Below are 144,179 nucleotides of genomic sequence, written 5' to 3'. Positions count from 1 at the left end.
TACCTTCAGTCACCCTTGTTGCTGTTTGGAATTTTCACAGTTTTAATACGTGCCATCTGAGGGCAGGGTGCCAGAACCCCTCTGACTGCTCCAGGTATGTGCCGTCCGTGCATTCGTACAGTAGAACGCTTCACTCTTCCAGCTGCCCCTTTGACCTGTCCCTGTCCCTTGCTACTCTGGTAAGGACACCAAACCTAAGTACATGGTCTCTAAGTACAACCTCTCAGGAAGTTCTCTTGCTTTTGATTAACTATGAACACCAGCAGTTTTCAACCCTGTGTTTCAGGTCAATGGGGAAAAAAAAATGGAGACTGGCTGCAATAAGAGAATTTATAAATCTGTTGTCAAAAAGCACTATTGAGTCAATGAGGCAGATAACCGGAAAAGTAGCAAGCACACAGACTTATTTTTGTCTTAGCCCTGAAAGCCTCTTTCCATAGTGAAAGCTTCCGTATTGATGAACGTATGAGATCTTGTATCCAATTTGCAGAGGGTTTGACCCGGAAGAAACCACTGTAACCACGTGGGATTTCTTCCTCACAGTATGGACATTTTGCTTGCATACAGCTCAGTAGGTCTTGGCTACACCAGGCTGTTTCAATTTTTAATGAAAGACTCCTAGAAATGAAATATTAAATACCTCTTTCTGTAAAGTCCAACTCCCCGTATTACCACTACTATCATTCTAAAGGGCAGCAATACTGCTCATTGCTCAAAGTGTTTGAGAGTGACGGATGCAAATGGAAGATTTTATTTCTAAAGTTGGATATGGTTTGCAAAGATCGCTAGCCTTGAACTGAATCCTGCAGTTCTTACTTACTAAGGCCAGTGGGAGTTTCAATTAATAAGAAGATTTTAATCAAATGAGAACTGGGCAAAACCTTATTGACTCTTTTCTGAGAAAAATCCTTTAAAATTCAAAAGACACCCCCCTCCCCAAAGATTATATGGTGTATGTATAGAGAGTGATTCTTTAAGCCACCAGAAAAAGTAAGTAATTCTTCTACCGTCTGCCCAGAGGTGACAACAATTAGTGCCAATCCCTTCTTTTGGTTAATTTTAAATCTCCCTGTTCATTTCTGAGAGAAATCTTTAAAGAAACCCATCCCTTACAGCGTGCATTTTCCCTCCTGGGAGCTGGGAATGTTTCTGCTGTATCAATGGGAAACTGTAGTTGAGAACAAGAAAATTTAAACATGAGTTGGCTCCAATGGAAACCCACAGAAGCTGGCAATTTGTGTGTGTGTTACAGCACAGGCTGGTCAATGGTAATTCAGGGATAGAGTGGCGTGTTGTCAACTGAGAAATATTTCAAGGCTTGATTAGTTGTGCTTCTTTTCCACTGGGACTGTAGTGCAATCTTCACTTATAAAGACATGTGATCTGAAAGCCTGAGGCAGAACAGTCCTCGTTTTCACAGGAGAAGCTTTTCTAGGAGGCAAAAGATTTTACATCCTCATCCTTGCTTCTAAAAGCTGTGTCTTCTCCACAGAATTAAAAAAAAAAAAAAAGAAAAAAAAAAAAGAAAAAAGCGAGTTTAGGATGGCATCAACAGCACAGCCTCTGCGAGGTAAAAGGGCATGTAAAAAAATATTTTGGGCAGTGTTTCCTCATGCCTGCTTCATTCTGTCTCTTGTGATCTATGCTTTTCTTGGGGCTCTCATGTTTTCCCACATTGAAGGTAACCGGAAGGTCAATTTAAGTGAAGAATATAGAAAATTTCTGCAGAGTCTGTGGCACATCTCCAGAAATTTATCAGGTATGTACTGGAATTTCAGAATTACTTAATTGTATAGGGGAGTTTCTCATTCTCTTGCTTTTGGAATGAGATTTTTGGCTTTTGAAGACATTCTTCAAAATACTAACAGCTGAACCTGCAAACAGGATTTTCCCTCTGCTTAGCTAATGACTGCTGTCGTTTGCTTTGCCTTCCTTAGCTGTGATTTTGACTGCTAGCTTCCCTGGTCCCTGTGTTCCTGCCTGAAAAGGCTTTTCCTGAGGCGCCTGTGTTCTCCCTTTTGCCCAAGTTACCTCAGATTCCTTAAAGAGCAGCTGAGATTCCCGCGGTATTTCCCGCTGATTGCTGAGGAGTGAATCCTCCGTTCCCAGCCCTGAGGCTCCCTACCAGCCCGCTGGCGATGGCATGCTCGGATGGAGGTGCAGAGCTGTGCCCCAGACCCAGTGGTGTCGATGGAAGGGGAAATAGAGGGAAGGAAAAGGGGTAGAAATTCTCCTGGATCTGTGTCGGGGCTTGTACGTGGGCTTGGACTTTCACTCAGGTGGCTGTGATGCGTTTGGGACGAGCATCCCTGTAGGTAATGTCCTTTGAAGCAGGGTTCAGCCACAGGGAGGGGGAACGAGGGGTGCAGGCTCCGGGATGCACAGCGGGGCGCTGGGCAGTGCCACCCGAGTGCTTCACATCGGTCACCTACTGAGGACCCCACATTTCCAGTGTCTTTGGCTCAAAAGAAGACTAATCTCCTGAACTAAACAGGACATTCAGGCTGAAAGCGGAATATTCAATTTTCTTTATGCTTATTTTCATGTTATATTTTGACTTTGTTGGAGCGTAGCTTGTTTATTTGTTCCTTGTTTCTTTATTCACCAAAGCCCCTGGATCCACCTTATTTGTGGTTGGGTTTTTTTGGGGGGGGGGAGGGAGGAGGGTGAGGTGAATATTTTTATCTTCTAAAAGAGTACAAGCAAATCCTCAGCTGGAGTAAACTTCACTGGAATAACAGTTTGGCAGCCCCCTGAGCGGTGGTCTGCAAACACTCACCATATCCCCTGTTACTGTAACAGATAACATGACAGAAAACGAGGAGATATTTAAGGATAAAATCCATAAACTGCTCAACACGGCTGAACGGGACTGGTTTGTCAATCCAAAAGATATATGGACTTTCTTTGGCTCTCTCTTTTTCTGCTGCACAGTATTCACAACCGTGGGTAAGTTCAGAGGTAAAGTAACCCCCTGCAGAATTAATTGCTACTGCTGCTTTCTCTAATGTAGTACTTCCAGGGAATTAAAAAAACCAAACAAACCCCAAACAAACAAACCTAAAAACCAAATCCCCTTGAATTTTTCTCCTGAGCATTGACGATGGGTCTGCAAGGGGTTCTGCAAACACAGGTTGCAGAGATGCAGCTGAGTCACAGAACCAAGTCAGAATTTAGTAGCTAGTGATGGCACACGCTAATTAGCTGCATCATTACATGCATACTATAACGTCTGCCCACGTACAATATGTACACAAAACTATTATATTAAAGTAAAAAGAAAGCTCAATTTGTCAGTCAAACCTTATCCTTCCCACTATTGTGTTATGTTGGGTAATGTTTTCTTCGCTGGAAGAGGTAATTTATTATGCATATATTGTGTCTTAATTGATTCCCTGTTATTTATAACAGGGCTTTGTAAACCTATGGCTCTGTAATTAGCCATGCAGTTGTTGTTCGCACTTCTCTGAGATAACAGCAAACAGCGACGTTTAAGTCACACCTCTGAAATCTTTCATTCTGACTTCATATTTCAAAAGAGGACCTAGATCAAATATAAACATCTGCTCTGGTTTTGGCTCCCTCTGCATCGCTGGATACAACTCCTCACGCTCATTCCCAAAGCTACTTTTATCCCTTTGCTAACATTTCTCAAATGCTGACAAGTACAGACACTGACTATCTAAATTTGTCAGAATCAAAGCTGGATGGGAAATAGTCCCCCAGCATTGTATCAAGTTGCAAAGACGTTTCTCCCCTGCATTAGGATATGCTCAGGATCCCAGCATTGGATGTGCATCTTGATGCAAAAGAAAAAAACGAAAAAGAACTTTTTCCTATCCAAGGAACAACGTGAGAGTTAAATGCATTAACTTGGAGCAGGTGGGAGACCCCTGTGTGCCGTGTAAGTCACAGCAGAGGCTTGAACCCCAGACTCCGATGTCTTAGGTGACTGTTCAAACTCAGCTTCCCGCAGCCCCTGAGCCCGAAGACAGTCATTTAGGTTGTCAGAGGCACATACTGGAGATGCAGACCTCAATCCTCACCCCAGTGAATTATTTCCTAGCACAAAAACAACAGGTAGGAGCGCTTGAAAGACGGTGTTTGATCAGAAAGCTTTGAGGTCAGCAAACTGATGAAAAAACATATTGTTGAAACCTTCTTGCCTGAGTATACTTACCCATCTCCATTGCCAGGGGTCTTTACGCATGTCCCCATGCACGCTGACCCAACATACTTATTTCTAAACTGCCATTATTTTTGGCCTTCAAAGCACTAAGAATTAGCACAGCCTCCTCAGGTTTTCGAGCTGAGTTTTGGGACCAGTAGGAAGCCTGGAATATTCGTTGCTAATAGGGGAGGTGGCTATTTCCCTTGTGTGGGTTTGTTATTGGCAGTATTGGGAGCTGAAAAATCACTTCAGGTGAGAGTCACCTGAGGTACCTGTAATGATCTAGGAGAAGCGAGGCATCTAGCCTGAAGATCGGTGGTCTGAAGTGCCATCTCTTCACTGCCCACCGAGGCTGCCCAATGGCTCCCACCCAGGCTAGATTTCTGGATAGCTAAATTTAACCTCAAGATAATTTTTAACCCTTGAAACTGCACAGCGTATTTTTAAGGCATGGAAACTGAGAAAAAAAATAATAAAAGAAGATCACTCTATACAATATCTACAATAACTAGCGTTCCCCACTTGCTTCAGCAGTAACGATTAGCATTCACAAGTAGTCAGTGGGGAACAGAGCGACAGAGAATAAATGGTTGGTCGGTGCCTCACAGCGAAGGAGGGACCAAGGTGGTTGGATTCAGACCAAAGATTAGGGCAGCCATTAGTGAAAACAAACGTGAATGGCCAAAGAAAATGAAGGAAACCACACCTCAGCATACGAGGTAATCCTCTTACCGGCTAAGTACCTAGCCTGGAAGGTGATCTAGAAAAGAACAATTTTTCTGAAGAGAGAGAAGAAATACTTTATGTCTTTTTGGAGGATGAGAAGAAAAATTGTTGTCAAAATTTAATACAGTTAATAGAACGCTGAAGTTTTCTCCCACTGTAATGGAAAAGCACTAACATACAACTTAAGTTTCATATCCAATATGTTAGAGGAAGGAAATATAAATACTCAAATTGAATTTAGGGAAAGGGCATATCTTCTGCTACCATTTTATGTATCACAAAGGCCATGCGTCTGGTAGTACTTCCCTATTTGTTGTAATTGATATTTGTAGGCTTTAGTACTCTAGAATAAACATGCATTTCCTCATGTGATAGACATATGCTTCCTCACTTGATCCTTTGTTTTTTTTAAGAGACTGAAAACTATGAAGTCAGTACAAACACAATATCAATACAACATATGCCATTAGATCTGATGAACGAGGGACAATTTTGCATCCGGTTTTTAGCTTACCATTTGTCACGAGTAGCTTTGGGGAAGAAGTGAAGTTTGAGGTGTGGGTGTCATCGTCCCAATCTGATCCCCAGATGCTGTCCCATTTTCAAAGTTCAGACCATCATCCAGATCTGAATTTTCCCGGAGCTCAGGGATTTTTGTTCCCAGAAATCCCTCAGTGGTACTGCAGGGTCCTGGAGGCTGGCCAGGAGGCGGTCCCCCAGATCCTCACGCACAGTCCATTAGCTTCTCCCAGCATCAGCTCTTGTCTCTCTGAGCTCAGCCCTCAGCTCGACCTCCCTGCGGAGGGACCCATGGGCCCAAAGACTTCTCTTGCTGTCTTGCCTTCTGGTTCTTCCTTAACCCAGATGCCCCGGTCAGGAAATCTTCCCGATCAAGGCTTCCAGCAGGACACAGGCTGCACGCCGGTCTTGGACTGGCCCAAACCTTTTGCGTCTCCTCCCTATGGCCTCTTGCTGTCAAGCAGTTAAGTCAAAGTGCTGATAAGGTGCAGATAAGGTAGGAAGAGTTAATTCAACAGAAGTAGTAAACTCCAAGTACTTGAAGAGGTAGGACGTCTGCATTAGTAACCAGCATTTGAGGCTCAGAAATTTGAAGAGCTTCAAAGCAAAGCCAAAAGAACAGTATGTTCCAGACTAAAAATTGACTTTTAAAATTGACAGCAATAAAAAGCTCCGAGGAAGTGAATATCTCATAAATCACAATGTTCTCTCTCTCTCTCCCTTTCCCTTCTCTTCCTCTTTCTGTTTTTGTTCAAGGTTATGGTAATACCTACCCTGTGACACGGACTGGAAAATATCTCTGTATGTTGTATGCTTTATTTGGCATCCCTCTGATGTTCTTGGTCCTGACAGACATGGGAGACATCCTTGCGACTGTCTTATCCAAGTCTTACAATGAATTCAAAAAACTACAGTCAAAAATTCTAGCCTCTAAACTCTGCTCTGGATCCACATGTAACAAAGGGAATGAACTGAAATCCAGAGCACAGACTAAAGTAGTCATCAATGAGCCCTTGACTATTATGGAATTGATAAAAAGTCAGGCAGGTGTTAAAAGGAAGCAAATCAAATACCGCAATGCCGAAATTTTTGAGATGTTAATTGCCAGAGAAAATGAACACACAAAACCAGAAAGAAGTAAAAGCATTGAGAGATGGAGTTCATGTCCTGAACTTGCCAGGGGAAAGACAATGTGTAGAGTAATTGAGAATTTTGACAAAATTGGGAAACAGTTAGAAAAATTTGATGTGCCCATTGTGTTAATGGTGCTAGTTATCTTTGTGTACATCTCCTGTGCAGCTGCTATTCTTCCAAACTGGGAAACCAGGTTGGATTTTCAGGAAGCCTTTTATTTCTGCTTTATCACCCTGACAACTATTGGATTTGGAGATACGCAACTGGAACACCCCAAGTTTTTCTTGTTTTTTTCCCTCTATATTATTATTGGCATGGAAATTGTCTTCATTGCTTTTAAGCTGGGCCAGGACCGCTTAATCGGTTTGTATAAAAAGGTGATTTCGTTTTGTGGGGAGAAAAAGATGCCATCAAAGAAGGTATATCCAAAATAAGAGCAGTCCTTTCTCCTTCACTTGCAAGCACTGGCCACTGCAACGAGATGAAACTGTCCCTGTGATTTTCTTCTCCCTGCCTTGGGCTGGCAAGAGGCATATTTTATTCGGAATTCCTGTGAGAATCTGCTGTAAAATGGCTGAACACCTCAGGAGACACTTGGTGTAGGCATCTCCAGGGGCTACTTTCCAACCGGGTGCCATCTCCTAAATAATTAAAGAAGATGACGCATGATGAAAAAGCAGAAGGCTCTCCCTGCCAGCGCTCCCGAGGCATCTTTTGCAAATATCCGACCTTCAGCAGCTTTTCTGTCCTCTCTCCCACAGCAAACCAATGTAGGACCTTTTTTTTTTCAGCACTTGCCCAAGCAAGGGCCAGATCGCTGTCTCGTCCTGCCACCTTGCCAGCAGCCGGGGACAGCGCGGTCGTGGCTGTTGGTACTGAACGGCGACAGCATGCTACTGTAATGCCATTCATCGTCGGAGAGACCTGGGGAGCAGAAGTATGAACCCTGCTGCTCTTCCATCATGGCTATGCGTATCGCAAGCGTTGCTATTTTGTGCGGGCCAGAGGCATTTTAAAATTAAAGATAGGACACCAAATTTTCACCCCTTTCTCTGTCCCCTCTCCAGAAATCAGTCAGAAAATTGTTCATCTCTTCAGGGCTGAAACCACTCCTTCTCCACCACCATTTCTTGTACCCGTACTCAGCCCAGACTCAATATGCGTCTTGTGGTCTCCAGCTACAGAAATGCTTATGAAAAGTTCTGCTCTTGAGATGGCCACGTGGGGGAAGGCACGCAGCAAACCTTCAGCCATGGAATGAAGCTCCATCTCTTTGCTGTTAAAGAAGCACAATGCTCTGGGACACTGATCCCAGAAGTCCTAATCCACGTTTTACCCTGCACGGGCTGCTTGACTTCTGGGGATTCCTTGACCCACTCAGAGAAACTAAAGCCTACCTGTTTCACTGGGATGGGGTGAGGATCCTGTAGTTATATACTCGTGGAGCACATTAATATGTGAATAATGCTGTTTCTTCAAAATTTTGCTTATATCATTCGTAATCTGAATCAAGCTACCAATGATAGATAATTTTTTCTGTCAAAAAAAATCTACACACTTTATAAAAGAAACCACTGACTTTAATTAACCGTTTCTTAACTTGTAAATTGTATGCATGCCTGCTGAATGTGAACGCACCCCTAGATATTAAAGCGTGCTTGATTATGATGGAATGTACATTATTCTCCATAGCAAATTTACCAGTTGCAGCTGAGATTTTCAGAATATTTACTTGGCATTTTACCTCTGTTACATTCCATGTACAGGGTAACGTGTATTCAGTCCTTATTAATAATTAGCTGTGACTAAGCAGTGACGATTTGCAAAGTATATAATGAATGATGGTGTATAGAAAAGTGCTTTATAAGAATTACAATAAAGAATACAGCAGCTGGAAGGAACTCCGGTTAACTTTTTCATATTTGCCGTGACTTTGGCTTCACATCCAAAGTCCCCCCCCCTCATTCAGAATACTCTCATATTGCTTTATTTTATGTCTTTGGATTAAAATCAGTGTAGAGCTTTGGACCCAGGCCAAAGTTTTCAGAAATCAATGAAAAGACTACGATGATTTAATGGGCTTTGGATCAGAGAACCGCACTTCCTGCTCCTCGGGGTTTTTCCTTGTGGTACATCTAAAACTGCCAGCATTAGTAAGAGCTGGTCGTTAGAACATTTGTCTTGTTTCTCTCATATCAGTGAGATCTCATTTACGGAGAGGGATTCATCCTGAATTCAGTCCTCTCTAGATTTCTCATTGGCGTAGTACCTTGATACCTTCACATTTACTTTATGAACGCAGGGAATTTTGTCTGGACTTGCAATAAGGATTCTGCACCAAATCATTCTAGTTATGGCCAAGGGATGGCAGTAAACAGCTTTCCTTCATATAGAACCTGTCAGTTACGGTGGATAAAAATGTATTTTATAGAAGAAGAGAAAACAAATCACATCACCATGACCCTCTATAAAACGACAGTGCACCTGCCTCTTGAATACAATGCACAGCTCTGGTCCTTCACCTCCCAAAGGATATAGTGAAATTGGAAAAAGTTTATAGGCCAAGGAAAAGGATGAACAAAGATAGGGAACAACTTCCATATGAGACGCACAGAGTAGGTCTCTAGTCTGGAAAGAGGTGAGAGACTAAAGAAGAGATGTGTAACACGACTAGGGCACGGAGGAGGGAAATAGGGAAAGATTGTTAAATGTCTTTCATTTTGAGAGCTAGGGCTGCCAAATGAAACTCACATGTGGCAGGTTTAAGAAAAGAAACAGAAAGAAGAGAAAATGGTACTTCACACAACATATAATTAAGCCGTAGATACTCCTTGGCATGAGAGGACGTGGCAATTAAAAGTTCACATTAGATCACTGGGAGTGGGAAAGAAAGATCAGGAAAGAAATACTTGAAAAACAATTAAATACAAAGATAGCACTTCTCGTTCAATAAACACTGAGTCCCAAATTGGCAGACGAAGAGGAAGCATCTCTACAGACTTGCCTGTCCTTGTGTTCTTCTGGCAATGTATTGAAACAGATTGCTTGATAACCAACAAAATATTCAGTAAATCTAATTTCTGAAGAGGTATTTAGTTTCACATTTGTGTGCCAGGCAAACAAACCAGTTCCCAAGATTTCCTGGACAAAATAAAAAATTTTCTGTAAAACGTACCACAAAAAATTGTGATTTAGGCAACACAACCAGCCTGCAGCAAACGTGACATGGTTATTTGTCTTGTGTTGTGGACCTAAAGGAAGGTGGAGAGCTGGACACGCATCCATATGCCAGGGATAAAAAGGTATTTACGTCTTCTACTCAGGTGCACTGAAAGATTGCTCCCACGCAAAACAGGAAGGTCTGGCCCTCATTTTCTTGCTATCAAAGTTGGAAGCCAGTTTCGCAGCTGACAGAGGGGTACGCAGCAGCCTTGTGCTGACAGGGGCGTCAGCGGCTCCCTCTGTATAGCAGGGTCTGAATGTAGCTCAGTAAAAACAGCAATATTTAATGAAAATGAAACAAAGCAGTGTGTAGTGGCTCATTTAGTGAGCCTCGTGCATAAATATTTATGAGTTGACTGCTCTTATCATGGTCTAAATCCTAGAAGAATTCACAGTCTCTGCCCCCAGAAGTTTTTATTCAACAAAATTGACATGGCAATCAGCTTTGTTTGCATCAAAGTAGCACAAAATACTGCTTTTATAACTTCTTTCCATCACGTGCTGCATGAGGTGGAGGATTAGCCATGAAGGGCTTCATGGAAGAACTTTTCTATCAGGAAAGACGTGACTGATGGGAAAAGAGTTGCTTGATGTGTAACCCACAAAGGATATGAGTTATTACAGACCCAGCTGGAGAGCTTTGCAGATCAAATGCACTTGGCGCTGAAGGATGCTGGATCAATCACTCCTGATTGGGCCAAGATGGCAGCTGTCACGAGCACTTAGGAGCGGAGAGGAAGGTATTCCTGGTGTGGGAATTACAGAGGGAGGGATGGAGGAACGAGTGGAAGGGGCAAAAAATAATCTTTGGGCAGAAGGGTTAGAGGGAGAAAATGACAGCAGAGGAAGGAGCCATTCTCTATATAGACATATATATGGTGAAGAGATCTTGAGAGACTGTAAATATGGTGACGGCTGGTGCCTCTGGCCTGGGAAAGGTTTGTCCAGCCAGCCCCACGGTCAGAGAGCCCTTCTTAGATCAGCGCGGTGGTCGTGGCTGTTGAGCTCCAGCACAGGTCTCACCACCAGCAGCCACGGGGAGAGCAGAAGAGTCTGTGCAAGGAAGCCTCCTGAGAGATAAAAGAGTGGCAGAAAGAAGATACAGGGACTGGACTGAAAAGCCATTAATGAAACCACCAGAAATATTCCTCTTATTCTCTGCTTTGTCATTTAAAGAACGGCAACCCATTCAGAAGCATCTTTTACACGAGCAATGCGTCTGAGGACTCAGGAAATTCTTAATGGGATGTAGGACTTGTCATCTGTGTGCCAGTAGTTCAGATGTAGTCCAGATTGTAGTGGGCTCGACGTTAATAACATCTGATAGCACTTTGACGGCCTTTATGCTTTTTCAACTCGTTCCAGGTGGAGATGCACCCACATCACAAAAACACTCTCATATAATGAACGCTAATAGGACGCGTGGTGGTGGGCTCAGCAGAGGCAGAGGCTGAGACTCCAGCTGAGAGGAGTCCCTGCAGTCCCCTTTGCTTCCAGGTTCCCAGCATACCTTGTGATCCTGAATTCCAGACCCCAGGGTGCATCAAATGTAGCGTGTGTGGCTGTTGCACGCGATGTGGGTGTTTTGTGAACCCAGAATGAGGGGTCTTATTATTTTCCCCAGCTTTCATAAATGGAACCCATTTTTATCTTTATTTTTATTTTTATTATTTTTATTTTTATTTTTATTTTTATTTTTATTTTTATTATTTTCGTTTTCATTTTTGTTTTCATTTTCATGTCATTAATTATTTATATTTATACTTACTATTACTAATAATTTATTATTACTTTTAATATATTATTATTCTTAATATATTATTTTTATTATTGTTGTTGTTGCCATTAAGCACCTCCACAGGCTGTACTCAGCTGTTCTGCCAGGACGTATTATACTCTAAGAGCAGCTTAAAGTATTTAGTTAGGCTACTTTTCCCTTTCTTCCTTACATTATGCACCACGTATATGGTAGAAAACGTATTCCTCCAGCCATCCAAAACAATAGCCTGCGTTACACACAGAGCAAGGGAGATCAAGTTGCTGAGGATAAATTTCAATTATCTTTGTTGAAGTGCATCGGCACAGATGGCGACAGAAATACTAGGAATTTGCTCCATCACTCATAGCAAGTACCAGCTGCGCGAAGACAACAGATCTCTCATATATGAGGCCAATATTTTTAGGAGAGTGGCGTGAGGTCTAAGTGCAAACGACGATGGACAATGAAGTCCGTGAATGCATTGCTTGTGCGTGCCGATAGCTGGTTGTCTGCACATGGTGCTCATTAGAGAGTTTTAGGAAGTGCTTGGACAAATGTTAGTTGGCTTGTGTGCTCATGGTTTCGAATCTGAGCTTTTTTCTTTTTTTTTTCTATTTTTTTTTTGTCTTTGAGTTAAAAATTCAGTCTATCAGTAGATGAAATCTAGCTCGTTTGAGGTTAGTTCGGACTTTTTCAAGCTGATGAAGCTCCCAAGTACAGGGCACAGCCAGAATCCTCCTGACACTGAACTCATCCGTAGAACTTTATGTCTGTGCATTTTCAGGATGCACCAAAGTCCAAAGGAAATGGAAAGAAATGGGGAAGAAGGGAAGCAAAAGCAAAGCAAGAAGAAAAGAGTAGAGATTAGACAGTGAAAAATGAATTGCTGTGTTAAGCATCTACTGATGAGAAATCAGGGTAACGATGTTGTCTAATAACATTGACTCATTACATTTTCTGCTTCCACAAAGTCCTGTGTGAACAGGAAAACTGAGAGAGAAGACACCACAAAATCAGCATATAAAATTGCCAATGTACTTGATGCGCTGCTGGAAGAGAGTTATTTGATCTGCCGTGCGATGCAGACTGTCACCAGGCTCTCTGTAGGGGAAAGCCACCCTGTTTGCTGTCTTTTGTCACACGTGACAAGAAGATTTGAGAAGCGGTGCTGGAGTTGGAGGTTGGGGCTTTGACTGTGGGTATAAGACGCTTGTGTTCTACAGTTTCCCCACTTTACATTTTTCTTGTAGCAAGGAATAGACGTTGTTGCTAAAGGAATTTGGGAGTTCGGGGAATTCAGTGTATATATGAAGCCTTGTGCCCAGCAACTTGATATTACACTTGGTTCTGGGTTGCTTTTCACTCACACAACCATCCAAAGTCTCAGGAAAGCAGTGGCTGCCTAGATTTCGCTGATGCTTAATGGGTAGTTTTCCAAATGCACTTGCCAGCCAAAAGCACAGGGCTGCTGTGCTTCCTGGATGATAGAACTGGCTGATGCCTGGATGAAAACTTCTGATGACACTTAGAAGAAGTTTGAAAAAAAACCCAGAAGTTTTCAGTATATCACAGCAGTATTTTCTTACGAAGGTTCTTAGGTAGCTTCTTACGGTTGCTGTTATTAAGGTTTTCAACGCAAATCTGAATTTGTAGGAGGATTTTTGTCTGAACTGCAAAATGTTGATGGTCAAAAGAGGGTTTTTGCAAAAGTTTTATGAATTTTCATCTTTGAATGACACCCTGAAATGAGCCATTTGTGTGAGCAAGAATGGAAGGACCTGAAAGATAAAGCTCTTTGTGGTCCCCCTCATGCTGATGCTGTAACTCCAGCTTCCCACACAGAGATGGTGACGTGTCAGGTCACTTTGCTGATGAGAGAGAACTAGCTTTTTTCCGGGGCTGATTCCAAGTTTTTCCATGCGTCCCAGGAGAAGAGCAAACTCTGGCATGATCTACTTTGAGACAAAGCAGTACGTGGCGTTCTTGTTAAAAGATGTTCCTCAAACAGTTTGAATGGTCTTGCGTTAGGGCAGCTTTGTAGTTACCGGGAAAAGAAAAAAGAAATGAATGAAGGCTCATGAACTCTCCCTGGGGTTGAAGAGCAGGACATGATTTGCTGTACTAAGAAGTTTGATTTACTGTCTGGGTCTGTAAATAAAAAGTGCATGCACGGGCTAACATTTGATAGCCAGCAGCACTCCTTTTCTATCAGCTCTGCAAGAAAAGTTACGCTGCCAAATGGTTTTTATGGCAATTTGCTATGCTGATGGAACAAAGACATTTTGTGCTCAAAGAGATTAAGGACTGGCATGTAGATATGTTTTTACTTTAGAGAAAAGCCACTTCTAGATGCTACCTAAGAAGCAGCGGGCTGAATTCTGCTCTCCTTGAAATCCATGGCAAAGCTCACAGTGCCTTCAGCGAAATCAGGTTTGGGAACAAGTGACGAATAGAATATGTATTGCCATTAATCCCTTCAATCCTGGTTTTAGAAGAGACATTTCATGCCTAAACTGCCGTCTCATGGAAAGGTTTTCTTCTACGCAAAACCTGGCTAAATTCCTGATGGTTGTTACTTTTCTTTTCTTTTTCTCGTGAAAGGGCTGGCTGTTTTTCTTCGCTATCAGCAGTGACCTGCAATCAGGACGTGATCGCAGACTCTGGAGACAGGGACACTTCTCAATGAAATAAACCCAGGTTCTTCTTGGTCAAAAATAGACAAACATTAAGATGTGTCTTATACCTACATCAAGCACCCTTGCGGTTAGTAATTATTTTTCCTGTAGCTATGTTTTTTTATTGGTTTTGGGCAGAGGTCCCCATCTCAGTCCCCATCAACGGGTCCCCAGGCAGGACCTGAGGGGTGTGATGTGCTCCCTGGGACAGCGAGGCTCACCCCGTGATGGGTCAGAGGTTCACTTCTGCCTTGGAGAAGCGTTGAGATTCCCTCTGTTGGACGCGTTTTCCGTTAAAAGAGAAAGGGAAACAGAAGCACCGGTAATAACAACGCTATAAACACAGCAACTGGGGAAGTCATTTAACTCAGTCTCCAGGCAATTTTAAAACAGATTTTAGGGATGATGTTCAAATAAACACTTTTACCAACTCTTGAGCTAATCGAAGCTCAGCGTTTTTAAAATAAGGCATTTTATTTTTGTCATTTATAAGCTTTTACTGATGGGAACAGGAAACCATGTTAGAAACTGTTCTCAGTATTTTTACAGCTCGGAAAATGGTGTCATAAAAAAAACATTAGGGAGTCTGTTCCTGTAAAATTCTCCAGCCTACCGCTTCAGACAGAAGGATTTGAAGTGGCTGACTTTGGTGAAAGCTTCTTTGATCTAAAAATCTCACCTGCTCTTTAGTCTGAATAGCGTCACTGAGGAGCTACACAGCCTTTCAGAGCAGCTAAGTTACAGACAAGGGGGACAAAAGATTTGGGCCTTGATTCTGGTTTAACTTTCAGCAGTTTCGGAGGGAAGCAGCTCTGTCAAAATCAGCAGAATCACTAAATTATAAACCCAGCATGGGATTAGGGTCAGACTCCCGGAATTCTGTTAATAATTCTTATTGCTGGTGTTTATTATTTTTATTATGGCAGTTCCTTGGAGCATCTTAGAGAAGGACCGTAAGTAACCATCCGTTATCTAAGGGTCTCTATGCACGCCTGCCGCAGCACGCATCTCTCTGTAGCTAAAGCAGACCTTATCACTTCCTGCCGCTGCTGGCTAAGCAAGAAAGAAAAAATCTTTATGGCGAGCGTACAAATATGTGTCACTGGGTGATTGAGTAGATCTGTGAAGCAGCTGCGGTGTATTTCAAAAAGGAAGAAACCTAGTGAAATAGGAGCCGTGAACGCAGAAGCCTCATGCAACGCGATGAGATTTCATGACAAGGAAAGCGTGCGCATTGCCCGGTTGTCCTCTTCCAGCTGTGTCACTTCACCCTGCCAGCTGTGCTCCAGCTCACGGGCGCTTGACCTGACCAATCAATCAGTCAGTGCCTGACCCAATGCGTTAGTTTGGGGGTATCAGTATTTATAAATACCTACTCTGATCTCTGTATAGACCTCTTGGATGGCTCCTCTGAATACTGGGAAAAGCATGAGTTTGTCAGTCTTCAGTTAGTTGTTAATTTAGCATTCAGCAGCGATCTGGATAGCTCTCGTTCAAGGTGATTGCAGCTGCCTGGAAAGCTTGGAAGAGCGGGGTAATCCAACCCAGCAAGAATTTGTCAAGCACAGGGCAAGGAAAACACTTTTCCGCTCTCCAGAAGGGAAAGAGAAATGTGATAAACTCGCAAAACTGCAAATCATCAAGCGCTTTTTATGAAACTGGACTAAAAGGCATGTATGTCAGAGAAGGGCTTATATAGAAGTGTTTATGGTCATATTATTACATTGTCAAGATTGTGTGATTTATAGCAAGACAATCTGTATTCATGAGTCCATGAGCATCACTTGTCCACAGAGGAGAGCTGCCTTTGAACCAAGCTGGAACAGGTGCAGAAAAGAGATCAGTCAGGAGAGCAACCACGCTTGAGTGCGTGTTTCTTGGTGAGCAGGAACTGAGGGAGACTGACAGATCCTCTGAGGAGAAGACACATTTCAATGCAGAGCCTGCCTGCCTCGCTGTCTGAAACGTTTGTCAAAATTGGGCAGAAATATGCTAAGCTGCGAGAGACCTTCATAGCAAAAAGGGCTTGAAGCAATAGGATTTGAAGAAAAGGAAAGGAAAGGAAAGGAAAGCAGATTATGGCGTCTGAGAGAGAGCTGGGCAATGCACAAAGGGTCTGATAGGTTATAGCTGTCAAATTTGGCAGGGAGATGAACACATGGATCTAGGATGGCCCTTCCTTCACTTCTGCAGTCCCATATGGATCTCTGGAGTTAGTGAAGTGACACATACCCTTGCAGTCTTCAGCGCTACGGAGGTCTCGGCGTCCTTGCAGTCTGGAGAATACACCCCTACTCCTTCCTGCAAGATTAACATAGAGAAAACCTCTCTGGACTAACTGCCTATTTTAATTTCATTTCTAGTCCCAGAAAACGCAGTGAGTGAAGGGAAGTTAAATTTGTATCGCAACTGGAAAGCAGTATATACAAAATAGTGTCCACTCGAGCTGAAGTTCTCTTAAAGTCCCAGAGCCTTTTAAACCAAATGGCCTCCTTACTACCTCCTACTTGCATGAGGCAAAGAGAAGTCAACACGCCGACAGAAAAGCAAAGCAGAGAAGCTGGCCATAGTCTAAGTCTGTCTGGGTCCTGAGGGCTCTAACAGGTCATAATGTCCCTGCCCAGGACCAGCCCAGGGCCATCAGTCCCTGCCCCAGCGATGGCACAGGATGCCAATCTACAGGTCCCCACAGCCCTTCCTCTGCCTGACCATGGACCTACTGAGCCGGGCTGACCCACAGACAGGTCCCAGCCTGGCCTCTAGTGATCATGGTCTCAGCCATTTCTGTGTCCACATATTAAGCATAAGAAGTTCTACACTCCTGTAGAGTTGTGGTCACTATTACACTGGAGGTGTCTTCTAATTATTTAACAGCACACTGTCTTTATGGGTGCAGGAACTCCTGTCTCTGTTCCACAGAGAAGAAACAAAGGGGCGGAGAGGTGAAATGACCTTGCTTAGGGTTTGAACCTAAATGTGGTGGGTGTTCATGCAGGCTTTTTCATCGTGATGTCCTCCTGAGAGGAGAAGCCTGCTCCACAAGCATATTTGCTTCTGAAGATGGGGTCTTTGATTACAGGAGGATGCTACCTGCCTTGCAGGTGAGTTGCTTCTATGCCTTGCCAACACACTCATCTTGATGTACTCCTCCTGCTTCTGGACACGTAGAGTTTAACTGCGCTTCCCGTGGCAATAAAAGCTGAGGTGTTTGTTCTGTTGATCTATCAAAACATTTTAGCAATGTCAGATTAATTATTCTTTCAGCTGAGAATTCATTAGCGTGCATACGATCTGTTGCCTCTGCTAGGCGTAGGGCAATCTTCTGAAGGACAGTCAAAACAAATTGGTTATGGCAACTGGTAAGTGCTTAAATTCCTAGAAAGGCTTTCCAAGTCATTGTGTACTTATGCTCTGACATGATCAAAGGCTATTCTGAGTGAAGGATATAATTTACAAAGAATTCGGTCCAGGTGGTTTAGCAGGTCATGTGCTTAGCTTGTAAAACAAATGGAGTCATAAATATTAATAAGTATCCTGAGTCCTTACCTAAAAACATTGTGCCAGGAATGATTTTTTTGACTTCGGCTTTTGTTTTTGTTCTGGAGCCAGAGTCCTTTGGTGGAGGCAATCAGCCAGGTAGGGCAGGAAGGCTCTTTGGGGTGGCAGGGACCCCGACACACTGACAGCATCCTTGTGTTTACTGGCAGCACTTCAGTTTGGTGGCTGGTTCTTTGAAACTCATCTATATGTGGTCATCATCAAGTGCAAATCTCAGCTGCTACATCTGCCCCTGTCCCTCCCCCCCCCCCCCGCCCCAAATAATTTTACATTTCTAATTGTCCTGAAGGACATAAATTGTTTCCTAATGGGTGAAGCTCTGCTTTCTATATATAGCATACGCTCATGAATGAATGAATGTATTTGAGGAAGTTTATAGGCATCCATTAAATATAATCTGGAACTTCGCAGCCAAGTGCCTCTCTCAGTGCTTCCTGGATGCTTTACCTCTTCTGACATGATTCAGGTGGATCTTCGCGGTGAGAGGACAAGGCGCTGCTTGCATAGCTCAGGTAAACTCCCAAACTCGGAGTGACTGACACCAATTGCAAAACTCTTATTTTCTTCAAGGGAAAAACAAAGACCTTAAATGTGACCCTCTCCCTGAATAATGCAGTTCCTGCCATTTCAGTTGTGCTGCTAAAGGCCTGGGAGATGCCTCAGTGCATTTCAAAGACAATACCATCATTCAAGCCAAGGGAAGCATTGACTCAGTAAGGCCTGTGGAGTCAAGGCCTTTAATTGCCCTCTTCTATGTAATTGTCTGTGCAGAAAATTCCTGGTGATTCCCAGCTGTGGGCACTCCCCACATCTGCCTCAGTGACCATTGCAACATCATTATGGGAAGTCATTCACTGGAAAATAATATGCAACAATAATACTCTGTATTTCATACAGAGTATAGAAATAATGCTCTCTATTTCATGGGCATTTTTCTAAACCTCCCTCAAAGCTAAGCAGTTATAATTATTTTATGAAGTGGGGTGAGGAGGGATGTGGAGGAGTGGAGAGGCTTGCCTGAGGTCACCCACTGACAGGGGTCCCATAAACTGCCGGCTCTAGGCTCCCAATCCCTGACCAGAGATACTTCATCTTATGAAATTTAAGTTTTAGTCCTGCTGGACGCAGGGGCTCTTAGTTAACATTTCTGCTGCCTGCCCCAGGCAAGGTTGGAGGAAAGAAAGGAGAGGAATGAGAGGTCATCTCTCATTGAGTTGACTTAAGAGTGACCTGGAGCTACACAGGCTGCTCTCCTGAAGTAGGGGCACTGCTCCAAGCCTTCGTCCCCACCTTCAAAAAAGGGGAACCTTGTGCCTGAATCTGGGTGTCACAGAGCTTCCCACCGTGAGCAGAACGGTTCTGCCCCAGTGCAGGCAGCTGCTCTTTGCCTTGCCTTTTCTGGGCAACAGGTATGAATCCACGGGAAGGTGAAGAGGAGAAACAGGGCAGAATGGTCCATACTAAAGCTTGCTCTCATGCTTTGCGTCAGAGACCAAATTGTCTCCAGCTGCCAAAGACTGATTTTAATATTTTGTCTTTGGCTATCTCAGGGCTTACGTCCCTATTAAGTCTACATCTTCACTCCTTCTCTTTGGTCACATTGGCATGAACAACATCTGAAGCAAGCACTGACCTCAGTGAACACAGAAATTTTCACACTGTGACAGCATGTTCCCAGCAGAGCTGGGAATTTCTAAAATGCCTCAAGTCGTTTATGGGAAAGAGCTTAGCCAGCCAGAACATCTCTCCTAATGGCCAGATTTTCAGACAACTTCATGGTGGGAATAGACCACTGAAGGGATGCATGAGGTGCTTCTTCCTATCACACAAAAACTCCTCTCATTGGCTCGGGGCAGGTCCAGACTGCACCAGTGGTCCTACTGGTGCCAGGACCTGCTGAATATGGCTGTATTGCTGCACTTTGCCACATGCCTCTGCCAGGTCATAATCTCCTTGTCTGAATACCATTGAAGATTTAGACCTAGGCCTGTGAAGCTTGCAGAAATAAGAGTGAAAAGCTCGGAGGTATTTACTTCTGGGAATACTCAGGAAAAAAAATAAGTTATTTGATCCCCACACAAGCCATCCTGGTTTTGGATTACGTTTTTCAGTATTACAGTTACCACTGAAAAATAGTAGAAATTTACTTATGGAAAATTTTCTTTTTCTTCACCATTTCTACCCAGGAACATCCTTTTCTTTCTATTCTTCACTCAGTAAGAGTGATGGGATACTCTCTGTGTAGCATCCCTTTGACAGCTCTGCTTCTCTCTCTGGAGGAAATTAAACCTGTTCTTAGGCAGCTGCAACATGAAGGATGTGTGGTAACCATTACGGTCTGACCTCCAGAATCTCGGCCCTCGGAAGTGAGGTTGGACTGATGCATTTTTGGGTATAATTGTGGAGGAAGCTTCCTTTCCATTTTCTTTCTTACGGATTCTGCTTTTTCTGTTTTTAACGGCGATAATATGAAATCAAAATTGGGGGGAGAAAAGAAGTTGTGATTACAAAATTCTCATTCGCGTAGGTAAGTTGCTTTTTGTATTTCGTAGGCTGGCTTAGAGTTACCTCTAATTGTAAATGCCTTGTCTGTATTTTTTGTTATTCAGGCTTGCTGGTCTTTCGGGCTGCGAATGGAAAATCTCTTTATCTCGGTTACTTTCAGCCACTAGATGGTGCAACCAGACCTCGTTCCTTGGGGAGGCCAGCTGCCACCAGGTGGCACGGCTGCGAGCCGGGGGAGCTGCAGGGGGGCGGCTGGGGTCAAGCTCTCCTTTAAATCTGCTGCCGACAGCCATGCCACAGGGCCGCAGCATCTGCTCCCGCACTGCTAGGCGACCAGAGACCTGCAACATTTTATGCAATGTTAGGGAAAAGGTGTCTTTATGCAGGAACAGTGGCATTTGTCAGTGGAGACTTCGTAAGGAGCAGCAGATGAATAAAGTTTAGGAAGGAAAGAATAGCAAATTACTTAAACTTTCTACAGAAAAGTCCAGCTGTTGTTAGTTTTAAAGCGAGGCGGGACCACCAAGATCATTTAGTGTGATGCCCTACATTTACCTACATAGAGAGAGCACAGATTTTGGGATGCTCCTCAAGAAATTAGTATTTAAACTTTTCTTTTAGACAAAAATATATAGGATGTATCAAAACATCTCAAACTTCTTAACCATGGCCATATGAATATGGGTAAATTGAGGCCCAGAAATCTGAAAGCCATACAGCAGCTCAGGGCCAGCGCCAGAACCAGTAGCTAACTGTTAGGGTCTGCTCACTCTACAGCGGTGTCGTCCCCCCTGACCCTCCCCAATTCCTCTTCTGTTCATCAGAAGGTGAAAAAAAAGGATCGCTCAGAGGAACCTGGAGACTACTGCCCAAAGCAGGGACAGAGGAGGTGACGAGGTGCCAGTTCCTCTGCCAGACCCACCCGAACAGATGGCAGATCAGTTCCCCCATCATACCCGTACAAACACCTTGGGGGGGAGGGAAGATGTTCTCACAACGACCCCTTAAACTGGTGTCACCACTGAGCACTTCTACATGTCACATAGTGGCCTGGGGGGGAAATCTGTGTCTCCGCTCAGATTTCACACTGAAATAGCATCCCCGAGATAGCCCCCTCAATGCACACAATGCTTTTTTTCTCCTTTGGAGTCCGAGCCTTTGTTGGAAACCTCCAAACATCATTTTCACTTTACAGGTTATCTCTGAAGCAACCTCAGCCATTTCCATCCCACTGCAAGCAGTGATTTTCCTATTCTGCAGCCGGTCAATATTTGAATTGGCAAGAAGGTGGGTGTTTCAAAGGACAGATAATCTTCTGTTTGTTCTCTTCCAACCTTGCTCATACTTGGCCCAGACTTCTGCTTAAATGTCGCCAGTTTCTCTTATTATTACTATTTTTAGTGGAATTTAAGTTGCAATGGTAGAGGCCATGGGGCCCTGAATCATTCCAGCTTATAGTCTTGGTAGCATGGCTGATTATAACGGCAGGAGGCAGATCTGATGTAAATACACGAAATGTCAGCTCCTGCGCCACAGCCCCATCGCCGAATAACGCCGACCTCACCACCCCTTCAAACGCTGCCCTGGACGCTGAACTTTCCCTGCCCTGAACGCAGGAGGAAATATGATGTACAGGGAAATATAGTGGCTGCCAGCCATGGCAATAAATGCAGCGTGGGTGACTCCGTTGAAATTGGGAAGGTAAAGGGAGATGTTAACCAGGGGCGACGTGCTCCTAAGAGTCATTCCCGGGCCAGGGAGTGCAGCGTGCGGCCTTGGGGTACTTTTCTGTGAGAAGGGGGGGGAAATGGGGGCACATCCCAGCCCATGGCCCTGTGCTGCCTCTTTCTCCTTCCCCGCTGCCTGTCGGCACCGCAGGTTTGCAGGGGTTTCTCTGTGTTTGCTTTTGAAGGGGCGGGGGGGGACACGGGGCAGGTGCTGAGGGTGCAGAGCAAACACAGCGGCCACCCTGCCCTCCCCCTGCACCCCCCTTCTCCCCTCTCCCCCCGCCTTCCCCCAGGCAAATCTCCCATCGGTTCGGTCAGAAATCCCGGCAGAAATTAATGTTGCCTGGAGCAGCGTGAACTTGCCAGCGAAGGCTTCCGAGAGAGACGGGGAGCGATGGAGACCGGGGCTGTGCCGGGCCAGCTGCTGCGCACAGAAGGGCAAAAACTGACCCAAATTCACCTCCCTGACACAGATTTATTACTCTGGGCTTGGTCAACATCCCCATTTACGTTTGCACAAGCCGTATCTGTCACTCCGTGACTTGGAGCTGCAACAGGCCATGTTTTCCCAGGCAGTGGTTATTGTCAGATAAGAGTAAGAGAAAACAGAAGCACAGTTCGTACACAGAGAGAGATGGAGGCTGTACGTGTACAGAATATGAGTAAGTCCAAGTATTAATTTTGACATCTGCCCAATGAATGTTGCTTCTTTTATTAGGAAGGGTAGACTGAAAATTACTAACAAAATGCTTAAGAGTTATACCGGAACAAGCAAATTATTTTGGTGAATATTCATTAATATTGGGCAATTAATTTGTTTTGGACAAACACAAATTTTAAAAAGAGCAAGACCTGATCCCATTTGAACGCCTACCGTCACAGCATTGTGCTTTAAATAGGACCGTATATCCATAGACAATTCCTGGCAAGGCTTATGTGACCCAGAAAGGAAATATTTAGCATGTAAAGATGTCTCTCTTTCTGTTTATTGATCTCTAAACACTTCAAACCCAGTTCTCTTTCTGGTTGTACAAATTCTGTACACAGAATTGACGAATAGCAACAGAAGCATGTTATCTGTGTAATCAAACAGAACGTAGACAAGGGTTGCTAATATCATCAGCCATTTACACTGAATGGCTTGTTGTCTCATAAAGAAATTCAAATTAATTACAATATTTGATAAATACCAAGAAGGCGTGCTCTGCTTGTGCGGCATCCACAAAGAGAAGTTTCAACCACAGCAAATTGCTTCTGCTTTTGTAAACATTTTAAATACAGCACTGCTAAATGGCTAATAGAAGCGCCGTTTGGACGTAGCTAGATATATTCAGTCCTCAATGGAATAAACCGCTCAGCTCGGTGTGGTCTAATATAGCAGTGTTTCTAATAGTAGCGATAAATCCCTATTGATGTATTAGTAGCTGTGTGGAGGAAGCTTGTAGAAACCTCAATCCAAGACTAGAAACCCTTGATGCTGTGCGCTGCACAACTAAATAATGTAAAGGTAATGCCTGCCCCAAGTGGCATATAAGCTACATCAAAGAGGCGAGGGGCAGGGAGAGCGGCTTTGAGGAGCACAAGGGAAAAATGGCATGGTCTAACAGTCAAGCAGGCAGCAATTTCTATGTGCCAGATGTCCACCTGCTTGCCCAGGTTTTTGTACTCATCACAGGCTGAAGGAGGACAACAAAGTTCCTTTAATTCTTCTTTGGAGAATGCTTTTGCTGCCAAGAATAACCAGGAGAGAAAGCACAAGATTTTTCTTAATAACATAACAAAGTCTGAGCATCAGCAGCAGAGTGGAAGCATCCCGGGAGCACAGAAGCGCCCGAGGAGACGCCTCCAGCCAGGCTCTGTGCCTCTTTGCAGCAGCGTGGTTTACTTTGGTATTCACGGGCACAGCCACGGCTGGCCAGCAGGTGCAGCGAATGCAATTAGTTGCTATGGATATCGATCCTGCCTTTGGAGTCTAACTTTGAAGTTGTTTGGGGTTATCTGAAAAACAAAGACGTAGCACGATGCTTTGCCTTCACTGTGATTGCAAATTGTTTCTTTTATCCTTGATTTTTCCCTTGATTACTTTGCTTTCTCTCTTTTATTTATTCCTGCGAAGAGAGAGTCTATGCAAATATTGTGATTTGAAATTATAGGTGATGGAGGCAGCCTTTGGAAAGCTCCTTTCATGTAGATGCAGGCCTTAGCAGAGCTAAATTAGAGGTCATTATTTTTTGCAAAAAGTGGGCATTGGAGTACCTGGTTATTTTTGACAAAGAGAAAGCACATGGGAAGCAAAACATATAGCCTTTAATGATACTCAAAATTAGAGAGATGTTCAAGCTACGTTTGGATTCAGAGTGAGACTGGGAACAGCCCAGAATTCAGAAGATGTCCAGCTCATAACAAAAACAAGAGCTATTTACAAACACCTAGACGTGAGTTTCGAATTTCCAGAACTCCTGAAGTTTACAGGAGCTTGATTCTCAGGTTCTTGGCTTGGGTGTCCTCTCTCCGAGAGCACGTGGGGTCTGCTACCATATACTTACCTGACAACCTAAGATACAGAAAAGAAAATAAAGTTTCTAGAATGACAGAATAGCTTGTTAGCTTAACGGAAGAGAAGATGCCGTGCTCCGTGAGATAATTCTGCATCCGAAAACGGCATTGAACTACCAGGCCTGCATTTGAATGACTGCAATCCAAACAAAATATTGTTTCACTATAGCCAGGTGGCTCACAGTCTGTTGCTTAATATTTAACACAAAATATAGCGAAGGATGCGAGGGCTCTTGCAGTTACAAAGAGGGAAAGAAATGCCAATGTTCATCCCAGGCCTGATGTATGGTTCTCTAGAAAAAGAGGAAAACCTCTTCAGAAATGATGCTACTGCAGGTTTTGTCTGCTGTAGAGCTGCAGTAGATGATCAGTGGCGTTCAGTGGATACAAAAGTGGACAGGGGAATTTTGGAGATACAAAGAAAGATGTTGGCAAAATGTAAGCTAGATTTTTAGAAACAATATTTAATTGTAGAAGTCTATCAGTTACAGATATACGATGTCGAGCAACTATGTTCTGTTAATATTTTGGTGCTTCATATTTTTTATCAGAAACTTTTTCTTACAGTGATTGTTCACAATGCACTGTTTCAAACATCCTTCATTACCCAAAAAAGGATTTTTAATGAGACTACCAGGAAAAATTATTGGGGGAAACATCATTACACAGAAGCCAATTAGCACCTTCATCAGTTCTTCACCTTCCTTACCGCAGGCAATCTAGATAGTTAATTATAATTTTAATTACAGTTACAGATATAATTTGCAGCTTTCAGTGGATATATCTAACCTGGATTCCTCAGATGGAAAAAGGCACAGAAAGAGAAGGAAAAAACGAATGGAGATACTCACTCCCGTTAAAATCCAAAGCCTTTTTTCCCCTCATCAGGGTCTTAAATAATGAACTAGACCAGACTGACAGAGAAGATATGAATCTTTAGTACAAGTCAGGTTAATGTGCTGCTCTGTCCACTTCCATTTAGAACCAGAGTATGACCTCAAAATGGACAAAATGGGATTTATGCTTTAAACTTGCGTATAATTCTTGTGTGAAGCATCTGTAGTGCCTAGATTTCATCCCACTAACTGTAGTCATTTCTGAAAATGCAAAGCCTGCTTTCTTTATGTAACAATTTCCTTCGATAAAAACCAAACAAATGTAGCCTGCAAGTGCTTATCCATAAAGCTATTCTTGTCTGTAACTTCACGCATATGATGGGATCCCCTAGAAGCTAAAAATCAAGCAAATGGGTGCAAATATTTGCCGGTGTAGAGCAATAAAGCTCACTAAAGGAAGAAAGTTGAAGGGAAGAGCTTACGAAAATGGCTCTCCCTTAATTTAACCGTGTGAAGCAAACAAACCTTTGGAAAATGAAAATGAGGAAATCAGATAATGAATAACTATAAAGGCTCATTAGAACTTAGACGTGCTCCCCTCAAATATAATTATGCTTAATATGATTTAATCAAATGTCACTGAAGAGCTGGAAACTCATAATGATGAGACACTTTTCGCCCCTTCTGCCTTTCGGTGAGAAGGTCTCATCAGGCTTTATAAATATTGACAATGACTGACTCTTCCTGCAGGGAAAATCTGGTGACTGGAAAATGTGGACGCTTAATCTAATACATGGCCCAGCCGGCGTCACACACCGGGTGCAAGATTGAGCCTCTTGGCCCCACGCCGTCCACTCAGCCGTGGTGCCTGCATCCCACACGTCCGCAGAAAGCCACTGCTGCTGCTGGTTCATGCTCCAGCACCCTCATGTCAGCCATAGAAGGTTTGCAGGTTGACCTGCAAGTAGATGGTTTGCAGGTTGACCTGATGTACTTGGCACACGAGATCCCGGAGCAGAAGAAGGGACAGGGATGCTGCCCTGTGCTTCCAGTAAAGTGCTGCTGGCAGGCACTTAATCAGGTGGGACCTCTGATGATGCCCAGAGGTGGGAAGGTATGTCATCTCCACTCACAGCTCATGTATCAGGATGCTAAATATTTGTCAGATCTGAATATCTAACGGTGAGACTTCCCTCCCCTAAAACACTAGAACTTATCAGTGATTAACTAAGCTGCATTGGATCAACACTTCAATTGTGGTGAGCTGCCATGGAAAGTAGGGGAACTAGAGTGATTTATAACCATGAAAGAGCTGGCCTCAAATATTTCATATGTGATTGGCTTTGTTCACACAAAAAAACTGCAGGGGAAATTATATAAAACTATTTAGGTTATACAAAGTTATATAAAGCCAGGACTGTATGACAGAGAAGATATTCCATGTCACAGAATCCTGATTTTACATAACTTCTATCTTTCCTTTTCAGAAAGGTAGGAATGCTATAGTAAAAGTTTAATACCCCTGATGTCATGCACACAGGAATCCCTCCACTCCCTTTGTAGAAATATTTTCCTACTCACAGGCTCGTCCCTGGATAAAGATGGATGTACTGCAGGTTTTTAAATGCAGTGTTCAGCAAACCACATTTTTCCATTTCATGGCTTCTATGGTCTTATCCATCATGTTGCATTTTGCTATACTAAAGAAAAAAAATCTCTGCCAAACGAAGCCTTTTTAAGGCTTTCACGGAAAGCTCTGGGCTCGGCTCAAAAAATGCCTCTTTTGATTTATCAGTAGCTTTGTTATTTATAGTTAACTTTCCAATCTAAAAGGGCTGAGTCGCTCCTTTCCCTGACTCTGTGAAGAAACTTGGGGCTGCTCATTGTCTCCCAACGACCGAGTGGAGTCTCACCTGAGAGATGCTGCAAACTCCCTTCTCCATGAGAGAAAGCCACGAGGGCCCTTACTCAACCCTTTTCCCACCCACATTACGGCTGATGATGGCATTTTGCTCGCTGATACCACCTGCTTCACACCTACGCACCCCCCTTTCCTACATGCCAGACACAACCAGTTAAGACTTCTTGCCATTACATCTGTTAATTACTGTCTTGTTAACCATCTGACACCACGCCGACTTCACTAATCTGTTACGTTAGGAGTACAATGGCAAAAAGAAAGGCACATAGGAAAGTACAAGCATAAGAAAGCATTTTATTGAACTGCTTTTCCCTGGAAGATCCATGGAAATCCTCTAGCCCATGTACCGTTTAGACCTCATCTTTGGACTCCTGTGGCCCTGAGAAGCTATCACTGACAGCACACCTAACACCCTGGGAAAGATTTGGTCCTTAAAAGAGGAATGTCACATGAAAACGTGCAGCAAGCTCGCCAACAGCCAGAACTTACTTCACTGCTCGGAGCTTTTTGGCTCATATTTGCTTCCTCTTTTACTGAATGCATTTACAATAGCTTCTGCTCAGTCAGAGTCAGCGCTCATTAATACTTTTGCTCTTTGTGTCCCCACGGAGAATATCAATAAAGACGTCAGGGAAAGCTCGGTCAAATATGCTGCAACATAAATGTGCAGTTGCAATGATTACGTTATAAGAAGTTTCACATCTCATTGCTAAGTAGGGTTGAAAATAAAACTACAGAGCACACTTGATATATACAGTGTACCCACACATCCATACACACGTGTTTATATATAAATGTGACATTACGTGTCCACGCTCATGGATCCCTGCACACATGATGCAAATTACCTATCGCATTAAGCCTGCACAAGACTTAGAAAAGCTCAAAACACCAATAGAAAATAGGAAGTAGCACAGCCAATTTTGATGTCTTCCAACATGAAATTGTACCTTTTATCTTTCGGTTTTGTCAGCACAGGCCACCGTGGGTATGGGCAAACCCCGCTACAGCTAATGGAAATACATCTGACAGCAGCACCAGTTATTTTTTCCATCTTTTAGTTCTATAAAGAGAAATAAAATCAGGAGCAAAGCAGGCTTTATGCAAAGGGAAATGTAATTTTAAATTTGAATGTATGGAATCAGTTTTGGGCACGGATCAGGAAAGACTCATTTGCTCAGTGTTCTGGGGGTCATTAGTCTGTAAGACACCGCAGTGTGATCCGGCACAGACTAACTTTGCCAGCGATGGTTCCTTTAGACCATGGAGCTAATTAGCCCCTCTGAAATTCCTGCTCAGTCCCTTGTGGATTTCTTTCTGAAAAACCTCAGAAAGTCAATATAAAAATTCCTGTTAATGTTGTATGTCTGCAGCTCACTCTGTTTTTCAGTGTAGGACCAGGAAGAGTACCACAGCCTCTAAGATTATTCACAGCTCATTACACTTTTAAACACATACGCGATTCTGATCTTTAGTATTGCTGCCATTAATAACAAAAAAAAAGTATAGGGTTTGTGCTGCTTTGATTTTCTGTTGCAAACATCACTGCTGAAGGAAAGAGGATGCGTGAGAACCCCAACGTTTGTGCCTTCAGGTCCAGGCTGTAAGCACCACCGGGCCCATGAACACTAGTGATGAAAACACCATGGGTTTCAGCGGATCTTCAGAGATCGACAGCTCTACTTACAAAACAGCTAATGGTTGTACACCCCAGTCCTATCTTCTACTGCTTCCTTCACTTATCACTTCTTCCTTTCCCCTGTTCATCACCTCTCCTGCCCTGTTTGCAACGTCCATCCTTCACTTCTGCTGCCTCAAAGGGTTATGGAGATACCAACCCCAGCCCAGACGCGCTGTCTCAGCATCAAGCCTTATACCCATACTATAAACTCAGGCTCTGGCAGTGATTTTCTCCGCAGGCTGACAACATGTTTTCTCTTCGGCTGAGCAGTACCGTCAGGCAGCTGCAAAGCATTACAGGCTGTGAAATGTCTCGGTATTGTTCCCTCTGCGAGTGGCAAGGATCTGTGGGAGCTGAGCTCCCTTCCAAACGTGTAAACCGGGCTCCTCAGGAATACTCTAGCTAACTCCGCTCTAGCCATCCGCTGTTGGATTATTTCTAGGCATTAAAAAGGTTTTCTTCAAACAAACACATTTAGGATTTTCTAATAGCAATTTAAACCTAATCTGAGAATGTCTGGAAGTGGAAAATGACTTCTACATGCTGGGGATACTGTTCCATTACCAGTAATTTATTGTCTTTAAGAGCATCACTGGAACATTTATTGACACAACAAAACACAGACATTTCTGGTTTATTGTAAAATCTCATTGCACTCAGCCATTTGTGACTAAGCACAGCAGTGCAATTTATATTCCCAGGCAGAGCTTCCTATTTTTCCAAGTGTGTTTAGACTCATATGAATATTGTATAATCCGAGGGACAAAAAAAATCTCCTGTTGAAAACCAATGCAAAAAACACAAGTATCCTTGGTCGAAGAAAATCCAATAAGACTTTTTTAAAAGAATTTGGCTGAAGAAATTTACTACAGCATTTCCAGTAACGTATGCAGGTATATAAGAGATTATGACAGATTTGATGAAGCAAAGGATTCAGTCATTCTAGATCATGAATCATGTTTCTCTGTGTTAAGAATTGTAGTTCAACAAGCTCATGTCAGGTATAAACTTAGTTTGTGTCTATTCACTTGACTCTAGAACAGATATTCCAGAGAAATGTAATTTCTATTAAAAGATTACACAAAAGAGCACTGTTTAAAGAGCAATTTAAAAAAAAAAACTTAAATACTTATTATTGCTAGTATATTTTAGGATCCAGTCCTGCAAAGTCATATCTTGAAGTCAGGGATTATACGTGTGAGTAACTGTTAGGGCTGTCAAAGCACTAGAGTAGAAATCTTCCTTGAATTTCATCCATTAGCAACGAGTGAGAGAATAAGTCCATGGGTGGTTTTAAGCTACTTTAGATGCCCTATGACCACCAAGTTTTTGGTCCAGGTGTTTAAGGAGATGCTGAGTGAGTCACACGTGTAGCAGGGAGGCACCCCGCGTTTCCCTGGTATTTCCTGCAATACTCAGAACAAACTCACAACCAAATTGTGCAAGGATTCACAGCTGTCCAATGCCAATATTTAGCCTTCAGATCTTTCAGAGACAGCCACAGGTATTTATTTTACATGTATTAATTTCTTGGTACCTTTGACCAATCTATCCTTCAGCCTGACCTCTGTCACCTTTCAAAAGGGAAACCCATTGTCTTGGTTTTTGTGCGGGAGAGCCACATCGTTCCCACTCGCTGAGTTGCACCTCCCTTGGTTTTTTCTCATGTTCATTAGAAATTTCTTGTTGTGTTCGTGGCCCGATAGTTTTAAATAAAAGAAAACAAGCTGGTTATTCAATGACATCCTGCATGGAAGACTTTCAAACGTAACTTCTATACGCTAGCTCAAATGTCTGTGTGAAGCTACTGGCGATTAGGTAGAGAGCGTTACACGCGTCCTACTGAGGCAGCAGGTGATTATGTGGCGGGTTTGTGACTTGTCCCGAGTCGTGTGGGTTAGTGTAGAGAGAGGCAGCCGCGGAGGGGGTTCAGTCGCAGCAAGGGCAGCCGCCCTCTGAACGCGCCCGTCACCCTTCCCCGAGCCCTCGGGAAGCCCAGAAGGGAAAGGGGTGGCACAAACCTCCCCTCTTCTTCGGCAATCTCACCTCTCCCATATGACTAGGATATTTTATTTAAGGCCTTGTCCTTCTGCAAAACTATAGTGATTCCCCCCAGAGAAGGCAGTCAACATTCCTCATTGACTGCCTGTATATATAACATATTACATACAGGCCTGAAGAGATTTTATTTATGCCAGCAATATAAATAAGGCCACACAAACACTTTTCATCTCCCACCTAATCTAGCATCTTCGTTCCTGCATTACGGCTGTTTGTTTTCTCGCAAGCTCTGAATGTTTCTTTGTGCTCTTATCCCGTAATTATTTCATTAGGATCCATAAGGCTGTTGCAGCAGCACAGCACAGTCAGCCCAGGTGTTGCTAAAATTATAATCTATGGGAAGCACTCACAGTGTTCGGCAGCCTGCAGGTCACGCCTGCTCTGTCTGGTTGGCTTGTTTTTCATTATGAATTTTCCACAGGGTTTAATCCAGGATAATATATTTAGATGTAGGTCTGGCACGCCATTCAAGGATTTTAGGGTGGATTCACTTTCCGCAAAGGATGGGGTTTGCTCTTAGACGCTAATGAAGTCGGCCAAACTTTTGGAACCACTTCCACTAATGATGATTGTGCATTTGGGGGAGTCTACTATACTATCATAATTCTTTAACATGGCAAACAAAACCTTGTTTTATGTCGTTAACGCTCAACTCACCCTTTAGAGAGACAAAGTTACAGGTTGGTTTAACCTTTATACACAAGCAGAAGCCAGCTGTGCTAGAACTGTGTGAAAGAACAAGGAATGACCCCACGAGAAGTCCCAGGCATCCCGCCGCTCGGTGGGGCAGCCCTGACGTGACGGCTGTGCCCTCGTGAAGTGGCATGCCATCGGGTGCCAGCAGCGCCCACCCGCCCCACGGGAACTGGAGGCCCCTTTACAACGGTGCACGGATACGTCTGAGCCAGCCAGTGGGTCCTCAAACAGTTCATCTTGGTCACGCTGGAGGATTTCACAGTGAACGGTCTGTTGGGGAAAAAGCAAGCATGGAAATCCCAGAGAGGAGAACCTCGTCAACCACCTGGCCAAGAGTTTTACTAAGCCAGGACCCCTGATAGGGCTTTCAGGGCCTTGCAGCATGTTGTGCTTTATCATGACAGGCCAGCAACTGAGCTGAAATGCAACCCAGAGGTAGAAGTGCTTCGTCGTATGTTTTACCCTCTTTGTTTGCACATCTTTCTTTGTGCTAAATGAAGGTTTACGGATCTGTGGGAGGTATGGAAGGAGTCCTCATTGCTGGCAGTTTCAAAGGTACACAGATAGAGGAGACCCTGCCCTGGCCGTCAGCCATTTCCTCCTATTGGAGGCAAACACTTCACATAACCCCCTTCACCAGGGCTCGAGCTATGTCTTGAATGTATAGCCATACTCGGGCTGAGTTCAAGCAGGATATTCCCTATAACTGATTCAAGACCTGGCGAAAGTATTTCCCTGCCCAGCAATCCTGCTTTAAACTTATGCATGAGCTTCTCTGGCTTTGTGACTGTTGCCTTCTCTGAGCATTTGCTTTCTTCTACCAGCACCACAGCTGATGGTGAATGCGTGTCCCACTTCAAACTTGCCTCACCTCCCTTTGGGGCTCTCTCTTGCTCAGGACACCCCTGCATTCAACTGGCCCCTTGGCCACTTCTGCTAAACGACTCGGTGCTAACGCAGGCAATGTGTTATACGCCAGCAGAAAGAAGAGGTTGAATCCGCTTTCGGATGACGAGCTATGTCGGGGGAAAGGGCTTATGATGTGGGTGAAAACCACCTCATCTTTTAACCAGTCGACAAATATTAAAGGTGAACAACTACTTAAACCAAATTGACCTTGAAACTTCCTGCGCACTCTGAGTTACTGCACAGGCTGATGCCTGAGTTAAAAAAGCAGGAAGATATTTGCCTCTGAAGCCCAGCCGCTGAAGGAAAAGCTGTTGTGTCCTTTCCCCACAAGGCGGGGAAGGACCCTCTGCTTTGCCTTCAGACTTCCCAGGGCGTGTGGCTTGGGCACCATCACCCCAGAAACGGCTGCACTCTGGCATCTTACACGTGCACACGTATAAAAGCAGGCACACACACACACACACACACACGCAACCGTTTACATGCATATGTCTGTGCATGTATAAGTACGAACACATACTGCATTCTTATTACTAACCATATTTCTTAATATATGGAGTTCACCGTCTGTGCCTGGAGGGGACTCTGCTTTCTTGCAAAGCGACCTAAAAGGCACCGGTTTCAAAAGACATGTAAGCGGTCAATATAAACGCAATTTACATGCAATGACTGAATTCCTCTAAGCTCCAGGGACAGGAAAGATTTTTTTTGTCAGATGCCTTTTAGTTTCAGACAGATTTCTGAAGAAGATAATTAGGTTTGTAAAACTGAGGCCAGCATGCCTTCCCATTGATCATGGAGCTAACAGTGGGTTGCCCTGAGGGTTGGGTTGGCTGCAAACAGAATACCAGCTTGGAAAGAACGGATAAAACAAGACGTTATTTAGCCTAGTTATTTTCCAGCTTTTAATGTGCTTGGCAGACCCTCTTTTCTTGTCAGAGCAGTGAAACGTGTCAGAGCTAGAGCTCACCATCACTAACCTGTGGTCAGTAATACCAGGGCGGTTACACAAAGCCTGCCATGAACAGCACTAAAAATAGCTTCCCTGGCTCTCTTGCAGCGCGATGGCTCTCCTGACAGATCCCGCGGACAGTCACGTGAAATCCTCAGCATCACGCGGCTCTTGCTGGTGTTCACTCTTGGGAGGGAAAAATTATTTTGGGTGCAAAAAGCCAGCAGAGAAACGATGATGTTCTGGGGTGCGGGAGCGAAGGGGACCGCCCTCCCCTCCTCCAGTGTCGCAGACGTGCGGAAATACAACACAGCATCGGCAGACAGGAGGAGAAATCAGGGCCGGCGCTGACATCTGCCCCCTCCTTCATTGGTTTTGTGTTTCTTTAGGTTAAATTTTCAATCAAGTCTAAAAGGTGAGGATATACACCCGAGGAAACCAGGAAACCATTGCACTGAGCAAACATCACTGGTGTTTCTGCTGCCATTACTGTAGCTACTGTACCCATATGTAGCTAAATATTTTCCCATATAGAGTGAAATATTCTTTTCACGCTATAACATGCTGGCTTAAGCATTACGGGCTACGTGTTTTTTTCATGGGTTTAGATAGGGAGCAGGCTGAGCGGAGATTCTCTACTCAACCGCTTCCCCAACTCCAGGAGAGCCAGAGGTTTTTTCTAACGTGAATAACAAAATAGTTCAAAAAGTGAATTTTAGAGGGGGAGTGTTGTGCTGCAGAATAAAATTTCCTGGTTCTGAAACGCTCTTAAGATTCCAAACCCTCATGTAAAGTCTTACAATACCGTTTCCCAACCGTATCAGCTTTGGGTTGGTTTTTTTTTTCGGTGTGAATGGAACAGAGAAAACCTGCGGGGACTGTACCCCAAACTGCTGCTGCTGCTACTTTGGGCCAAGACTATCCGTGAACAATATTTCAGAATAAGTGCCCAAACTTGTAAAACTTTACTTTTTAACAGGTTAAATTATCTACTGCATAGAGATAGGCTATGCCATTCTGTATTGTGGACCCGGATCTTCTCCATGACACATCTCTGTGTCTCCCAATGTCTATCACTTCCTATTAACATCACAGCAAAGCATCACCTGTTTATCTTCATCTCTCCTACTCCTCTTCCACTACAGCCTTCCCACATCTCTAAAGAACGCCTGCACCTCCTGCCGCAGTTTCCCGGTGCGTGGGGAAATGGCTGCCCTCTGTTCCTACATTCAAATTGACCTTGTTGTTTCTGCGCAAAGTCATGTTTTGCTTCTTTTTTAGCAGAGACACGTGAGCTGTGTAATATCTCCGCTTCCCCCGCACGCCCCCGCTCCACCCTGAGTCTTTCCAGCTTTAAAGATGAACCCCTCATAGCCTCAGATGTTCATCTAAAGAAATGTTTAGCATTATGGATTAATTGATGAGTGGCCCTCTTGAAAGCAAAATTTCCACTTTTTTTCCTCTCTCCCCTGAACATTACCTGCCACAGTGAGCAATCGTACGTATATAAATACACACATTCACACATATACTCACTCCAGGCTACATGGCAGAAGATTAAAACACAACGCATATCCTCGGCGCCTGGAGAAGGGGAGATGCATTATTCAGTGGAACTACCTACCACACAGGCTTACTACAGAGTAATTAGTAGCATGACTGTTGGGCACAAAGGAAAAAAAAAAAAAGTCTTGAAAGAGCTACAAAGGCTGAAAAAGCTGACTAAGTATACTACTTGTTCTTAGTAAAACAGAAGCTGCCAGGTATGTCTTCCAACTGAAATTGTACAAATTATTTATAGCAGGAATTTTCCCCAATAGCAGTAACTGCAAATGATTAATTCATACAGAAAGCTAAGATAATGATGAATTATTGCAAATCCAACTCCAAGCGCTAAAAATAAATGTAAATCTTAAAAAGAGACAGCTTTGAAAGGGATTAATTTCCCCACAAAAGCCGGCAAGGGAGTGCATTTCTCAGCCTCGGTGGTGAGAACCAGAAGCAATTTTTTTCTAAATTTCAGCATTTAAGGAACCTGTTGGCAAATTGGCAAAATGTCACTTCTCCCCAGTGCTTGTAACGACATCGTGCCGTGTCTCACGGCAGCACCCAGGACCTCTTGCCACAGAGGAACTTTCAGATGGGGTCAAATTTTTGCCTGCTAAGCAGCAGTATTCTCCAACATCATTTCCAGGCTGGTGATCATTTACCGTATTGTTGCACGCGTGTTTATGGCTATTTTATTTGTCTGCATAGTTCACTTGGCTACGCAGGCTCTGTGGCACCGCAGAGGGGATTCAGGAGAGTCTACCATTCATTCTGCCAAAGCCTAAGAGTCACGTACCACGTTAAAGCATATTTTTCATCACCAGCTTTATGATGCTCCGTGCCTTTAGCCTATGCCCTAATGGCTCAGGGGTGTTTCACTCAGAGGGGAGCATTTTTAAGTCCTCAAAATCCTGATTCCTAAATAAATAAGTGCTTTGGGAACTTATTTCAGAGTTCATAAATATTTCTTATTAAAAATTAGTAAAGCGATAATGTTAAATCTGGGTGTAATAAGCACATGTATACTTGAAGGGATAGCTAAAGCAAATAAAAGGTAGAGACTTAACAAGAGGTGGAGCTGGCTAGTGTTTTTCGAAGCGTGAAATTTGCTCAACTGTTCTACCGAAAGCTCAAATAACAACGGGAGGAAAATCCCGTGGCTTTTCTTCCCTCCTATTTGACCAATCTTAATTAACGATTATAGAATAGTAAAAAGTTCAGTAGGAAAACCAAATCATCAACAGCTTCCCAAAAGTAATTGCTGCTTTGGCTGTGCTCCTATTCTGTTTCTGCTTGTTCTTTGGTAGGCACGAAGTCATCAATTAAAGATAAATAAATGTTAGTGGGGGAATCACTATTTGCCTGAATACAGTTTACACCTGCAGAGCAGCAAACCTGGCAGGTTCCTGACCTGCTCACTCCCTAGAGGTAACCACAGTTTAATCGGATAGATTAGTAAAGAGATAGAACCTGTGCGTGATTAGGCACCTTTACATGCAAATAAGTGTATTCAAATGCTCTCATGCCTACCCATGCTAACAGTGCAGGCGTGATTTTGCATATATAATTTTGACATTATTTGTTGAACAGTCAATTGGCTGAAGGCAAGAGGAACTAGGAGAGCAGAAAAGAGGGGGGATTTAAAGTCCAGCAAAGCAGAGTGGCCGGGTGCTGTCGGTGTGAGTACCAGCATCGCAGCAATAGACGGATGAAGAGGAGAAATATTCCAGAATAAAGAACTGGGAGGGGAGGTGGGGGAATGGGAGGTTCACCTTGTCACGGAGCTGATACGGAGAGAGAAGGAAGTTGCTTCTATAATCATGTCCCTCATCAGAAACGGCAGGAAAATGGCAGCGTGTTGTTTCTCTCCACATCTGCTTTCTGGCAGGTGACAGAGAGAGCAGCACCGCTGGCAGTTAACTCTCCTGTGAACCGCTGGGAATATGAAACACCCAGACCCGTGTTCTCCTGGTAGAATATTGCTATTGACATTTCACCGGCAGACCCGTTCCCATATTAATGCTGCTGCTGCTGCTAAGCAGAGCCAGTGTCCTCGTTCTCCTGCTGCGCTCCACACAAGTTCTCAACTCAGTGATGTAACTTACTGTACAAACGCCTTCAGGATCTGACACTTGGAAGACGAAACACTTCTCCCCAGTCCAGTCCAGTAGATCGTACTTTTTTTCTTCTATTTCCTCTGAGTACAGAAGCAGAAGCTCTGTTTTGGAAATTCAACTTCAAACATGAATGTGCCGAACTCCTGAAGTTGCTGGTTAAAAAAAAATTGGGAAAGACGAACAATTTACAAGCCATCATTCAAGAATCAATAGCTTATTAATGGCCTCGGGTGATATTTGTCATGTACCAGCATAATAGGTCCCATATAAAAATAATATGTGGTGGACACGTGAAATAAAATCAAAGCTACCTACATGCAAAAAAAGAGATGTGCTATCAGCGCATCCTCTCCCACCTTTCATTATTTTTAGAAAAATCTGCGCATAGCCAATAACATGCTGTCACGAAAATTTACTCCCGTTCCCAAGGCCTGTTAAACTTCACCCAGAGATGGATTAGGACCTAAGAGAGCAATTTAGACCATAAACATTTATCTTCTACTGTTACGCACATTAGCAAAATTCCACAGTGTAAATATCTTTCGTTATTCCTGAAACTGAGTGCTTAGAGCATGAAAGGAGTGCTGCTACAGAAGCACCAGCATAAGTTGGAACATCGCTTCAGAAGAAACCAGTGTTGGTAATGAAATCATATCGCATTCAAAATGAGCACCACTAAACCCGTTAGCACACACAGCAGGCAATGTAGTTAAAGAAATAAACGATTTGCGTAGCGATGCTGCCGTCAGCTTCAGCCTGACGTTTGGTTCTGGGACCAATAAACTCTTTAAGAGACTTCCCTTGCATTCAGTGGGCTTTACCAAAAGTCAAGCTCAGTGAAGACAGTGAAGCAAAGAACAGTTCACAAGAGTTCAGTACTGGGTGACTAAAAGTGTATTATGTGAGATGAAAAACAACATTATACAAAAAGAAGTCTTCGTTAAAACGTGTTTCTTGTTCAGTTCAATGCACAGTTGATCCCTTTTCTAACATAGATTGAGAAGAAAAACTCATCCTGATGACGAACAAATGCCACAGGCTGGGTACAACACTCGGACTTCTGTACCGGCAAGAAAAATGAGCAATTTAAATGCCAAATGGTGCAAATTCCTTATTCGAGGAAAAAGAATCCATCAGCGGCACCATTTCGCTCTGGCTGGCCGATCGAGCACACCGCCCGCCTGCTTAAGCGTATGAGCAGCGACTCCCCCCCCTCCCCGTATGTGTTTGGGCGCATCTCGGCGGCACAAGGCGGTGTTGCCGCGGTAGCCCCGCCCGCAGCCCGGCTCGCCCGCCGGTCGCCCCGCAGGGGAGAGGAGGGGAGTCCCCCTACCCTGCGCCAGCGCTCCCTGGGCTCACACGGGGACCAGAGGTGCCTCCTCCTCCTCCTCCTCCTCCTCCTCCTCCTCCCCGCTCCTGCCCTGCCGGCTCGCAGCGTGCGGCTGGACGGGGACCTGCGCCGGGAGCCGGGTGCGCTCCGCGGGGGGCTGCGCGGAGCGGGGCGGCGGGGTTTGGGGGGGGGTGAGGGGACACCGCCCGGGCTCCCCCGCCTTGTTCCCGGTCGCCCCTAATGGCCTTTGTGTCTCTCTGCAGCCGGGAGCCGGGGAGCATGGCTTGGGGCGAGTTCAGCCTCCTCCGCTGGCTCCGGGAGAGCCGGCAGTCCAGGAAACTCATCCTCCTCATCGTCTTCATCGCCCTGCTCCTGGACAACATGCTGCTGACGGTCGTCGGTAGGTACAACGGCTTTTGGTGCGGGTTTGTTGTTGTTTTTTCTTCTTTTCCCCTCCCGATTTATGCCAGAAATAATCTCCGGTGACAGATGTACTCCCTGAAATGCACGATTAATGCGCTCCAACCAAACATTTCCAAGCACTGATTTTTATTTATTTTTTTTTTTTAAGCACAAATGTTATTCTAGGTATTGCAAACACGCTGCCATACACATCAAAGTCTTGCCCTATTTCTGTGTTAATTGCAGGATAAGGAATTGTATCAAAGGGTCTTCATAATTCCTTTTTTTTTTTTTTTCCACTAAATGCCACTAACGCTTCACAGAACGACAGATAACAGTATTTTTAGCTCATCATCCTTTTTTTCTCCTGTGGTCATGCAACTGAAACAACAGGCTAGATAACATTGGAGATGCCTGTTTCCTTGCGATAGTTTCTCTTCCCCTCCCCAGTCATCTTAAAATGAGAGATTAATAAGAAAACTATCTCACTGGGTTTTACGAAAAGCACTTCTGTGAGTTGGTTTAATGAAATACTAAGTTTTGATCAAAGTCAAAGATGCAACTTTTACTGGCTTCAGTGGCATAGTGTCAAGATTTAGGAATCTACTCAAATAAAATGCCTGAAACATTTTTCACAGGTAGTTTTAGAAGTCAAATTCAAATGTTTATATGACTTTCAAGGGTTCAGAGAAACTAGTGGTTCATGGATGCCCACACAGGCACACGCATGAATGCACATGCTTCTCTTGGAGGTGAATTGGGCTGTGCAGAGCCGGCTCTCGGATGATGCTGCAGTGTCAGCTTCTGAATCAGACTCCGAAATTTCTTGGGGAACTTCAGCTTAAAAGCTGATGCCACAATGTAGACCTTTAGCTAAAAACATATATGTTTTTATCAAGTCGATTTTGGATTTTTTTTTTTACATGAATATACTTTCTTACACAGGTATTAACATTTAATTACTTATTCAGTAACACGTGTGCTAGAAGCCCTAGAAATTATCATAGTTTGCACACTTATTGAAGGAGTGGGCTTTTGCAGGAAGAGATGCAAGACAAAGAGGGGTGATTCTGTCACTAGGGTTAAACGGAACGAACCTGACATCTGTTTTTACAAATGCTGAAATGCTAATTTCTGAGATAAGTATTAAGGTAATTAAATTGCAGCTAAGATCCTAAAGCATATAAAGAAGGTCCCTTCTGGATGATCTTTTCAATGTAAATTTTAAAAAAATAATGAGACACGCAAGCATCAACACATTAGTTCTGATTACTTAATGCAGGAGCGTTACGTTTTCTTCCTTATGGCTGTTACTTAAACAATATTTTTTGTGGTTTATTTTGGAAATGTGTTTTACTACATTTTCTATATTTTGGTTTTACAATAGTTTCAATGCTTTTCTCATCTTTCATGTTTTCACAATCTGATAAATGGACTTGGGCAGTCACGTGCAACACAGACTCTTCAGACATGGGTTTTGATATATTTTGCTTTCTGAATGATGTCTGTGTAGAAAATCTTATATTTATGAAAACTGACAAAAAATAAAGATGAATGTAGAAGAACTTTTTTTTGGTTTAAATTGCGCTTCTGAGTTATGGGTGTGTTTTTTCCCTTGAGTAAAGTTCTATTTTAGTTCTGTGTTTCCGCCATTCAAAATCCTTACTAATATGCTCTGTTGGAAAGCCTTGTATTTCCTAATCTATGGCAAAGCAAACAAGAAAATTTAGTGATTCCATTTACAAATAACCTGATAGTAAGATGCCAATATTATTCTATTTGTTTTTCCAGTGCCAATAATTCCCAGTTACCTTTACAGCATCAAACATGAGAAAAATGCCACACAAATCCAGACGACTACGCCTAACGTAGTCTCAACAACGATGGACAATTTTCAGAGCATCTTCTCCTACTACGACAACTCGACGATGGTTACGGGAAACGAATCTGATAAGACACGACCCAGAGAGCTGCATCACACTCAGACAGAACAAATGACAGTAAATGTGACTCCTTCCCCATCTGATTGCCCCAAGGAAGATAAGGACCTGCTGAATGAAAATGTTCAAGTCGGGCTCTTGTTCGCTTCAAAAGCAACAGTGCAGCTAATCACTAACCCCTTCATAGGGCCGCTGACAAACAGGTACGTTATTTCTGCTGCGTTACTCAGGTGGGAGTTTACATTGATGTTGTAGTCCAGGCTAGTATTTCAAACCAAGTATTTTTAATTCTGTTGTGGCCCTGACTTAACTGGCCTTCTCACTTTATCTGGAGGAATATTTTAGTGATTGATGAACAGATCTAAATGCCTTTACCCTGTCCAAAAATAAACTGGTACGCTGCACACGAGCCATTTGATACGTTCAGTATCATACACTTTTCCTTCAAGTCCTGAGCTCTCTAGTTCTTCTAGAAACTTTTTCTGAAATGGTGTTGGAGTTCCTTCAGTCCGGCTGTATGGAGCCAAAAGCTGCTACCGCTCAGTATTTAGGCAGCACTGTGAATTGACGATACGTCTGTTACACCTACATCAGGCAAACGTGATATTGAAGCTGTAGGCAGGGTTCAGATCCCTCCCTTGCTCTCACGGAGACCCGCAGCTCTCGGTGCCATTTGGTATTCAATGATTCGGAGTCATCTGAGGTAAGAATTGGTGGGAAATTCGCGTGGACTTCAGTGAAAAATGAGAAAGCATCAAACTTTGCTGATGCCGTGTTCATCACCAAGTTCAGTGGATCACAGATTTCCATCAGTACACGATCTAGGCCAGCCTTCAAATTGTTCTGTCTGAATTCTCGCATAAATATGATATCTTCAACAAAATATGTTTAAATGGTACATTATAGAAAATCTATTTGAGCCAGGATAAAGGGTATAAGCACCAATATCAATGACTTATAACCCCTCCCCCCAAAAATCTGAGTACTAATGATGTTTACACAGATACTAAAAAGTATTTATAATATCATTTAAATTTCTGATGTCAAGAATTAATTTAATTTTATTCGTAGCACTTTGTGTAACTGTTCCCCCCAGAAGCAGCTGCAGTCCTCCCAAACCAAATACGAGATCAATCTCTGCAGGAAATATACTCCAAATTGTATTTAGTCAGGTCACTGATTTTCATATTCCTTATTTAAGTTTATTTTATAAGTAATAAATTTTCCTTTCAGAAAATAATATGCCGCAGAAATTTGTCCTTGCGAAACATTTTTGTTTAAGCAGTCAATGCTTAGCATACGTGGCAATAACCAAAACAACCAACGCCTTTTAATGCTACGTATTTCAGGGTTTGAAGGCAAAACTACCTTTCTTAGATTTTACAGCTTATATATATATATATTATCTGAGTGTTTAATTTCAATCTGATAGAAGAGTATCCAACTGAGGGCTCAGCGGTGGTTTGACGCACAGTGTTGTGAATTCAACCTGAATTCAATCTGTGGAATTGATCTAAACACAAAAGCTTTAAATGAGACAGTTTCATTCCTCTCTCATTTCACCTTATCTCCTGTGTGCCGCCTACACAGATATAAGTATGCCATTGCAAAATTACTTTTCTACAAATATGGCTGCAAGTTGAGGAGATAAACAGATTTTTGTTATTACCTGGATTTTCTGTTTTGTTTTGTGAGGATATGACAGCTCACCCACAGGCAAAGCAACAGAACATCAAATAATATTTTCATAATAGTTCTTTAAGTATTCTTCTAGATTTTCCTAGTTGACTAAATTATTGCCCTATTGATGCTTACTTTTCTCTGTTAGTATCATTATTTACACAACCTGCCAAACCAGGAGAAAGGCAATAATATGCTCTCCGTTGTCGATGGCTTTTTCGATAGCGCGGTTACGTCATACCGTAGATACGATCTCCGCTCTTTCTCTGGTAGACGTCTGCCTAAGCAAGAGGGTGGTGTCCCTGCCGGTGCCGCTCTGTGTGCCTGCGCGTCGGGGGACCGGAGCCTGGTGGTGCCTGTGCCAAGGCAGGGGGTCACACCTCTCCCCTGGAGCCGGCTGCGGGGATAGAGGGGGCACATCCTCAGGTTTAGGGATGGGGCTGGAGATGTTCTTGTAGCATCTCCCTTCGCTATTGGGAGCAGGGTTGGCAACACACCAGTGTGAACATCAGTGCTGTGAGCTGAGATTTCCTCCTGGAAACAGCCCAGGGGGTTTTTTGCAGGGGGCTGAGTGTGTCACCGCAATCACAGGGGCAGGTTTGGGAGCTCGGATGCCCACCAAGTGGGAAAAGGAAAAGCAAGGAGCACATCACCCCAGCGTCCTGTGCGACAGAGACTTCTCTCATGCAGCTGAAATGAGTGCCTTAGTGACAAAGTGGCCCTAAATTAGATTTAAGGATTACTGGTTTTCCTTCATGCGTTATTTGTATCTTGGTACCAGGATCTGCCTTTCTTCTGAGAAATGCTTAGTGGGATCAGTTAACACATTTATCAATTAACTGTAGAAGTCATCGGAAAAAAAAAAAAAACCCAAAGCTGACGTTTCCTAATATCAACGTGTGTATGATCAGTTAAAAAGCAGTGTGAAAATTGTGATTACTACAAATGAAACAGAAAATATCTGAGTTCCCATTATAAAGACTCTTTCGTACCGCTGATAAGCCGTTTAGTGATAATTGTTACTGCCGCTATTACTTTTGCAAAATTTCAGCAAAAAATCACAGCTTAAAGGAGGATTGGTTGCTTAGCTCGAGATCAGCGTGCACAGTTTGTTAAGATGCTCAGTAAGTTTCTTTTTCAAATAGGTAGCACACTGTGTTTGTGGTTTTTATTTCTCAATCAAATACAGTTGTTCAGGAGTGGTTTAGATTTTTAATCAAGTGTGGAGCTCCTGGCTTTCAGGAGGCTCTGGCTTTGAGCGCTTGAGTTTGCACAGGATGCAACAGGGTGTTCTATTCATATGGGTCTGTGAAAATTGTTACATTATTTTAGGTTTTCTGGAAGTTTTGTAGGCAGTTTTTCCTTTTTTCCTATGACTACTGGAGGTGTAGCTTTTTAAAATAAATTTCAAAATTGGTTTCATTCAAGAAGTTCTGCTAAAAATATTTCATAGGCAAAGCCCAGCTTTTTCTGTGGAATACCAGACAAAACACACACCTGGCTTAGGGAACTGGTTGGCAATTCATGAAACAACACAATTTACCTTTGGTCTAAAAAAGTCCGGGCAAAGGAAACGCCAGGTGGTGGCTTTGCCATAAGGTGTGACCACACACTTCCCACCGTGGGATGGTTTCAGGGCAGGGCTGACAAGATCTTTGTGGCTCAGACGCACGTTTTATTTTCACTTGTAGTGAAATTGGTAAGAAATTACACAAATGTCACAGCACTTGCTACAGGGCGCTTTGTGAGGAGGATGCACTGGAGACTTGAAGGCTCTGCCTAATCCTTTCCAGTGAGGAGAGTGGGCAAAAGGCTGCTGTGCCCTCTATAATTAACCGATTTGCTCCATTATTTTTTTCTAATTCACACCGAGCTCTATGAATGAGGCTGTGAGCCCAGCTGTGCTGGCCCCACAATCCACTGGAGCCAATGAATGTCTCCCCTGCCATGTCCCTCCCTCCCTTTATTTAACAGTCTGAAAAAATATGTGGGTTTAACTTTGTGCTTATCCAATATTGGCCTCAAAAATCATTAAAAAAAGGACAAGTATTTTCATCATCATTTTTACACCAGTCTGACTACAGCTTTGAAGGTCTTTGCATGCAAGAGGGAGCGTGTAGGACCGTGATATGTTCATGACGAAGATACACACAAAGAAGGAGGCAGAGAGATAAATAGCATTTGTAACTGCTTATTTCAGTTCCTGTGTAAGCTTTCCTTTGAGGTTTTGGCAGATGACAGAAATGACCAATTCTGCAGGTGGGACAAAGCCCCTCTGCCTACCCTGTGCTAGGGCGTGGAGCATGGAGGTGAGGTGGAGAGTGCATGGACCATGGACATTCCCTGTCCCTGCTGACCCTGCACGTTCTTCCTTACCTTCACACACATTCAGCAGTTCATAACCTCAAGGAAAATACTCTTCTTGCCATACATCCTCCTCAGTCTTCACTGGCAGTGAAGAAGACAGCCATACTGCCCACCAGGACAGACGTAACAAGGGGTGCTCGCAGTGGAACGGCTGTAGCTGTATGGCAACAGGGTTGAAATCAGTGGATTTGCAGCACTGTAATGAATGGATAATTAAGCTCTAATCATCCACAGCTGCTAACCTGGTCAGTGTAACCTTTGTTTCACTGCTGCACAGGATCCATCAAATGGTTGTCTTATTGTAGGGTAACCTTATTAATGGGTATAATCCACTTCCAAACAGTCCTGCAATCTGAGGTCAACACGACACTGAAACAGAGTAATTTAGGCATTCTCTGTCAGCGGCAGCTTTTCCTCTCCCTCCTTCAACTAATGACTCTGGCTTTTTCAGATGTCATAAATACTTGTAGGAAGCAGTTTTAGCTGCAGGTAGCCTCAGTGAAACATGCTGGACTCTGCTTCAGATTCTCTTGGAGAGTTTTGAAAGGAATGCCTGAGAAAATCATAGAATCATAGAATCTTCATGGTTGGGAAGGACCTTTGAGATCATCGAGTCCAACCAAACAACCTACAATCTCTGCCACTAGAGCATGCCCTGAAGTGCCACATCTAGACGTTTCTTGAACACCTCTAGGGATGGTGACTCAACCCCCTCCCTGGGCAGGCTGTTCCAGTGCCTGACCACTCTTTCAGTAAGGTCATTCTTCCTAACATCTAATCTAAACCTCCCCTGCCGCAACTTCAGACCATTTCCTCTGGTCCTGTCATTATTCACCTGGGAGAAGAGGCCAACACCCACCTCTCTACACCCTCCTTTCAGGTAGTTGTAGAGGGCAATGAGGTCTCCCCTCTGCCTCCTCTTCTCCAAGCTAAACATGCCCAGCTCCCTCAGCCTCTCCTCATATGACCTGGTCTCCAGACCCCTCACCAGCCTGGTAGCTCTCCTCTGGACACGCTCCAGCACTTCAATGTCCCTCTTGTACAGAGGGGCCCGGAACTGAACACAGCACTCGAGGTGAGGCCTCACCAGTGCCGAGTACAGAGGCATGACATGCTTGAGCATGGTAACGAGAAAAAAAGAAGAAACAAGACAGGCTATAATATTCTTTTGTGTTGCACGCATGCAGAGGAACAAAATGTAGAGATAACTGTGATGGAGCATGTCATGTCATGGCCGAGAAGCAGAAACTGCATATTCACAGGTTTCACGTGTCCAGAACATGAATGGCCCAGGACCAAGGGACTGAATCACTGAATAGTTGGCTGTTACAGGTAGGGCCTCTCCTTTTTGTGATTATTTTTGTTATATAGTGTAACTGTTTAGCAAAAGCTCCCACTCTGGGCTCTCTAATATCTGCTGGACACATCAGGGAATGCAGCTGCAGATTAGACATTTGTGGGGGCACAACTGCCAACTAATTAGTGCTGCTATTTCAGGAGGAGGCAGGGTTTGCTAAGATTATGCAGGAAAAGGCAATCTGCATATCTAACCAAATGCCAGCTGGATGTGGGTAAGACTGTCCCCTGAGCAAAAGCAACCACGACTTCTAGAGGTTCAGCGGTCTCATGCAGGGGCAGCACACCAGAATCGTGCATCCCCAAATTGTGGGTGAAGCTCCAGGCAATTTTTAGCTTTCCAGAGGATTATAACGACTTGTTAAATTCTGCGCAGATGCATGTCATGTGCTGACCCGTGTTCCTTTGCGTCGTCTTGTATGACGGATCACTGGCAATGCAGACTTCGCGCAGCACTAGCTGTGCCCACACACGGTCTGGTTCTGAAATGCTTAATTTCTGTCTGGAGGAAAAGTTATGTGTTAGACCTTGGTATATGTGATAAAGCATCATGGTCTGCTGGGTAGCGAGAGTAAGACTGAGTTCTGCTCCAGTTCTGCCCTCGTCACCCTCTGCTACGTAGCGCTTCACACCTTGCTGTGAGCCTGTTTGTCCAAGATAAAGGAGGAATAATACCTGCGGCTGCAAAAATTAAGGACAATGCTAGGACATTATTTCATTGAGCGCTGAAAGTGACTTCCAAAATACTGGTTTTCCTACAGCTTTCAACCACCAGAAACTGTCCAAGTGTAGGAAGCCTAGTGGACAAATTTAAATCTGCTTTAGCTTGATAGAGTATCATTTAGAACTAGCATGATAGCCCTTCTCTTTTTATCTCATTAATGTTTGTGGAAGATTTCACATCTCATATGATGGAAACATGAATGTGGGAGCCAATCTCGATGGCACTGGTCTTCATGAAAATAACCGAATTTTAACTCAGCGTACTTGTAGCAGAAGCAAATTGCTGTCTCATGGTCCCTGTGTCAAGTCTAAGAATTGCTTGACTTCCGTGCTGAAATCAGCCTTCTCCACCACACTGTCCCTCCTAAAATACCTCTGGGATGGCCTTGATAGACACAACCCTACTTTACTTTGCAATGGAATAAGGCATAAGGACATTTAACTTTTGCTTTCATACCACGGAGAAAGATGATATCGCTCACCAACGGCAGTAGAGTTGCAGAGTTGTTTTCATCTGTACTTCTATTGGTCCTTTTTTAATTGAAAAATCCAAAAATCAAAGCAGTTATGGTCAAACCCTCTGCGGCCTGTTCCACCCGAGCCCACTTCCCTGGGAAGTGCCCCCTTGAAGATGGTAACAGGTCGGTTTTTATTTCCTCATGTACATAGAAACATCAGCGGAGATTAGCATCCTCTTGTATAATACCTATTATACAGTAAGAGAAGAGGCAGCCTTGGAAAAATCATCCACTTTAAATAGAGCAGACCAAAAAAAGGTAGTATTATTTTCTTACAGGTCATGTATCAAGGTGCTGAGAGACTAAAATGATTATCGTAAGACCACAGAGGAAGTCGGTGATAGTGCTAGAGATTTAATTTGGAGACACCAGTCCAGTGAAGTACCACACGAGTAACTAGTCTCTGCTGGATATTTGTAACACCCACTTACACGTTTCAACTAGAAGAATCCACGCTACCCTTTTGTCATACTTTTAATGTAGCGACAACATTTAAGGCAAAATGGTTCTTCATTAGAGATTTCTGTGGCATGTAGAAATGTGCATGCTAGATTTCTTTCGTTCACAAAACTCAAGTGTTAGAATGAGACATTTAATAAACATCAAGCCCTGCACTTCAGAGAGTTTTCCATTACCCATGGTCCTTACTTGTATAAAAATTATATTAATGACAAAACGAAGCTCAGAATAATTAGGTTGGTTTATCTGTGCAGGGACTGCTGTTATTAAAAATAAAAAGGAATTATAGACTCTTCCATTATTTGCTTGACCTCCTTAAGCCAATGCTGCCAATATAAATGCCCAATACGGTCCAATCATTGGAAATGGAAGTCAGTCAGTACCCCTTTGAAAAGCATTGTCCATCGTTGGAGAATTTAGCCATTAAATAATGTCTTTGCAAATACATTTGAGATGCACAAGCCTATGAAAAAAGAAGCCGTGAATAAAGCGTGCTGAACAGAATATACAGGTTGTCTTAAGGGCTACCCGGGTAATGTTTTTGATTCTACAGTAGAATTTTAATGGTGTGAAAAATAGTATATTGTGAATTTTTTGTTGAAATTATGATTTTAGCTGCTCAAAAAAAAAATGCATCTGCTTTCCAGACAGAAAATTCTCTATTTCCTGGAAACTTGAAAATACTTATAGCAACCAGGCATTTCTACAGGCTGTTTAGAGTCATAATGAAGAAGCGGGCAGATGAAGAAAGCTTTGATCAGCTCCATTTTTACTCCTAAAACCACAGAAAGCAAAAATATTATTCTCAGGCTCCTTGGGACTCTTCCAGTTTTCCTGGCTGAGGCAGAACTCCCAACAAAGCGGATGACAAATTTTTCCAGTAAAAAAGCCATTGGTTTGACCGTGTCTCGTTATAGTCATTGTCTCATGAGGGTGGAAACAGATGAGCACTGAAACACTACTGGGGTATTTCAAAGCTCAGTATGCTCAGACAAATCTTCCTTTCTCATATCCTTGGCAACCCCATGGAGGCCCGGAGGGGCTTTATTGGGAACAGTTACAATGGAATGAGAACAGGGCAATCAGATTCTCATGAGGGAAGAATTTCTTCCAGGGATTTCACATACAAAGTCTGCCGCGCCAGATGAAAAGGCATTTGTAACATGGACAAGTTTGATCATGTGGTCCACACTATGTGAGTCAAAGCCTACCAAGGAACTACAGGTTGGGTTTTTGCGGTGTGTGAGGAAGTCTAACTCAAAATGTCAGTGAGACAATTCCAGAAATGTCAATGTTCCTTTTGTTTTCCAGAATAGGCTACCAGATCCCACTGTTCGCTGGCTTCTGCATCATGTTTGTGTCAACAATCAGTAAGTGTCCACATCTTATTTGGTCTGGCCCAGATGCAACTTTTAAATAAATGACCTATAATAATTGTCATGAGGAATTATTCTTGTTGATGTAGAGGGACTGATTTCCAAGGAAAATTTAAGGCTGGCTGTGCCATGAGGATGGTGGTGCTGATGGGATTTGACAAGTATGTTCTTATGAACATGCTCTAAGGAATTCACCACCTTCCATCCCATCTCGGCAGGTCTCTTTCTTAGCTGAATCTTTCTCTCAGGTTCTTGTAATACGAAGTGGTGCTCAGTTTTAAACTGATAGCCATGGGAGAGCTATCAACCATGAGAGGGCTATTCTGCAGGGTCCTTAACAACTAGCTGTCGTAGGGGCTTATCAGAAAGATCGTGAGGCTTCAGGGGCTCACGAGTAGAATATGAGTCAACAGTATCATAGCGCTGCTAAACATCGCTGTGGGATGTGCAAACAGGAGCATAGCCTGCAAGTCAGCTGAGATAATTTGTCCGCTCTAATGGCATTGATAAGGCTTCAGCTGCTGTTTTATGTTCAGTTTTGGCATGGCACTGAAAACTGCGGCCCAGATGGAAAGAGTACAGAGGAGAACATCAAGGATCATTAGAAGCCCGTGAGGAACGATGAAAGAACCGTGTCTGCTTTAGAAGGCAGATGTAAGGCATATCAGAGTCTATGACAAAAAGGAAGGGAACAGTTTTCCATGTCCACTGTACATAAGAGAAGGAATAACGAGGTTAAAACTGTATCATCCAGGGGACTGAAGTGCTGGAGATTACCTGGTCTTAGGGTCACTGCATTTTAGGAACTTGTTAGACAAATTTTGGTTCGGTTGGAGATAATACTAAGCCTAATTCATGGCAGAGGAGAGTATACTGTTGATTTGCTGGCATACTTCTTCCTCGATTTTTCTCTGTCTGCATGCGTAGGGATTTTTGTAAGACTTGGTGAAAAGCCCGAGAGGCACAATGCCGCAGGGCAGGTGGGAGAAGTGCACGTGGATCTTGGGTTTAGTTGGTGCGTGACGGCTTCCCCCAGCTATAAGCTGCCTGGCAAAATTCCTCAGGTGGGCAACAGATAGGAGCTTTAAAAAAGTTTTCAAAAACTCACTGTAGATTTAATGGTACTGACCATGACAGAGGCTCTACAAACAGAGATGGGCTTGGGTTTCTGGGATGCTCCTACTTTCTGACGTTGTGGATAGGGAATTTAGCTGGACTGATGAGTGCAGCAACCAGGCGCTCTGTTCCCAAAAGGCAGAGTGTTGCCAGGCGTGAAATGAGGAGAGAGACAGAGAGGTACCTCTGGTGGTCTGCTCTTGGGAGGATCAGGAGCTTGCTACGGCCCTTGAATGGGTGGAGCTGCCTTCTCTGCACCTCCAGCCATTGCAGAGCTGGCGACACCAGGGTAAAACCTCTCTCCACCCCTTTATTTACTGGGGAAAACATCAGTACATGTATGCGGGTGCGTGCATGTTAAATCCTGCTCTCCCTGAATGCCTGGAGCTTCAGACTGGGCAGCCTTAAATGAAGCGGTGTGGGGAGGCAAGGCTGGGAAGAAAGGTCTTTAACTCCTTCTGTGTGCAGCTGAATCAGAGCAGGATGTAATCAAATCCTAAGTAATTAGTTAAAACTGCTTGTGCGCTTGCATTCTGTGTTACCGGGAGGCTTAGACACCTGAGAGCAATTCAACACTGACACATCTAAATGCAATAAGAGAAAATAATGCAGTTAGCATTGAAAGTGGCACAAGTCACTGTAAACGCTTGACTGAATTGTATGAAGTTTTTGTGATAGTTTCCAGAGTTCTAACTTTTTAATCTAGTTAGAGTTAATCTAATTTTAAAAATTTACCTCTGTTTTTTTTTTTTTTCTGTAGTGTTTGCCTTCTCTGGAAGCTACACGTTACTGTTTATTGCCAGGTCCCTTCAAGGAGTGGGTTCCTCTTGTTCTTCGGTGGCAGGTAAGAGAAGAGATGATAGAGTAAATTACAGATCACCGATTCCGTCATTTTTAGTCATTTTCTGCGTTGTGTTTTGTCTGCAGTTTCAATAATTAATACAAAAATATTCAATTAAATCAATTTTATGTTTTTTATGTCCCTTTCATATGAAGTAGCTCAAAAGCAAATGTCTTTTCAGACTTGCTTGATATTTGGGTTGCAGGAAGGTAGAGCACTAAATGAACTGCGCTCTCCCTGGGATTTCTGCATCTGCGTCTTCAACATTTTAAATTCGTTTTTAGCCATTTTAAAGGTCATCGGGAACTTATGTTGGTACTTATTGTAGAAGGGATAGGAGCTCTGTCTGTTACTGAAATTTATGTTGCAAAATGTTGTTTTCAAGGACTTACCATGTCATCTGCCAGTTTGGACTCAGTTTACCTGTACCAGATTTCCAATACAAGGTTATCATTTTTAAATGAGTAGGTGAAATGGAGTATGGGTTTTCAGCCCAAATTATTTAACCATGACTGAGACCAGGGAAATATGTTTTGTTCATATTAGGACATTTTGCAGTCTTTTATTGGAAAAGTTTCCTGTGACGGCAGCAGAAATATAAATTTGGCTTGGGTAGGGAGATAAATACCAGTGATTTGTAAAGAGTGTGTCTTCTGGCTTCCTTGGGAAAGTTCCCCCTTCCAAGTTAGACTGGTCTATAAGCAGGGTTCACACACACTCCGTAGAAACTTAAGAAGAATTTGGCAGCTGAATTCCTCTGAGGTTCCTTTTGCAGGGATCGTGCTGCAGCCCACATCTGGGCAGTGCTGCCTGGGGCAGATGAGGAGATGCAAAGCCCCAGACTGAGATTTCAAACTGGGAGCAAGAAGCTCCCTATGCTTAAGATGGTTTGGAAGCTGCTCAACCAGCACCAGGGAAGCAGGGAGGTTTAAGCCTGGGTGAGCAGTGGGAAGAGTGGGGATGTGGCTGAGGGAGCAGGCAGGGGCTGGGGTGAGGAGCCAGGGATGGGGAAGGCAAAGACAAGCAGGAGGGGTGGAGACAAGAAAATCCATCTCTCCTCCTAGTACCAGTTAAGGTTACAAATCAAGCTTTCCACAGGGAAGACATGCCAGAATCAAAATCATTGTTCAGCTTTAACTCAGTCCCTGTGGAAACGTGCACCTCGAGATACAGCTTTTAGACGAGTATGTGGCTTTCTTCACAGACAACCTAGAAAATACAGCAGAAAAGGCCAAGAGACCATCTAGTCCACCCCTTTCCTGAAGGCAGGATCAGCGTTGTATCTATCATTCCTCACGCATACTTGATAGGCGTGTTTTCAGAAGCCTCCAGAAACGCCCTCAGCATCTAGCTTTGTGCTTACATACCTTTACTGTCAGGAAGATTTTTCTGATGTCTCATCTAAAGCCTCCATATGGTCACGTAAATCCATTTCTACTTCCTATACTTGAGAGAACATGAAGAACAGTTTCTTTTCTCTTTGTAGCTTTTTTTCATATTGCATTGATTCATATTGAATCATAGAATGATTTCGGTTGGAAGGGACCTTAAAGGTCATCTAGTTCCAACCCCCCTGCCCTGGGCAGGGACACCTCCCACCAGCCCAGGTTGCCCAAAGCCCCGTCCAGCCTGGCCTTGGACGTCTCCAGGGATGGGGCAGCCACAGCTTCTCTGGGCAACCTGGGCCGGTGTCTCACCACCCTCACAGTAAAGTATTTCTTCCTGATATCTAATCTAAATCTCCTCTCTTTCAGTTTAAAACTGTTCCCCCTTGTCCTATGGTTCCACTCCCTCATAAAGAGTCACTTCCCATCTTTCCTGTAGCCCCTTTAGGTACTGGAAGGGGCTATAAGGTGTCCCTGGAGCCTTCACTTCCCCAGGCTGAACAACCCCAACCCTCTCTGCCTGTCCTCACAGGAGAGGTGCTCCAGCTCACATTAGTTTTCTCCTTTCTGGTTTTAAATTAAAAGTCCTGCAGTTGCCCCTCACAGATATTTTTATAAGTCTGTATGACAGTCTCCAGTGACCCCCACCTTTCTTCTTGTGCTGCACCAGAACCAGACCCAGCACTCAGAAGAAGCTCCGACTCCTTACAAGGGCCAGGAGCAGTGAGAGTTAGTTCATGTGTCTCACAGGCAGAGGAAGTTTTCTGTAGTATGGTGCCAGTCAGTCTTTTACCCGCCCTGCGTTTGTGCATGTAATCATTCCTGTCTACATGTAAAACTTTGTGTTATCTTCTTTGTATTGCCTCCTGTTTTTTCCCCTGAATATTTCTCCAAGTCTCACAAACTCATTGTGAATTCTGATATCGTTTGCTGACTTGATCTTCAACTGCTCACGCAGACACTTTGGTGTCCTCCTCGGTTTTCTAAGCATCTTCATCTGCAGAGGACCTCTGCACTTTTGGGACACGTGATGGATTGTATTCACTTAATCATCAATCATGCAATGTTTTGTTTTCTTTTTCTGGCTCATTGTGTAGCTGTGGACCCTATTTACTGAGTCCTACTTAAACCTTGATTTGAAAACAGAATTATTAATTTCTATGAGGACTCTTCTGCAGCATTTACCTCTGCCTCTAGTGCCTGAATGCTTCGCAGAAAACACAAGTAGATTGGGCTTCATGTTTCCTTTTGTGAAATGAAGGCTCGTCATCAAATGCAGAAGTGAGGCATGTGAAGAGCAAGGTCGAAAGAATCCTTTAATTTGGGATGCTGAACTCAAAATACTCATTTTCAAAGTAATCAGCTCAGCATAATATCTCATGCCTGCAGCAGGAGCCAGCACTGACCACAGCTACAGCTGGGAGTGGCCACCAGACCTTCGTGTCAAGTGCCCGGAGTATAAATAACCGATAGTGAATACTTGTCAAAAGCTTTGTTTCACCTAGTTGAAAAGCATCATCTAAAAGCCTTGTGAAAAAGGCAGGGACAAAGAAGCTAGCAAATGAGGGCATCATTAAATTACCTGAGTAATACTGAATAATGGAACATGGTCTTAGAGACCATTTACATTTGCCAAAACTCCTTTTTGCTTCAAGGTGAATTCCATGTGGGGGGGAGATATATATATACACACATATATATGTATATATTTGTATTTATATCTAGAGAGATACCAGCTGTCAGGCCTGTATAATGTTTAGTAGGGCTGGCAAATGATGACCATAAGCTGCAGTACACAGCTGCCTAACTTTGTGTTGTGCTTTTTCTTCTTTAATTTATTTTAGGGATGGGTATGCTCGCCAGTGTATATACAGATGATGAAGAGAGAGGCAACGCAATGGGAATTGCACTAGGAGGCCTCGCTATGGGAGTATTAGGTCAGTGAGATGGAGACTCCGCTGGCAAGAGAAACCACCCCTCAGCCATCCCCAAAGCATGTGCTTGTGCCCTGTGAGAGCAGCAGAGGAATTTCGAGTGCAATGTTATTGTTCCATCTCCAGATTAGATTCATGGTGCATGTTAAGAATGGTTTTTCCCACAGAAGCACATCTCTCATGCAGATACGTATGGCAGGCAATAATCTCTGAGATGTTTGGGGTTTGTTTACATGGACCGTTGCCCAGAGAGGTGGTGACAGCCCCATCCCTGGAGATGTTCAAGGCCAGGCTTGATGAGGCTGTGAGCAATCTGATCTAGTTAAAGATGTCCCTGCTTACTGCAGGGGGGTTGGACTAGACGACCTTTAAAGGTCCCTTCCAACTCAACACATTCTATGATAAGAGTATTTTGGGGAGTGACGAATACGGTTATTGTCATCATTGGTGAGCTTCGTGTTGAGTTTTGGTTTGTTTTTTTTAAATTGAGTATTTTGGTCACTGAGTGCCAATAGCAGGATGCCCAAAGGCTTGCAGAGGGTGCTTGTTCACAGATGTGGCTTCACAACTGTGTCCTTTCTTTCTCCCTGGCAGTGGGCCCACCTTTTGGGAGCGTCATGTATGAGTTTGTGGGGAAGAGTTCTCCTTTCCTGGTGCTGGCAGCACTAGCTCTGTTAGATGGAGGTCAGTAAATCCGAAGAGTCAATATTGCCGTGTAGCACATCCCTTTCGTATTCTTACCATCTAACCCCCTACTTGAAGAAATGTTACAGTATTGATTTCTTTTCACAGCTGTTCAATTATTTGTTCTGCAGCCGTCCAGAGCACAAGCAGAAGTAAGTATTAAGGTAAAACACTCTGGGCAACGGGTGATGCTTTGCCTTTCCTAATTCCAAGCTTTTGTTTCATAGAGTCAGAAGGGGACACCGTTGCTGACACTTTTGAAGGACCCGTATATCATTATTGCAGCAGGTACCAGATCCTTTTTGTTTGTTTGTTTGTTTTGTTTGTTTTTTAATTTAAACTGTCTGCTGGTGTTATACCTGGCATCCTGGAATGCCTCAGGCTGAGCTGGTTTGACAATAGTGTCATTTGCTGTTTTCATTAACATAAAACTCAAAAAAAAAAATAAAATCATCTGTTGGTCATACAGAATGAATATGCCAGTAGAAACGGAACAGACTGAAAGTTTGAAATGTAGCTGTCTTTCCAGCTGAGAGGACACTAATGACTTGTGGATGCTTGCTAAGGCAATGAGATGTGGCCATGAAACTTTCTGTCAGGCAAGTGAATGGGGCCAAGGCTTTCAGAGGGAGGGATCACCAGGACGTGGCAGGCGTAGGGAACAACACTGAACTTCATTTCCATTTGAAGAGGGCGTGAGTTTGGTCTCTAGAGCATGGATTATATTTCAGGGTTGAATGGTGAATGGCGTTTGGTATTACATGCATCGTTTCTCCACTGAGTCTTTCTGTCTCAAGGGAAGTTTGCCTTTTTGCATTGTGTTTTGTTGAATGTTTATTCTGAAGTCTGTAATTAAGGCTGGCCCTCTTTAATGTTCATAAAATATCTGAAAAGAGATCGTAATTTTTACTGGTTTATTCCTTAATCCTAACCCCCTTGTCCAAGAAAGCAATTCTTCCAGGCGTTTTTTCGGGTTCGCTGTTTCTTGGTGTTCTTGGGGAATGACCATTACCCGAACTCTTGACTAGACACTTGGTTGTGCTGTGACTGAAGTTATAGAAACACTTTTCCTTGAGAAATTCTTGGAGCATTAAAAGACCTTTTAATAGAAGTATTTGAGGGAAAAGAGTAGCAAACACAGTAGCTGTCGTAAGAGGTCAGATCTATCATTCAACTGATTCAGTACTTTGTCTCTTGCTGTGCTTAAAGCAGGTGCCGAAGGGTGAGGTTCATCTAGCATATAAAGGAGATTTCTGGAGAATAATGTAATCCCTGCCAAGGTCTAATCTGTGACCAGAACTTGGTTTAAACCACAAAATATGACCAGGGGACTGATTTCAAGGATGAACCTTGGCTCATGCCAAACTAGTCTTAGCTAAGGAAAAGGTACCCAAAGACCGTGTATCCCAATGTTTTGACCATGTCCCATGTCTGCTAAGAGCAGGGGTGGGCTTTGTTCCCATTTTCTAATGCATTTGCATGGCATTCGATTTCTGCAGCTATTCTCTTCTCTGAAGCTTTTTCGGCTGACGTTTCGGGGCTGAGTAAAGCAGGGCTGCACAAACAGTCGCAGGGCAGCAAAATAGTGAAAAGATTCAGGGCTGGGTAGCTTGGAATCAAGACAGCGTGTGTCACAGAGACCTTACCTTGGCTGCCCTGGCTCTTTTTGCCTCTTGCTTCCCTGCGTGTGCCTGCAGGCATTGCCAGTGCCTCCTGTTTCCCCTTCCCATCTTCCATCCGCAGTGGCTGGGCATGGCCAGAGGAAGGGAAAGGAAGGACGTACAGAGGGGTAGAAATATAAAAACCCTCTCTGTTCCCATCCCTCCTGCTCTCGACAACTGCTCTGGCTGACCTGTCCCCCTCCCACCAGGCATCAGTGCCCTGGATCCGAGAATGTCCCTGTGGTGGGCTACCGGCGGGGTTGGGTACAGCAACTGGGGTCTCTGCCTCCCAGGACAGAGGCTGCCCAGTGCTTTGACAGTACAGACGATACTGATGTTCTGTACTTTCAGCTTCTTCTCCCCCTGCTTTATTTCCCTTGCAGACCAATTTTTATTTTTTTTTCCAGAGCTGAATGCCAAATACTAACTATAAACCCAGCCTTTTGTCTGGCCTACCAGTGCACATTGGTCCAAGTGCAGATTTCTTGATGCACCGGGAATACACTATTTAAATGTTCGTTGCTTCAGTTGGGAAGTTGTCGCTTTTTACAGTGGAAAGGATCTGGAAGTTTCATTTGCTCTCCCATGCCCGAAGGAGTTTAGTGGTTTCCTTGCTCTGTTTTCTAAGACGGGAACTTCTGCCCCTGATATTAACGGGGAAGGGTGGGTGAGAGGTTCGTTGGGACGGTAGGGTTAGGTCTGTGATCTGACACTTTGAGGCAATCAGTCAAGGCACCATGCCACATTTCTCCACATCTAAGCCAGGATACTACGTCTTCTGCTTCACAAGGATGCTCTGAATGTCAGTGTCCCACACTGTGTACGATATTCAGATACGATGATTAGAGAGGAGAAGGTTAAAAGTCCCATTGGGTTTGCGTGCTCAGGGAGATTAGAGGTTTGAATGGCTTTTAAGCCGGTTAATGACCTCATTAAAAAATTGACTGCATCTCTAGTGGGCTGACTTGTTAACCACAAGTAAAACCTAGGGCCATTGTAGGCACACTGCAAATGGACCAACAGTTTAAGTATTTCTTGCACTCTCAATTTAGGTACACTAATTTTATGGTACAAATTCAGATTCAATCTCCTGAGTGTGCGTCATACACTTGAGTCATAATTGTTTGTATTCTCAAAGTACGAGCACTTTCTGACCAATTTGGCTTACCTATAGCACGATATTAGCCTTTAACACAAGGCGTCCTGAACTCAAGCGTGGTGTTCCTCTCTCTCTGAAAGTGTGACGTTTTCCCTTGATGACCCATGTTGTCTGTGAGTTAATAGTGGTGACTGTCGGAGCAGATCGGAGGCCGGTGCTCTCGTTCCCTCGCTGTGCGTCGCAGTCCCTACGGCCAGTCCTACCTCCTGGTCCCCTCTGGTGTCAGCAATAGTTGCTGTAGGATGCGCTGCGGCCATTCCTGTTGAACATGCACTCGCCAGTCCAGGTGGGGAGGTCACAAAGATGTGGGCATCAGGGACAGGACCAGATGATACGGCAAGCTCCCATGAAAACCTCTGCAGGGAAAAGAAATATGAGCAAATACAGACTCTGCTTTGTGCATCATGTCAGAGGTGATGCTTCAAAGTCAGTGCCATCAGTACTCACTGACCCCGGGAAAAGAAACATTATTGACGCTCTTTGTCACTGCGAGTAGGAGCTCAGTGGATGAAGTTGATGTCATTCTCACAGCCAGACCTCACTGACAGGGATTATGGCAACTTTAGGTGCTACCAAGTGTCAAAGCTGCATTGACAGGCAAGTTAGTTTAAATTACCAGATCCAAAAACCGGAGTTGAGACAGAGATCATCATGAGCACATGGGTCCTTGAAGGTGCGGGACAACTTTTCACCGGGTACCTGCTTTTCCACAGGAAAATACTAGTGATGTCTATGGCACTCTGCCAAAAGCTGGGTGGGTTCTCGGCTCTGGAGATGGGATCCAGCTGGAAGGTTGCAATTTCACACCTCCTGGCCAACACAGGACTTTTAAACAAAAAAACAATGTAGGATTTATGCCCTTGAGACTTGGCCCTCTGAAGAGAGGTCAGCTCCATGCAAGACAGAGGGGGGAAAAAAAATATTTTATCTTTTTCTGGGTGAAGCTTCGCTAAGGTAGCACGGTCTCTATCGGGCTTTGCCCTGAGTTTGCAGAGTACTGGCTCAGGCTCTCACTTATCTTTTGGGGTGTATCTTCAAGATCTGAAGTACCTTTGTCACCATGTACCGATGTACTTTGGTCAGCTCTGGTGATGCTTCCTCACCTAATGAGAAGTGACGCCACAGACGCACGCACGCCTGTTTCTCATTTCTTTGTGAAGTTTGTGAGGAGCAGAATAAGGCCTTTGCTCTTTAAGCCCTGTCTGTTAGAATGGCCCCGCTTCCTCTGGCTGCGCTTTGTGTGGCTTGAGTTGTTTTTCCAGCATCGAGGAAGCAGCTGGAGTGTGGCTGATTTTCGGCTCGGAAGAGGGAAGCCCCAAGGTGTTCCACTGGGGCTCCTCACAGATACTGCGTTAGCGGGAGCTTGCACCGGAGTGGAAAGGTTGGCTTTGGATCGAACCTTTCATCCGTAGGGTAAGGCAGTGCTGACCGGTGGCTCCTTGCCCCGGGAAGGGAGTGAGCCTGCTGGCCTGTGAGGTCATTTTGGGAATCATGGATACGCAGTCTAATATATTCTGACTGGTTTGAGCAAAGAATGGCATCAGTGCTCATTTTGTTTTCAACTGCATGATGAGGAACTTGTTCCAGTGGAAATAATGTTTCTCTGACCTCAGACAAATTAAGGTGTGTGTGTGTGTTTGTTTTTAAATGTAAAATTTGGACGGTAAATGACTATAAGAGTCTAGAAGATTTTATTAAATTTTAGAGATTATAAATATTAGGAAGAAAAGTGGTAACACAAGTTTGAGGTTGTCGCTTCTAGCAGTGACTCCCAAGCTCCCTCGAAAGCCATTTTGTAAGGGAGTAGCAGAGGGGACATGTCCCGTTGCCCCGCATTAGGCTTTGACTGCCTCGGGGTCTTCTGAGTAAGTGGGAAAGGCATCTCAAATCCACAGAAATACCACGGGGTTTAATAATCACCGCACTAAAGCCGAAGTGCACGACTGAGGACAGAAGAACTTGACACAAACCCTCTGGAATCCGGATCCGCAGGCGGTGACGGAGGGCAGAGCTGAGCCGGCGGGAGAGACTGAATCAGCACTTCCACCGCCTGTTATCCCGTTATCCTTTGCAGCTGGGTGACTAAAGGGCCAGAAACTCAAAAAAGATTTGGAAGCATTTGAAATTCATAAGGCTGGGCAAGCTCAGCCGGACTCGTGCTTTGCTGCACGGACTTACTGGCTGCTAGCTACAGGATCGCCACACAAAATTCCCTTTTCTAGGGGACAGACATCTCTGGGGTTGTCTCTTGGTATTTTTAGGATCGAGACCTCCATTATCTCATCACAGTCATTCTCAGGTGACGGAGGCAGAGGGTCAGAACCTGTGGCTCTTACACAGCAGGGCTCCGGTTTGGCCCCAGGAGACTAGATAAAGACCAGAAGATTGTAGGTTTAGCTAATCGTTTGTACAACAGTCAGACCTCATGAACTTTCTAAATGTCATCAAGCTCACTGCAGACTTTCACGTTATGAAATAGCTTAACCTTTATTGTAGAATTTCTAGGAGAATAGAAAGATATAGAAAGTTTGTCTTCAGCGATTTTACATTCTGTTCTATTTGACATTAATCAACATCTGATGCATGACAAATAGGACTGTAAAAAGTGCAACGCTTTATGTAAAAACATCCATTTTTTTGCGTGTTTTTTTGTTCACAGTCAAAAGAAATAATTACTACTACTTCTTTTTCCCCCACCCCTCCTTTCTCTAAGGATCAATCTGCTTTGCCAACATGGCGATTGCCATGCTTGAGCCAGCGTTACCCATCTGGATGATGGAGACCATGTGTTCAAAGAAGTGGCAACTTGGTAAAGTACAGGATATTATTCACATTGCTATATTTTGTCTAATGATTGTCTCACTTCTGATCTTGTTAATGATGGGCTCCTTATATACTTCAGGGTAGTCATTTATTTGTATTTTTTTTTACTATCTTTAAATTGTCAGTGTTGTGCCTGCACAATTGCAAACATCGGTTTGTAGGAAAAATAGGTAGTGGGTTGATGTTACTGTAGTAGAGGCTCCTGTAAGGGGCAACACTCACATTGCGAGGAGAAATAGATGGAGGCAGCCAGGGCAGGGTGCTTGTCCTAGCTCCTCTGGAAGCCAGTGTTGGCTTGGGCAGCTGTGAGATGCCCCGTGAGCCACAGAGCCAATTTGTTTGGGGTTTTTCCCAGAGGGAATCCTTCCTCGGCTCTAGCTTGGATTGCCAGGAGCAGGCAGCCACAGAAATCTCCAGCGGGTGCGGTATCTTTGGTGCAGAGCACGCCCACGCCAACACATAGTCCTTCCAGGGCTGTTCCTTGGCCAGGTGTGGAAGAAGGATGGGCTTTACTCAAAATGTAGCCACCAAGGACACGAGGAGCATTTTCCCTTGGATCTGACAGATGTGACACCCTTCCGGTGGTTACTTGATCATCCCATTCAACAGGAAGCGATGGGAGACCCCCAGCTTGGACCACCTTATGACCTGCAACAGTCTCGGGAGACCAGTGTCCACAGGCAAACTGGGGATTTGTCCCATGTGTCAGGTTAGGCTAGAGAGCAAAACTGGGGCAGTTACTTTCTCTTTGAGGAGAACGAGGTGGGGAAGAAAAAGGGACTAACTTCCAGTGAGCGCCAAACTGCGTGCAGGAGGCTCATGTGAATCATCTTGGGTGTAGGAAGGAGTTACCATTAAAAAAACAACACATATTTGATCTTGTTAACAAATGTTCTGTGCTGTGACTTGCCATTTAGGGTATTTTTTTAGTATTAATATATGGCATTCAAAGGAAAACTCCTTCATGAAAATGCTGTTCAGCTAGCGTCCGATGAGTATCCCTGCCCTATCTTAACGTAGGTGTCCCTACGCCACATCGAAAGCACAACCCTTAGTTCTAATTAATGCAAACTCAGACCTAGGGTGGCCGTGGCAGCACTCCTTCACGTGCTGCTGTACTGTCAGACGTGCTCATGATTGCTAGCCTGGAGTACGGCAAAGTTAACGCGCAAACCTAGGCGTTTTAAACCTCATGAAGAAAACCAAAGATGGCTTATCTACCTCCCTCACTGGAGTTCCACGTAACTGGCGCGTCGGAAATGAGACTTATAAATCTCTTAGTTGAATAGAGGTTCCTACAAGGAAAATACCCATTTTAAATTAAGACTATTTTTACCCCTTAATGATATAAGTAATTGACTCCATTGCGCTTTGTCTGGCTTGACAACATTAATTAAAGTTTTTAAGCCTCTTAAATTATATCTGGAACTGCAGGGTTTTAAGCAAATTATTATCTTATGCAATTTGGAGATCCAGCTGTTTGAAGCCCGATCTGAAGAAGGTATAAAGAACCTTGATTCGATCAATTAATGTTACTGTGTGTAAAGCTTATTTAGAAAATTATGGTTCTGCTTCAGTATGCCACAGCTTACACACAAATCTGCAAGTTTTATTTAACAAACCTTTGCAGTATTATTTCTTTTTTTTTTTTTTTTTTTTTTTTTACGGCTGTCGAGGTCTGCTGTATGTGACCGTTTGGTATAAACAGGTAGCTCCAGGCAGTACTGAAGTAGCTGCGGTTACACAGGTGAAAATATTTCCCCAGCATCACTGTTGTAACCCACAAGGATTTTAACCGCAGGATATTGCTGTGCTGAAAATTACCTCTCCTTTTTTTTTTTTTTTTTTTTTCCTTTATTTTTCTTATGAATATCAGAGAGATAGGAAGGAAGATGGATAGGCAGGAAATGAGAAAATCTCTGTTGTCTTGGTGCAAGATGAGGAGCATATACACTGAAAGGAAATGGCTCGATCGTGTACCGTCATGTCGCAGCTGCTGTCTAAATCTGAATTACCTGATTCAACACTGACCAAATGGGAGGCTCCTCGTGGCATGCGCTGATTTGTCAAGCTTCCCCAGTTTTGTCAGGTTTCCCACTTTTATTTCCCTTAAATTTTCCGTAAAACTTAACAGGAACAACAGAAGAATACTGCGTTATTTCTTCCAGGACACGCGAACCCTTGAACACCGTTGCAGGAGGGTCCGGCATTGGGCACGGCCGCCCCCTTCTTCTGCCTCTCAGATATTTTTCATACAAGCTCTTCTCCTCGAGGGCAGCCCCTGCTCTCGCGCACGCCCGCGGCACCCTCCCTGGTGCTCTGCAGGCAATGGCACACTGCTCTCCGTCAGCGTTTCTCCCTTTGACACTTCCCCCCCGCTCCGGCTGGGTCCTGCCCCTGCGCCTTCCCTGCAGGGAGAGGATGAATCCTCACGTACGGGCTGTAATTGGCTTTTAGACCAGAGATAATTCCGGCCGCTGCTCGCAGCCGGCATCTACTCCAGATCCGGCCGCTGCTGTGGAAACCTCAGGATGAGAAAAAAAAATTGCTGGTCCCAACAGTATGTTTTTCCGAGTGGATGTGGGGGAGATGGGAGAATCCGGGCACCCTCCCATCAGGGCTGGAAGGGCTTTACAGGGGCGCCCTCATCTGCAAATTGTTACAGATAATTATTTTTTTAAACTTATACCAATAACTGATTGTTTTCAAATTAACTTTTACTGTAAATACATTGGCTAAGTCATTTCAAAACCACATTTTTCAGGTTTTTTTCACCTTTACGTTACTGATAAAGGCTTGGCTTTGGTTGCCACTTGACCAAGGAGTGTATCATGGCATTACAAACTCGCCTTAACGCGAGGGCTCCCGGCGTTCAGAGCCGGGGTGGGGACCGTGACCTGCAAAGCCACAGCAGTAACCCTGCTGGCCGCTCCTCCAGGGAGGGATTCGCCCACCCCTGGCCGCTCTGGGCTTGCTGCATGTGCTGAGCATATGCTCCGTAAGCCATGCAACCAAGAAAGACTTGCTTTCCTTGACCGATCCCAAAGCTTATTGTAGTTAGATATCAACTTTTTGCTCTTTGTTGTTCTGTTGCCTCTCCCATACCGCTGCCTGTAGCTGATGCTGAAAAAAAACTCTTTTCAAAGACATCACATCGCTCCCGCATTTCATAGATGATGTCCTTAGATTTCATGAAAAGGCTGCAACAAACCGGATATTTGATTTTTTTTTTTTTTTTTTTTTTTTTTTTGGAGGCTATGCACAAAGAGTCTGTTAGATGCAGTTCGAACCAAAATTGCAGTGTCTGGAATTTATTAGTTTCTTCTAGCACTTCAGTAAAATCATTGCTGATAAAACATCTCATTCATATTTTTCAGGCGTTGCGTTTCTCCCAGCTAGTATCTCTTATCTCATTGGGACTAATCTTTTCGGAATACTTGCGCACAAAATGGGAAGGTACGCTTAATTTAAAAATACTAATAATCTGCCAGTCTGTTCATGTACCGTTTCCAGTGTTTCCCAGGGCGGTTTATTGATGATGGAAATTATTAAAGTTTGTTCTATAGTAGCAAAATCACTTTTTTTTTGAGCGTGTTGCTGCTTTGATTGTGTAACTCAGCGGTTCAGGCGTGACTCTGAAACGTTCAAGATCAGCTCTAAAGTCTCTGCATCGCCGATCTCTGAGGGATGTTTCTTCTTTGGTAGGTGGCTTTGTGCTTTACTCGGGATGCTAATCGTGGGAATAAGCATTTTGTGCGTAAGTAGGAGATCACGTTAACTTTCAAACCGTCTAAATGTTCGCGTGTTCATCTTCAAATATGTGCTTTCCCCATGAGATTTTGCTGAAGTTTCCTCTTTATGATGCGTTATTAAACAATGTGCAGTTAATAGGTTCCAGATCAGAGTTTTGAGAGCTTTCAAATTGCAGTGCTTCAATTACTTTAAGGAAGAATGGCTCTGAGAGGAGGAGGATGATTTTTTTTTTTTTTTTTGAGCTGTCACTCAAAAGTTTATTCTTGCTCATAACATTAAGCATGCCAGTGGTTTAAAGGCACAGTTGTCTGAAACAGGAGCCCAGAACAAGGATCAAATTCTAACTTGCACATCGGTACCAAGCGTGCCGTAACTATTCTGAGAATTTATCTTAGAAATAGAAAACGAACCTCATTAGCACGTGCAACGTGACTTAATGAACTGCCTGAAATTTCCTTTATAGGTACCGTTTGCTAAAAACATTTACGGGCTCATAGCACCAAACTTTGGAGTTGGATTTGCCATTGGTAAGAAAAACTACAATGACTTCCTGCAGTCTGTTGGTTATGTAAAAACGATTTTATATGAAGTTACGTGGAAAATCAGTTTTGTTGCCATTCTGGCCTGACAGTAGTGAGGCCTGAGCCGCGGCCCAAACTGGTAGGTAAGGCAAGAAGGATTAAAGGAGGGTGCTCAAGGCAGTTTGAACCGGGCTCCTGTGAGATGAGCTGGATTCTGAAGACCGCCCAGAATTGCTCATTCGACCTAAGTCAATCTTTCAAACTGTCCGTGAATTTATACCTTGTTTTCAGAAATAAAGCGATGCGCTGCCCAAAACCCACTTCCTACAAAAGTTTCTATTTAAGTTCTTTTCCGCACCAGTGGTATGTGTGAACTTTGCATGTGCTGGGCCACGCGGTCAGGCCGGAGTGGTGGCCGTGGCTTGGGTTTTAGCACTTGGCTGGTCAGCAAATGTTCTGGGGCTTCTTCACGCACGAGGGATGTGTAGTTGGGGGGGGAAAAAAGTTACAGCACGACTCCAAATACGCAGCATCTCAGCAGGTTTTTTTCAGCTGTCTTGTGCCGTATCTTGCTAGCGATGAAAGTGGGGATCAAAAGGCTTGTTAAAACCACTGTAATAATTTTGATTGACTGGAAGCTAATGCAGTCTTTTAGGTCTACAGTAAGTGCAAGCTCGTACAAAATAACTTTCCCCACAATGAAAGGTACTTGGCTGGTAACGTGAGGTACGAGCCTGTGCACAGACAGCTGCTCTGTGATGTGCTTTCTCTCTTGCCCTCCGGCAAGTGTCACGTGTACACATCCATGGATGTCCATGCCTGAGCTCAGACACTGTAAAGATCATAAAAACATGGATAACAGTTCTTGAAGAACAAGATAATGCGGATTTTGAAAAATTTAAACTTATTTAAGAATAAGCATCCTTTTAGCTGCATCCGTTTTGCATCCTGTTTTAGCATGTAGTTGGCCAAGGCGTTAAAAGAAAAAAAAAAAACAAAAACAAAAAAAAAACCAACACCCAAGTCAGTAGCATCTTCCTGAAATATGTTTTCCTCCCTCCTGACCAGGAATGGTGGACTCCTCCATGATGCCAATTATGGGCTACCTCGTAGATCTGCGTCACGTGTCGGTCTATGGCAGCGTGTACGCAATAGCTGATGTTGCCTTTTGCATGGGCTTCGCCATAGGTAAGTCCAGCCTTTTCCTGCCTGTAACGCCGAGTTAAGAAAAGAGAATATGCTACGGTGGTAGGTGTGAATCCCATGAGCATTTTCAGGCTTTATGACAGGGGTTGGTATTTTCTACAAGAAATCAAAGCAGAGGGAATTATGTTTGGCATCTGTTCCCTGCCTCTGCCGCGATGCCGTGCTCAGCTTCGTTAGCTCTAAGAGGCTTGAAAGTGTCAGGCACTGAACACAAATAGGGTATCCCCAGGAAAGAGGCCTTGGAACACTTTAAATTGACACCACAGCTGTGCTCCGAATAGTCTGCGAGGGGAATAACTCCCCGCTGACCCCCTGCCTCCTGGAGTGCGTGATACAGACGCCTCTAGGAGCATCCCCGATTTCTTCAGTGAATGTGGAGTACGGAGCCAGGAAAGGTTCATGTTGTAATTACAAACATGTCTTTACATTCCTCAAATCAATTTGTAAGGCAGGATTTTTTTGTATATAAAATTACTGTGGGTTAAAGTGACTGCTGCAAATTCTGCGTGTGAGCGATCTTCAGAAAAGGGTTTTTATTTATACAAGGTCCCTCTGCTGGCGGTGCCATTGCAAAGGCCATTGGATTTCCATGGCTCATGACAATTATAGGGATCGTGGATATCCTCTTCGCTCCCCTGTGCTTTTTCCTTCGAAGTCCACCTGCCAAAGAGGAGAAAATGGTAAGCATAACATGGTTTCTTTCTTTTGGTTTTGTGGTTTGGTTTGGTTTGGTTTTCCCCAGTGAAACAAATGATAACTTATTTCTGCATCTTTGCCTCGAACTTCCCCAAAATTGGACCCGCGCAGTTTATTTCACCCTCATGCATCATCTTTGGAATGAACTCCCCCTTCTCTTTGTGTCCAAGGTGTATTTAAAAAAAAAAAACAAAAAACCAAACCTTTTTATTAGTTACATGTTACAAAGTCATAAAATTGATTATCATGAAACAAGGTCCAGCAGACATTCACCTGCAACAGCACACGCTGTGGTGGAGTCAGTATAAAAGGCATTTTTGTTTTCCTTGAAGTGCCAGAACTGTATTGACCGATTCTCTTTTATTCCTTCACGTGCCTCAACCTGGATTTTTTTTCCATGGTTCTCTACAGTGTATTTTGCATCACCTTTTTTGCCTCCGCCTTCCTCCGTACAGATCACAAATTAGCAGCGTCTTTTACCCTATCTGTACCACGGGTCTTACCCTAACTCTTTTTTGAAACAACTTTGCCAATGACTTAATTTTCTAGAGCAGCCAGTGCTCCCCAGCCCCTCTATGGTGCGTAAGGGGAAGGATGCTCGGCCAAGCCCGCAATCTCGCCCAGTCCCCTGGGACTCGCAGTGGTACCCAGGGATGAATCTCAGAGCAGGCGAATGCGTTCCGATACATCCCTAAAACAGCAAGGTGACGGGAATAATGAAGGAATTACAGGGCAGTGCAGTCAGTAGGCAGTGCAAGCCCTCTTGTGATTCCAGGACTGGGAAAATCCTGAAAAACAAGCACCGATCTTTGCGGCAATGTCCATCACCAGCTGCTCATGCTGAACAAAGTTGACTCGGGCCCAAAATGTGGTTGCTAGTCATTTATTTGGGTGAAAAGAAAATGGAATTTTGCATGCTCGTGGTCTTGCTACACAGAGCCGCGTCTCTGCAAGGCAGGAGCAGGACCTGGTGCACAGGCTACTCCCGCTTTGTACTGGCACAAGCGGAAAAGCCGGAAGGATGAATCTTGCTGAAAGAGCGGCATATGTGAGGCCAGAGACCTTTCGTTTTGCACGTATTTGGACTGCAGAATCCCAGAGATTCCAGCTAATCCCTGCTTATGACCTTTGCAGACTGCACTGATTGTGGTTTTAATTATCTTTTTTTTCTTTTTTTTTTTTTTTTTTTTTTTTTTTTTTACACACTCAATAAGGCTGAGGAACAGAAAAGTTAAAACATGGATGGGGGGGAAAGAAAAAAGAGCTGCTGTTGTTTGCTAGAGATACGAAGTTTGTTGTGTGCTTCCCTGGTCAGTGACAGGATTTCACGTGTAACGTGGTAATTGCCGAAGGGGCAGGGTCTCTCCCCAAGCCCCTTTCATGCTTTCTGCCCCCCGCAACATACCTGTAAATGCAAAGTGACTCCTGGTCCCAAAGGGGCAGTGGAGGGATGTGCCCTTACTTTGGGGCAGTGGGGGGATGTGCCCTTACTTTGGGGCTTGAAAAGAGTCAAAAGGAGGGTCCCTACTTTGTGCTCTTTGTGCAATTAATTAAAAACCAAACTTAATCACGCTCAAGGTGAAATAAGTTCCACAACTCCTCCAAGTACAGACTCCGATGGTCCCAGGAGAAATCCATCACGAAGGCTGTAATAGTGTGGTCGGCCCCTTGTGGCTTGCCCTGGATAACCCCTTGTAGCTTGCCGTGGGTGTACAGTCGCAGTGTTTGGCCCACCACTCCCAGCAGAGCCCGGCTCTGCCCGTCTGGAGCTCCACAGAAAGAGGTGGGAAAAGCAAAGCCAGTAAGGGAGGCTCAGCTCGAGGCAGCAGGACCGGTCCAGCTCATTCATCCAGCTTCAAATAGATGATTAAATAGAGGCGAGGTAAATTACTCTAACCGGAGAGCAGGCAGATGTATTTCAGTTTAACACATGGGCTGAAATACTGGCTGCAGTAAGGTAATAGAAATTGGCTGGGGATATCTATATGGCCAAGGTACCACCTTCACCTCACCCAGACCTATGGGCTTGGTTTAGAATCATAGATTCATTTAAGTTGGAAGGGACCTTTAAGATCATCGAGTCCAACCATCAACCTAACCCTGCCAAGTCCACCACTGAACCACGTCCTCAGCGCTATGTCTACCCGTCTTTTAAATACCTCCAGGGATGGTGACTCCACCGCTTCCCTGGGCAGCCTGTTCCAACGCTTGATAGCCCTTTCAGTGAAGAAATTTTGCCTAATAATACCTAATCGATGAAGAAATTTTGTCTAATATCCAATCTAAACCACCCTTGGTGGAACTTGAGGCCGTTTCCTCTTTCCTATCGCTTGATACTTGGGGGAAGAGCCCGGCCCCCACCTGGCTACAACCTCCTTTCAGGTAGTTGTAGAGGGCAATAAGGTCTAATTGCCATCAGTTTGGGCTCTGCTTTGAGGGAGGACGGGTGAAGCCCTGAATGGTGGCTGCAGCCCGATGTGGGGGTGGGGGTGGTGGAGCCACACGCAGAGGCTGAGCTGAAATGCCTCATTCATGTGAATATTAATTCACACTCTGTTTTCTTTCAGGCGATACTCATGGATCACAACTGCCCTGTTAAAACAAAAATGTACACCCAGAACAACATCCAGTCCTACCCCATAGGTGACGAAGAAGAAGAATACGAAAGTGACGAATAACACTGAAAGCCATAGAACATGTTTTGGTGTACAAAACGCAGTGTTTCATGTGAAACGGCTCATCTAGAAATAGGTTTCAGTTGCACTGTACATTTAATAGTGAAACGGTCAAACCCAACCAAAGGTATACTATTCATCGCCCATGGTTATCAAGCAGACTGCGAACCGCCTTAGAAGGAGGGGAAAAGCTTTTCTAGAGGATTTGTATAGTGTTAATCTTTATTTTGTGTATTTAATTTTATTGAATATTACACTATATTTTTGATTAAGTGTGTAGTACAAATCTGTATAAACATGTGAATTTAAAATATTTGCGTTTGTTTTAACGTCAACTCATTGACCCCATGTTTCATATTTTGTTTGGAGTCATGAGTTGCCGGTAAGAGCTTGGGAATTTCTTATCTAATTGAAAGGAAAAGAAAAAAAAAAGAAAAAGCAAAGCTCAAAGAAAACTTAACCCAATTGATCTCCTCCTGCCCTGTACCCGGCCAGGTGCATCCACAGGAGCTGGAATTCAGAGTGTGGACATCACTACAAGGGGGGTTTTTTTTTTCAACAACTTCAGATCATGTATTAGTAAAATAAAGGCACATCTTTTTTTGTTAGTAAAATAAAAGGCACATGGAATGTTGGGGAAAACAGTATTTTAAACAGCTGAGTGCATAGCTATTAGTCAGTAGTATTTAACGAAGTTTTCGCTAACCAGGTGTGCAACATGAAGGCCCCAACAACACCCCCCCCGCCCCCGGTGAACAAGTTAGGTACGAATGTGCCCTTCCCTTTCCCTTAAAGGGAATAAGAACGTCATAAAGATACTTTTCATATTTCTAGCTTTTGAATCTTTTAATTTTAACATATCTCAACTTTATTTTAGATGCATCTTAGGTGACTGGTTAAGAAAAGCTGCGGTATCACAGTATTTAATCTCCGCAGGAACTGAGAGTAAGAGGATAAGCAGTTCAAACAAAAAAAACCTTATTTCATGTGATGTGCACGCTCATCTAGAAACTCAATATATATTTATTTTTCAAAAAAATGAAGTTAAAATATCAACTTTGCTAACAACAATAAAAAAAAACCCGACCCATTTGTTGCCAATCTCTCTTACCATTTGGGGGCACAGCCTAAGACAGGAAAAGCACCGTATTTGGCAGCCCCTTCCTGCACTGGGAGAAATCTGACTTTTAAAGAAAGCATTTTAAAACAATCCCAACATCCGTATCAACCATGGTGTACCTTTTCATTTGTCAAATTAAAAATCTTTACGTGCCTTCTTCCATGTAATTGCAGATGGTTTATGTACTACAGCATAGATACTATGTTTACATCTAGTTTTGTAAAGTGTATAGACTACGGTCAGAAAATATGAAAGACATAGTGGATCAAAGTTCGAGTATTGCTTTGTCAATAATTATGCATTCAGACCGCATTAAAATAAAGTTATCTGAAAGAAGTTCATCATCTATTGTAATAAGGTAAAAATAATAATAATAAAAAAAAAAAAAAGAATTCCCCCCTCTCCCGATTTGCCTTATGCATTGTGGTTTACTGCATACCAGGGGGGGAAATAACCCAACAAATATTTCAGATGGTGAGAAAGCAACTCCTCATTTCTAGTCCATTTGTAACTCAGGACAAACATGTTCACTCCGGGTCATAAATACACGCGACTTGTTTAAGTAACGGCAATAGCTTCCAAAAATCAAGTCTGTCCTGGGGCTGCTGGTCTGAGATTTAACTCTCGGGAAATAGGTAAGACCAAAACGTGCCAGGGACTCACTCCCCTGTATGTTCTTTAAATAAGGGCAAAGATTCTGAGAAAACATTGTAAGAGGTTTAAATGGTGTGAAAGGCCAAGCTATATGGTCCTATGGTTGATCTGAAAAATGCACTTCCGGGTCTTTATATTGGTGTTATCTTCTATTTCATTCTTTTGAGCACATGGCAGACGGAGATGCTCCCCTCAAAGCTGAGAGCTGGCTGGAGACAGACACTAATACAGCAAATCCCAAGATTCCGTCTACTACTGACGACTTCCCTGCCACTGAATAAGGGACGATTCTGCATATCGAGGACTATTTACATTAGATTCAGACTTTAATGCTGTAGATCATTCGGACACTTGAAATTTTGCCCCCAGAGAAGTTATTTTACATAGCTTCACCAAACTCTGCTAATCAAAGTGTTACTCTCAACGATATTTGAAACTGATATACCAATGGTAGAATTCTAAATTATCACACAACATATTCATTTGCCAGCTGATTAACCAAAGTATTGCTTAAATTCCCAAGTGCAGAAGCAATGCGAACATAGTAACTTATATTTTAAAAAAGCTATAAAAAAAGGCAGCATAGGAAGGCTTATTTCATGGCTTGTTTTTTTGGAGCACATCAAAATTAAGGAAGAGAGCTCACGTTAATCTGCAATAAAACCAGTACGAGGAGGAGACCCAAGGACAGATGAATCGATCACATTCCTCTTCTGCAGACAGAGCCAGGTTTCTACAGGGGCTTTACAAACCAGCATCTCACCCCAGTTAGCTCAGCAGACCCCCAGACGACCCCCCAGCTCAGCCTGGCTCCTCCAGGCTCTTGCTCCACCCCTGGTCCATCAGAAGTTTGAAGAGAACAACTAAAAGCCACACAGACACCCACGTTTGGTCTCTCTATGCAACCCTTCCCCCAAAAAAACCACCCCAGACAGCTAGCAGTTGTTCCACATTTTGCATTTTTGGAGAAATAAGTAATCAAACACAAACTTTTTTTGCTGACAGTCAGAAAGTAACTTTAGTCACAGAAAATACACAAAAGCCCATTCTGTCCTGGAATAATTTTGGGTTCTTACATATTTTGTATATTTTTATCTGTGTTACTTTAAGTGTGATAAAGTCACTTCATTCATCTGCTCCCACTGCTTAGTCCTCCCCTATAGCTGTGAACTTCCATGCACGTTTTATTTCAAATTTGAGGGGAAAAAAACGCCCAAGGCTAAGGAATTATAAGGAACAACCGATTAGACAACAAGTAAGGATTTGTTTAGTTATCCATTAATATTTTCTGAAGGCCAGGACAAGTCAGAAGACACTTTCTTGGACAGTTTTTTTTCCCCCCCTATGTAACTCTGGCAGTAGTCACTATTGCCAATAATTGAATTATAAATGAAAGTATTATTTGTGCAGCGCTTGGAGGTCTTAAAAAAAACAAACCAACAACAAACAAACCACCAAACCAAACCAAACCCAACCCACAAATGTCCTTAGCATTTTAGAAGATTCTCTCGCTACACAAGAATCACCCCCTTTTGAAAGAACTCTGTGTCTACTGTTAAACTGTGTAGAATAAAAATAAATGCATATGCAAACAGAAAGAATGCATAGAAGCCCAATTAGCCCAGCAATCAGCAGTTCTAGTTAATGCAAAATGTTTTCTCCCAAAGATCTGTCCTTTAAGTAGTGGTTTCGGATGATAAACTACTGCAATACAAATGTTTTAAAAAAAAAAAAATATTAACACAATGCAAAGAGGTTGATAATTTAGCAAAACTATTTTATTAAAGCTTATTCTCATGATAAAATAATAGCCAACAAAATCATATTAGGCAGATCTTCTGCAAATGTGTGTAGCTGCCACCTATTCGGATATCATTAAGTCAAGATATTCTTGTTTTCTGTGGTATTGTTTATTTTCAGCTATTTACAGTCAAGCATGAAGCAAAGATTACATCAGGAATGTAGTATTACAATTTTCCCGTCGAGATTCACCGTTTATTGTAATTAATGCCAGATAGGAATTTACGTTTTCTTTCTTATCACTAAAATACAACTATTTTGGCCTTTTCCCATTCAGTATATTTAAAAATATTGCACTACATTTAATTTATCTCTTACAATCATCATTAGCAATACTATACGAGGAAAACTATATCCAGCTTTTCTTACCCACTGTATTACACAAGTCAATTTAAAACCTTGAATGCATCTTTTTATTTTATTTTATTTTAAATTGGTATTTGCATTGTTTTCACAGCTCCTTCATGTGTACCAGGGTTTAAATGAAGTACTTGGATATATTTGAAAACCTCTATAGTAGGCCATAAGAGCAAACACTGATGGAGATTGAACGCAGATCACCACCAATGGTAAGCCACTGAGAAAATGGAGTGGGGAAGTCTTAATATGCATCTCAAGCAAATACAGGTTAAATAACTTTTAGTCAATAAGGGAAGCTAATTTTGTGCGATTATTTGCTGAAGCTTAATTTCAGACGTGTGTCACATGCCTATTTTAGCATGGATAGTGTTTTCCATACATCAACTAAGTAAGTATCAACTGCCCAGAACTCACAACAAAGTGCAAGTAGTTGCATGAGTGGAAGTAACCGTTTTGTTTAGAAGTACAAGTATGCTCCTCCATCTGCGAAAACCATTGCTTCTTCGTTTTGCCCATCACAAAATAAACCGAGAAGCAAACTTAATGGAGAGGTAACATTACAGACTGCCTGAAAATTTAAATGAGGTTTTGTTTTGTTTTTCTTCTACCATCTTAGATTCAACTCCATTTCCACAAAGGCATTTTTTGTTTTCTACTACCAGTGATAATGACAGCAGTACCTAACACAGTACCTAAAGTAAAGATGATATTCTATACATTTCTATACACGGAAGATGAAACAAAGACATGTTTACAGGAAAGAAGAACAACGGCCTTAGCCAGGTGATGCTAAAATCCACAGTTTACACATAGCACAAGACCGGATAGTTCTTTTCAAAAGCCGCTGGCTGAAATTCTTCCTCATCTCTACTGGACGCACGTATTTTGACTCAAATAAAACATGTTATATACAGTATACGACATTTTTCTGACAAAGGTGATCCTTCTGCTCAGGCTGGCTCTTGTCCGAGAAGCTGAATGCAATTTACCACTATATGATTACTCAAAAGTGTTGAGACAAGATATTTATCTATTTTTGTAAAGTATTTTGTACCTTAAGCTTTCTGAAATGATAAGATAAAGTCTGCAGCAAAATACATTTTAAAGTTACTTAAACCATCATTACATGCTTTTTCCATAGAATGCAATGAAACCTCCAACTCTTGTGAAGAACCATTTTTCTTTATCAGGTTATCAGATAATACAACACCACTTAAACATATAATTTTGTCTGGAAGGCAGCCGGCCTCTTATCCCAAAAATATTCCCAATTAGATTATTATGAAATACTGGTATGTACTTTGATATCTAGTATTATTCAATCAGGACACAATAGCCCAAATTTCTAAAGAAGGTTTTTTTTTTAGCATAGCATTACTATATTTCATGTTAATTACTAACAATGAAAAGTTCTTGTCTGTAACAAAAAGATGGAAAACAAATGATACGCGATGTTAACTTTAGTAAGTATTAATAATGGACAAAATGAAAGACGTTTCGTTTGCTTCCATGATATGTTTGGCAAGAAATACACAACTACCTAGAAGACGTACAATAACCGTGATCGACGTTTTAAAGCCTGGTCCCTCAGTGACTTCTGTGTCAGTCATCAGCTCAGGCATGCAACAAGCTTGTAATTTTTTTTTCCACCATACAATGGAAACGAAACATTTTGAAAATCCTGCCAGTTTCCTGTTGAAAACACCAGCTCAAAACCAAAAATAGTTGGGGGGGGGGGGCAAGTAATGCATTAAGGACACCACACACATTAATGTGAAATGGTAAGGTTACATAATTAGAAAAAATAAAAATAAGTTATTAAAAATAAATTTCCAATATAAACCCCAAAATGTAGTTTTGACCAGCCAGTTTAACAACATGACGGTGCTGTAGCTGGAGAAGAACCATTATTAGCTGTACTCTTACACAGGCAAATAACTGTGGAGAAGCAGGACGTGTGCATTAAACCAGTGTCTCAATTTAATTTGTGTATGTTTGTAATTAAGTGCAAAGTATTCTTTTAGTCCATTCCTTCAAACGCTAACTATGTAAGTATCAGTCTTCTGACTCAGGTGGCTCTACTGGTTCTGCCGATATGATGTTGAATGTTGGCGCCTCCATCAGACTGACATCTTCATTCTCCATTTCTGCTGCTATATTGGGTTCCTCTGACTCTTTAGTCACTCTTTTGGACTGTCGCTCTACTGACATGTTCTCCAAAGACTCTATATCCTCAATGCCTGCTCTGTAGTGAATCATCAGCAGCGTAAGGGCCTGCAGTCTTTCGCCTGACTTAGCCAGCGCAGCAGAAATCAAGGCTTTTTTCCTTGCATCGGTCGTCTCTTTTTCTTCTTTAACAAGTGAATTATTATTTTCCAGCTCCTGGTCTATTTCATTCTGCAGCTTATCCAACATAAATTCTAATTTCTGAAAACGCTCCTCTGTGGGTAAACTTCTGTAGAGATCGCGTCCAATTTCTTTAACGGCAATGAAGACACTGTCATCTAGACCACCCTCCTTTCGGACCAGCTTTATCCCACTACCAGCTGCACGTTTTGAAGGACTGCTTGGCCCACTGATTTCAGTATCGCTGCTTTCGTTATCAGAAGTGTTTGGTGTGTGCTTTGGCGAAGGTTCTACCACCTCTGTTCCTTGGTCAGAAAGGCGAGCTTTGGGGACTTGACGAAGGTTTAACAAACGGGTGCTTGTATTGATGATATGCCGGGTCAGACCTGTAGTTCTGTTAACAGATTTAGATTCTGAATCAACACGAGAGGGCGTAGCTTGGGGAGCTTCCTGTCCTTCTACTCTGCAACTTCCCACAGTTCGATCGAGTCGCTTTTCGGCTCCTACACAAAAGGGTGTCTCAGTTAGACATTTTTCTTGACATTTTTTATGGCAAACGTAAGCACAGAGCATGCACTGGGAAGCCGCTTTAGTCCATACTTTCTTTTTGCAGTAATCACACCAAGTTGGATTCTGAAACTGAGTATCTTGAAAGTTATGCTTGTTCTCTGTAAGAACTTGTCCCAAATAAGGATCCTCTTTCTGAACTGCACGAGCTTCTTCTTCCAAGGGACACTCCCTTTCTTTCTCCAGGATAAAGTTTGAATCATCTATTTCACCATCATTTAAATATTTGAAGTGTAAAGTTACATCGCCATAACAAAATTTTTCATTGAATCCCTTATGGGTTGTCAAATTACGCAATGCTGTTCTAGTGACTGCTGCTTTAGGTGTAGGAGCATCCAGTTTAAATGTTCTAATATATTGCATTGAGGATGTAGCTAAACAATCTAAAGCAATTTCTTCAAGTTTTATGCTTGCATATCCTAAGCAGATAAAACCACCTGCTTTGAAAGGGTCCCTGCACCACAGTGCAACATTAAGGTACTTATGGTATTCTTCTACTTCAAACAGACAGGAAGATGTTCTTGTCCTTGGCCATCGGCCTTGCCGGGTTTTATAAGGAATTTCTGGCGATTCCCACGTTTGATGATCATCTCCACTATCTTTGTAACTACGTGCATTTTCTGTAAGTCCATCTTTTAACGTTTCTTGTTTTGGTGCTGTTATTACTTTTGATACTGTTGGGTCTTCTATTTGATCACTATTCTTCTGTACATTCACCTTCTCTGTACATTTATCTTCATTATTTGTTGGTGGAGGTGGCCTCTCTGGTTTTTCAGAAGATACGCCTCCACTTTCTGGCAGATTTTGAGTTTCATTAGTAAGCAAAATGGGCTTACTTTGTGGCCTAGGCGGCACAGGGGGCTTAGTACTGGATCCTTGTGATTGTTTACCTGATGGCTGTGACGCATCTGAACTCTCAACAGGTTTGGATGTTGCCGCTTTAGCTCCATCTTTTTGTTGCTGTGTTTTTGATGTTGTCTGATAACTTCCTAAGTGTAGTTTTCGATTCAGAATTGGAGATATAGTTCCAAGTGGTTTAGCAGCAAGTATTACTACTGAACGTTTGGGACTCAGAGTTGCTGGCAGGTCTTCTTTTTGGTCAGGTGATTCACAAGCTAAGTCCTCAAATTCTGAATCAAAATCTCTGTTATCAACATCAGCTGATAAACTAGCCTGGTCATCTTCTGGCTGTGTCAAGAATGCAGAGTCTTCCAATTGTCCAAATCCATCCTGCAGTGCCGAACCATGCTGATTATACCCAACCGGCCTTTCATAAAAGACTAAAACTCTGTCGCCAGCCTGTCTGATAAGCTTCAACACTTGGACAGTTGATGTGATTTTAACACCTATTAAAAAAAAGACAAAAACGTTAAATTTGAAAGTGGCCAAAAATAGCCGAAAAATACATTTAGAACTTTAATGATGGTAATAATAGTGTCGCTCACTAACAGAGGAAGTTAATTATGACAGAACAGCTGAACTGAAATGTTAACAGTTGGATCCTTTTTATTTTATTCATACAAATATATTACTTCAGGAGATGAAAAACAACACTAACATACAGTCCAGTTTGCTGTTTGTTATTGCTATATTCTTAAAGAGCAAACTTGGTTTTACGTGCTAATGTTTTTAACCTTTGCTATTAGCCTTATTGTAAGCTTGGACTTCTCAGATGCAGGCATTTAACAAAGGATTAAGGGAATGATAACTGTATGTGGCCATAAATACACAAACGTTCATTTTTATTATGAGCACCAGGCATAGCTGCTGTAATTGTCAAGAAAGGCAGCCTAGTTGAACTGTATGCAAAAATGTCCTTCCAGTTTGCAAGATGACACTTATTAATTTAAAAGCTGACATATGATCATCTTTAAGGTCCCTTCCAACTCTAACTCTTCTATGAGTCTCTATTACTCACTGCCAATTGCTAGAAGTCTGTCTCCCCTCTGTAGGTCAGCAGCGGCAGCAGGTGAGTTTGGAGTCACGGTTTCAATAACAACATGTCCTGCATCTTCCTCCTTGGACTGCACAAGGCGGAGCGTGAGCCCAACACTTTGCAGGTTCCCTTTCACTAGTTCTGCCTAGAGAGAAAGAAGTTAAGAGTACGTTGATTAAACTGCAAGGATGCAAGGATTCACAGTTACTAATGACCTTGTATAAACTAAAATTATAACAAGTGATATTATGAAAAGAGTTACATTAGGACATCCGTTGACTTCACTAAGCAGCTTATCACATAACGGATTCACTATCTGCCAATCCAGCCTACTCTGGGAGAAAGATGGAACCAAAGGTCACCAGATCTGAAGAAGCAAATATGTCAAAACTAGAAAGCGGTACAAGGAATTGTCAGCAAAATATACATATATGAATAAACGTGTGTACATCTGTTCAACAGTTTATAGACAAGTAACAACAGCACTGAGCTAACCTGCGCAAATACAAGTCAGCAGGAATGGCAATACGAGGCTCATCTTCACGAAGAGGCCCAGCCCTAACAAAGCTACAACAACACACAACCTCATCATCCTTTTTATTGGGAAGAAGTTTTATCATAAGGAGCACTGTACCATCAGTCTCAGTATCACTTTGAATACACTGTATTTATCTTATAAAACCTGCTAGCGTAAGTAGCTCTTCACTCGTTTATACAAAAGGTGTTTGGAGTGAGAAAACCATTATGTATTTGCACATTGATAAAGTATATTTAGAACAAATCTAACTTAAGATTAGCCTAAAAGCCTTCGTCAAAAACCTCAGACCCCTTTCCTCAGATTTATCTTGCAACATAAATACAAGGTAAAATTTAACTCTATAATCTCAAATATTTTCTTCGTAAGAAAAGTTACAATCTCCATGGCAGAGTTCCACCCCACACTCATACAGAGATTTCTTATAAATTTGCAAGTCTCTATTAAGGAATATACCTAGGTAGTGACCGACTGTTTACACATCTCGGTGTCTAAGATCTTTGGCAACGTTTTTCTTAAAGATTGTTAATGAATTTAAAAATATATTATTTTTTTTCCCCTAAAGCACATTCCTTCTGGACTGTTTCAAGTGACTGCCTACGGTCATTCATACAAAGTATATTCTGTCTGTTTGAAAGGGGAGCTCATAGTCCATGTTTCAGTTCCAAGGACAGAAATTTAATTTCCTTTCTTGATTCCCAAGAACAGAGAGACAGATACTGTTTGTAGAAAACCTCCGTAGGAAATCTTGTATTTGGCTTCAATTTACTGACTTTAGGTAGACAGACTTCTCCCCCGTCCTGCATTTACTTTGTTGTTATTCAATTGTCTGTGTTTGAGCTGTCTGGACTTGAGCCTCCTCTTTTGAGGATGTGTTCGTTTGCTTAGTTCTGTACAATGGCTTTCCACAGATGAAGCAGATTACTTAACTTCAGTCCATGACGCTCCCCTTGGCTGCACGGCTCTCGCTCCTTTCCTATGATCTTAACAGCCCCACATCTTAGCTTTTTGTTAGTTGTTGTTCAGTTTTTTTAACTAGAAATGCTACACTAATTAACAGTTCGCTTAAGAACAGGATTGAGTTTGAAGAAGTAGACTTGCATGAACCTTTTAAGCTTTGCCGTTAACTCTCCGTATTTCCCACAGTGATTTAAAGATAATATTTTCCTCTTCAACTTTGTTAACATGTCTACTGTAAATACCCAGTAACATATGCAAGAATAACAAGATTCAATGTAAGCTTCATTGCAGTTCCAGGATTCAGGGATCTTCTATAATGGAAACAAGTAAATAGTTGTGTACAGAAACAACTATGGTAGTGGGTTTGGGTTTGTTTTTCTAGTTTTGTTTTAATTAAGGTCACATTCCCATTAAGACCAAAGAAACTCTGCTACATAATTAAATAAAAAAAATTATAAACTCTGAACTGTTACAAAGAAAAAGTATTAGAAATGCTTTTGGAAGAAAATAGAAACTTTTTTAAAGGAAAAGAGTCTTTAAGTTAAGAATTAGTGGCTTTAAGTTAGCTGTGTGGAAACAACATGAACAATTACTACAATTTCAAAACAATCCTAGTTGTGTATTTTAACTGTCAAAACCACAAGTGACATGAATTTGCTATGGCAGCATACAAACCTGCAACAGAAACCCCTCCAAAAATCGCTCCCCTATGCTATATGGCTCTGCCTATTACTATCAAGCAACAAGGAGGGCGTTATTTCTGGGATTTGCCACAGAGTTTAAGTATTCACATCTCAATTTTCCTATAATGGTTCCTTTGAAAGTCTTGCTCTAAGTGATTACAGTTGGAAAAAGATTTCCAAATCCTTGTTTGACTAGATAACGAACCTAGCATAATGAAGATCAGAAAGTGAACTCCCACTTAAGGAACACAATATTACAAATAACTGAAAATCAAACTATAACCATTTTTTTCCCCGCTTAATTTTTGCTAGTCCACTGAAGTAGAAAGCTCGAGTTTCATGAAAGAAATGGATCCTTAGAGTGGTGGAGAGAAAAAAAAAACACCATCACAAACCAGGATGATTTTCCACTTAACACTAAGTTATTCTGGTCATTCAAGTACAGCCCTTCAGGGATACATCTATTTTGATGATACACAGTTTCTTCTCAGATCTTATACAAGTTCTGGATCTTAAGGCCCAGAACTGAAGTTAATTAATATGACAAGTCATTTTAAAGCCATGACTCATACAAGACTGAGAGTCTTAGTTTTGCATCAGCAGAAGTGTTGCTGTAAGTCTGCAATATGAGGTTAACACTTGTGCAATCAGTCTTTAAGTAGATAAAAAAAAAATCCAACTACTGAAAGAAGCTGGCCATTGTAAAACTTTCACAGGAGTTACCTCATGCAAACCTACTTTTCTTTACAGTCGGGTATTTTTTTTTATCCATTCAAAGAGTGGCACAAAGAAGCAATAACATTTCTAAAGACCTGTTCTTCAGAGAGCAAGGAGCCTTATTTGAGAGTGTCAGAAGGAAAACAGGAGCTTGTTCTGTAACATCCAGCATTTTGGAGAAAGGCAGCAATGACCTCTCACCACTGTTCGCGCTTGCGATCATGGCAAAGTGCATGATGAGCAAGATAGGGGAAAAGGGCATAATGAGAAAGTAAAAACGAAAAAAAAAAGTTACCAAAAGATCTTTCTTAGAGTTTGTCAGTACAGACACTCGTCCTCTTGAGCTTCCTTTGAATCCAAGGACTTCTTTGAGCAGATCTCAATAGTGGATGATTTAACAGGGAAAATATTCCCTACTGTAAAGGACTAGAAACCTCTGAGGTGATTCCCAGCACTTCACCATTCCCTCCTCCCCCAGGGCGAGACCACATAAAAGAAACGAGGGACAGCTGGGACCGAAGACACTTAGGTATCTCTGAACATTTGGCTCCCATGCAGGGACACCGACCGCAGATATACCGCACGTATGACTCACTGATGGCGAGGAGACTTCCAATATTCTAGCAGTATCTGATGGAAAGCTGTTTTTGGAAGGAGAGCGCCTTTGAACATAACAAGCGAAGTTCATCTCAACTTTTTATTAACTTTGGCACAGTCACAAACTTTCTCACGAAATAAACTGGTTTTATTTATCAACCCAAACCAGATGAATAGTTTCCTTGATTTTTCTTTTTGGCAACTCCAAGTTCCACCAAGTAATACCCCAATATCTCAGGCTAGCTGCAGTGCTGGTGAACGCTGTTTCAAGCTCTCAAACACCACCACCCCCACCCCCAAGTACACTCACAAAACCAAGCATCTCCGTACACCCAGCACAGCTACTTTATGCCTTTCTGCCTCTCTCTCTCAAATTAAAACTTGATAATAAATGTGAAAAGTCAAAGATCTACGGGAACATGAAAAGTCAGCCGAACGACGCAGAGGTTAGAAGAAAACTGCTGATAATGAAAGGACTTTTATTATCAAGGAAGCTTGCTGCAAGGGAGAAAAATTAACAGCTGTGAATAGGAGAAAGGGAAATTTTAGCACACCAGCTATACCATATTAAAGCAAGTTTATTTTAATTTGATCTAATTAATAGCTCTGTTCTACTAGTTCCTGCAAACCTTAGTAGTTACTTAAATAAGGAACAAGACAAAGCAGATAATGTTACACGCTTGTCAGTGAAAGGCATGCATTCAGAGTAATTTATGTTGAAAGAGAGCTAAACTATGTCACAGAACTTAGAAAATGTACTTTTTTTAAAAAAAATGTACGCAACCCCCCCGACTATTTATGAAATACATGTTGAGATTAAGATGCAACAGAACAGGAATGACCATCTTGGGGAAAAAAATGAAAAGAAGTAATTTCCTTAGTGATTTATTATTCAAGGAAAAAAAAAACCAAGGAGAGGACACAAGATGTTCATTCAGTTTAAAATTAATAAAACATTTTGATGTGAGGCCTGACTTTTACAGAGCAAAGTCTATAAGCATTGATTTCACAATACAGGCTTTAGTTCATTTATACACATCGGTGTGTGAGCCACTGCAGCGCGTAACCCCACCAATACTTTCAGTTCGATATTGGAAATACACTCTGGAAATACAATGCAGCAGAAAATTATGTTGTGTCGCAGCCTTTCCTTACCTCAGCCTTGTCGTTCTGAAAGCCTAGGAAATGTTGGACATCAATGAAAATCAGTTTTTCCAACGTGTTTGACATACTGATACTGAACTCCACAGCTACACAGTGATCATTCGGAAGTTTATAGCTTGCTAATACCATTTAAATGGCCAAATATTTTGGTAAGTACCAATACAGGATGCAGTTTTAATCTTCACACGCTTCATTGAATTATCAGTCTGAAAGAATTTGCCAATGCAAAGGTATGATAAACAAACATCCCTCTTATAGGCAACAGACAAATTGTGATGCCAAAACTACCTGCAAAGTTAGGTTTATTTTTTTTTAATAGAGATGAGAATGTCATCAGTAACACTACAGTCTCATAACTACAATGAAGTTACCATTAGATATAGCACTTCCATTCAGCCTTTCTAAGACATAATAAACAACGTCCATCGATAAATATGCAGATTACAACATCTGGAAAAGGATGTACTTACTAGTAGTGCAAAATCATTCAGCTAAACTTCAAAAACTATTAGATGCATACAAAAATAAAAAGTCACAAAATTAAGCCAGAGCATGATAATTAGAGCATAAGACTTGTGCTTTTAAACCAAATTACTCCTTTTCAGCAATTAAAAAGTAAATTGTTTTTTTGAAAGCTTAATTTTACTCTGTAATGAATATTCCATATTTGCTTAACTATTTGTAAGCATTAACTTAATAAAGCTTTATTAGAATTTAGTAAGCTTGTCACATTCTTTTGAATAAATGCTAAGAAAAGCTTCATCAACCAAGCAGATATAAGAAATCTTATTTCATTAACTTTACATCAACTAAAGAATAATATTTTTACAAATACTTCTTATTCCCTATCAGTGGTACGTAACATGCGGTACGTATCACAAACTGACACCATGCCAGTGCTGTACTGTAGCTAAAAACCTTATTTTTTTTCCAGCCCATCAGAGTTATTACAGTGGATCTTAGATATTCTTGTAAGGTATGGCCTAATGTGCTTTGGGGAAAAAGAAGAGATAACGTCTATGAAAGTGCCTGCAAAGCATTACATTCTCCTAGACAACCCTGCACGCTAAGAGGAAAGGAAGGAATATTTCATGTCAAAAGAAACCCCCACACATTAAAGTACGAAACTAGGAAGCAGTTCCTTCTATTCTGAAGACTCAGATATTTGTATTATTAAAAAAAGGGGGTTGGCATATATCTTTAAAGTACGGACTTTAACATTATTACTTTTTTCAACCCTATTATTGAATGCAGTCATATATGACCCGCACAGTGAAGCGACTGCTAGATTATTTATACATGCTAGAGGAGACAGTGAAAGGAAACAGGTATCCCCAATCTCACGATACTCTCCTTAGTAACACTAGACTCAAAGGAAAAAAAAAAAAAAAAAAAAGAGGAGTTTATTTTAATGTTCTGAGAGGATTTCCATCTACGCTTTAAAGGAGTAAGTGTTTTTCCCCTCTTTGTGAGACGGCCCTGAAGCCCAAACCCATGGGGCCAGAGCAGCACATGCCTTTTCCATCCTGTTCCCCAGCCCTCCTGTCCATGCGGCAGGATAACCCCAATTTTGCACAGATAAGCATCTGAAGTAGACCTTGATCAAGGAGCCCATGATGACAGAAACCCTTTAATTTCCCAGGCATAGAGAAAACTCCCAACAACAGAAAGAGAAGAAAGTTTTCTGAACATCTGAGAGTTAGCCGTGTTCTTGGGATGCTTAAGTAGTTCAATAGTCAATAAAATATGTACTGATTACCAATTATAAACTGTGTTCACTATTATGTATTACATGTATATGTAAGTGTATTGATACGTATGTACACCCACTCAGGCACACAGAAAGCCATTAAAAATATGGTTCATAAACTTGTTAATGAGGCCGGGATTCCTAAGAAACTCCCTGGTTAGAATGCATTCAGATATACTGCAAAACCAGATCCAGACCCAAAAAGAATAAACCCAGGAACTGGCTACCTAAAACTGTACATGTATTACACGTACAATCTTTCATCTTTCTATTTCTTTTAGCAGGCTCAGATGTTTAAAAACATACCAACAGAAATAATTAGAAGATTTTTAAAAGAATCAAAATAAAAAGTTACATTAGTATTTATAGAATAACTAGACTGTACAGTGCGACAAACAATGAAAAGAAAGGGAAATCTCTATAATAAAATTAATTCTACGCAGAAAATTGAGTCCTTAATATGTATTTACTTCCGCCCTAGAAATAGACATGAATTACAAATTAGAAAAAGGTTGAAAGTAATTTAGTACAAAAGACTACGTACTGGCTACTTAAAACAGCAGTCCACTTCAGAGCTAGAAGCCACACTGTATTCTAAGAAACCAACACATACTAGGAAATACAAGGTTGGAAGTTAGTTTACTGATTTGTGGATTTTTTCAAATAGTCCACAAAATGTGTTTCCTAGGATTGTTTGAATAAAAATATAAAAAAACCCAATATGTTGTTCCTCTTCCAAAACCCGTACCAAGTCTTCTGCGACGGTAGTTAAAATACTATTTCTAGCTATGCGATGCTTCCTCCACACCAAAGCAGCATACACCTTTAATGCCAGATGTGGTTGAAATTTTTTCATGTATTTCACCCTATTCCCAGGTTTACATTGATTCAGTTAAATTTCAAACATGGTGATTTGATTTTCCCCAATTTCTTTTTATATCTTGCCAAAACATATTAGACAAGTATGTTGAATTAATGTGCACTAGATCTATTAGAATGGTGGGTAGTGTGAGGGGTTTTGTTGCTTTTTCAAAATAGCCTAACTTAAAAATATGTCTAAACATTTAAAAAAAAATATGTATCTGAATAAAGCTTTCGGTAAGAAATTTAAAGGGGAATATATCTGTTCCTTATGACAAAAATTCCTTTGTCAAACAGCAATCACGAAGGGCCAGATTATTGTTCTTGCACAATTCATTTTACAGTACAGAACTGAGCAACTGCCAAAGACAATTCTTCTGTTCGTTTTGCTTAAAAGTTTGCTAAAGCCATTAAAAACTTAACATGCAAACACAAAGTAAGTTTGGAAAAGCTAATAACAGCAGAATAAGCTTTCACCATAAGTGGATACCACCAATAAAACTTCATGGCAAAGAGAACTGAGTTACAGGGAATATAAAAATACGAAAGTTTTATCAGAAATCTGCCTCCACAGGGATATCACTGGATTTCTTTAGGGACATAACTACATTTTCTTAATCCATCCTATACCACTTAGTTTGATAGTTAAACCATCCCTTGCCTCTACCCAGTGTTCATTGCAGTGTTTGCAGTGGGTTTCTGGACCAGGCTTATCCTTCAGATTTTAGACTATTTTAATTACTTGCTTTTTGCTTTACCTGCTGTTCTGCTTTCCTCCGCTGCAGCTCTTCCTCTGCTCCGAAAACCCATGACTCTAGAGAGGTTTTTCCGTACCCACATAACTGTCCTTGGCAGACATCCACTTGCCTAATCTGTCATCCATTTAAAAAGTCAACCTTTTACACTCATCACCTTTCACACCAAAACACTCAGAACAATACAGTCTGTCTTAAAAACAGTCTTCGCCAGTAAAACGAAGGAATCGGCCCACACTCAGAATCATCTTGAAAATGAATGTTCACACCATTTTTCTGGTACAAATATTTGCAATATCAGAAAGTATGTTCTTTGACTTGTTTAGTTTTATTCAATACTGCCAGTTTTTGCAATTACTGCATTTATTTTTATATATATTTGCCTTCTGTATCATATCAGCTGAAAATGCTTGCTGACTGGAGTACACTTAACCAACTGAAACACCAATTGCTAACTGGCAAGTCGGGTAGCGATGACACTAGCAATGATTCCTACTGTACACAGCTTTATGGGACTGGCTATACCTTTGTGCCTTTCTGGGTGTCACAGAAGAGATACTAAAATCATCAGCTTGTGGACTCTTCTTGTTGCCTTGAAAGAAATTTTATAATATTGCCCACTCCTAATGCAATGGTTCATTCATCATCACAAGTAACACAGGCGTTCATCCATCATCACAAGTAACTCAGCAAGTTTAGTGTGAGTGCCACGGACTTCTCAAAGGGAGCTCCGACCACTGATCAAAGCTGAGGAATTACACAGCCATTTCAAAAGGTACAGGTTAAGGTCAAACACTAGCAAATAAGGCATTCAGAGAGAAGTTAAGAAAGAAACACTGGAGTCCTAATAGCACTGGACCTTTTAAAGGCTTTTTTTAAGTTGTGAAAAATCTCAGCTCCAGAAAAAGATTATTTTTTTAAATTGTGGTTATTATTCTCCCACTCAGCAGACGACGCACATGACCTACACACCACTTTCCCATTTCTTCTCCCCTTCGCTAAGAGCAATAAAAAGCAAAACCAACCAAAATCCCCCTCAAACACACACATGAAACACCTTTGCCTTCAAAAGACTTGTGACATTTACTGGCATCTGGAAACGGCCAGTAAGTAATCAGTTCTTAGGCTCTCCTGTGGCTAACACACAGAACTGTACAACCCGACTTTAAAGGCATTAGTCTGTATTCTGCTGTCAAAGCAGTCGGCACAAGACGAATTAGCCCACTCTGGGTTTGGTGTTGAGACAGCACTAAAGCTTAGTCCAGATAAGCTGGTACTGCTGACTTACGTCAGGTATATCAATATTCTAGTGCTGCACTGCAGTGCGGACCTACCTTCAGTTGCTTCGAGAGTGTCGGTTTTTTACTATTCTCCACTGTTTTTAATCTCTTCTTGACCATTTCAAGAATCTTTAAGCATAACATAGGATTTTATCCAAGCTATACTGAAAGCAGGTTTTAAGGGACAGAATTTCCCATGAATGGATGTCACATTTCACCCAACCCAATTAATAAAATAAGTGTTAATAAAGAAAAAAGAAAAATCGTGGTGCACACTTTCTATTTAAACAATCAAATGGCATTATTAATGAAAAAGTCTGTACAGCAAATGTGTCACAGAACACTCAGGTTTACAAGCAATGGAGTCACGATCTCTGCTTTCTTAGCAAGGTTTGGAATAGGCACTGGCTTTGCTTTTGTGGCACATTAGCAACAACAGATTTTTAATGACAGTAAAACAGTGGAAAAAAAAAAAAGAGAAAGTGGGACGTTGGACCTTTTGCTGTGAATTTTTCCAGCTATGTGAATTAGGTCTGAGCACAGGAAGACACAACTATCACAGATGAAGGCTGCAGTTTTCATGGTTTGGTTTTTGTTGGTTTTGAGGTGGGTTTTTTTCATTTGCTTAGTTTTACTTTTAGGAAGATGCTAATTTATGGATAAATTTCTTGAGACTTTTTTACTTGTCGTCTTATACAGCAAGCTAGTGGGCCTCATTGATTTCTGTTATACACGATACCTTATTAAAAAATGCAAGTTACAAAATATAACAGTAATCTCATTCTGCAGTAAGTTACATATTGGACCAAGTTCATATTTAACATAATAATTCATTAAAGCCACAATACTGCAAACATTCCACACATGTCTAACTTCATCATCATGTGAAATCAATGTGACAATTGATGGTAGCAGAGTTAAGCATCTGCATGTCTGTCCCAGGAGCACTAAAAACATTTGACATCAGCAAGATGCAGAATAGGCTAGTTACTGAACAAAATAAGGAGCTACATCTTATTTTCCTCGGTATTTCTGACACATCGCAAGTACTCTTTTACTAGGCTACTACCGAAAAGTGTACTCTCCAATTGCACGGTGACACAAGTTACATGACATGCAAAAAATAAACCGTTTAGCAATTATCATGAATTGACGCGACTTTCTTACTAAAGAGCAATTACATGAGCAGAATGGAGGAGTTAAAAACAAAACAAGGCAGCAGAAAACCTGCATTTAACTTCAAAGTGTCAGAAGCAGGTAAAATGCAGACCTTCAGCTTTACATGGAGCTTTTCTTTGGAGAGCAATTTAGCACAAACACCAATGTAGCTCTTCTTTAAGTGCTCTTACTCACCGACATCCTTTTAGTCTTTATTAAAGCCAACTGTGATGATTTCCTTTGGCCCCGAAAAAATGGAAAAGATTGATTCCACACCCCCCAACCACCCCCCCTCCCCTCCAAAATCTTACATCACCATTTATGTCTTTAAGAGAAAAAAAGGCTTCCTCCAATATTGCTTAAGCATGACTCAGGCATCATAAATATCTTGTAAAAAACTCAGGTGGTCTAATAGAAAATACTGAAATAAGGTTACTGAAACTGGATATTAAAAAGAACAGAGAAAGTTCATTAATACTACCATGTGTGACATCAAACCAATCAAAAGTTTTCCTAGTTAATGGTTTTCTTTGTGGAAATATGTTATGAATTGCTGCAATGCAAATTACAGGTAAAGCAGATGAATGAGTACATAAGTACACGAGTTCATGCACTGTGAATATGTGCACATGACAGAGATCAGCCTAGGGGTTTATTCATCTCTGAGATGGAAGCAAAGAAAAAAAGAAATACATTCAAGTGTATAGATGAAAAGCAAAGCCTCTAAACCAGCTAGTAATTACTTATATTTATCTTGGATGTACCTGAATTAGTAGTGATAGAACAGTTACTATTACCTTTGAGTAATAAATTCAAAATATTAAGACTATCAGGTAGAAGTTCTTTATAACGGAAATAATATTCACGGTTATGAGTTTTCTTCTCCACACAGGAGAAACTGCTTGACAGTTCTGACCATCACACCCAGCAGCATTACCCACCTGATTACTGACATGGATATTGCCATCAAAACTAGAAATGTGAAAAGTTATTATCCACTGCAATTACAGTAACATGCATCACAGATGCCAGTTTCCATGGAAATAAAATATACAATACTACTTTCTAATGCATACAAATCATCACTCTTAGATCTCACTGATGGGTTTAAAAGTCACATTTTAAAGGGCCTAAAAGTTACATTTCTGAAGGAAAAATGTTAATGGAAAGAGTGAGCGCATTATTTATAGGTTGCTTTTAATCTAGAGCAGAAGTGTTTTCTCTAAAGCAACAGCAACACTAATTGCGGAGTTCTATCTGGAGTAGAGCACATCTTCTGAAATGAGCAGGAGCTACATAAATAGGCCTTGCCTGGGCATCTCCAGTGAAACGCCAGGGTTTGAGAGCTCCTCAATTAAGTTCTGGAGCAGCTCTTCCTCGCTGCTCTGAGGAAGAGCCCGAGCACTGGCCTCCTCCAGCTCGCCCCGAGCCTCACAGTCTGGCTGAGCCCCTGCACTACCCTCAACAATAACAGCATTATCAGATTAAGCTTTGTACCAAAGTTGAGGAAATCAAGCCATTTAACTTAAAGATGCAACATATTTAAAGAGTTGCTTACACAAGAGAGTGCAAAAAATGTAAGAGACTATTCAAACAAACCATTACAGTTTCAGATAATACAAATTACACTCTTATCAATAACATTGTCTGAGCAACAGGGACCTCACGTGTACGTAGGACCAATGCAATTATACAATTGGAAATATAACGAGGACTTAAGTGAACACAGTTTGTTATTTCTGTACTGCATAAACATACTATCTTCTTGACAACTGTTAACATTTCTCATCAATATTAATGGCTCAATGGCCATTAAAGAAAAGCAAAAGCCTAAACAATATCCTGCACAACCCGATCATTTTTCAGACTCCTACATTCCTACAGAACTAACTAAACCCGAAGGAACTAAAGCAGATTAGTAAAATGATTCGTCATCGTAACAGCTCTTCCGAGATTAAATAGAAGATCCGTCTGTATCAAAATTAAGTTCCTGTTGCACACAACCCCCCAACCCCACCCTTTGCCTGGTAAAACCAGAAGATCAGTTTTCTTCTGAAATTCTACATTGCCAAGACCAGAAAAGACAGGGATTTGTATGTAGCTTATTCTGAATAATTACCCTCAGAAGGCCAACGTTTTGTGTACAATAATCTTTCTCTACATAGAGAGGCAGCCAAACCAAACTTTGTTTTCAATTAAGTTCTGGACAAAACACCACAGTATAAACACACAACTATATAACCAGTAAAGATTTCCAGGACCATACATCTATTTCTGGTTATTTTGTTGAACACATCAGATCAAATCAATTTGTTTATGGTTATAGGGCACAAGTCGCTGCCAGGCAGTGAAACAGCAGCTCAATGTCACATCTAATTAGTAGCACCAAGACAACAGCACACCTAGAAGCCAGATTTTCATACTGTTACTGGTCATCACTTATAAAAATTGCCACAACTATTAAACTGCAAAAGATCTTTACACCAACGAAGTCAAATACTGGCAATTCACTTCGCAAAAGGAATCAATACCTAGATATATTTGCTTTCCACTTGAAAAACATTCTAGATTCCCCTCCCTGCCCCCCCCCCCACATAAAGGTGCCAATGTATCCAAAGAATGATTTAGAAACTGAACATTAGCTGTAAATTGGAATCAACACACTATCCAACTTTGCAGCCTGACTTCTACAAACATTTCTGAATCTTTCATATAATCATAGAATTGGATTGGAAGGGACCTTCATGTTGCAGCTGCCTCTCCATATAATCAATGTGATCATATAATTGGCTAACAAAAACACAGGATTTTTTCCCCCCCCTATAATTGGATATCTGAGTGACAAAAAAACAGAATTGGTATAACTACTTCAATAAAGAGTTGAATATCCTCCATTTGTAGGCTATGAAAAAGCTTTACTACAATGGACGTCCAAAAAAAACCAAACCAAACAAAAACCACTTAGCTACACCACTGAGATTCCTGTTAAACATTTGAGATTGGTTTCTGGAGAACTTGTAGGTTCTGCTACCCGCAGAAATAATGGGGGGAGGTAAATTATGGGAGAGATTTCTGCCAGAATCATCACTAAGCCTTGTGGTAATGCACAATCCCAACCTGGGGTCTCCAGACCCCAAGCCACTAACACTGAAGCATACAAAAGTGCTAAAAAAACCAAACCCCAACACTCCTCCAGAAAGAGCTTATTAGGATTATAAAAAAAGAAAAAGATACAAGATGAGCAGGACAGTATCCATAATAGAAGTAAAAATTCATTCATATAGATTATTTTTTTTTTAAGTATCTTCCGGCTCACGGATGTAATACATACCAATTCCTCATCCGCCAGGTAAGTGAAAGAATGCATAGGAAATTATGTCAAGCTTAAAAACTTCTTTTCCTTCAGCACTCACTGTAACTTCATATACTCTGGTTCTGTGCACTATTATTTTTAAATTAGCAACAGATCTGACTGATAGCTGGTGAAACAGACATGAAAAATACCCAATAGATTTCATAATGCAACACATTTCCATTTCCCTTTCCCCTTCTGTCTGCCACCAGAATCAGGGCTTGCTTGGGACTGTGACTATTACCTTACCCAAAGAATTTACAACTCACTCGCTTAATTTAAAAATGAATAAAGAATTAGTCAAGACCATAGAATGCCTGCAAAGTAGATACATTTTTTTTAAAAATAATTCATACTGAACAAGGGAGGGGGGGGAGAAGACTGCCAAATACCCATGCATGACAGAAGCTGTCCTTGAGTAGATCTTACTTATTTACTTAAGTCTTAAATATTTGTAAGGTGGTAAGTATCTTTCTGCATATTACAGAGATGGAACCTGCATCAGTTCTGAAAGCGTGAGTTCTTTGTTTCTTTGATTTTTTGACTTAAGTATGAATAATTCAGTTTACCTAATAATTTGAATGAGCTTTATCAAACAAAAAAAAATTTAAAATTGCATCCAAGAAGTTGATGAAAATATTCTGTGTTGTATCATTTGAATACCTGATCTCAGGCCATGGTACTATACTTTATTGACCGTCACTGTAAGGCTGTTGGTGGAGCAGCCCAAAAAAAGTCACTGTTCATAAATGGCACATTCAATACTCAGTATTTAAGGTCTGAGGTTTCTCTTTTAAATTGATACTCTCTAAAATATTTGATTTGAAAACCTACATGTTTAAGAGATTAGAGCTCTGTAGAAAAAACAAGTGTGCAATGTGATGAACCATGAAATATCTTACAGTAAAAAAAGAGAGATGAAATACCTTATAGCAAAGCTTCAGGATATAAATTTATAAATTTAATCGTTAACTTGCTCCCAATTTGCTATACAATCGCTTAACTCCCACCATAGTTCATTAGAACAAGAAATGTGTTAACTCAAAAAAGTTATTTTATTTTATAACCTCTGCAACACACTAAAAAGCCTAAGAAAATTCAGAGTTTAAGGGGGGGAAAAAGGACAAGAACACTGCGTATGTAGAGATGGGGAGGGGAAGGAGGATGTAGATAGAAAAAAATTAGATCTGGATTGGAGAACTGCAGTCTGCAACTCCATGGGTGCAGTACCATGCCAAAACACTCCTAGTTTTCCCATTCCCATGACCTCTGATTATTAAAACTTTAATAATTTACATCAACTACCAAGAAACACACGGCTTCAACTCAGATTTTCAACTGCCTATTTATGTACAATATTACACTTAGGTACTGACCACCATGCACATACGACAATATATTCTACCAGGAAATAGTATGAAGAATTGTCTTTTTTTGTGGGACAAAAAAAGACCATTTGGGGAGCTAAAATAGCAAAGCTGTCACCACAGTGCTTTATTTTGTACTTAGGAGACTGTTAGCTGCAATACCAGAAGAAAATCATAATGAATAAACATGTGTGTTCATCATGCACAGCTTGCCCTTCTTGATGAACTCTCAAGGTTCACAAAAATAGCCTTTGACTTACGTACTTTAATACCATTTGAAGAGGAGCACTGCAAGATAATTAAAACCAAAATAATTCTACACTGCTAAGTGTTATGGTTTAGGCTGGGATGGCCACTAAAACAAATGACAAATACCAAAAATGAACTGTAATTTAGATGTTTTCAGCAGAAACCTCATTGATTTTTTTTTGCCATTTTCATACAAGCACACACGTCTGAGTTGAACTGGAGACAATATTTTGCATACAAAGCAAGCCAAGCTTAAATACAACATGCAGGGATCACGACTTGTGTATGATGAAGTCAAGTAATATGTTATTATAATTACTGAAAGAGCTACGGTTTTATTACATAGGGAGTAGATGTGGTGTTTGCTTCTATGGAGAATATATGTTTTTTTTGTAATGGCTGACGGTGCTGCTGTTCACAGGGATAACACAGCCCTGATGGGAACAAGATCCACCCCTGCCCAGAGGGGAGTGGAGAGGGACAGTGGTGGTCCCACAGCAGCACCCGTGGCACTCTGGTGGCAGCAGGACCCTCTCATCAGCCAGGCTGCCCTGTTGGGGTGGATGACCCCGCTGTGGCATGGAGCCCAAGAGCCAATTCACCCAAACAAAGAACCAGAGATGTTTACTGGGGCTTGCTGCAGCTGTACATTGTTGAGGGAACACCACCAGCAAAGCTCTAATGAGGATGCCGGGCCAACAGAGGGTCTAGAGCCAAACGGCACTGCCTCCTGGTTTCAGTCTCTGCCTGGCTAAATACTTACTTTTTTTCCAAAGAGCAGTTCAGAAACACAGATTTTACAAATCACTGTGCTTTCTTAAAAAAAAAATTATACAGGTATACAGATACTCATAGGGATAGAAAGAGACACATCTAAATACATATGAAAATGAGACTCTTTCAATGAGTAATGAGACAATTCGAAATCGATATCAAACTTCTGCCTCCAGACTTAAGTGATGCTCACTGAGTTGACAGAACTACCTTAATACAGTATGACCAAATATGATTTTCTGAAATGGTTAAATACCCCAAAAAAAGTGCAATACTGACAATAGCCAATTAAAAATTAATCCTTACATTAGCTATGACCCCTAGTAACAGTCACATTACACCAAGCATTCAAGATAAATGGCAGCAATACTTGGAGAAGGGAACTAAAGGATGTTAGGGGAAGGGGGGAAGCGATAGACAGATACTAAAAAAACGCACATATGCACATGCAGGGCAATCATTCAAATTTTGCATGTGGGCCATACTCTCTCTCTTGTAGAGGGCATTGCTTTAAAGTGTTCCTGGTCAACTGACAGTCACTGGTTGCCTGCTCATTCAGCATTCTCAACTGCTATGCTTTCTTTAATAAATATGCAGAAATGTATGATACCTATAGAGAGACAGAAGGATGACTGTCATACACTTCAAGTTCACGATCTACTTGCAAAACCTTCTGTGTCTTAAGTAATAGTTGGGGTAGCCATTGCTCCCCTATGTTTTGGATTTATGCTGCTGCCTCAACAGAAATCCCACCTTTAAAAAACCCCAATCAATTTATTCTATTAACAATGTAATTTATACTCCCATACTTCTCATTTAGCAATACATAATGCTTGAAGCTTACCTAGGAACCTGTGGGACTGCTAGACACCAGCCACCACAAAGCACATAGCAAGAAAAAAGAACTTGAAGATCAAAAAAGATCTTGAAGAATTCCTTTCAGAAGTTGGTAAAGGTATTCCCCAATAAAAATTAAAAGTAAAAAAAATAAGTAAGAGTGCCAAGTTTCCATGTCAAAGACTTATTTTCTGATTTGATATAGACAGAAGGAGGAATTAGCTTGTACCTCTCCTGTGCTACAAGTGCTTTGCTGAAAAGGAGGCCCAGGGCACAAGCAGCCAAGACCTATGTAGCATCTTTCCCTGAACTGTTCCTCCTGCAGCCACAGCAACATTCCTTGCTCCTCTTCTACTGTAGCTTTCAAATATTTACTTCAGCATCTGAAGTGGGTTGGGGGTTTGGCAATAGCAAAAAAAGATCTCTTTGCTACACTAAATTATTTTTTGAACGTGCAGAGAAGAGCTTATTCTGTCCAGGACACATTTCCAATGCTTTTAAAGGTTTCTACTTCCAGCTGTCAAAACAAGTCCAGAAATGAAACTAATCTCTGTAAGAGTAAATTGTGTGTTCTTAGCTAGAATCAGATTCTTTGCTTTCTGGTAGATCTCGTTTACTTTCATTCCAATTATTAGATATGAGAGAATATTGCTTTAATGATCTTTCATAAAATTACTTCCTCCTAGCAGCTATTTTTAAAGCTGAGGAATTAATTACAGTTCTTGGTTACCTTATGTAACCAAGACTGTGGTTCCTAATGCACTTCTACACATCAGTTGGCAACAATCTGAATGCCTTTGCTCACAAAGGCGGCCAAAAGATTTTTCCTAGTTATTACAAACATATTTTTAGACTATATGTGATTTCAGATTCTCTTCCAATAACTAAAGCTTCAAGAACTGCAGTGGAAATAGAAACATTTATCAAACCTGGCAAAAAAAAAACTTTGTTTAAGAAAAAAAGAGAATTCTTTGCTCAAATATTGTTTGCAAGGAATAAAAATCTATCATAGATGTTTTGGCTAAACAGCCATTCTAGCCAGACAGCAGAATTTTAATAAATGAAATAAAAATATTATGTATTTACTACTCTCTCTCTCTCCCCAGCAGGTCTGTAAGCTCAGGCAGAGCCTTGATGCAATTTCGTTACAGAGGTTATAGGCTAAAACTGCCTCCTGCCTGGACTGCCTGCAAAGCAAAGCAAAGCAATTTTACTCTGTCTGAATCCATCCCTACAGAAATACTCCTAGAACAGTCTAGGGACTAAATCACTCTTTTTGTGAATTATTTTTATTTAACTAGTTGAAACGAGTTCAGATTGCTCTGCTGCCCCCCCCCCCCGTGTAACAGTATAGTCTGTCACGTACTACTTACTGAGGGGAAAAGGAATAAAATTTGAGAAAAAAAAGACTTTTTTTAAATAACTGGCAGTGCCTGGCTGCCAGGGCCCCTCTGAACAGGGTCCCAAGCAGCCTGAGCTAGCTTAGCCCAGACCTGTGTGGAGTTGGGACCAGATGACCTCCAGAGATCCCTTCCAGCCAAAATTACTCTGATTCTAGTCTAATAACCAAATGGATACCTTGTCCAGATATCATTTAAATCTCACCTGGAATTTTATATATATATAAAATTCCATACATATATATATGTATGAAGAAATGCTTGAAATCCAGCCAATTTGTCTGCTGAAGCCAGCTGTTTAATGTTTCTGCTAGTACAACCACACATTTCCTGGGAGTTTCTAACCTATAGGTAACATGCATTAATCAAGTACTTTAAAGATTCCATACTAGCCAAATATTTACAGTTACTCTGCTCCCTTGACCTTACTCCTCCTATGACTTTGTTAGTTGTATTATTCTTGTCATACAGCCTCTGCTCTCTGTTTATGCAGCTGAATTGATGCAGTTATTCATCATACACCTGGTCTCCGGCACCAAGCTAATAGCCATTATTTGCTCTCCCTGACTACTGTGCCTGCTCTCTCCTTTAATAATTAACAGTTATTACATCTCTAAGTGCTGCTTAGAAAACTGGTTTGGTTGAGTAACAGACTTCCTAGCACCTAGGGTATTTTCTTTACTGAAGCTTTCAAAGAAATTCTGGCTAACTGAAGTGTTTTACCCCTGAGTGCCTTATTTTTCCTTGCTGACAGGGCTGGTTAACTAGCCCGGCTCCCACCATGGCCCTCCTAAGCTCCCCTGCTGAACTCAGAGTGCAGAATTTCACTCCTGACATCTTACCCCACCTAAGTGGAGACCCTTCTTCGGCTCAAAACTGCGTGCCTGCAATTGAGGCACATTTGCATCAGTCTTAAAACAACCAAACCAACTCTACCAATCAACAAACTCCCCCTCTACCTCTCCCTCGCTTCCCTGTACAGTAACACAACTAAGAGAACTCAGAAACACACTCAAAATTCTCATTTCATAAATACTCAGCACTGGACTTCACCCCAAAGTATAGCAACAGTTGAATGACATAACAGACTACCAAAGCAAGTGCAGTTACTTTGTCTTAGGTATCACAAGAAATCAAGTTACCTAGACAGAAGAATATATACACCTGCACATCATTGCTACCTGTTTCTTTTCCATTTTGAGCTATTTTATTGGATTTGAGTCATATGTATTCGCTCTATCCTGTCTTTCCCTTGGTCTCCCCCCTCCCAAATATTTAACATACAGGCAGTTAGAGCCCTCCAAGTTTTTTTCTCCTATGTTGATCTGTGAAATGCTTGCTTTCCACAACTTCTGACCCTTTCCATAAAACGACTTCTGCATCAGCCTCACTGCACAACCTAAATCCATCGACACGCGATCTACCTATCTGCCCACAGGACGTAAAGTTTGACCCAGGCTGCAGCAGCCCCTCTGTTACTTCTTTACTATGCCCCCCATGAACAGAAAAAAAAAAAATAAAAGCTTGATGACTTTTTACAGCTAGATCTCTGTGCCATGTGCAAAACAGTGACAAAATAAGTTCAATAGTTTTTTTTTAAGCTTATTCGAGAGACAAAAGAGGTAGGAGCAGCAAGCCAGCCAGCACCAAAGACGGAGTTTGCAATGTAACAGTTGCTCAAAGCATGTGCCTATATTTGAGTTCAGATCAGGCATGTGCTTTTGAGGCAGAACTTCCCGTGGTCTCCACCTAATGTGATTTCATTTGCACTACCGAGTGCTCCTGGAACGCACAAGGTACATTCCCTCCAGAGAAAGCTACACCAGACAGTGTGCTCCTACCGCTAGCCTGTGGTCAGTCCAGGAGGACACACCAGGAGCAGATCCCAGTAAAGCTTTCCCCAGTGCATCCGGCATGGGAGCCACGTCCTCCTCCCCAGGCTCTACCCCTTACTAACGCAGGGACAGCCTCAGCACCCTACTGTCAGAGTTTGTGATATCCACATCCGTTTTCCAAACTGCCTTTATTTATATGTACATGACCATCGAGAGGACAACTTTACCTACATAGCCTATACATCAGTCTCAGATCCAAAAGTTATGAGTAAAAGCACATTATACATGAGCATGCGCAATATCTATTAACACCTTTATCACATGGAGGTTTTCATATCCCCTAAGAACAGGTTACACAACTCAAATAGATTTTGGCTCCGCATTTCACAGAAACAACATTTGGCTAAAAGCAACTTATAATTTAAGCAAGTTACTTGTTACAGGCTTAACTATTTCACTCAAATCATGTAGACTATGTGTATCTTCATCTCTACGTATTACAAACGTGCATCTGATGTGCCTCACTGGTTTGAAAGGGAGAGAGATTACAGTGGAGACGGACCACATTTATCTGTGATAGGAAGTTACAAACACCATAATCCTATGCTCACTTCACATGTAGTTCACATTGTTATGTAAAGTGATTGTATTTTTAGTTTTCAAGCTGTTGTACAGCCTACTCTCACTAGATTCCCACAGATGTCCAATTTAACTACCAAGGAACCTAGAAACAGATTTCTGCAATCACTCTGATAAACATCATCTTTATTTCTTGCCTCTTGTATATCATCAGAGCTATAAGCACTGGTGAACTTCAGGTAAGCCAAGCCCAATGTCTCAGGCGTCATTTACTGTATTTACAGGTATCTACATATTTTAAATGCATGGTCAATTTGTTAGCCATGAGATCTCCTTTGAAGTTTAACTGAAGAAGAACCGATGTTTTTAATTTCATATGCATATATAGATTTGTGTGTTTATATTAAGTGCATGACAACTTATACATCTATAAAGTGTATATATAAATAGGTATTTGTTTAGATGTGAAAAACTTTATGGCTGTTTTCATAATTAAAAAAATAACCTTTCTGCTTATGTGGCCTCAGATTTCTAAGGGCTTTTTTTGGTTTTATTTTCTTCCATCAGCTAGGGAAAATACATAGCTTCAATTAATGGATCAAATGGATCTAAGGGTGCACAGACATGATACTTGCTCCAAACTAGGCACCTAAAAATGGAAACAGATGACATCAGTAAAGATCTGAAGATATTGACTTTTGGTTAGAATATTTGTAAAGACATTCATAGTTCAAAGATTCTATTTATCTTACCAAAATTTTAATGGAGGCAGCCTTTTAACAGACTGCATTAAGGGAAATGCTCCATTCTCTAACGATGATTCACTACTGATTACTTCCGATATGTAGATGTCCTTTGCAGACCATCAGTCTGCTATATCTAACCCTAATACACTGGAAAGACCTTTTAGTCATTTCATTTGTATGACAGGAATCGGCAATTCCATTTTTGATCCCCAAGGCTTTTCCAGGTCAATTCCTACACTGCTCACCCATATTATTTTCTCATTTCTGTTTGCCATCCTTACAGAGCATTTGGAGAACACGCACCATATTTGCATTACAAAATGCTTGTTTATACTTTTTTTTTTTAATTACTGAAAGTATTTTTAAAATGCTTGGTCACCCTTAAGAAAAAGCACGGAGAATCACTTATCCTGCACCAGTAATTATCTTAACACACTTTTGCCCACAAAGCAAGATTCCACTCCTGCCGTTCTACAGACATAGAATAGCCACAGTAACTAGTGAAAACGATAATGACAACATATAAATACTCCAAACACCATTCTCATTCCCTGTTGCCTCCAGAAGTTGAGCTCCACCCTGGCAGACCTATAAGAGACTTGTAACATTAAGAGACAAACATCTAATTTCTGCTTCAGCTTGTGATTGAAGGGCAAGAAAAGTGAATAGTCATTTCGAGTTGATGATCAGTTAAATAATTACAGCATTCTAGGAAGGTAAGACACAGCACATGTAACAACACTGAATTAGCCCGAGTCCAAGAATCTGAACTACTTAACTCATTTGACTTCATAAAAATAGCTACATTACTTAAGAGTATACTTGGAATAAGGAATTCCTCCCACAAAATTAAAGGGTTTCTTTGCAGTTACTCAGTTTTTATGCCTGTATTTTGACACCTGAACCACAAAATTTAAGACCACTAGATATCAACTATCTGTGGTGTATGAAAATTCATTTCCATCCCATTGAAGGGCATCAAATACCTACATTAAAGAACAGTGGGTTCATTAGTTAAAGCAGTAATACTAATAATTATTATCACACTATATATTATTAATTAAGGATATTTTAAGAAATATCCGTTCCAAATTTCTTCCTGGTATTTAACCTGATTATGCTTTTCTTTAAGCTAATGCAATTGTTCATTTAGCTGGTGTAAATACGAAAATGAGAATCAGAATCAAGCAGATGAGATTTCTTCTACTAATTTGAATGTTTATATGCGAGCCATTTTGTGAAAAGCAAAACGAAGGAATCCAATGCAGTTTGTCCCATAAGCTCTCCTCTTCCCTTCCCACACGCTATGAGGGATGACGTGCTGTGGCTCACAACAAACTACTTTTGTGCCTGGAGTTACCAGCTTCCCACATGGCCTTAGCACTAGCACTCTACCCCTGTTTGCCTCAGAGGTGTCATTTTCATATCTCCCATCTCCAGCTCTTTGTTTTCACGAAAAATCTTTATTTTTGCAACTTAAACTAAAGTTCAACCACACTTGAAAGAGCAGTAAACTATCTAAAATATTACCGGGTACAAAGTCACTTTCAAAGAGACAGGCAGAGCAACCGTATAAATCAAATGGAACCGAGAGAAAATATAATACTTTCATCAACTTCTCACTAAATTGCAGTGGAGCAGTATGCATATTTAACTAACATATACTTGATGTTCAAGAAGAGTTGAATACGATCTCTTCTAAAACCTCATGAGAACAGAAGGGTAACTAATGAAATCCAGACAGCAGCACAGATGCATCGGGGGATCAATCATATAGAGAACCAGAGACACTCACACGTCTGATTATTAAAAGAAAAAATAAAATCAATGCGAAGAGCTGCACTTATGCAATTCTAAGTGTAAATCACACTAAGTGTATAGCATGTTGCAGGTGAAAGCAGATGTGTAAAATGAATGCCATCCTATGCCAAGTGCCCAAGTGAGAGCAGCCCCTGCTGAGAAGGAGCTCAGGATGGAGAGGAACAGGGGCCCTAAAGGTACCAGCAGATAAGCAAAATACACGCTTGTCCAAACCATGATACAACCACACCTTCCACAGTGCATTCCTGCTGGCTGCCCGTGCTGTTCATGATCCTCTTCAGGCTCCCTAAAGACTTGCACAGTAACTGGATACCTTTCCCCATTGACGTACAGTGTGCATTCTAAGTGGGGAATGAGGGGAAAGAAAGGATGGAAACATGAATGCCACAAACTCCGATCCACCCTCAGTGTGTTCATTAACTAAAACCAAGTGGTTGTTTGGATACCTTAATGCATCTATAGGCATTAAAAGTGAGCAACAACAATGGCCAAGCAGACTTCTGTTACAGAATTGACAGATGACCTATCAAGAAGAGGACATTTGCAGTTACACAGCAGCCTGCAGTAACCAACCCATTCGGGATCCCTTCATTTCATACATCCCTCTAAAGCCTATTCTTAGTGCTGAAGAACCTGCTCGCCTGGTGACAAACACCAACCTGTCTACCTTTCCACTGTCTCTATCTGCTCCCTACATTACAGTTTGTGGCGCCTAAAACATCTCCATTTCCAATGGCACAGTTCAGCAGCCAAACACATACCGTTGTGTTTCACTCTGGCTCTTTCATTTTGCCAAAATGAGTTGCCAAATAGTCGATATTACCCTAGTCTAGTTATGCCTTTTTCAAACTATCAAATGAAAAGTAGAAACTTTCCAGGAGGCCACTCTGCAACAGGTTTACTTCAAGAAATGGTCTGCCAAAGTTATCCACCATTTTTAGTGATTTAGCAGGAGTTAAAGACTCCTATCAAGTCTCCAAACCCAATTTGCCAGCTTGGGTTAAAAAAAGAAAGTGTAATAACAAAACAAAATAAGAACAAATAAGCTACTTAACTCCTCTTAGACATTCATTTGCACATATGAACCCTGTTCCTTCTCTAGTACAGCCCACAGCAGCAATAGTGTAAAGAATAAGGGTAGCTAAAAGCCAGCAGCAGCATTTGATGTCCTGCAGGAGAGCATGGGAAGGTGTGAGACAACCCATAAAGACTAAACCCAAACTTAAATGCAAGATCTAACTGCAGGCTCTTGATAAAGTTCCAGTAAAAAAGCTACTCGGTAGCTTTAATTGCTCAATCTTTGAAAACTGTGAACAAGAAAACTGAATAAAGCGGTATTCAGAAGAGGAGTCTTCTCAGTAGTTATTACTGCACTTCAAACTCAATAAGCAGGTAAATCGTTTATACTTGGAACCTAGGCCAATACCAGATCACTGAAGGCACTAATGGGGCAGAAGTTAAACATCAGCTGTTCTGCAGTAACTACAAGCACTTGCCTATCCCTTGACAATGTGCAGAAACTACAATGTCATTTTCTCTTCCTTAATTGCAAGATGAACTTCCAGCTGATGAGCTACTTGTGGGAGTAACTCACAGCCAAGTTCCCACTGAGCAACTTGCAGAGACAAACACTCCCACAACTTCGTCATGGGGTCAAACCCTACGCGCCTCACAGATTTTAGCAGTTACTTGGTTTTAGGAGGACATATGAGCACCAAGTGCCAGCACCTCACTATTTCTTTACACATATTTTTACTCACAGACATGGCTCCTTTTCCAAGGCTCTGTCTGTCCCCTCCCTCAAGGCGTTCTCTCTTTGTGATCTTACAACCCAGAGAACATATTTTTGTTCAGTAATTCAATATCGAAACACAGGCTCCCTTCTTATTCATTGTTTTGGGAGATAAAACTGTTCACCAACACAAGCTAACAGTTTTAGACGTGCCCAACGGTTTATTTGGTCAGGTCTCAATTTGGTAGGAACCACGACATCACCACTAAAGCCATTCACATGGGTAAACTAGTTTCAATCCAGTTATTATCTCCTTAATAGGAACAGACACCAATCTCTCAATCTGAAAAAAACCCTAGTACATTAAAGAGAGGTTAGCTTTATAAAAGTGCTCTGAGAAAATATATCTAAAAAGTAAACTAGAAGACCAAAGAGGAAAGCAAACCACAAACCAATGAGAATGACAACAGCTTATGTTTCCAAAGGTGGTTGTAAGTATCTTTGGGTTTCAATTTTAAGTCTCTCAGTTTATGCCTTGGATATGAGACACTCGGCCAGCCTGTCAGTTGGCAAAAATCTCCATATAATAGTTCCATTTAAAGTCTGTAGTGTCAATTTTCTTCATGTGTTTCAGTGGAAAAGAACTGAATCAGAATTTCCCAAACTGATAGAGAACGTTTCAGATTAAACATGACACAGTAAAAGGCCTGAATTTAAAATTAAAAAAAAAGAAAAAAGAAAAAACCCCAGATTTTTAAAAAATGCTAATGAGACTTCTAGTTTTAGGAGTTCAGATCACACACACACACAAAATAACACCACCACATTCCAAACCAAGCACCTACTTTTGAGACACATGACCTTCAGAAAACAAAACTTGCAGAGGTGATTCTGGAGAGGCCTGGACTTGCCTCCCCATCCCTCTTCTCCACTCCAGCTGCTGGCTCATCCGGCCCTACAACTTTGCAACAGGATGTAACAAAATAGTTTAGAAAGTCATTCCAGAAATACACTGAATTACCCAGAAACCACTTTGTTTACTCTGGTCAATAAAACACTGTTATCTCTCTCACAATAGGCCATACTGTTTATACAAACAAAGTTAGCTTTCATGCATCAACCATCTATTTATTTAGCAAGATCAGCTATCACTGTAAATCAATTTCTTTGCAAATGAGAAACACAGCTTCTGGAAAACCTACTTAAAACTCTTTCCTGCATCCAATATTTGGACATGCAGCAGAACATATGACAAGACTACCAAAAAAAAAAATAAGTTATCAGCACCATATCTAGTGACACACTAAGACAACGTGCCTGTCTTAGATTTTACAAGCATTTTTAAGGAAAAGAGATCATGCGGTGTTTACTTAGTAGTTTTCTATTTAAAATATAAAAGTTTTAGTTGAAGAGTATGACAAGAAAAGGTTACAATTGCTATTCAAACTGGGTGCTATCAGGAGGATATGGAAGATAGGCAACTAAAAGGTAACTCAAAGAATCTGTACTACAGGTTGGTTATTACATGAGTAACCTTCAAGAAAAAAAACACAGAAAATGAATATTGTTTATCAGCTGTGTAAAAAGCATTAAAAGAACAGAAGTAATCCCTGATCAAGCTTGAAATTTTATATAATTTTTTGGCTAGAACAGCCATACGAAGAGGTCTTACAAAGGTGAATTCACCCAACACAGCCATCTAATAGGCTTGTGCTCTTTCGTGACTCTTTCTGATGACTGAGGTCAGTACCACGCTTTCAGACTGCAACACCCTGCAAAACAGCAACTTGGAAGACCCCAACTGAACTGACAGTATCACCAACGACAGCTCCAATACTACTCGGTTACAAAATCTAATATTAGAGATTTTGACGGGAATTAAGTGGCTTCAAAACAAACATACTTCACTACGCAAGTCAAGTATTTGGCTGCAGAACTCTTTCCAAATTTGAGTACCATGGATGAGTTCTGTTGGCAGCTCATGAAGTAAGAGTTGGGGATGGGGAAGCACAAGTGCACACGCAGAGCATTAGCTGAGCTCATTAAAGATTTTGCTCACTCCAGTTATTTTACTTCTTAATCTTTTCATCTGGTATTTTAAGATTCAAACTCAGCAAGAGGAGTAACAGCTTCAAACTGGAAGAGGGTAGAATTAAGTTAGATATCAGGAAGAAATTTTTCACTCTGAGGGTGGTGAGCCCCTGGCCCAGGTTGCCCAGAGAAGCTGTGGCTGCCCCATCCCTGGAGGGGTTCAAGGCCAGGCTGGACGGGGCTTGGAGCAACCTGGTCTGGTGGGAGGTGTCGGAACAGGATGATCTTTAAGGTCCCTTCCAACCTAAACCATTTTATGGTTCTAAGTCAGATTCATTGCAAGCACTCAATCTCTGCAGAACTCCAGGGGAAGCTCAGAAGGATCGTGACTTCAAGCTCTGACATCAGGAGAAAGAAGGTGCATTAAGGACAGTTACAGACTTGGATGCATGTGACACATTTAGTGCTGTCTGCTGCCAAATGCATGACAGTTTCTGAATGGTCTACAAACAGGCAAGAAGTATCAGGTCAAGCTGTGACTACAGTGAAGACATCTGCTTCTAAACAACTGCCTGAATATACATACACAAAAAAATATAAAATAAGTAGCTCTTAGTGGGTTTTTTAGTTTTTTTTAAAGCTCAGTAGTCTCTGAGCAGTAAAGAACTACAGTGCATTTTCACAGAAGGTCTCATTAAATCACAGAAAAGCTCTCTGAAGCCCCAAGTCAAAAAGCTTAAATGTTTAGGATGAGACCGAAAAAATCCTGATGGCCTTCAAGTTTATTTGAAAGACGGATTACGGAATATTATGTAAGGCACAAACCTCAGAACTATTCCCCATTGTATTTACAAATATTATCAAATTTTACAAGATCATGAATTTTCATAAAAAGTGACATTTTCAAAAAGCTTCTCTTACTTTAATCCTCCTCCTTTCTTTTGATAGGATTAAATGCTGAAATGGCAGGCTGTTAAATAAGCACCCTGAAATGCCAACTGTGAGGCATTTAACTTCATGTATTTACAAATTAATGTTTCACAGTTGCTTCAAAATTTGACATTATAGTTGAGTGTCTTCAGGCAACTCATTTCAGAAGGTGCTGGATTTGATTTACATTATTTCTCATTTTATATTCATATGTTACAGTACTGGAATACCTTTAAATTTCCCTTAATCCCTGATAAAGGAAATTCGGTTTTATGAAAGGCTGAGAAATATTGCTTTGTTTTTATAAACAGGTACCAAGCAGCCTGCCTACAGCAATTTCAAAGTTATCATTAAATTTACCTGTAAAAGCCCATATCCATCAAGATAACCTCACCATAGTAAGTGAGGATCACGGCTTATGTATGTGTATGCATACACATATACACATGCACAAATTCGGAGCGCAGTATCGAAAGACAGTGCTACTGGTCTTCCCCTTCAATTACTCCAGTGCTGACCACAACGTTCAGAATGAACTGGAGAAAACATCAAGAATTCCTAAAAAAAGTGGTGGGATGCTTACCTTAATTCTTTAATTCTTTCTCTTATTAGGATACTTCAGAGGATATCTGTGTGCTCCTGAGACAGCTGCTGCAAAAGTATAGTCCTACGGGCTGCTAGAGGTGGTGTTTTACGTGACAATTTTTACTTTGCGGAATATGAAATGCAGTTTCTGTTAGTATTTACAGGAGGCTCAAAAAAGAACAAACAAAAAACCAAAAAAACCCACAAACCAGCCACCAACAAAAGCACCACCACTTACTACCTTTAGGAATACAAAACTGTGGCTACTCCTACAGTACCACCTCAGACAACGTATTAGTTGAAGACAGAATTTAAAGGTGTTTTCTTAGATGATCTAATTTGGTTATTTCAAGATCAATAACGATTCTCTTGTGCTCCCAAACTTCTATTAAAAAAAGAAGACAGACGTACAAGAAAACTTGCAACAGATACATTGCTAACTGACATTTCAGTGGACACAACCATTCACAATTATGACACGGCCTCCATTTAATATTGACAAACATATATCTAATTACTTAGACATATTTAATTGTTTAGCCCTAGAACACCTGTCTAGTAATCCAATGCTGCTAATGCTAATTACTGCATCCTACCCATACATAATTAAGTTTTACATAGCAATGCAGTGATTAATGGTAATTCCAGCAGCACGTACTACTAATTAAGATACTTAAGAACATTTACACGTGTCACATGGGAACATGCCAAATCACCTCACTGAAGTCTTATTGGTGTTTCAGACTGATTTGACAAACAGCTTAGAAGCCTGAGACACCTTTGTATTGTAACAGACACTTCAATAATGCTCCAGATATGTTCAATAACACAGCATCTTTTTTCAGAACCAATTTTGACACCTACTAATATTCCATAAATAATGGGATCAGATTAAAGTCTCGCCAAAATTCATTATGAAGTATTAAACCTGTCTAATCTTTTATCACTACTACTAACATAATAAAAAGAATGAAAATGCCAGGAAGTACAGAAAGTTACGAGAATTTTCCCCAGGAGTGTTGTAGAAGGTAATCTGACTCAGAGGATGTATTGTCATTCCTATGTGAGACTCTTAAAAATTAGAAGCTTTTAAAACAGAACAAGTGTCTCCACTTTTTACTTCAACTTCTCCTTAGTTTCTGAGGCTGTTATTCATTCTAACAACTTAATTTCAAATAATTATTACAGACATGGACATTAAAAGAAGGATTTGCATATTAAAACGATATTAGAAGGTACTGCGATTATCTGCCTTGTGGTTAACATTGCATTAGAGCTAAAAAATCGTAACTAATGACACAAACTTTCTGTTTGGAAAATACCAAAATGTCTTTATATCTTCCTTTTTAACTATTCACACAGTTACCGTTTCCCAGAAAAATAACTAAGCTCCAATGTTAAGTGTGTTAGCAACACTTCTTATTTTGTTGAGAGCCTTTGGCAATACTCTTACCATCCAGCAAGATCTCCTAGTATTCTGTAACTTAACTTGCCTATGTATCTGATTTCCTCTGTTGAACATAAGCTGAGAAGCAAGAAGTAGTTACGCAAGTCGCTCCTTTTCAGCTTCCATATTCTACCGTATCAAGATTTTCAGAAGCGGGATCTTAAAATTAGGCTGCCTATCTACCAGCCTAAAGTTCAAGGTGACTGAGCACAGTGAATTCTTCCTGCTGACAGCAGAGCTAAAGATGCAGCAACTCAGACCAAGGAGTCTCTGCTCTCTGCCAGGCAGCGTTTGGATGATCCTTAACGAAGGACTGCAACACAGATGTACAGAAAACCCTTCCATACACCGCAGGCCAGATTTCCAAAAGCTTAAGAAATTTTTAAAACCTGCCCTTTCATTTTAGATGCTGCAACAGAAGAGGAGTTCTTGTGAGTCTCACCCTGAGTACTCTTCTGCAGTTTCAAAAAGGAGCCATTCCACGCTCCATCAGTTTAGTCCTACTGCCATCTGCTGTTACAAACACACTGGTGCCACGCTGTCTGCAGTGTTTTTTCTTTCCTTTTCTGTTGCTAAGAGCATCAAAGACTATATTCCAATATTACTACTCAAAATTATTTAAAAATAAGCACAAATTAATTTGTCCAGATAAATTTAATGGTAAATAAGCGTACTGCCACCCTCATCGTTAGCGCATCAACCCTGCAGATATGCGCATGGTTTCACACACAGCTTATCCCAACAAAGGGGTCATTCCCATGAGCAAGTATTAGCAGGATTGGGTCCACATCCCAAAAGCATTTTTTGAACACTGACAGTATTGCTTGTTTTCTTGAAAATTTTGAAGTTATTGTTAAGAAAGACTTAAGACTATGAACTGGCCAGACTACTACAGCTGAATTGCTCCTACCTGATCCTTATGCGATCATGCAAAGAGGCTTAAATCTTTAGATCAAAACAAACCAGAAAAAGTTAAAAAAAATAATAAAAAAACTGCTTCATAAAACAGATTAAACAAAAAGGTCTGAAAAAGACCCCCTACCACCTACCTAGCGCTTCAATGAAGTCTAGCAACTTCTAGAGTTAAACTAACTCAGCAATTCCTCTCAGGACCACTGGAACACTTTATGTCACCACCTCCGCTGCCATCCCACCCTTCTTTCTCCTTTCCACTGGCACTGGAGGCCTCATGCAGCAAGCCAGCTCAGGGAGTGGACATGGCTAATTCACAGCCACAAACACCACTGACTGCCTCAGGGTCAGCTTGAGAGGGGGCCAAGGCAGAGACAACTCTTGAGAACGTAGTCCTGAGCTGCCATTGGTTTCTACGGTGTCCACGCTCCAGTTAAGTTCTTCTCTGAAGTGTCTCTTGGTCTGCACCGCAGCTGCATACTCCCTACTTGTCTTGTCCCTGCCAACACTCAGGAAGCTAACTGCCACCCAGTGTTACGGGTTCCTAAGAGAACATAGGTGAACCTCTACCCTACCTTCAAGTTTTTCACTTGACTAAGAATACAGCAGCTCAAACAACATGAAGGGGCTTTCTGTCTGTTGCTCAGGCATACATCCTTTTTTTGAAAAAAACATACAGAGTAAGATGAAAACTAGTGTCATAGCATTTGTCACAAGGAGTTTTAAAAACGATGCAAAGTGGAATTTAATTGCAAAAATTGAACAAGATGCTGAAATTCTGGATTCCTGTTGCTCCAGTGGGAAAATGATGGTGGTCTTCAAACACTAGTCCAGTTAGATATAATAAAGGCACAGGGCATGAGCTAGTTGCACTCGGACAGCAGAGGGTAAAATGCGGGACACTGATTTTTGTTCCAGTGATCTCTTTGCATGAAACCAATTGTTGACATAAAGTCTTTTTAAAGCTTCTGGCCTCCCCCACCGCCCTCCCCCAATAAGCACATTACTTATTGCTCAGCATAAGCCCAATTCAATTGGATGACTACCACAATATCACTCTACTGTGAAACAGAAAGGTTCTTTCATACATTGCACCTCTTGTTTGAGGGGGAAAAAAAAAAGAAAGTTAGCTCTCATCCTCACACACACACAAAAAAGAAAGGCAATATGTGGGCTGTATGCTGCTAAACTCGTGTTATCAAGTATGATATAATTAGTAAAAGATTAATTTACAATACCACCAATACTGGTACTTTCTATATTTGCAGCCACTTGTAGAAACATTTTTCTTTAGGAGACAGAGTAGGATTCATATGCTCTAAAAAAAGTTTTCACAAGATGCAGTGGGAAAAGGAGGAAGTCAGTCGCATGAGCTGCCCTCTGGTCACACGTGTCTTCAGCAGTCACATCAGATGGGAATACTCCCCTGGCCGGTGAAAGGTGGGTGAATCTAACTATTTTCTAAACATTGTCCCACCCAAATACAACATGACCGTAAAAATGCATATTTTACACTATTTGTTTTAATGTAGATGGACAGTTGACAATGTATTCAAACCAGGTATGTTTTTAAGCACAGTTGTGATAACTGAACATGATGTTATGCATACCTGTCTATTTGTCAGTGAAATACTTCGGATTAAAAAGTAAATAACTGGTCTGTTATGATTTGGGGTTGGGTTTTTTTTGGGCTATATCACCCTTTCGACCAAACGATACACTCTTTCTAGACAATGTATTAAAAGCATAAGACATAGCACAATATGCAAAGATTATACCCTTTTTTACCGTTTTAATAGAACTTCTTGATTTTTCTTCCCAAACGTTATTGCTCAGCTCCATTGTGCAATGAACATTTGTTTCTCTTTCATAGGATCCAAATATAAGTAACCTGAAATAGAAAAGCCTCTAGTAAGAATTGTAATACTATTACATATATCCCAGATATCATATTAAATTCACCATTCTTCATTTATACACTCTATTATTATCAATGCCTACACACAGAGAAGTCTACATAGAAAAGATTCCACAGGCACAGCTTTAGACCAAAGGAAAGACACTGCCACCCTCTAGTGGAGTAAATATCAAATATCACTTGAAATTTTTAGCTTGGGGGTTTTTGGTTTTGGTTTTTTTTTTTTTTAATTCAATCAGCAGACTAGTATTTTTCCACAAAAGAATAACTTTTCTTTTTTTAAAAAAAAAAGCAACAATAGCCACAAGAGTCTTTCACTCTAGTCCTAAACTTCACAACATGCTGCAGCTCCTCTTGGTTACTGTAGATTAAAAAAAAAAAATCACAGTTTAATACTGATTATGTTTGTTTCACTAAATTGGGATGCTCTCGTATCTGTAATTTTTTTGTAACATTCATAACAAACAAAAGAGTGGTTCTTCATGCGTGATACCCTTTTCAGGTAGATATTAGTACTATAAAAGAAAAAAACAAACAATAACCTTTAGGCCATAGAATAGCAATAAAGTTGTACACAGCTTACCTCACAGTAGCTGCAAGCAAATAAATATTTTGGAATAAAAACTCCAAATCTTACTCTTTCAAAGAACTATCAGATTTTAAACACAGCCTCCCTCCCCCCCCAACTTTCTATATATATTTGACAAGGGCAGTTTCTAAGTTTTCATACAAAGTATGTTATTTATGATTGTGATGTGTTACACAATTCTTTAGATGACACAGAAAAAAGCTGTCAGAAAAACACGCCAGTTTCTGTTTATCTTGATGTTGTTAAATAACGTTTCAAGGTTAAGTGTTTATGATCAAAAAGTGCCTAGCCCTCCAGGTGCTAAGATATATAGTAAACATACTTTGAACATTAAGTAAAGCCATCAAAAAACAACCTCCACCAACAGCTGGAACTGGTAAAATTAAGCCAATCCTAAGGGAAAACAGCTCTCCGGTTTGCATTGCAGCAAGGAGAGTTAAAATAAATATTTATTTTCTATGTCTCTCTATGAAGAATTTGTTTAACTGTTTTTTAGCTGAGTACCTGAACGCATGGGGCAGATGACAGGGCAAGATCATATGTGGGTGGGTACCCAGCCCACCTGCTTTACCAAGTGTCAATTGCTTTGGTTCCAAGTTTGAGGCTCCATCCTGTAACCCCATCTTCAGATGCTCTAGCGAAACAGCCCTAACAGCAGCTGCACCCTCATTTCCAGCTTGACCTTCAGCACTCATTTATCTAGACATTATTGATTTGATTACTGTAAACAGAAATCCACCCTCAGAACCAACTAATTAGGTACTTTGTCTGGACAAGACTAAGTTTGTTCGAGGTTACTTGACCTGACAAACTCATGCCGCCTTTGCTTATTTTTAAGCCATCCCCAGCTTGTCTGTTCTGCTTTCAGTAGTTGCTTTTGAATAACAGTTTTTCATCTGTCACCCACAATCTATCTCACATTGACATCAGCCAGTTCATTAAAGCTTTTCCACAGCTGGTCATTGATTGCATATATTTCATCTTCTGGTCACCTAACCTCACAGAAGTAGGGAAGGGAGGTGTGAGCAATTATCCTCGAGGTACACAAGGTGGTAGAAATTTGCCTCCTAGCTTTGCATAGGGGAGGGAAGCAGAGTGAGACAGAGAAGAAGGGGAAAAAAAAAAAAAGGCAGACAATGAAGCCGATAGACCAAGACACAGTTACTCAATGCAGTTAGCAAGATTCAAGAAGATACACAAACTGTGCAGGGAATTTTCCAGCAGTACTTGTGGTCCCTCTAAAATACCAGCAAAACAAGCTATTTAGCTGGTTTGTACTGGTGGCAAATAAGACAGAAGAACAAGGACAGGAGACAGCTCACAACAGGAACATAATTTTCAGCCAGAACCTTAACGTAAGAGTCACGTGGAAAATAATTAACCATAATGAGATTCACCTCAGATTAGGTTGCCAAAACCCAACTTCAAGAAACATACCACAAGACAACATAACTATACATTTGGACTTTAAAGAGCAGCACTGGCCTGTGGATGCTTCTCGCTGGAGTTTGGAATCCAATTTCAGAAAGACAAAGAGGAAATTAATTGCTACTACACTACCGTAATTTTTGTTTCAATAATACTGCCATTAATATGCAAACAGAGGGTGTATTCTATAACACAGCTGCAGATAAAGACTGACATTAAGATTGTGTCACAACACACCCAGAACAACTGGATATTAAGGAAATACCTATATCCTACAGATTTAAAATTTGTAAATCAGTAGGGTATGAAAGATACCCTAAAACAAAGTTTCTAAGCCCAGCTACAATTAAATCAATACGGAAGTGTGATTAAATTACCACGAGTACTTAAAACATGCATACAGAAAGTGAATTTCTATTCCTTCCCCAATTCTAAATTGGGTGGTTCCCTGCAGCAAGCGAGCATGAGGTAGAAGAGAATGACTCAATAGCGCAGCCATGGATATGAAAACAGTTGTTTGTAGCCGTCCTGCTTCCCACGTTGAGAGCTACGAGGGCTCCAAGACATGAAGAGTTTGTCCTCTGACACAGGAACAGAAGCCCACGGAGGCTGGGGTCACCTCCACTCCTGAGCCGAGCCGAGAACTTGAGCAAATCTTTACAGTCTTCCAAAAAGGAGGATGAATAACAAGGCTATCAATTTTCCTGCTTTTTGTAGGATGATGCTGAAGTGCTGATCTGCAAATCTAACAAGAGTCTGGTATGTGCAAAGTACACACCAACCTTTAGTAACATATTATTTGCTACCAGGTACATACATTCAGCAAGCTGAATTTATTTCCTTTACAATCCTTTCCTAATTTTTTTTTTTTATTTTAACTGTGGCCTTTCTATTTGCAGGTATTTTAGGATCTGAAATAAGCCGAATGTTTCCCAGATTTTAAGAATGTCAAAAGCAGATTCAATATCCACATACTTAAAAGGTGCCACTGCCACACACTGAAGTCCACCTGAAGACAAAAGGAAAAGAACCCATAAAACTCCAAATGGGACAAATCACCCTCAGGTACACTCTGTGGTATTTTACTAAATAAATACCTCAAGAAAATTTCCTTGTCCACAAAGGCTACATGGTGAAACAAATGCTGATTTAGAAAGCCCACTTGGTGGCATAGTTTTGGAAGAGTAATCTCATTTAATATAATCAGAGTTTATAGGTTAAGACTTTCTTCGTAGGGTATCTTTAAAAAAATCACCATAGCAAGATTTAACAGCATGTTGCTTTGTCTTCCCCTTTTCCTTAAAAACTTCAGGTAATGACAGATAACAGCATTTTTGCAATAATCGAGTTCTGTGAGGACACTGTATTTGTACATGAAAACTTACATTTTTCAACAGGTCAGACAAAAATTTGCAAAATATAGTCCTTATTATTTACACCAAAGTTCCCATCCTTTTGTTAATTTAATTTTAAAAATATGCAAAGTTTATTTTTCTTTCAATAGCACAACTACAAGAAAATGAATATGGTCAAGCCTGCGATTAGAAAAGAAACTAGTGCAAAAAGTGCAGGTATTTGGTTGTGTGAAGGATATAATGAAATTAAACTGTACATTTACAATGTACAAAAGGTTTCCTAAATGTTTTATCACTAGTTTCACCTCTGTATTTCAGACTTGAGCAGGAGAAGTAGCAGAACTGCGTTACCAGACTAGATGGAATAGAACGTCAGTGGCCAAGAATCCTACTCCAAATCCTGTGCATAAATCAAAGAATATTTTGTACACAGAATACAAATTTTGTGCAGAATACGAAGAATACAGTACCACTGCACTGGGAGAGAACATAAAAGCCTTCTGAGGTACTGAGCAAAACCAAAAAACACATGGAAATTAAAGTGATCTTTCATTTCTGGAAGAAGAACAATCGCCAAGTAAAATGTTCAGGTCCCAGAGGCAGCCACTAGTGAAGAGCTCCGTATTCCAGCATGTAGCTGGTGCACTGCGAAAGAGCCGCTGAGAAGGGTCCCAGGCAACCTTCACACCAGCTCACATGCAGCGGTGATGAAAAAGGGAAATTCTGACATTGTTACTTCCGTATATATTGTATATTTCTTCTACTACTACCCAAATCCTCTGTCTTTCAGCTTCTACCTCATCAATATCTTCAGGTGCAAAGTAAGCAAAAACAGTTACTCAGGGGGCACGCTATGTTAGTTCAAAAAAGGACGGGATGCCTGGAAAATCTGACGAATAGTAATTGAGACCCAGAGTCATACATCTAGAATGAGAGGTGTCGGTTGAGACATACTTTTCAAGTGTGCACATCCAGAAATTCCAGGCTGCATAAAACAGTAGGATTAAGTCAGACCTGAAGCTTAAAAGGCCCGACAAGCCAGCGACTGCATCCTCTCCCAGCCATCTGATAAGCATCTGTGACAGCTGAAAACACTGAGGAGTCAAATGATGATGTCAAACTGAGCAATCTGGCTTCTAAAAGGTAATGGAAAGAAAACACTAGCGGTATCTTGGCAATGTTACACAGTGTTTCAGATTCAGGAATTAAAAGAGCATTTAAAAAAATTACTTTCCAACCCCAAAACAACTGCACACATCTTAAGGTAGTTATTTTGAAATGAAAAAATATAATTTTATAATGAAAACGAACACACTACTGGACTGAATTTGGAGACTACCTATAAAGGGAGATCAGGAGTTCCCTTAGTACAGGCAGAGAGGCAAGGAGTGCACAGAGTCATCCACTATTCTTGGGTCATTCACAGAAAATATGTGTGAATTCACAGAAAATATCTGCTAGGGAGGCAGGTAAACAGCAATTTTATTACAAAAAAATAATTACTGCTGTGACCCACACAAACCTTAGAAGCAGAACAGTATTTTCTGGAAATTCGTAGCACTGATAAAACACGTTATAAAGCAAATACGGTTCACAAACACAAAACTACAGGAAAAAAAAGTACAAAAAGGAGCTCATATGGTAATAACAGCAATGAAAAGAACAGGTTAAGAAAGAAAGTCTTGCTGCAAACCAGAGTTTAGGTCATAAAGAGCAGAACAGCACATGACTAGATCAAAGCCTAAGCGCTACTAGGATAAGATCTAACATAAACTAAGAACTAAGAGGTCTGACAAAAAAAAAAACCCAAACAAACCAAAAGCCCACACACCTTTTCACCAGCTTTACAGAGAATGATTTTCTCTCCAATGAACAAAGGAAGCAGACTTTATTTCTTTCAATTATTTTGTTCAAGACAAAGACAATAAATAAAGCCTTACAAAGTTATTTGGATTAATCTAAGTAAGACTGAGTGAAACAATTATTTCCCCTTGCTTACAAAATAATACAATAGGATAATTACAGCATTTATACTGTCCTGGAAAGAGATTCATAATTTGGTGTGCAAAAAAAAAACACAAACAAAAAACCCCCAAAACCAGAAGGCTCAGACTAGCTCATAACCAGGCAAAACTCAAATGAAAGGCAAATACATGCGCCCACACACAATGTAGAATTGCCTCAGGAACTTGCTGCAACTTTCGTTTGTTCATTTTTGCTTCAAAAAAATAAAATACATTTCTTGATTAGAGCTCAGTCATAACACCAAAGCTGCTACTTCTCGAATCAGAACAGGCCTACAGCTATAATTACTACAACCTTAAGAAAAATGTGTACTTGCTTAGTCAAGATTGAGCAAAAGACTACAAAACATACCTTGTACATTCAATTAACGTGACTTTTAGTCGACCTTCTGTCAATAGAGAATCCTGTACACAGAGGTCCCGATCTTCATATTCATCGGGTGGCAATACTTGAAGTGGAAAAAATGGCTTGAACCTGAAAAATACAGAAGAAAATCATCTTAATTCAAATGATGTAAACAATACTAACACACAGAAATTAAAAAAATGTAATAGGATTACAGTGAATCTTTAACACTCCTAAAGAGAAATACATACCATTCCTACATATTCATTGGCCAAAAGGAACAGGTAGAAGCTACTAAAGCTTTTTGAATGCAGAAGACTGGAGAATATATAAGCAAAGATTGCTTCACAGGAATAGGTTTTTTTGAGTTCTATTTACTAGCGCAGATAACGTTGAGAAAACAGGAAGCTGATCACATCACAGAGTAAGTTTATGATTGCAAACAGGATTTAACACAAGAGTCCTTTTGCAATAAATATCTTACCAGTTCTTTAAGTTCATCTGCATAAAACATCACAGCACTGAAAGGCAAAAATATACCAAGACCCTAAAGCTTACATTTTTATGACACTGCTGTACTTAGAGGACTGCTGCATCCTAATAAACAGCACACTTCAGTTACACAGATTTATACTTCTCTCATTTCGTGAAAAACATTCAGTTGTTCTTTTCAGTCAGTCTTCTTGCACCAAAATAAAGATCCAGGTATTCTAAATATTTGTCCTTGAACTTTATTTCCCTCATGACAGCATGTGAGTCACAGGAAAAGCAATTCATGTTGAAGATACTAAGTGTTTTACACACGTTATCTCACCACATAATTCACTCCCTTTGATTAGACTATGCCGAGTTATAAATACCGGTTTCATTTCTAAGTGATAGTGCTTGGGTGTCGGACACAGCCGGGATCTGAGGGGAGGAAGGAGGGGGAGAGGCCGTGCAGCTGCAGCCCCATCACACGGCAGACACACACATGCGAGCCTAACAGCAAGGGCCACAACCCTGCAAATGGAAAAATATCGTGGAATCCGCACCAGCCTTAAAGTAAATCGTTTGAAAAAGGACTTGCAGGGTATTCCTTCTTTCTGTTTTTATTTATTGCTCCCATTTCCTAGCGCTGCCCCATGCCTCGGTTTCCATCCCCTCTCACTGGCACGGCCTCCCAGGGATTATTTCTGCAGAGAAGACTCACAAATAGCAGGACACGAGCCCCACTGCCTGCGGGATGGATCTGCCATTTCATGAGAAAGAAGTCTTTCATAAGCGCCGTTTGCTCAACCAACAGAGGCATCTGCTTGTCACATTCCGAGATCACAATATGTTCAGGAAACAGTCACATGGATCTGAACTGAAGAGTTTCACAAATTCAAATAAATAATTAAGCGCCCTTTAACTGTCGGCACACTCTTCAGGAGGGAGCCCGGCGCTCCGACTCAAGACACTGCGTTTCTGTACAAGCAGCAGCCTCGTAGACCCATGAGAAAGACATTTCTTTTGTTCTCCTTGTGAATAAATACAACTCAACACTCCAGCTATTTTCCTGAAATCCAATTCAACTTCTAACTTTAATTTGCTTCCAAGTTTCTCCCTCATTAAATCCTTCAGGAAGAAAACAGTTTTGAAATTGGTCAAAGTATTAAATTTTAAAAAATATACAGAAATTGAATAAAGTATTTAAGTCTGTGGATGAAAAATATGAAACGATTAAATCACTCTGGCCATGGTTTAGGCTTGAGTATACCAGTAAACAACCAACCCAAAATATGTTTTTTGTGTGTCCTAACTGGGTTATTTTGCTCATAATCTTCCTTATAGTTCTTGAATTATTAGAGGAATAATAAGCATCACAAGAGTGGGGAAAATGCCACCAAGATGACCCCGCTATAACTCCTAAGACTTATTGTCACTTCAGGGCCTGGCCAAGTTCCCACTCAGAGCCACCCGGAGCCAGCACAGCTGACACCTCCCCACGCACTTCTCACCTTAAGGACAAGCAAAGGTATCCTCTTTCTTTTACAAATTATTTTCCCCCGCCTTAGAAACATATTTGGCTCATTTTGTTAGGCAAAAAAGGATCAGTTAGGCAACTACACTGAAAAATAATACCAAGTTTGGAATGAGTAAGTACTTGTACTTCTTTTTTTTTAATTATTTTTCAGCACAAATAAACAATTTTTCAAATAGTACCAGCAATTGTCCATATATGTTCCCCCAAAAATCTATTCAAATAGCTTTCCATGGGAACCACAAAGTAAAGATGAGCAGCACCAGGAGCCTCGGGGAGCTACTGAAACAAGATTTCTGGGAGGTAGGAACAGAAAAAGAAATTGGATCCAGTACCACCCTGGTAACCAGAGAGCTCACCGTCACCTCTCTGAATTTCTGCAAACACCAGGCTTGAAAGTGTTGGTATTGATGACTCCTTTCCCTTATACACACCATAGAACAGCCTGCAGGCTATTGAACAAAAAACACAAACCTGGACAAACCTATTTTCAATATTGAAAATAAGCAAGAACAAAAGAAAAAATACAAAATAACTGACTAAAATATTCCAGTAAGGATGCACACATATTATCTACATATTCAAACCAAAAATCTCATCTCTCAAATAACTTCCAAACAAAGCGTTAAGCACAGCACACACCACAGTCTTTTGTTACAGCATGGAATGATGAAGTAATCCTCAAAACAAGCCATTTTTCCTGCTTAATTAAGACATAATGTTAACTATAATTTTTGTTTCTATTTTCAATTTTTTCTAAAGTTAATATAAAAATGAATTAAGGAGGAAACAATTCTAAAATTGTTATATACAGTAATATGCAAAACACTTAAGAGTACATGCTGGACTTCGTGTAGCACTAGTTAAATTTTCTACAAATATGGGATTAAACACAGTCTCAACAACATTTTTAATTTACAACAAGCACTTATGTTCACATTCTTACCACTGAAACTAATTTGCAAAATCTTTAGCAAAACAGCCTGACACATTTCCATTGGCTTTAGAAACATACAAATAGCTAAACATCCCACATTAAATGCATTTGTAACATTTAAGTGCTGCCCTGAAGTTTACCAGTTTTACAACATAGTACGTATTTATTTAAGGTAATTTACTGAGAGTTTGTACATTTCCAAAATTAAACATTGGACAAATTACTATTTCAATTATATATTAGTTAAGTGAACTGTTGACAGATTATTTAAGTACAAGATAACCCAAATCTCTTTGGAAGACTTTCCTACTGAGAAGCAGTGAATGAATATGGACCCCGACGGTGACAGTGGGTGACACAGCAAGACTCTGATCCCTGGTCTTGCAAATCCACACGCTGGCAACCTGCAGCCCACGCACGTAACAGGCATCGCAGGGTCTCCCATCTTTTTCCCCAGGGTAGGGGAATCCTGGGAGCTACCCTGCCTTTTAAAAACAGACACCAATGACAGGCACTCCGAGGAGCACGTTCTTAGGAAGCCATCGCTGCTGCAATTGCGTTTGGTCCAGCAGGAGTGCAGCACAACAGCAAGGGACGTTCTTCTCTCTGCAGAGAGACCAGAGTCCCCACCTCTGCAATGTCTCATTTTCCTCCTTGAAAACTATCATGCCACTAGACAAAATGTAATCGTGAAGTTTGTTTCATAAAGCCTTTACAGTAGGGACAACAAAACACACTTTTAATATGAAAGCAAAGCTGTATTTCATTGTATTAAAGTACCATGAGTAGGCTTTTAGCTAATAATGCCAATAACATAATTCAGTGAACAAGACAAGAGATATGAACTCTATTCCCAAACCCTGCAGACTACAATATCTTTGCTGGTTCAGTATCTTCCTGTCCCAAACTTCCCTATGCAAAGGAGAGATAAGTTTCCTATCATCCTGTGTTTGTTATTATAATGTAGAACTTAACTTTATTAAATACCTTATGTAAACAGCCTTGCTGTAACTTCTGTAATGGCTTTAACAGTGTATTTTCTAACCTCTAATGTTTGGTCCATCTTTAAAGAGCAAAAGTCCACCAATAAATAAATGCCTTAGAGAAATTCATCACACTAATGAAGAAAAAAAAAAAAGCTTGTGTAGCCTACCAGTAAGCCTCTATTCAAAAGTCTCTAAAGAAATCCTGACAGCAAAATAAACGCCTCAGTTAATCTCAGCTGGTCTCTGCCCTCATCACAGCAGCCATCCCAGGATCTGGTCGCTTCTGCTAGGATGCTCTTGGAAAATCAAGGCTCTCACTTTGCAAACTCTGAACAACGGTAGCGGGGGAAGTGGTTTCTATTTGGCTGTCTAGATCTTTAAACATTCAGTATTCTCAGCTTCTTAACTTTAACCGGTAATCAAAAGAGTTAGTTACATATATTGGTGGACCTCCATCAGTGGAGAATAAACAAACAACAAGTGGTTTGCAATCAGTCCATTCAGTGCTGCAGCCCGAGAAAAAGCGTTTAAGCCATGACAATGGCATGGGGAAACCTGGGAGTTGCTCCTGACAGCACAACAGTTGAGAAAATATCACCAAAAGGTACTTACAAGAAATATAGTACCTTTCTAAACACTGCTGAGCTGCTACCAGGCTCTCCGAGGCAGATTTTCATTGCAACTATATTAGACCCCCCCCTTTCAAGTGAGGTCTAACACTGCCATGTCCTTATTCAGCAAGGTCAAAATTCATGCTCATGTCACAAACCCTTGACCTACGAACCAGGATTACACCAACTCAATCCATATATCCTAAAGCCTCCTGCCTTTTCAATTCCAAACCTATGAAATTAGACTAAACAACTATCAGAAGGCAGATTTTATGGGGGAGAGATTTTACTGTCTTTCAAACTATATTTATTAAGCCTTTGTAAACTTTTCATCTTTTCCAGAGGAACAAAATAGGCACATCGTAGCTACATAAGAACACACACAACTTACACACCTCCTCCCCCCCTCCAAAACCCCTGCTTGGATATGGCATGCCATTAACAAAAGTCTTCAAAATTGCCTTATATTAGATGCTTATAGTGTGTTTTCAATTTGTTTTTAAATTATCAGTCTCCCTCCACAAATTTATCAGCTTGTTTGTCCAAAAATCTACAATTCAAATGGCCCATCATTAAGAAAATATTAGTTAAAAAACAGCATTTTAACTTAATACGAATATGAAGAGGAATAGCCATCAAACTTCACATGAAATTTTAGCAAGTGAAAAAAAACCCTACAAAAATAATATTTAAAAGAAACTGTCGAGTAGCAAAAGTGTTTCTCAACAAATACCACAAGATGCAAACAGCAAAAAAAGTAATTTCACATGAGAAATTAGGTCAGACTACTATACTAAAACATAATTAAGATAAAGCTAGTTAATATACAGGATTAAAGTTATACTAAAGGTAGCATAATACTGAGATCTTCCACATACAAAGACAAAAATGTTTCCAGCCGCTGCACGCAGCCTGCACAGCCCCTTCATACGAAAGACTAACTCCGCTCATGCCATATTTCAGACTCAGCTCTCCCCTCACCACCACCACTCAAAGTCTGGATCAAAATCACATCTGAATAAAAACCAAACCCAAACAGATCAAGTTTATTCTCCTCACTTTGGGTGTTTTCCACCCCTGATTAATGCTGCTATTCCTTCCAGTTGCCAGTTCTGTGGAGGAAGAACTCACCTACTTGGAACAAGGCTGTAATTCAGTGGTTTAGTTTTAGAAGTGCCTGACCCACATTCACATTAATTTGTATTCACTGTTCTGGGATGATTGTTTTGTGGTCCTTTAGCCAACTTTTAACAGAGAAGAGGACAGGAGTCTTTTATACCTTAGTTTAATTAAACTATTACGTAAATTAACTGCTCCTATCAGTATCTACTTAACTACAGTATTTTTAGTTGCATGAGGAAATCTATTAAGAACTGGGGGGGGAATCAATTTATCTGGCCAAAGATAACCAAGCACTTATGTGTTTCTGTTCACTGCATCTGTTAAGAATATCCAGAATCATGGTAAAAAAAAAATAAATGTTAAGAGCTAAACACAGACAGGAACAAACTTCAAAAGCTCTCAGGGCTCCATTTCCTACTTGGAGGAGCAGAAAGACTTACGGCTTCATTCATAAACGCAGGAAGAGGCTACGATTTTGTAGAGCTTTTGCTAAGAAGTGAGAACGCTTTTCTAGAATAAGGTCTGGGAAAAGTTTTAAATTATTCTCTGGTTTTATAAAGCAGTTTGATAGCTAAAAGTGGCCTAAAAGTTACTGGATATCTGTTTAAGACCACATTAATCACTTGTATTACATGAATTCCAGCACTAATTACTGCCATAAAGAGTAAACATTGTCAGGTTTATGAATTTTTTTAAATGAGTTACATTAACTGAACATTTAAATCCTAATAAGCAAGGCAAAAAGAGACCTTAAATCTCAGAAGAGCCCACCAGCTAAAAATGCATCTTTAGCATAAGGCTACTTTGTATACATTGCAAGTCTTAGAATTTTGTTTACCCTCTAAGTAAAAATTAAATCAAAATCTGAAGTCAGACTGTGTTTAGTAAAGCATCAATTTGCTTTCGTAAATGCTACTGTATTTGAAGATTCTAGTATCTAAAATATTTTTGAAAGAGTAACTGCTGAATTTATTTTCAGTTTTGGGAGTACTCAAAAGGTTCAACTAACAACAGAAGAGAATTCAGTCATTTTCAGATTGCCCTTTTTATAGGATTCATGGAAATACAAGTCATACACTTGCAAAGTGTGTAAGTTTCAAAAAAGCGGTATTTTAAGTCATTAAAAAGTCCTCTATTCTGTGTAATTTAAGATGACGTTTACTTATACAAAAATTCTAAAATATTACAACCCACTCCTAAAAACGCATGATCACATTAATAAGATTTTGTAAGTATTTATCAGCCAACATTTGAGCTTGTTAGGGTTAGGTGTTGTAATGCAAACAGCTTATATCATTCTTCACATTGAAGATATAAAAATGGAACTCATCCTTATTTTGAAAAAAAAATTAGTAGTAACTTTTTTTTTTAAATGAGTACTTTAAAAATAAAAGTACCATGACTGTAGATTTTGCAAAACCAATTCTCCAGCTTCCACTGATTTCACAACAGAACAAAGCTGCAGAACCGTGTCAGTTTTCATATTCAAGGGACTTTAGTAATCCAAACTATACTCTTACTCAGTATAGAAATCTACTAATTTCAGCTTTACCTACACCCATAAAAATATAGCTTACAAACAACCTGAAAAACATTGCCATAAGAGAGTAGGTTTATAGAGTAGGTTTATTTTCTAGGAAATTTTATTGAAAACTGCAAATCAGTTCTAGCACTCCACCCACTGTGTTACAGAATATTCTGCCACAGGCATGTGGGAGGCTCATACACATAAGTTCTCAATATATGAACAGTCACTTTTAAAATCAAGACTTCATAAAAAAAGCAAAGATTTTATTATTCGTTTTTCTTTCTCCAAAGATGTTTCACACATTTCCAGATTCTTAAACCATAGTCTTTCTTATGGCGATATCAGTACCTCTGAAATGTATCTCGAATCAGACACTCAAGAGAAACACTTTTAAAACTTTAAAACCCATTCTACAAGAACAAATAAAAGAACAAATGTAAATAGTCAAGTAGCTTCTTCCAAAAATATAATATTTTTTCCTGCTTACATGACAGAAATCATTGTAATTATGGCAACAAGAGTCTTAAGGATTTGTCATTGCTGTCTGTATTGGACTAGCCAGGGGTAAAAAAGAAACCTTGAAACAGGCTTATCAAAACTACTTTCTTATCTGCACAAGCAAGATCAATTTGACCACGCACAGACTTTTTTGCATTTCAAGAATACTAGTTTCCCAAATTCTAAATTCCACAAATACTGAAATAGCTTAGTTGAGTCAGTGCAGTCGATGCCTGTTTGATCTCTGAGTTTTCATGTGTTGGGTTTTTATAAATTGTATGTGACCTAGCTGAAGGCAACTGGTGGTTCAAATTAAGAGAAAGAGATCAAAATCCTGCTATATTTCAGTCTCAGACAGGACAAAGACAGAATTTCCCTGTCTAACCAGGAAGCCTGAATCGTTGTGGCTCTGCTCCAAATGGGACAGAAGATGCAGACTATGCTCTTGTTCACGCGGAGCTGGAAGAGAGGCCGTTGTGGTGCAGCAACCAGCTTTTAGGCATTCAAGGAGAACATCAGCAGGAAGAAAACACAACAACAAAAAAAACCAAACAAATAAACCCAAGCCACCACAAAACTGTACCTTTAGCAATTGGATTAGAGATTGGTTCCAGTAAATAAAGAGGTCTCAAGTCTCTCTACAAACATCATTTCTCTGCAATCCTGGTCAGAGAAAAACCAATGCTGATGTTCTAATAAAAGTCTAAGTTCTATACATGACTCATTCATTGAGCTCAAAAGTTTCAGTCCTCTGCTCTAAACACTAGCCTCTGTCTATACAAGAACTAACAACATCCTCTTAGACAGAAAATCGCTGTCTCACTGCTGAAAAGTCTGACAGTTGTAAACCAAATGTGAAAAAATATTTGTATCTGTTCTGAATTCTAGACATGATAGCTTTCCAAGGTTTATCCTCACTCCTTCAGTTAGTTTTAAAAATGCTGGAGCTACAGAAGCTTCTCCTCAATCTACATTTATCTCATCACTTCTGACAAGCAGAAGATGGTCCAATTCACACCCTTAAAGTTTCCCAAAGTGGTAGAGACAGTCTAGCTCAGGATTAGTAATACCATTTTCAAAGCTGAGATGACTGACAGTTCACCTTAAAATTGCCAACAGCAGTAATTAAGGATCTATTTTACAGAGAGCTCAGCTATTCAGACTGCAATGGTAGGGAGGGCACTGATGGGGACACACCATGGCTTACACTTGCCAACTGTCGCCCAAGCAAAGGTGTCACCATTTGTGAGTCACAGCATTTTATTAATGGGCCCCTGCTGTAAACCGACAGGATCATATAACACAGCAGCTCAGCCTAGATATGACCTGCGGCACCACTGCTGGCAATCAAATACAGCTTGTGAGATTAATTACCAGGAAGGATTCCTGCACTTTGCAAATCCTGCATCACTGATGGCAAGTTACAGTTGGGACTTGTGATTACGTCTGAAAGAAGCAGATGCTCAAATTACTATAATCTGCTCCCACCATCCCCGTAATGAATTTGGATATTGTCTCTAATTTGCCCTTCTTTCAGACTAACAAGGGGGGAAAAAAAAAGAAAAAATATCTGTGTTTTTGTAGTATTGTTCTAAAACAATACCACTGGCTAACATTGCTGTTCCCACCCCACCTCCCCTTGTAATCCACTGGGCTCGCTGCTTGGCAACATTAGAATTTGTTTTGTTTATTCTACCATACTGCATTAAGTTTTGTTAGCAAGTATGCAGAATTATTCTTAAAAAAAAAAATACAAACTGTTGAAGTTTTCAGAGTTACACTGCATCATTTCCACTGTTTAATTGCTTGGGAATTATTCACTAAGCCAGATCATTCACAGTGGTGATTCGAACACCACCATGAAGCCTTCTGCCATGTCACTGCAAGTCCATGATCTTCAATTTCTACTCTTCCTATTTTAGCTCAGGCAAACACGAATGATGGTTTAAGTCATTTACTACACAAGTAACATTCAAGTAAATTTCCATTTTAGTTCTTACTACATAATGGCTTACATTTAAAATACACTATCATTTGAGAGGATATTTTTCCAAGGTTTTAGCATCACTTAAAGCATATGTAGTATTAGAATCTTAATTTCAGTGACACTGGCAAACACAAACTTGTACTTAATGCCATTACACAAGCAGATTGTAATATTTGTACACATTTGCTTCTGAATGGGCACTTTTCATAACTATGTTACCATTAAAACTGATGCAGGAAAATATATTGAAGCTTAGCACTAAGACTAAGTTAAAAGAGTCAGGAACAAATATGTAAGTGTTACGAGTTCCACTAGATATTCAGAGATAATTTAAAAATCTGCAGAGAAATTAAGAAATAATTTTGTAAATTTACATCTCAAATTGTCCCTGTAAGTTTTACAGTAAAAGCAACACAAAATTGCTAAAAAAAAGTATTCCCAAGTGATTATTCTAATTTAATTTTATGCTAGTCATATCTGGCAATTAATTACTGCCTGTGAGTATGTGTAACAGTCTGATTAACTCTATCAGCTGATCTCTGTAATACACTCTATTGCAGACAGATTTTTATGACATCTGGTAAGTCTTCAAAAATGTGAAAACTGTACTGCTGTAGTAGAATCCCAGTATTTTCCACTACACAGAACAGCTTTAATGGAGAGGGCTGGGTACGCTTCTCCTCACAGACCCTTCTGCTGAACTCTAGCACAGCTGCAAGCTGAAAGGGGAATTAAGAAATTATAAAGGTAAGTTGTTCCCATGTGGTTTTAAGGCTAAAATGAAGGACAACAGCTAGTGGGGGGAAAAAATGCCCACAAAGTAGGTCTCCAGAGCCCAACACAGAGTTGAAAACAATTTCTGCCTTTCTCTCACCTCATAAAAAATAGGTTTTTCCTCTCTTTTGTTTCTTCTCTGCTACACCTAGCATCTCCTTGGCAGTTTTCATAGTTATATATGGCCACAGATAGGTCTAAAATGCTGCTGGGCTCCAGCTGGGTCCCGCAGTAGAGACACACACTCCCAAGTCCCCAGAGGGCTTATTAAGAAGCACGCTTAGGGAGGCAGATGCACCCACATGGCTTGGGGCAGGTGTGATGCAGACATTTGAGCTACCAAACCCAGCACTGCATATACCCAGCTTGCTGGGGAGAGCGATTTAGGAGCACCCGCATCCATGACTCCACATACACAACTATTTCACAGCTGGTTGGGACCTCTAACTTACTGGAGAAACTTTCTTTGCAACACAAACCTATCTGTCAACTGCATCTTTTTTGCAGATTTTTTTTTTTTTTCATTAATTTACCAGATACGCTGGCTGGGATCACTGAACATCGTGAAGGTCTGAATTCTAACCTAGATTTGATTGGTTTGTGCACTTCACAAACTGCCATTTGTTAAACAGTGGAGGTAAATAATAACAGGAAAAGCTTCCAAAACTTGTCTGGATCTTTCTCAGGTCTCTCAGCCGAGATGAACACTATTCCAGCAGTAAATTCTTTAGTTTAACCAGAAACTCAGTGACTGCAACAGAAACTACTCAAAGAAATTATTTCCAAGTTCTGTGTTCATCTGAGTATGTCACAATTAACCTGACAAATGTTTATAAAATAATGACCTCCAAATCTCCTTCACACAAACTGGCATCCAGACTCATTTCCAAAATGAGAATGTATCCACTGTTATGACCAAGCCCTCTCCAATCCTCAAATATCAAAAGAAACACTTTCATAGAGCATTTTTTCTTAATTATAAAAAATATTGATGTTCATGTATCATTCAGAATGGAACCTGCTCAAAAAGCTAATTGTTCCAAGCTCACATTTATAATAGCGGATCAATGCTCTCTTCTGGACAAAAGCACCATTTGAGATTATCATGCAAAGGTTTTTGCAGTTCTGCAATTAATGGATTTTACCCGACTAGGGTGGCAGAAATTATCTATTAAATGAACAATCCACACAGGTATGTGATGTTTTCTCCATACTCATTTTAGACAATAAAGCTTATTAATGGTAGAAGTTTTAAATTTAAAGTCTTTCACTATTCTTTAAGGAACGGTAACATCAAGAATAATCAAATGTTCAAACAGTTTTAAATCAAACAAGTGTGAACATGAACTGTAAACACAGGAGCATATCGGGTGACTTCAGGCAATCTCTGCAGGAATGCAGAATAAGCAGTTTTCCATAGAAACCCAGTAACATGAAAGGACTAGCTCCCGCAGTGAAATCGGCAGCCTGAGACTAAGCTTTGCCGTCACTGGAGCACCACACTGTTCTACCACACTGATTACTAAAACCTACTGTCCTTACCCAGGCTGCTTACTTCAGAGCTTTCTGATCAAGTATCACTTGCTAATAAAAAGATTAACTATTTCATAAGCTTAATATATATGAAACGGGTTCTACAAGAGACTCATACACTTTGACATTAAATGAGCTACTGAGAGGTGTATTAGCTACCCATTCTTATAGGTAAATTTTGTGCCTCTCTTCCTTGGAGTAATCTCCTTCAAGGAAAATCCAGCGTTCAGTTTTGTGTGACAGGTAAGGAACATCAGTCATGCTACGCACAGAAACTAAAAGTCATAATACAGCCTGTAGAAGGCAATTTAGAATAGCCCAACTCTAGCGCTTGAACACACCTGCCTCTCCAACAGACAGGCTGAAAGCCACACTCGGACATTTGTTAGATGCTCAGTAATGTGATTAACTTCTATATGCCCTATATTTACTCTGAAATCAGCTACCTTTCAAAAAAATAAAAAGCACTACTACTTATTTCATATTTTATTTAACGGAATGGAACGCTATACAAATTACGACAACTGAATAAAAAGAAAGGTTCTCACTGAGCAGCAAGATCAGCTTAAATGTTCAAGATCAGAGTTCAGATGAACAGAAATGCAAAGTCCCAATGCTACTGCACGCAAAACGCCATGAAGTACCAAATAAATCTGATCAGATTTTTCAGAGCTTTCATTCACTATCCACATGAAAGAAGTTCACTGCAGGACTAAGATCAAGAATAATTTTTAAATACAAAGCAGTAAAGGTGTTAAGTGAGGTAATTTTCATTATTATTGCACAGAGAATCTTTTATATACTGTTTCAAGTAAGAAAAGTTGAAGGAGATTTTATTTTCCTGTCACACAAATTAACCTTAATGTTTATGGGAGTGATATCTAGAGCAAATGCAAACAGTAATCACCAAAAACTTATTTTCTTTTATGTCTTCATCCATTTCTCCCTCCAATTAAGATTTTTTTTTTTGTTGTTCCTAATTATACCTCTGGTCTCCCAGTTTCTCCACTAATCCATCTCAAGTCAGTGCTGTGTTAGGTCCTCACCCTTGCAGGTAAGAAAAGAGAATGTAACATTTTTTGACTAATCATAGGAAAAGGCTCACTCTTAACCTGAAAAGAATGTCACCCGTATACTGGGAAATATCCAATCTGTAGCTGATCATTCATTAAATCTGACTTTATAATGGGCAAGTTTCAAACTGGCATTCTTTCAGAATTAGATCTTTCCAGTGTGAAAGCCTTGAAGTGCTGAGCTGGGAAAGAAGACTAAAAGGTTTCAAAACGCCTAGAACAAATAGGTTTTGAACCCGATACCTACATAAGGAGATTTACATACATATTTTGTATGACATACTTCAGTTTAATCTGAAGAAACATGTATTTATAGACCCTCCAGACACAATGTATGTCTGAGATAGACCACTCCCAAAATAAAGACAGTAAAAAGCTCTGCACTACAAAAAGCTTCCTTCTACACATGTAGCACCCTTGAAAAAATGAAAATATTTAATATTCCGGGGTTTGGTCTTGTTTACTGCATGTCAGGTTGCCTACAGATCCTTTTATCTAACTCCTGTATGAATAAGAAAAACTACTTGTCCACGCACTACAAAGATAACCTTCCAAGCATCTGTCTACAGACAGATCTACTGATTCCAATTATCGTCGCTTTGCCATTAGCGGAACAAGTCCTTGTGCCGGCATCATTCAGAGCACCACCTCCCTGGAACAGTATGAAAACCCACAAGCATCACAGTGCCGCTTCAATTTTTGCGTGGCAGGAAAGGACTCAGATCCTGTTTTTTTTTTTAATGCTTCTGTATACTAGAAGATTTTTGCATCTGGACTAGGCATGGCATTAAAAGAAAAATAAAATAAAACCACCTCTTTTCCTTTCAGCAGCAAGAGGAATGAGAACTTCGAACAGGAGTGCCTTACAGATTTAACCAGTAAGAGAGATTCATATCACAACTGAAGTCGAAATCCACTCAGGAAAAGAATCTCCATATCCTCTGCCTTAGGAGAGCTATAAAGAAAGTAGGTACCTCTACAGGCTGCTGATTTCTGAAGACATGCTCATAATCCCAATCGCTAAGATTATTTCTGGTATTTCTGAGTATAACCTCATCATATGCATAATACATACTTTTTTAAATCGTATACTTCTTCCAATACCTCTATTACCATATTATGAAGTCATTTCTATTATAAAACACACTTCAAATCAATAGCTACTTACATTACTTAGCTTAAGTTTTGCCAAAAATAAGAAACTGCTGTGTAACTCTCAAATTGCATTCTATAATGGTAAATTAAAATAGGCTTGTCTAATGGTTCTTCCCAATGAAATTCAGTATAGCCCCAGCTTCTAAATAAAGCATAAAACTATTTAACACAACCAACTATACTGCAAATTTTCCAAGGATAATTCATGTTGGAAGGGACCTCAAGAGGTCATCTAAATACCTGATCTAACACGTTAGTCGTAATCCTTTGTGGGATTACTTCTAAAGAAAAGCAAGTTATTCCACTATGTGGTAGCATGCATTAAAATGAAGTATAGTTTCTCACGCAGGCTAGTATCAATACAAAATATTAGCTTTTTTTAAATCATAGCAAACTGAGAAACCAAGTGTTCTTAAAATACACAGAACTAACTCACTGCTTAGGCAATACCTAATCTGCTTAGAATCTAAATGGATGAACTTGCAAGACCTTAAATTTAGAAAAAAACCAGCAGCTGTCAGATTTTTTACATCACTGATTAAGAAATACTGGGAAATTAAATTCTGCAGGGAGACTAGACTACAAGTACTTCCTCCTCACCCTTTATACACAAAGGGCTTTGTATCTTCATTATGGCAAAGTGTATTTTTTTTTCGCCTAGAAAGAACCCAAAACCCAAAGCTCTCCAAAATCTACACAAAGCAGGATCAGGACCTGTTCAAAACAGCAAAACTACAGCTGACTTAAGAATAGGCTAGACAATACAGCATAATTAGTGTGCACCTGACATGATGGGGGAATATCAAGGTTGCCACCAATAAGCAGCTTAATAATAGGTTAATGAGAAAGGTACAGCTCATTAGAGAACTCAGAGATGAACCTTTGACCACTGCAACACTACAAGCAAGGAGACAGACACCTGAAATAGTCCTTACTACATGTCTCTAAATACTAAACGTGCTATGGTAATGCTAGTAACTACAGCTTGGTGTTAACCACTTTATCCTACACAAGGACACAATATAGAAAGTTAAAACCAACACGAACAGTGTCTATAGTACTATTAGAGAACTGTTTGAGTGTATGTAATGAAAAACCAAAGGCTGAATTCAGACCCTAGATAAACACCACTTTGTGCTGATAATTAGTATCTACCATCCTGCTCCAGTAAAAGAAACATACATGAAAAATACAGTGTCGTCAAGCTATGCCAATGGGCAAGACTGACTGAATGCTGTTCCTGAGGGGGCCACCATTAGAGATTTTGGGACAGAAAGACACAGAACACCAATGGCTGACATCACAAACACCCAACAGGGAAGTCAAGGCTTTCCATGTTCATTCTCAACCTCCACCCACTGACCAACTTGACTTAGAACTAAAAAAGGTATAATTTAAACAATTAATAGAGAGGAGGGCCACAAAGATGATCAGAGGGCTGGAGCACCCCTCCTATGAAGACAGGCTGAGAGGTAGGGTTGTTCAGTCTGGAGAAGAGAAGGCTCTAGGGAGACTTTATTGCAGTTTTCCAGTATTTGAAGGGGGCCTACAAGAAAGCTGGAGAGGGACTTTTTACAAAAACATGTAGTGATACGATGAAGGGTAACATCTTCAAACTGGAAGAGCACAGATTTAAATTAGGTATCAGGAAGAAATTTTTCACTCTGAGGGTGGTGAGCCCCTGGCCCAGGTTGCCCAGAGAAGCTGTGGCTGCCCCATCCCTGGAGGGGTTCAAGGCCAGGCTGGACGGGGCTTGAAGCAACCTGGTCTGGTGGGAGGTGTCCCTGCCCAGGGCAGTGGGGTTGGAACAAGATGATCTTTAAGGTCCCTTCCAACCTAAAACATTCTATGATTCAAGTCAAAACAGAGTTACGGAATACACAGAGCTAAATAAATGATACCTACAATTCTTCATTACCTCACTGAGGTTAGGGCTAGTTATAAAAAAAAAAAAAAAAACAAACAAACAAAACACACACCTTGGCTCACAGTTATCTGGTTTCTCAAGAGTGCACCAGAACTCATGTATATTGGAGAAGAAGAAAAAAGATATTGTCATTTTAGATCTTCCCCACTTCTGAACAAGAAACTTCTGACAGACCACAATGTTTTCAGAAAAGCTGTTTGCATTTCTATTACAAAGCAAAAACACATACTTTAAGATTAAAGTTGCTATAAAACAGTAATAATTCTTGCTACTACCAACTGAATTGTACAAATCCTTTATTAATAATGATTAAAAAAAAGATAAAAAGCCTACCATTCACTGAATTTTACCAGCAGCCTTGCTTCCAGAGATTTAGCCAAATTCTACTATATGAGATAGCAATTGCCATTCAATGGCAGAACAGCTTCAAAATAGGGTGTTTTGCCAGACACAAACACATTTCTTACAGAGCCAAAGAACAGTGATTACACACTATTAGAATAAAATACAAATTACTACTTATTTGTTTAGACATAGAGTGTATACCTCCTTCTTCCAATTAGTAGACAATTGCTTTTATGTTGAAAGTCGTACATAAAATGCTAGGCAAACTTTAAAATGCACTTACTAGTCTACATTGCCTTCCCTCATAGACACTTAAGAGTGCATCAGGAAAGCAAGATGCCTTCTTCCACTTTAAAGCTAGTTACGCACATAGCCACTCCTAACAACACACAATACAAAAGATGATGATCTTACTAATCACTGCTTTGCTGCATAAAATTCTGTACATAACTGTATAGAATACAAAAGTATGTGTGTATAATTTGGCTGTAGCAACAGGCAGTATACATGTGAAGATACAACACAATTTTAATGCAGCATTTTACAATTAAATAACAAAGGAGGGAGGGGGAACCTGCTTTACACAAAACTTAGTTACAGGATGTTCAAGATCAACTACTGACAAGAGTTCTGATGCCATTCACTACCATGTAATAGCCTCTAGAAGTTGCCTAATACAAAAGACAAAGAAAATAGCATCTTTTAATTTTTAATGCTACTTAGCATCTTGAAACAAGATAAAACTCCTTTGTGGACTTCAATCTGGAAGCAAGCATGGTAACAAAGTGTTCCTTTTTAACCAGCTGAAATGAGAACTCCTCACACTCCAAAAGCTTTTGTTTACAAGGTTGTAATTACTGCCATTCATAGATTTATTTACAAAGTTACTTGAGCAAGAGTAGGGAGACATCAGAAAGGTTTTGAATTACACATGGAAGCAAATACTATGTACTTAAACAAAAGGCATATAGGCCATAGGAAAAAAAATGAGGAGAGGATAAGCACATTCCCTGTAGATGAGAAATTAAGCTTTAAGCAAGGTAACAGGTTATTAAGCAGTTGTGAAACACTGCTGACTTCTTCCTGTACATTCTTTCCTAAGGAATATATTAACATACCACAATCCCAAGCCAATGTATTCTTAAAAATTCTGTTAAAAATACCAAGTTTTGCATCTTATCAGCAGGGGGCTTGTTTTTCCAAATCAGTTCGCCACACTGTCTAAACCGTAACATCTCAATTATCAACTATGCCACCACGTCAGAGTGTATTGTTACTACTCGACTGTTACCAAGTTTTGCTGTCTAGGGATCTACCTGCACAAACTCAGATGAGTCACGCTGGTGGAGAATACATGTTTTCAGTCTGTGTTTTACAAAACCTTGGGCAACTGTGGACAGCTAAAGGTTAACAGATAGCTGAAGATTCCCACGCAGGAGTCTGTGTTCCCACTTGCTGCTTTAAAGGCAAAGTTATAGACAGTTATGACATCAACGACCCAGTCTTCCTTCCTTAAGACAATTTCATTAATGCGCATTAAGCTCAGTGCCCTGCCTTCCCCCTCCACACCGCAGCGGGTCAGAATGACGTGTTCAGAACATGGCATAAAATTTAAAGGTCAAAAGCACCATATACAGGGTTAGACATTGTTTTACTGAACACTTGCCATCCCGTGCTACCAGCCTACTATCTAGTGTGAAAACCAGCTATGATACTGCATTTCCCTCTCAAGCATTCGCAAATTCCCAAATCCTTATAACTTAAAGAGAACATTTTCAAATAACAGTTCATTCTTCCTAGTTCTATAATAATTTATGCTTCCTATATTGTTCGTAATGTCAGTTATCTTCTGTCCTTACACTTCTGCTCATTTCTGTCCCAAGCACTGTGCTCTGCTTCTTTCCTTCTTTCTCCCTCCAGTCCCTTTAACATGTCAGTGGCTCACACACACCTCGTCCATCCTTTCTGGTGCAGAAAGTTTGAGAAATATGTGGAAAATTCATGACCTCTAACAAAATGATGAAAGCACCCTACTGCCCAGGGGCATCTCCCAGAGGAAAAATGCGGATGTCTATCCTCCTCTGCTGAAGGGGAGGAGCACATCACCACTCGTTCCACAGGCACCCTAAAACTTGTCTAGAGAGCATAAAGCTCTACTTGCTCTTTCTAGGTACACTGAGAGTGCTCCCTCTGCACCATGACTGTGCTATCCCAGCCACTCCTTCAGGCTTTTCCACACAGCTAACAGCTTCCATCTCTTTCCAACAGCTCCTGACAGCTTCTCTGCTGCCTAGGGATTACTCTCTTCTGGAAAGCAATTCAGTACCTCAAAATTTGAAAGGACCACCATGTTACTCAAAGAAACTACTTATCGCCCTGTCAGGGCTTTCCAAATCTTGCATGTTCTACACATCCACTTTCATGAGAACTCTTATAAATTCAATTGCAGAAAAACTGCCTGAAAAGTCTTCAAAAATTACATCACTGCAAAGCTAATTACACTTCAAAATTCATACACACATTTTCAGTTACTCATCTCTGATGAATTTCAGAGAGAAGGCTTATTGCAGAAGAATGTGGTAAACAAAACAAAAATCCTTACTTCACACTTAATACAAGCTAGAAAGAATAAACAAAAGAGAAAGGAAACAATAGCGTCCAAGGAGTGGTAAGACCAAAGGTGTGGTGACCGAAAGGGAACATGGTACCTGAACAGTGGTAAGACATTTAATATGTTTTAATCAGAAACAAAGGTGGAATCAAAGATGCCACTTGCCACTTCTGCTACAGAATATCACTGAATATTTCATTATGTTCACTATATAATGCAGTCTGTGCTATAGTGTGTGCATTTATAAAAGAAAATATGCTACCTTACAAAAAAAGACAAACCATGAGGCCTCCTACAGTTTTACTTACCACAAATGTGGCACTAGTTCTCTTATCAACTTCTGGATTACCCCAAAGTTACTGAAGAAATTCAGCAAACCAGAAAGGAAGAGTACACTACCTATCATCGGATCTCAGAAATATTCCCTAGAGAGTGAACTTTATCCTTTCTGACATTAAGCAACAACCACCTTACATCTGCAGATAAGCATAAGCCAGAAGACTTCCCCAGGTGGCTCACCAGTGGCAGAAGCTTGGGAGGACACCCCAAACCCACACACTGTCCACAAAGCCATCCTTCTACCTTTTCCAAAGAAGGATATCATGGTCCTGTCACTGGGACACCTGACAGGATCCCAAAGTTTTTTTGATACCTACTAATTCTGCCATTTAGTTACACACAGTTCAGGGCATGTCACAATCTGACTGTGCAATGGCTTTTTCACCTACTATAAATGGAAAACGATGCTTATCTTCATGAAAAGCTTTAGATATCAGACAAGCAGTGTACAAGTGCCCCTACTGTAGAAGGGCCACCAGAAACCTCTTTTTACCTATTAAGAGCAAAACAGCAATTCTAATGCAGGCCACCCAAAGTAACATTGAGGACACAGGACATCTTACCTGATTTTATAATTGGGTAAGGTGTGCTTGCGCTTAATAACTTTCTTGAACTGGTTCACAATGATGGAAGTGAGCTGAGGCATGGGCCTCCCTTCAAACTGAGACTTCACTTCAAAGAGTATCACAGGGTCATCCATAAAAGAGAAGGACCAGTGTGTGAAGGGCAGGCGGGAGAAGACCAGCTTCACCTTCCCCGTCACCTGGGAGATCTTGACAAAGAGGTAGCCCGACTTGCCAAAGAACAGGTCAGCATCGATGGCCAAGTGGAAGCCACCGTTGTACTCCACATCTACCTCAAAGCTCAGCTCCTCGGGACAGCCCTCTTCGTTGCAGACCACAGGTCGAATGAGCTTGACAGCTTTGAAGATGGGCAGGACGCTGCCGAGAGAGACATCCCTGAGGCTGAGCCCCTCCAGCATCTTCCCCGTCACCTTGGCCTGGAGCAGCTCCTCAAACTCCACCTTGATCTTCTTGGTGACCCAGTTCCTGATCAGGGCCGTGTCCCTGAGCTCCCTGAAGATGAAGAGGAAGATAGCATTGAGGAAGTGGCACGTCTCCTCACGGGAGGAGGGGGCCGGAGGGGGCTCTGGCTGCTGCTGCGGCGGCTGCTTGGCGCTGGGCTCCGGGCCCGGGGCGGCGGCGGCGGGAGACGCGGCGGCGGCCGACGTTGAGGCTGTGGTCGGCTCCGGAGACGCTTGGCTACCGGCCGGCTCCGAGGCCTGGAGGTAGTCCCTGAGGCTGCAGTCCGCCGCGACGCGGGCGTAGACGAGGCCGCCGGAGGCTCCGTCCCCCCCGGGGGGCTCCGGCTTCTTCCTGTAGAGGAGCAGGAGCTGGAGCAGGAGAGTGAGGAAGCAGCCGGCCAGCGCCGAGAGCAGGCTCACATAGACCAGCAGCATCCTCGCCGCGCCGCGCCCCGAGCGCGCTGCCCTCACCGCGCCGCCGCCATGGCGGGGGCCGCGCCCGCAGGCCGGCGTTTAACGGCCGCGGCCGCCCCAGGCTGCCTCATCCGGGTCCCCCCACCGGCCAGGGGGCGGGGCCGGGACCGGCCAACGGCGGCACGGCACTCCCCCCCGCTCAGCTCTCATTGGTCCAGTCGGGAAAGCTTCGCTGCGGACGTCACGGCGCTGCGCGGTGTGGTGTCACAGCGCGGCGGGCGCATGCGCGGTTGGGGTGCGGGCGCAGTGGGCAGCCCGGTGCGTGAGGGGGCGACGGGGCGACGGGGGCACACCCCTGAGGGACACCCCTGAGGGACACCGACCCCCGGGGGGCACCTCCGGCTTTCCTGAGCTGCCCGCTCACGGGAAAACGTCCCGCCTGCGGGGCGGCCGTCCCAAGCACCAGTACAGGCTGGGCGGAGATGGGTTGAGAGCAGCCCTGAGGAGAAGGACTCGGGGGCGTTGGTGGATGGGAAGCTCAAGTGAGCCGGCAATGTGCGCTCGCAGCCCAGAAAGCCAACCGCATCCTAGGCTGCATCAAAGGCAGCGTGGGCAGCAGGGCCGGGGCTGGATTCTGACCCTCTGCTCCAGTAGGGGAGACCCCCCCCCGGGTGTGCTGCTGCTCTGGGGCCCTCAGCCAGGACAGACATGGACCTGTTGGAGCGGGTCCAGAGGAGGCCGCAAAGATGATCAGAGGGCTGGAGCACCTCTGCTGTTGTTGCCTGAAATAAAAGCTCTGGAAAGCAAAAGTAGTGTAGAGAGGAGATATTGCTTTATTCGATGTTGGGTGCTAGGGGGAAAACCCACAAATCTAGCACGCCTTACAGGGGTTATTCACCCATTGTTTATACACAAAATAGTCTCATAATTCCACCTACCAAATACATAACTGCACCTAGGCTTACGTATTCATTAGGATGACCAAATAGTCTTTTTGCATGTGTGTATCAAATTTTGCCACATTGGCAAAACACCTGCACAAGCGTGAGTGTATCGGTGGTCTTTTGGGTAAGGAGAGCCTTCCTCACATTATCCTTTGAAGGTATTGAATCATCTCAGGACAGTAAAAGTTTACTGTAAGTTTGCCAACTTCTTGAAGATAATAAGGAAGTTCTTTGAAGTAGCCACAACTCTATCCTAATTGGTATAGGAGTACAATCTTGATGTATAAAAGAACCTTGAAGTGATTAACTACTTCTTGTTATCCCATCCTTGGTGATTAGCTACTTCTGGCTGTCTCCTCATTGTCACTATCTGTAACATCAGCTCAGTGACTTTTTTTACACAGTAAGAAACTCAGTAATTAGCTATTTTCTCACACAGTAAGATGATTAGTAAGAAACAATCATTTTAGAAACAAAGCAGAGGCCTGTCTTTGGTAACACTGTGGGGACGGGCTGAGAGAGATGGAGGTGTTCAGCCTGGAGAACAGAAGGCTCCAGGGAGACCTTACAGCAGTCTTTCATACCCAAAGGGAGCCTACAAGAAAGCTGGAGAGGGGCTTTTTACAAAGGCATGTAGTGATCGGATGAGGGGTAATAGCTTCAAACTGGAAGAGTGTAGATTTAGATTAGTTATCAGGAAGAAATTTTTCACTCTTAGGGTGGTGAGACACTGGAACATGTTGTCCAGAGAAGCTGTGGCTGCCCCGTCCCTGGAGGTGTTCAAGGCCAGGCTGGACGGGGCTTGGAGCAACCTGGTCAAGTGGGAGGTCAGGGTGTTGGAACGAGATGAGCTTTAAGGTCCCTTCCAACCTAAACCTTTATGATTCTATAAGGTGACAATTTCACTGGTGCTTGGTTGCCCAAGGAATGTACAAGGAGTGATGAAAGAGAAAGGACATTTAGTCTCTTCAAAAGTTGGCAGGTAGATTATGCTTGTTTCAGTAAAATGGGCCTGGAGAGGGGCAGAGAGACAACATCTGTTTTCATGACATTTCTGTCACCTCCGAGAACCTCTTCTCTGTTTCCTGCTGATGAGAGATGCTCATCAAATTTTGAAAACAGTACCTAGATAACATTTTATCAAGCTCTGCTATTACTGGTGATAAGATATAAATCTGTTTCCATCCTCTTCAACTATTTACCAATGCTTAAAAGCTGTCTTTGAATAAATGAAGTAAAAAACACAGCCAAGCATATGGAGGAAAGGAATACGAGGAAAAGAAAGCTGAGAACTTTGTACAACATCATGGTATTTCAGCCTGTGATGTGCATGAGACCGCGGTTGGCTTGTGTGAGCCAACAGCGACTCAGTGACTGAGCCACTGCACCAGTCAAGGGCAGCAGTTTCTTTGTAGGACAGACTGTGGCTTTGCTGAAGTCAGAGGGGTAAGGAGAAGGGGACATCTTGCCTCCCAGAGCACGCAAAACCCCTTCAGGGGAGGCAACAGATACCTGTGCAGGAGACAGGGCAAGTGGCAGGAAGAACAGACATTTATAAAAATGGCTTTGAAAGCAGGGAACAAGGGTAGAAAGAAGAAACATGATGTGAGGCAGTGCTACAGCGAGGGGGAAGAATGTGTGTGGAGACTCCTCAGAAAGAGTCGTTTGGAACATTTTGAGAGACTAAACCAGAAGACCCTTTATATTCAAATTTGCTTTACAGGAGTGTCATTTAAAATAACCATATTTTTACTGGAAAATATAAACATACTTCCAAAATAACCATTATTCTAATTCAGCAAACTCATGTAAGGGCCAGATCAAAGCTGTACGTGCTGCTGGAAAATGTACTATGACAGCTGCACGTTGTTTTTCCAGGTGCTTCCCTGTGTCAGGGGTAGTCTTTTCTTTCAGTCTTGAAATAGAAGTTTTATAATTTCTGAAAGACAGCCACTATTAAGACAAAAGTTACTTAAATGATAAACCCCGTTTTTTACACCTGTTTTTATTTTTAGCCAAATATCTAGCTTAAAGGTTCTTGGATAATGTTGTATTTTAATAGAATAAAAAAACGCTCAGGCTTACATCGTTGGTTGGTGGTTTTTTTTTTTTGTCAACCTCCAGAACTACTTAAAAATGCAAACAACAGGAGAAGAAAATGTGAAATTTAAATGCCAGGGAGATAAAAGCCCTCTTTCCCTTCCCCCTTCGTAAAGTGTGTGGGGTGGGAGGATTGGAAAGCTCTTAATGATGCAGCGCTGTGGTTTGAAACTAGAGATTCAGAGTATGAATTTTTTATAAGTCTTGTGACTGAAAGTTGAAATGTCTGGGTGTTTAACCGAGCATTTCTATAGAAATACCAGAGAGGTCATTAGTCCAGTGTTTGAAATGCTCTGTTACGGGCCTTTACCGTGGCTAATATAGGCATATGCAGTAAGAATGGAAAGGTTTTGGATTTGCAACTAAATGGCTTTTCAGATAAGGAGTAATATATTCAGAAAGGCAATAGCAGCCTTGGTTTTGGGTCAGGAGGAACAGCAGGAGAAAAAAAAAAGTCACGTTGCAGATGTTTCAATTGACTATTTTCTTCTGTTAAACAAGCAGAGTAGGAAATTTGGCACATTTTGTGCACCTGATGGCAGCTTAAGAGCCTCTGAAATGTTCAGCTCAGTAATCGCTTTTTCCTCTCCCAGGAACGTTTTCAACGGGAGCCATGTTATCTTAAAGACACGTTATGAGGCAAGAATCAGGCGTGTTTCAGCATTTTCAATGAGAACGAAAGAATAAAGGGAAGTAGCAGCAAATGTGTTAACATGAATACAAAAAGGATGTGCAAAAAGTGTTCTATAACATAAAATAGGATTGAAATAAGAGAAAAGCAAATTGTTTAAATTTCTCAGGTAGAGGAGAAAAAAAGATTCATCTTAATACCATCTAAAAAGGACCTTTAATAGCATATTTTACTTTGGCTTCAATTTGGAAGTTGCTATTGGCATTTTCTGGAATTCTGGATAAATAGAAAGGTGTATGCAATCTCACTAATTTCTACCCTGGCTACAAAGAGCTTTGTCAAGCCGTGTAGAATATATTCAACTATTTGCACTTCGAACAGATAAAAATTATTAAATAGGATGGTAGACATGCAAAAAAAAAAAAAAGACCCTATATGTATATTTGATTTTTTTAAAAAGTACTAGGGGAGAGTTTATTAAAAGGGATGTTTCGCCTATATTTAAATAAGGAAAATACTCTCTTGTTTTGCAAATCAGTTTAGGGCAGCAACAAACCTGTAAGTCTAGAACTTCAAAACCAATTTTCAACAGTTTGCAGGAGATTGCAACAGTGCTGGTGTACAAAGATTGCAAAATACATAGAGCCTGGTAATTTAATAGAGAACATGTAGCATAAATTCACAGGAGGGACGTGTGTTTCAGCCAGTTCTCCTGTTCTAAGCAAAGAGTAGTGACACCCTGGGAAGGTTTGTCCTGATTCATCCCGTCTCGTGACTGGTACAAGGATCTTTGGGTTTAGGAGTGTGTTTGTGACAGTAGGACCAGTGGAAGAGGCACACCCTGAAGTTCACGTCATGGCACCAAGGAAACAAACATCCATATCACAAGCTTAGAAAAGCGATTACAGGTGGTTTTGTGTTTTTTTAAAAAAAGTAAAAAAGTCTAAATAGATTCTGTTTCAAAGCAGGAAGCACTGGGTTGGTTTGTAATTAGTGGTTTTAGTAATTTTCTTCATCCCTGGACTGGAGTCATTGCCTGCTTTTGTAATATCTGTTGGCAAAATTATTTCATTCTTTCATGGGCCTCCTATTGTTTTTGTATTATATGTCTTAGAGGCCAAAATTAGATTACCATTCTCATGGTGCTGCGTGAAACAGGATTTAGAAAGTGATTAGGTAAATTCATGAGGAAAAGAAAAAATCCATTGAAGGCTCTTAAATACAAAGATTGCTGGAAGTTCCACGGGTGACTTACTGCTGGGGGGTGTCCTTTTCTTTTAACTGTCCTCAGGCGTCTACGATTTCAGACAGGATACACTGCATAGAGAGCAGCTGGTCTGGTCCAATTCGGAAGATAAGTTTAAAAAAATAAAGAAATGCAGTGATCGGGACTGCTTCCAGTCCTAGTTGTGAACTCTGCCAAGCATAATGTCATCTTATTGCCAGGTGATTCTACATTTTGTTGGAGTAAACCTCATTGAAAGCACTGAGGCTTTGAAGCATGTTATATTTCCTTTGAAATAATATAAATTCCTTTTCTTTTTTTCTATTCTGCTGTTAGAAGAGGTGGGTTGCAGTACACGTTTTCTCCCAGTGCTGGCAGAAAGGGCTCTCCCCATCTCCAGCTGGTCCCTTTTCGCGACCCCCTTGAGCCCATTCCTGGCCCAGATGATGGTGCATCTCTTGTGGGTCAGTATTCATTTCCACATCCCTCAAGTACGTTTCACTGCCATGAGCCAACTTCCTCTACTCAGAAGTGGAGGAAAAAAATACGGTTTGGACAACTCAATCATATTTAGGCTGTGTTAGTTCCATAGAGAACCACCAGCAGTCATGAGTTGTCCAATCCATTGAGTTGAACGCATCCATTTATCCTCCTGAAAAATCTGACTCTCCAACATTTAGTTATTTTTCAGGATGAAAACTGAGAATTTTAGGGGGTTTTAGTCCTATCCTAGAAGTTACTCAACGTATGAATTCAGAAAAGGATGCTAGACCCATGTTTTCAGGATTGGCGTGCGCTTAAGTGTTGCTTTTTGGTTGGATCCTACCTGAGACACCTCAAGCTCAATTCTCAGAGCTAATGAGAAACTGCAGAGTTTACTTTAGAATTACAAACACTGGGTGGAGTGGCAGAAAATAGATTTCTCTGCTGCCCAAAAATGCAGATGCCCCAAATTGACGTTCACTTCTGAAAAAAAAAAAAAAAAAAAAAAGAAGAGGCTTTTAACTTTGTGTCTGAATTTACCAATCTAAT

At 41.3% G+C, this 144,179-nt stretch overlaps 3 protein-coding genes across 3 annotated transcripts; 2 read left to right on the top strand and 1 right to left on the bottom strand.

Moving 5' to 3' along the window:
- The first annotated feature begins 1,542 nt into the window (after positions 1–1,542).
- KCNK18 (potassium two pore domain channel subfamily K member 18) lies at positions 1,543–6,984 on the top strand. Its single transcript, XM_063338365.1, has 3 exons — positions 1,543–1,759; positions 2,803–2,949; positions 6,173–6,984. Exons 1-3 carry the CDS (start codon positions 1,543–1,545, stop codon positions 6,982–6,984), a joined length of 1,176 nt encoding a protein of 391 aa, XP_063194435.1.
- Positions 6,985–38,639: 31,655 nt separating this feature from the next.
- On the top strand, positions 38,640–71,339 carry SLC18A2 (solute carrier family 18 member A2). Its single transcript, XM_063338364.1, has 16 exons — positions 38,640–38,743; positions 38,867–39,003; positions 40,797–41,148; positions 49,360–49,418; positions 51,301–51,384; positions 54,611–54,703; positions 55,295–55,384; positions 55,493–55,536; positions 55,612–55,672; positions 60,918–61,013; positions 64,405–64,483; positions 64,733–64,784; positions 65,244–65,307; positions 66,370–66,489; positions 67,054–67,187; positions 69,771–71,339. The coding sequence occupies exons 2-16, from the start codon at positions 38,883–38,885 to the stop codon at positions 69,879–69,881; spliced, it is 1,560 nt and encodes a 519-aa protein (XP_063194434.1). The 5' UTR covers positions 38,640–38,743; positions 38,867–38,882; the 3' UTR covers positions 69,882–71,339.
- A 2,073-nt stretch (positions 71,340–73,412) lies between these two features.
- On the bottom strand, positions 73,413–138,384 carry PDZD8 (PDZ domain containing 8). Its single transcript, XM_063339096.1, has 5 exons — positions 137,373–138,384; positions 117,385–117,507; positions 111,507–111,609; positions 78,644–78,806; positions 73,413–78,071 (listed from the first exon to the last, which is right to left on the bottom strand). Exons 1-5 carry the CDS (start codon positions 138,266–138,268, stop codon positions 75,868–75,870), a joined length of 3,489 nt encoding a protein of 1,162 aa, XP_063195166.1. The 5' UTR covers positions 138,269–138,384; the 3' UTR covers positions 73,413–75,867.
- Between the last annotated feature and the right edge of the window lie 5,795 nt (positions 138,385–144,179).

Source organism: Chroicocephalus ridibundus, chromosome 6, assembly GCF_963924245.1.
Source record: "Chroicocephalus ridibundus chromosome 6, bChrRid1.1, whole genome shotgun sequence".
In the NCBI taxonomy this organism is placed as follows: domain Eukaryota; kingdom Metazoa; phylum Chordata; class Aves; order Charadriiformes; family Laridae; genus Chroicocephalus; species Chroicocephalus ridibundus.
This window is presented reverse-complemented; position numbering and strand designations above follow the sequence as displayed.

Coding starts and splice junctions, on each gene's coding strand:
- KCNK18 (XM_063338365.1), top strand. CDS start 1,543: ATGGCATCAACAGCACAGCCTCTGCGAGGTAAAAGGGCATGTAAAAAA. Junction 1,760..2,802: donor CATCTCCAGAAATTTATCAG/GTATGTACTGGA, acceptor TTACTGTAACAG/ATAACATGACAGAAAACGAG. Junction 2,950..6,172: donor CACAGTATTCACAACCGTGG/GTAAGTTCAGAG, acceptor TTTTTGTTCAAG/GTTATGGTAATACCTACCCT.
- PDZD8 (XM_063339096.1), bottom strand. CDS start 138,268: ATGCTGCTGGTCTATGTGAGCCTGCTCTCGGCGCTGGCCGGCTGCTTC. Junction 117,508..137,372: donor TTACCCAATTATAAAATCAG/GTAAGATGTCCT, acceptor TGTATTTTTCAG/GTTCAAGCCATTTTTTCCAC. Junction 78,807..111,506: donor CAAGAAGTTCTATTAAAACG/GTAAAAAAGGGT, acceptor CTTTCTCTCTAG/GCAGAACTAGTGAAAGGGAA.
- SLC18A2 (XM_063338364.1), top strand. CDS start 38,883: ATGGCTTGGGGCGAGTTCAGCCTCCTCCGCTGGCTCCGGGAGAGCCGG. Junction 55,537..55,611: donor CGTCCAGAGCACAAGCAGAA/GTAAGTATTAAG, acceptor TTTGTTTCATAG/AGTCAGAAGGGGACACCGTT. Junction 61,014..64,404: donor TTCAAAGAAGTGGCAACTTG/GTAAAGTACAGG, acceptor CATATTTTTCAG/GCGTTGCGTTTCTCCCAGCT.